The sequence below is a fragment of the Ascaphus truei genome, chromosome 7 (genome assembly GCF_040206685.1).
Source record: "Ascaphus truei isolate aAscTru1 chromosome 7, aAscTru1.hap1, whole genome shotgun sequence".
NCBI classification, from domain to species: Eukaryota; Metazoa; Chordata; class Amphibia; order Anura; family Ascaphidae; genus Ascaphus; species Ascaphus truei.
The window spans coordinates 79,630,372-79,774,550 of record NC_134489.1 but is presented as its reverse complement, the minus strand read 5'-3'; the positions used below and the strand labels follow the sequence as shown (position 1 = coordinate 79,774,550).

Here is a 144,179-nt window from a genome sequence, read left to right as displayed (position 1 = left end):
GTATTACAAGGGGATTGGTGTACACTGGAGATCTATCACAAAACCAAGGTTGCAATTGAGGAATAATGGATTGAGGATTGATTAAAAGAAAAAGGAACAAACTATTTATAAGGTCATTTGTTTTATAAGGGAAACTAATTCAAATGCATTGTGACATTGGGTGGGTATCTTCCAGAGATTGACACCTAACGTCGATTGCAAGTTTCTCTGGACAGGGCATTATTGCACCTGCAAAATTCTAGATGTGCGAATCCATCGCAATTCTCTTCCCTGCAGTTTCGAGCAAACTTTCCAAAAGTTTATATTTTTCTTTTGGGGCCAAATGTTTTTCCCAGAACTAAAATAGGGGAAATTCGCAAAGTTCGCTTAGGCAATGCGAAAAGTATGTAACATCTCTATTGTATACCCTGAAGTCATACATATGAAAAACGATACTATTTAATGTAAATAAGCTTTATTGTAGCCCATTACCATATAATGTTAAGGAGTTTCCAACACTTTAAAGCTTCCCGAAGCATGGCATGAGATGCTAACTCCTATGATGTTTATGGCAATTCAATTATCTTGTTGTATTTTTGCTGTTCAAGCTGCTGCACATTATTTCAAGTTGTCTTCTCGCCGCATTCCAGCCTGTGGGTAGGGCTAAAAGAAACATGTACATGCATGCAGAAACACTGTTTCAGCTGTAAATTGCTCATGATCATGTAAGATTTACCATTGCATCTATTACAACATATGCCTCTCTGAATATCTTTATGGGAAAACTCCTCTCAGGTAGAGCAATATTGCTTACTTTCAGACAGACAGGTTTCAAATTTTTGATTTTATCCAACCACTGTACCCACATCATTAAGTTTAGTGACTCATTTAGTTGGGAGTTTTCTTTTAAGCTAGAGAGAGTCTATTTAGTGGATTGCAAAATAGTCAAGTTCACATATTTCCCAGGTATCTCAGGTGTGTCCAGGTATTTCTCCACATGGAGTTTGTGACTTTATTGGGAGGTACAGACGAGACCACGAGTATTCTAAAGCTTGCCTTAAACTAGCCCGGTTACATTCTGGGTATGTGCTGGGTGTAACCTGGCTAGTTTAAGGCAAGTTTAAGGCATTTCTGCATTGACTAATGACCCATAGGATTAACACAGCAGGGGTCCCTGGCAGTCTCATTCAGTTTTAATGGGACTGCCAGGGACCCCCGCTGTTAATCTCATGGGCCATTAATCAATGCAGAAATGCTGGGTCTAGTTTAAGGCAAGTTTAAGGCATGTATCCAGCATATACCTGGGTCTTTTTGGCGATTGCCACTGGTTTGTGTTAGAATAACCGTGGGCACTACAGCAATGGGTACTCTACTAAATAGGACTCTCTCACTCTCTCTTCTTCTCCAGCAAAAGCAAAATTCAGGTTCTGGAATATTAAAGCAGTAATCCTGCTTTCCTTTTGTTTTTCTCTGTTTTAACAGGTTTGAAACAGGGGGTTTCAGGAGCTCAAATTCAGCTCTGGGGCACCCCTTTTTTACTGAGATACTTACCTCTGTATGGGGTGCTGGTAGCAGCTCCGGCTGGGCGGTGTGTGGAGAACATAATAGCGACTTAAATGTCATGGGGCCAATAGGAAGCTGTGATGTCATCCCTTGTGGCTTCCTATTGGTCCGTGTGACTAGGACCTTTAAACCACCAGAGCTGCTAGCAGCACCCACTACGGAGGTAAGTGTCTCGGGAAGCTGGGGGTCGCCAGAGCTGAAATGAATGCTGTTCAGCTCCGAAGACCCTCTGCTTCCCACCTATTAAAAAAACCACGCATGTTCTGCTGCTTTAAAAAGGTTCGAAAAATCGCTTGACAATTGTGACACGGCCACACATTTTTCACACAAAAACTCATGTGAAACTTTTGCATATCGCTGGTATTATATAAAGATAGGCAGGATTGAGGGTTCTAATGTTTGATCTTGAGTTCGACTCCAACTTTGAAACAAATTTCTAATTTAGGTCAAATTTGAAAAAGGTTCCTGCTAGGATTTTTTGGGGGAGGGTTAGAGAGCCAGAAGGGAGTTTATTTTAGTTATTTTTTACGAAGTAGACAAACTTTTGAGTTCACAAAGTAAAAAACATGTTTAAAGTTTGAAAATTTTGCCAAAAAGTTTAAGAAAATGTTCTGTTTATTTAGATATTTTTTTTACCATCATTTACAAAAATTATAAAATCAAAACTAGTAAAGTTCCAACAAAGCCAAAATACAAAAAGTTTTTAGAACCCAAAATGCCCATTTTTATTAATGATTTAAAACTTTTTTCTTTTTAAGAATGATAAAATGTCTATTTATGTTACAAAATATGAGTTTTTTTAAACAAAAAAATTCACAAAGTGAAATATTGTCTGTATGCCCTTTTCTCACTCATGATGCAACTAAAATCCAAATTCACTCATCCTGTCCCACCTTGACTATTGCAATGTTCTAGTTAGCACTCTCCTTGTCTGCCTGTTCCAACTCAAATCCATCCAAAATGTTGCTGTCAGTCCCATTGCTCCACTTCTGCTGCTCCACTATGCAAATCCCTACATTGGCTTCCCATTTACGCTACAATAAATGTAAAACATTTCTGACTTATAAAGCTCTCAACGATGCTCTTACAGTACATCTTAGCCCTCACTGACAAATATATCCCATACATTCTACCCATGATCTCTGCATTTCCTCCTGCCTTACTACCTCCTCTCACCATCAGACCCTCCCCCAGCTTTCAGGGAAAAAACGCACCTTTTCAAGTAAGCCTATCTGGCATACCTCTACCATCCACCCCCTCTCCCTCTCCAAGCCTATTAGGAGCAGCTGTGTGGATAAACCAATTTCTATGCTATCTCACACCCATTAACAACCACACGTTCAAACCTTAATGAGATCAGCTGTGCAGCTGGACCATACACCATCCTGAGGCACACATTGTCCTGAAGTGAGCAGACACATTACTTTTTCTTTCAACATTGTCCCTCATGACCAGGGAGGCTGCCAGGAGGCTCCCCTCTCCCCCCCCCCGGTCCCGTATACACATGGAACATACAAATAATGCCAGGAAACCGGAACTTGAGGTATAAAAGGCAGCGGCTATTTATTTATACAAAAACCTAAAAGGGATAAATGCTACTCCCTGCCAGAGTGCTCCTTTGACAGGAGGGGGAGGGGACAGTCAGCCAGCCCTTGAACCGCTGACCTAGTATCTGGGTTGAGAATCACCGGGGTCGGTCTTGTGGTTGCCGGTGGGGGATGGGATCTTATAGGGGACGGGCTGATGACTGCCGGGGCTGTGGTGTGTTGCGGTGCAGCTGCCCCAGCACAAGTAGGTGCACTTTGTACGCTCTGCCCCCTTCTGGGAGGGGTCCCCTTTGCTGTGCTCGGTGCCCCCCATGCTGCTGCAACCCCTAAAACTGCGCCAGTGGTTCCCAATCCTGTTGAAAGCCCTCAGCAGTGAAACTCGCTTTTTGAGCTGCGCTGTATGTCACCGGATCCAGGGCCTGCACCAACCCTGGTGCTACTGGATGCAAACACACAGTGCTGCCTGGGATTCCTCCCCCGCCTCCTCTCCGCGCTGCGCATTGCGAGTTCACTCCTGTGAACCAATCCAATTATTTAAAGCACTTATCCTGTTGTGCAACCAATCCCTTTTTAACGCCGCAGGTTTCTTGCCCATCCTTGGCATTGCAGGGGGATGTGACCTGGGCGGTGAACCGGGCCACGCCTCGTCCACTGCCAGCTCTGTGTCGTCAAACCATGCCGGGGTCCTCACCCGTCCTACTGGACATTGTGACACCAGTGGGGGCTCTTTGTGCCGCCGGCTATTCACCACACCGTCAGCAACTGCTGCAGGCGGCTGAACTGCAGCGCTCTCCTGGTCTCCTTGCACCTGCCAATGTGGCGGGCGGCAATCTTGCTGCCATACCACCTGCGACAGCTGCGGGAAGCCGTCCTGCATACCGTGATGCCCTGCCTCGCAGCTCAGTGGCCGGAGGCTGCCGCCCTGCACTGGGTGTCCGTCTTGCGTGCCATGACGCCCTGCCTTATGGCTCAGTCATCAAGGGATGCCACCCTGAACCGGGCGACTGTTCTGCGTCACGGCTCAGTGGCCGGAGGCTTCTGCCCTGCACGGGTGACTGTCCTGTGTTCTGTGATGCCCTGCCTCGCTGCTCAGTGGCCGGAGGCTGCCGCCCTGCATTGGGTGGCCGTCTTGCGTGCCATGATGCCCTGCCTCATGGATCAGTCATCAGGGGATGCCGCCCTGAACCGGGCGACTGTCCTGCGTCGCCACGTAGTTGCCGGAGGCTTCTGCCCTGCACCGGGTAACTGTCCTGTGTTCCGTGATGCCCTGCCTCGCCGCTCAGTGGCCGGATGCTGCCGCCCTGCACTGCCAGGCCCCATCAGTAGCTTTGTGACAGAGGGCAGCCCTTTTGCCTGATGCTTGTCTAGCACTCAAAGCTGCAGGAATGCAAAGGCCTTGTCCGCTACCATGGCCTCGCCTGTTCGTAAACAATGCATTCAGCCGCCGGTCTAACCATCCTTCATGGTTCACCGCCTTGGCTTGAAGACTAAACTGCTCAGCTATTGCTAGAGCCATCACTGGTGTGGGAAGAAGGCTATCTGGAATGTGTGTGTGTTTACATAACTACGCAGCTATGCGTGCTTGCAGGAGCAAAGACTGGTCTAAATATAGCGCTAAGGCAATGGAAATGCACCTGAGTGCTAAGCGGACCACTCAGGGTGCCACGAATCCGAAGAGGGGAAAAAACGGAGATCCCAGCTGAAATAGACAAGAGACATGTGACAGTTATCGTCAGAGCGTTGCCAACCTTATATCTCCAGTAATCATGCTTTAGTAATGTTGCTCAGGCCTTCCCCAGCCATCTGCAAGAAGAATTCAAGCACACTAGCTACAATTCCAACGCCACAAACGTTACGCAGCTAAACCTTGTGCTGACTGCTTCACTAGGTCTCTAATCCCTAAGCGGGCAACTCCCAAGTTGGACAACTGAGCAGCCACCCATTAGTTGGATTGAAAGAACCATGTAATGCGGGGGCCTCTATCTCAAGGACAAATAACCACATATTCCTAGAGTAGAGCACAGCCACCCATATGAGCATAAACGTCTCCTTGACATACTCAACCAAAAGTGTTAACCTTACATTGGTACATGAGAGAGGGTATGGTGTTCTTGGGGTATGGTTGCCATGCGCTACAGACTCAGCCCCTACCTGGAGCTCCGCCAATGGGCACCGTTTGCATGGTGTTGAGTATAACACACCCTTTCCCCCCTCTAAGCCGAACTTTAAGACCATAAAATGACTGTAACATACAATAGCGCAGACTTGCAAATCATTCCCAAGCACGCTCCCGAGAAGTCACCTACAGGTGCGCCGACGAGTATTCTAAAACTTGCCTTAGAAAATCTGGGGCTATCACCAACAAGACCCAGGTACATGCTGGGTACATGCTGCAACATTTCAGTGACATTTCTGCAGACAGACTAATGGCCCATTGAATTAACACAGCGGGGGTCCCTGGCAGTCTTATTCAAACTGAATGGGACTGCCAGGGACCCCTGCCGTGTTAATCCGATGGGCCATTAGTCTTTCTGCAGAAATGTAACTGAAATGTTGCAGCATGTACCCAGCATGTGCCTGGGTCTTGTTGGGGATAGCCCCAGATTTTCCAAGGCAAGTTTAAGGCAAGTTTTAGAATACTCGTCGGCGCACCTGTAAGCATTTGATATTAAATTCAGTCCCTACATTGACTAAAACTATCAGCGATAATGGTTTAGTGAATAAGGTCCACTCGGTTTCATGAGCTTAATAAAAATTCTGCATTACCAATACTCGTCGGCGCACCTGTACGTAGCCCCCCACTTGAGAGGAAGCTTTTAACCCTCAACTCTTGGCTGCGTGCCCCAAACGACCCCCTCATCCTGAAGGCACAAAGTCCACGCTTATAAATTATGTACGTTATTGCTACGCACACATTAATCTATATAGTAATTCCTATGGGCCTTGAAACGCGTGCTCCCTTCCCACAATTGATGCATAGACAATAGACAGCCAACCTTAGCATTACCAGAGGGGGACGCGCCCAAGCAAGCACCCGGGTAGGGGAGGGAGGTGTGGGGGGCGGGCCAGCGAGGGGGAGGCAAGCCAACTGTTCTGTAGACCCCCCACCCTCGCCATCCCCGCTACAGTGTAAGTTCTCATCGGCAGGATACCTTTTGTATCTGTTTGCACTTGTTTGTCCTTAGTTAGTATGTAACTCTGTTTATGAAATTTCTATCTCTCTGTAACCCTGTAGAAAGAATATGTTGGGATTTTCAAAAAAAAAAAAAAAAACAATAATATTAAGAAGAAGAAATTAATAAAGCAAAAAATAACAAGTGTATGCCAGATAAGTATAACGGTAGATATTAAAATCAAAATAGCCCACCATTTCCACTCACATGAGCTAAAAGGAATAAACACCTGGGTGCTGTATGTTGATGATTTGGAACTCCTTGTTCCTTTTATCTCATGTGAGTGAGAATTGTGGGCGATTTTAGTTTTAATAATGACCTTTACACTAATCTTGCATGCACTTGTTCTTTCTTGCTTTATTACATGGTCTGACTCCCCAGAGCGGTTGTGAAGAATTGGAAACCCTCTTTTCAGAACTCAGCAGCTGCAGGATTTGTATGAACTTTATTCCTCTTATACATTAAATCTTTGGCTATACCCGAGTTGGGCACAGATGGTATTTTTATTGTGAGTTTTAAGAAATTATATTCATTTACTCCTAGGTCATTTAATACACAAGTTACTGAAAAAATAATCCATTCTAGTTTAAATCCTTTAAAATATATTGTACAGTGATTAATTTATTAAGTAAACTTTAGAATGTTACTAGCGCTCACTAATATGAATAGACACCCAACACTCCAGGGAGGAGGGGTATAGTCGCACAAGAGATCTCTTAGGCTACGGCCCCAGTGTCAGCTGCTGCACGCATGCCCGGCGGAGCGTGCACGTGTGAAAGCTGTGGTCTGTGGTTCAGTTGCAAGAGATCGCGACTGAGGGGGGGCGTGGCTGGGGCACGGCCATGACCTCACAAAGCTGGTTCGCCCTCAGTGGCTGAACCGCCGCTGTGATGTGGCCAGCGCTCCGTCGCCACTAGAAAAGACAAAAATCTTATCTTTTGGACGCGCATCGCGATCTCTCCATGCGCGTGTAGGAAGCTACTGGGCCCGGCACCATCGAGGGGCAGATCTTGTTCCCGCCGCCGCACGCCATAGCACGAGCAGCAGCTAACACTGGAGCCGTAGCCTTAGAAGGAAAACATGCCGTGTAATGTCGATAACAGTATTGTAGATGATTAGTTGAACAATAACACGTACTGTACCTTGTATTATTTTGTTTTGGTTAATGTATATTGCGTGGGTTTGTGTCTATTCACCTTTGCTATTCAGATATTAATACAGCAACATTTAGCGACAGATTAATTGCTAATAAGCGTTAAAAGTAATCACGTATGTTACATATTGGATATAATAATGATTACAGTGCAGCGAGTCTTGAAACCACGTGGCTTTATCAAAGCTTCACAAATAAACCGAGGAAAGATCAAATCGGCTTCAATTTTCCTCCACGCACTGATGTCATGCACATCTCCTTACTGTACTTACAATTACCACTTTTCATCAGTTTGATCAACAAGAACAAAGCGTAACAGAAACAAAAGAAAATGCTATTTCTCATGATTTCATCTAAAAGGTATTTTTGGAAAGCTAATCAGATTAAATGCTTTTTTTTTTTTTTGTACTTTCTGTTAATGCCAGATCAGGCTTCTTGGAGAAAATCAAACTTTCCGATAAATGTTTCTGTAGAAATAATTAGTATTATGAGAAAGCAGGTATATGGAAATTATGTTCAACTGTGGTCCACTGTTGTGCTGTTGTCATTCTGCACAATCTTTAAAATGTGTATCCAACAATAGAAACTCCTTGGAACAGACCTGCCTAACAGTGTCGGTCGTTAAAGTTCCTTGTAAGTTTCAACGGAGAACCGGCTGTTTTAGCAATTACGGTACTTTAATACTATCAATTATTAATTTATTTTTTAAAATTCTAGTACCCTGGAAGAAAATAATGATTGTATCCGTTATTAAAAAAAAAAGTTTTGTTATCATCATTCTCATTTAAAGCAGATATATATATATATTTTTTAACAATGTAAGAAAGCAAAGGCAAAGAAAGACATGGGGGCTAATTATCAGAGCAAAAAAGGTGAAATTGTGGGGTAAAACAAACTGCACAAGATGTACAGTATCAAAGAAAAAAATCCTATTGATTTCAATGGAATTAATTTCTTTGAAACATATGGCACAGATTTTTTTGCCACAGAATTGCCTCGATACATCGGTCCCATTGAAGCCATTGTTAACCTCTTCATCCATGTAGGATTTAATCAGAACTCGTGTGAAACACCAATGGCAGAATGAAGTAGTTGATCTCTTTTTTTTCCTCGAGTAACCTGAGCCTCGGGTCATGTTTGGGACCACCACACCACAATCCATTTCTGCAGACAGACTAATGGCCCATCAGATTAACAGCAGGAGTCCCTGGCAGTCCCATTCAAACTGAATAGGACTGCCTGGGACCCCTGCTGTGTTAATCCAATGGGCCATTAGTCTCTTCAGAAATGCACTGAAATGTTTGTAGCATGTACCCAGCATGTACCTGGATCTTGTTGGTGATAGCCCCAGATTTTCCAAGGCAAGTTTAAGGCAAGTTTTAGAATACTCATCGGCGCACCTGTAAGCATTTGATATTAAATTCAGTCCCTACATCGCACTAGAACTATCAGCGATAATGGTTTAGTGAATAAGGTCCACTCGGTTTCATGAGCTTAATAAACATTCTGCATTACCACTACAGTTCTGGCAACAAACCCCAAGTATTCTTTTAAAAATGTTTGCAAAATATGCGTTTAAGTGTTAAATGCTAATGCCAGTTTTTTGTCCAATCAAAACACTAGCTGGTGATCACATGTTTAGAATTAACCAATTGGATTATAACACAGTTGCAATGGATAGCAACGTGTCATTATGACGCTCCGGCCGAATAGACCAATCAGAAATGAGCATTCTTTGGTAGTCATAGTAACCAGAATACACTGGTGTATGCTGGTCTATTAACGTTCTTGATGAATCACAAACCTTGCTGGCAATCATGTGTTCAGAACTAACCAACCGGATTACACATCCCAGCTGCAAGTGATAGCGACACATCACTATGACATGACGGCCCAACAGACCAATCAGATTTCAGCATCACTCGGTATCCTTAGTAACCAGAATATACAAAAACCCAGGAGAATCACTTACAAACCGCCTCCGATGAAGGCTATCAGGTGAAACATATGTAGGGTATGCCCAGCGTTTCTCCCTGGTGCGCAGGCTAATCGGAGAGGTCGGGTGCAATATCTTGTCAGAGCGTTTCGGAGCCTTAACCGTGGGAAGCACAACGCTCTGACTTAGATCCTATTTGATACTATTTCAGTTATTTTTGAATATCATCACAATATAGATTATGTAATATTCTGTGCTATTATTACTTTTTAGTATGGAGCTTTTGAAGCCATTTAACCTAAGGCTGCGCGTATAGTGCCCGCGACCGGCGACGCAACGGGACGGGTGATGTCACCCTGTCGCCGCTAGCAAAAGTTCTATTTCGCTTTGCGGTGGCGTCACTGGCGTACTGGCATTTGATTGGTTCAAGGGCTGTCACATGAGGCGACAGTCCTTGAAAAATCAAAAATTGCCAGCTTCCAAAGTTCGCAACATGATGACGCTCCGTCGCATTGTCGCCGTCGCGCTTACTATAAGCGCACACGGCGGCAGCAATCTATTTGTTTTTGGGTGGCGTTGCATCGCCCGTCGCGGGCACTATGCGCATAGCCTAAGACTACACTCTAATTACAGAGGTGTTTTAATAATGTTTGCTAAAGTGTTCACCAGAACAGACCTACAGGCTCAATATCTCTTGCACCTGTCGGTCTGGTGATATGTTTTTGTGTATAGGGGTGTGGACAAAATATATTACTTAGTCAGAGTCTACATCTGATCATAACCACTAAGAGTATAAGTCCACAGCATACCAATCATCCTACACACAACACAAACATAGCCTCTCTATCCCTGTACCTGTTCCTCCAGCCTAATTTGGGGAGCAGAAGTCTGGATAATTTGTGTCCCTCGGATAAAGTTGTTATTTTAACAAAGCAAACGGGGAGCCTGTGATATACCTGGCAACACTAACAACCTGTATACAATTACACAATCATACCACAGATTTATAGGTTCACAATTACTGAACCAGTACAATTTTTGATATTTTTTGGTAGAGTGTGTAGCCAGGCTCCCCTCGGCCATTGTTGTTCTTGTTGTGGGGTGGGAGATGCCGCAGTGCAGGGAATGCTCCGATATCGGAAGTTCCACGTAGAGGGCGCCGCCATGTTGAAGGTTGGCGCAGGCGCAGGACCGGCGGGGCAGGAGGTTGCGCATGCGCAGGCATAGTTGCCAAAGCCCACGAAGGAGGAGAGCTCTGATAGGGAGGGAGCCCAGGGAAATACGGGTCCCAGTAGCCCCGCGGAACCCCGTGACGCGCGAGAACCAATCAGGCGGTAAGAAGGGAGTTAACTGGGTCGAAGGGCGCGCACGTTGGTCAGAGCTAGCGGGAGGAGGAAGGAGACGGAGCTTCGGTGTAGGGAGGCATTCCGCCCCTACCTAGGCCTTATACCGCAGGCCAGTTAGACCCCGAGCCTCAGTGGAAGTGGAGCAGAGATAGGGGCTGGCCCTAGATAGGTTCCGGTTCCCTTACTGTGTTACGTGATCGCTAACAGAGACATTGCCTATCCAGCAGGAGGTCTGGGCTCAGACTCTGCTGCCGTGCTGCCGCGTGTCTGGATGGGTTCGCCCTGGACACCTATGGCCGACGTCACCTCTGCCTCACTGATCCTTTGTGAAGATCGTTGCAGGACCGGGTACTGGAGTGCCCGGCAGGTAAACCACAAGTGCACCAACTATAGTATCACTTATTCAGGACCCAGTGGCTGCGCAGTCACACATATAGGCCTAGAATCTCACTTGAGGGTGGGGGCGGGAATATATTGGACTGGGGAACTGGACACGGGGTGGGATTACCCGGTGAAGGAGGGAAGTGAGCATCCTGCGAGACGCCTTAGATAGTGTTTCCTCTAGGGAGGGACACCTGTTGATGTGAGAGAACCACGCAACCCCCGTTCATGCTAGTAAAGTCATTTGGTTGGTTATATTGCTGTGTGTGTGTTGATGTACATGTGTCCTGCGAAGAACCACTCCCCCTCTGGCGGAGGCTGTCACAGGTGGAGGCGCTGCACCAAGTATCAAGTATTAGCTAGTATTACACGTGCCCCAGGCTCTCCGTGGCAGAGGCTTAGGCCCTGTGAGCCTACAGGTCATACAGCATATGGTGGCGGATCTGTGTTCACTAGGAAACAGGGCTACAAGTGCAATAAAAAACTCCAACATATTATCTTATCTAAAGATTTAGTCATTCACAATAGAGTAAAGCACTCCACATACGTTACTCCTTTAAGTGAGAGGGTTTCACGTTACATTTAGGATCAATTTGTTTTCTGACACTTTAAGGTTTTTCACAAAATCAGCTATTATCACAATTAATTCAATAGTATAATTGTGATTTATGATAAAGTTAGAAGCTGATTTCGTAACCAATATTCAGCGTGCAGATCAAGTCTCTCCTCATTTTTAATTTATTTTAATATTTTCTTTTGGTTCATGTTTTTGTTTTCTCCACTACATGTATATTTTAATTTACTGTGTTAATAAAATTAGTTTTTAAGCTCGTCTAGGGGTGTTTCTCCAGTGTGACACAATAGGGAGCTCTCTCTACTTTGTCCAATGCCAGTTTAAATGTCTTAAAAGAGGAGATCCTCCCAATAATGTGATTGCTGAGCATTTTAAATGTAAAACTCAAATTGAATGCTCCTAATTGCTGTCAAGAATACAGATGTATCTTAGGTTATTGCTTGTGCTAGTGAGTTATGGTGGAATATTCTGCTTGTCACTGCCATTGAAACCTATGAAAATGCTGCATTATAAAGTGATACGTTCTCAGCAGGAGCAATGACGTCTGCTACTGTACATCTGTATAATAATGACAAGCTCACCAGTACATTATTAAAATCAAAGCCATTAATGTTTAATATTGAAATTATATGAAGAAAGAAGAAAACAAGGATATTTTGGAAATAATATGCATATGTTACTATTTCTTAAATGTGTGTGTGTGTGTTTATATATATGTGTTGACATATATACGCTCTTTAATCGTCCGTGTGATCTTCCCTATATAATACAGACCACATGGGCACCGGATGAGATACACTACAAAGCGGCTCTCACAATTCATAAAATCCCTTATCTTAATAGGTTTGCTATTCTGTGGGTGTGCAAATGTTTTGCCTAGAAGCATATGCTGACAATTTGTGCACCCATGACATTGTGCACTCCAGGCGTTCTAGTCAGTCAGTTGGTAGGGCTACTGTACTTCGTCACCAGATCGGACTGGGTCAAAGAGTCACCAATGTTCCACCCTCTTCTATAGCAAAAAAGTGGTGGTGTAAGGAAATGTTTGCCTATTTTATTTTATCATTGGCAAGGATGTGCCAACATGCCATTGTTTGAGTATTCTAGTCCTCCCTGAAGAAGGTCCTCACTGGATTGAAATGTTGGATCGTGTGTGCCATTTATTCCTAATACAGGCTTTTTGCACCTTACCACTGAGTGCTGTTTCTTGATTTCTTTTTTGAGATCATCTAGTTCGATTTACTCTTATGGGACATGCACCAGACCATACAAACATCACCGGATTGCCAGCTGCCTTCCTCATATCTATCTATCTATACATCTATCTATATATCTATCTATATATATCTATCTATATAGATATATATAATATACACTCATACACACATACAGGAGGGGACAGCCGAGACTTCTGTCCTGGGCCCGACCAGGCAAGGGGCCCGAACTCCCTGCTGGCAACCCTACAGCTCTCTCTCTATGTGAAGGAAAGACAGACTCTCCCGTTTCCTGGGGCCGCCCCCATTTGTACCTCCTCGCCTACAGGACTGGAGAGCTCTCCCCTTCCCCCAGCTCCCCCATCTGTCCCTCCCTTAGGCTTTGCTGGCCTGCGGGTTTCTGCCTTGTACTGGCCATGGTGCTACTGGTAAGCCCATATGCCCCAGGCTCCCCTTATACCACCCTCCCAGGCCCCAAGGTAAGGGTTTATATGTATTTTTTTCCATGTATTGTGGCTTTTTCTATACATTGGGGCTTTTTTATATGCATTGGGACTTTTTTTAATATGCATTTGGAGCTTTTTGTAAGGATTCTGCTCGATCCGTGCCGGGTTTTTCTGCGGTTCGGGTTTTCCAAGTCACCTGCTCTTTCTGCGCACTGTGGCCATTTTGTATACTGGCAGCCTGCTATATAAGGCTGCAGTTCCTATTGGGAGTCACTGAGCAAAGTTCTTACGTTTGCAGCTCTTGTTAGTCTTTGCAATCATGCTTTACCCTTTTGCTTGTTTTGATTTCCCTGTTGCTGAACCTGGACCATGACCCCGACCTCGCTGCTTTCTGCCTGCCCTGACCTCTGCTAGTCTCCTGGACTTTGCAGCACTGCTTTCAGCCCTGACCTCAGCCTGTTTCCTGGACTTTGCAACACTGCTTCCAGGCCTGACCTCAGCCTGTCTTCTGGACTTTGCAACTACTCTGTCGCCAGCCCTGACCCCTGCCTGCATACTGACTACGGATACTCTTACAGGACTCTGTACCTGGGATCTGGTCAGTTGATTTGCTTCCCTACCTCAAACCTAAGGGTCCGCTTCCTGATTTGAGACGAACACAGTCACACTTTTTTATATGCATTGGGACTTTTTTTTATATGTATTGGGGCTATTTTATATGCATCAGGGCTTTTTTTTCTAATATGCATATGGAAGATATGCCTTCACCTGGATAAATATGGTTAAATAAAATAATATCATGTTTGTGAAGTAGTTTCCTTGTAGGCAGATAGGCAATATTTACTAAGCATTACATCTCCAAAAAGTCATTAACTACATTCTTTGGATACTGAGGAAAAGGCGATTAAATGTTCTTTTTGACAGGAAAAAAGAAGGTATTTAAAAAGGAAGTTACTTTGAAATGACAAGTTCTGAAGATTAGTTGTGTTTAATGAGCTTTTCAATAGAATAATCAAGAAATTCAAAGTCAGGAAGTGCATTTTGCCAAAAATGCACTTAATGAGTTTTACTTTTACAATGCCGATATCTGAAGTTGCTAAGCAACATGTGTATATCAACATTTATAGCCCTACAAAGACATGTGCGGTTTGGAACCCATGCTGCCACATTTTCATTACTTCGGCATTCAGTCTTCCCTCTTTTTAGGGATTCTTTTCTTTTGTGGTGCCGATATGCTGTCACATGAGCTTTCCGTCTTCAGTTTATATTCACCTCCGAGGCATGGCAGCTACTTATCTGAATGCGTCATAGAACAACTGATCATAAACCCTAGAAACCCAATTTACAGTTTTTTTCTCATAGTTTTTTCTTCTTTTTTTTACACAATAATTGCAAATCGTAATAATTATTAGATTTTTGTCCCAGGAAGTTGACTAACATACGACAATATTTTCAGTAAACCGTACACTACTGTTCTATTTTTTTTTTTTACTCTTAAGTGAAAAAGTGTAAAGATAAAGAGCTGAACATAGTTTGTATTCTTAAGCCTTATTCAATATGGTATGAAGCAGGGTAATGCACAGTTACTGTAACTACACATTTCATTTCATTCAAGTGAATGGTATCAAATGCATCATTTGCTGTGCTACTTTAATTCCACTACATAAAAAGGAGCGTTAGTGAAATAGTACTACAGGCAGTCCTCGGTTATCCGACACAATGCGTTACTTAAAATGGCGTTGGATAGCGAAACAGGTTTTCCCATAGGAACACTGTTTAAATGAAAGGTTCTGTTCCTGAAGGCATTTTTAATGCTAAAATACACAAAATATTTTACACCGACAATAAGATATGCAGCACACACATAAATTATATAGTGCCTATACTGTATTATATATATAATTTAACATAATATATAATATAATATAAAAATATCATATATTATATAGTATAATATAGTATAATATATTTATTATATACACATAAACAACTTTGCAAAGCATTGTAAAAGCGTTGGATAAGCCGTTTTGGCATTGTAAAAATGAACATAGGTATGCATTGCATAGCGTTGGATAAGCCATTCGTTGTAAAACAAAGCGTTGTAAAACGAGGACTGCCTGTACTGAGATTATCATGTATATCCTAATTTAAAGCCTGAGAAATATTAACAAGATACAATTTTCTGTAGTTTATGCTAGAAGCAACTGCGTGAAACTTGTTAAGTGAGCTTCTTATTACTGATGCTGATCTCCTAGGCACAGAGGTTTGCAGCAACAGAACCATGGAACTTGTGGGTTTAATAAAAAAAATGGAAAACTGTCCTAATTACAGTATAGATGCCCAATTTGATATACAGTATCCCATTATACTGTAATATTGTGCACCCTTTGTGTGCCCCAAGATGTACACTATGAGATGGGCGGATTTTTTTTGTGAATCTGGATCCGCAGTGGATAGGCCGTTCCTTTGTTCCACGGATTTCAGTGGATCAATCTCAAAAAGGGTGATTCGCGTTTTGCGGATATTTTATTATTATTACCAATACACTCTGCAGATTCCGCAAACCATGGACAGATTTGTAGAATTCTTAAGATTCCGCCAATGGGTTGCTGAATCCGTGGATTGGATTCTACAAATCCGTCCACGAGTTGTATCCAATGGCGATGAATCCGCGCGGATTGAAACTGCCCAAATACATTTGCGGATTTTACACCGCAAAACAGATTTTAGGGGGTAACATCAGCAAAAATCTGGGAAGCGGATTTCGGCAGATTCGCCCATCTCTAGTCATGGGATCTGGTGCTCCAGGTTGTCCAATGACGGGGTGGCTAGGTCATGCCCGCAAAGTGCTCGTTTTCTAGGGGAGATCGTGGTCCAAACATGATCTGTACTGCAGGAAAATTAAAGTCCTCTTGCGTGTCCAGGTTAAGTGATAACATGACCTGCTCTCAGGAGCAGGGCGTCCCCAGATGTCACGGGAAATGAGCCGGGGTGGAATGCTGTTTTAATAACTAGGGATAGTCACCTGGTATTTTGGTTCTAGTTCTAAAAACTGTTTGTGTTTTGTCAGAACTCGATTTGATTTCAGCTTTGGATTAAAAAAAAACGATGTCAAATATTTTTTCAAAATAAGCAGGAATTCTTTTTTGGGGGGGTCCATGAGCCCAAATTGATTTAATTTTTATTTTAAACAATCTAAGGATAAGCCTTTTTCCTGTTTTAGCTCAAATATTGCTTGGAATCAATGCAAGTGTCATGCAAAATGAACCCTTTTTCCTGCAAAGAAAGATATGAATCAGTTAGAACTGTTTAGGCAAAAGTCACCAAGCATTTGAAATAATAATGCAAATGAAAATATCATGTTCACATGTCTTAGGCAAGTCCGCAACCATGATTTTCACAATTATCTCCTAGTATACAGTGTTTCCACTGCAGTAAGGGATTCTGGGAAATGACATACAAATGAGCACATAGTGTCACCTTTTGCTTCAAATCCATTTTTAAATGGATTTCTATGAGCTTATTCCAGCTGCATTACACAGCTTTTCAGCACAGCCTGAGATAAAGCTGCAAGCAATATCTTACATGTGTTTTTTTAATAAATCAGTTCTGTACTATGAGAAAATACTTGTAGCATTAAAAAAAAGAAAAAACATTTTTTAAAGACATTATTAATGTATTCTAATGTAGCAAGCATTTTTGTTTCTATAGACACCATTTACAAAGTCACACCACCTTCCTCTTCTGAGACAGGCCCTTCCCCACAGAACTTTGCATCCTGGTTATTCTTGTGCAACCCGAGCAGTGAATTAAATCACCCCCGTTTCAGTGATCAATTGCAGAACGGATCGATCGTCAACTTAGCTAATCACTTGTCAGTGTGCAGATTGTATTGTATTGTATGTCTTCATTTATATAGCGCCATTAATGTACATAGCGCTTCACAGTAGTAATACATGTGGTAATCAAATAAATAACAGATAATATAAATAACAAATCATGGGAATAAGTGCTTTAGACATAAAAGTAACATTAAGGAAGAGGAGTCCCTGCCCCGAGGAGCTTACAGTCTAATTGGTAGGTAGGTAGAACATACAGAGACAGTAGGAGGGAGTTCTGGTAAGTGCGTCTGCAGGGGGCCAAGCTTTATGTATCATGTGTTCAGAATATCCACAGTGCTATTCATATGCTTCTTTAAGCAAATGTGTCTTAAGGTGAGTATTAAAGGTGGATAGAGAGGGTGCTAGTCGGGTACTGAGGGGAAGGGCATTCCAGAGGTGTGAGGCTGTCAGTGAAAAAGGTTTAAGGCGAGAGAGGGCTTTAGATACAAAGGGGGTAGAAAGAAGACATCCTTGAGAAGAACGCAAGAGTCTGGATGGTTCATAATGAGAAATTAGGGCTGAGATGTAAGGAGGGGCAGAAGAGTGTAAAGCTTTAAAAGTGAGGAGAAGAATGGAGTGTGAGATGCGGGATTTGATTGGAAGCCAGGAGAGGGATTTCATGAGGGGAGATGCTGAGACAGATCTAGGAAAGAGTAGAGTGATTCTGGCAGCAGCATTTAGGATAGATTGTAGGGGAGACAGGTGAGAGGCAGGAAGGCCGGACAGCAGGAGGTTACAGTAATCAAGACAGGAGAGAGTATTGATGCACATATTGAATGGATTTTGTTTTTTAACGGCAACTTGAACTGCTGCTTTAAAGTACATAGCCAGTAAACCTACTCACAGACAGCTATTACAGCCTTTTGGATCTCAGTGTGAGGCTGGTTATACTGGCTTTGCAATTTGAAGCTGGGATAAGTTTGAACTACACCTCAAATAAGTTATGATGGATGCATTTTCCAGAGCCAGAAATATAGGTTTTGCGAGAAAGGAGACGATTCACTTCCCAATGGTGACTGAGCTGTAATCCATTCTCAGAAAAGCAAAATAATGGTGGAAATGTGTGATTTCTGAGAAACTTTTATCCCTTAAACGTTCTGTTAACTGGTTCAACAGGAATCCATTTTGGTCAAAAAAACCAAACAACTCTGTTTAGTGAACCCTCCGCCCCCCTCTCTGTCTCTTAAGTTTATCACCTAAGCATATCACTCCTGTAAATACTTTTTTTAAACATTTTTTTAAAATTTTCTTAATTTTAATCTCACAAGAGCAGTTTATTCCGCTGAATACAACATTTTACGAAAGGGATTTTTTTTTTTTAAATCAATACAGTAGGTTTCATTTATGCACTCGGTTATCCGCTAACGCTAGCAGTCTATTTGGATAAGTTATCTATTAGAAAGCCTTATTTCATTACTGTTAGAACAGTGCATGAATAAAATCAGTAAGCTTAAAAGGATATTACATTGTTTTCTAAGCAGTTATTGATATAGTATTGTTACTTTGAAAGGCATAATTAGATTTATTTTGGATTGTATTCATTAGATTGTGCCTGCTGAAAGTGTGAAGATATGCTTCATATTTTATTTAGCAGCAAAGGTAAAATCGTAATCTACAGTAATTTTATGTACCTTACTTGAAGAATTATGGAAGCATTTTTTTCTGTTTTCATATATTGTGTGTTATATCATAAACACAAAATATATAAACAAAATATATCACCAATGCTGCATATCAAACAATATATATAAAGAAATCATACAGTTACGATGCTCTTGGTTCAGGGAATACCTGCAAAAAAAAAAAAGGACAAAGAGAAAGGAACTCAGGGCACTTCGGATTTTTACCCTAATTTATTCAGTCCAAAGAATCAACATTTCGGTCGTCACAGCGAGTCACTCTTGAGAAAGGTCGCTGTGACGACCCTGAGTTCCTTTCTCTATATCATAAACACAAACATTAAAATACAGTGTACGGTGTATTTAACTAAAGATCTGAAAAAATTAAAGTACACATGACATATATATTTTGACTATAGAAATCTATAGAAATCTGCTCACATTAATAAAGTAAACACTGTAGATAGTATCCTAGTATGAATATATTTACTTTGATTTAATATGACAAGTAAAATGCACATTTACATACTGTAACATTCTTGTGTAGCCCTCCTTCCACGGCTCTTAAGGAGTTTACATCACGATAGACTATTTACATGGCTATACTCAGCGTCTCATACCTTTGCAGGGTGTTGGATCTGAGCAGGTTGGGTGTAGATATGCAGATGTAAGAATAAAGTGCGCCATAAGCTTTTATAGTACAAACAAAGAGCTTTATTCACATCCGTTGATAATGCTCCACATACAAGGAGATTAACTGGTGTCAAACAATAGGGTTCCTCAGTGCTTCTTTCCCTAGTACATCTCACTCCTATACTAGGGAGGTACTTAGGCTTATGTAGGATTCATCCACTTGATAGTTCACACTCATACGCTGGAGAGATACTTATATTTGTGTCCTTTAAGTAATGTTCGATTGGCAATCTCTTGTATAGCTTCCTCAATGTCCATGTATCTAGTGGACCCTGGTAGGGAAACACACTCTATTCTTGGGGACCAGTATCCACCCTCCTTTGAAATTCTAGTTGGCAAAATCTGCCTCCCCTTTTCTAAGCCCATCTTGCTGGCTGGCATCTACCGCCCCCCTAAAGCCCCTCTACAATCCCTGACTGATATCACCCAATTTCTTGGCTCCATTTCCTCTCTGAATGAGAAGAGTGAGCTGCTAGTTCTTGGGGATTTCAACTTCAATTGGCTTGACCCTAAAAACCACAAAATCCAGATACAACTCAAGTCACTTAACCTATCGCAACTCATTTCCCAACCCACACGGATAAACCTGAAATCGCACAACCATTCCTTGCTAGACTGGATTCTCTCCTCAAACCCCAGCAGAATCCAATCCTCTGGCATCCTTCCTGACATTTTCAGTGACCATGCAATAGTGTACTGTGTAAGGAAAATTAAACTGCCCCAATCAAGCCCTATAGTTCTCCTCACTAGAACATTTAAAAACTTTAACCCACAACAGTTTCTGGATGACCTTACCAACTGCCCATGGCACAGAATTGATTTCATTCCCGACCCTGATTCTGCACTCGACTATTTCCAATCCGAGTTCTTAAAACTCTGGGATACCCATGCTCCACTATGCAAAATAAGGGTACGAGGGGCACACCTTCCATGGGTTACAACTGACCTTATTGCACTCTACCAGCTCAGGGATACCTTGTGGAAAAGTTACAAAGTAACTGGCACTACCAAGGATCTCAATCACTACAGATGCATGCGGAACATGTGCACAAGGCAAACAAGTCATGCAAAAGCACATTATTACTCTGACAATCTCCACCAAAATACAACAAACCCAGCTAACTTCTGGAAGGTTATCAACAATATATTCCAGCCTCCTAACCATCAACAACCAAGTAATATCACTAAGGGGGATATTACTCTGACAAACCCCACTGACATTGCAAATGCATTCAATGATTACATTGTGGGGTGTGCCACTAACTTATTAGCGAAACGCAGCCCAAACCACAAACCTGAATCTCATCCTGGGAGTACCCCTATAGTCCCACCCCCTCCCAACACTGCCCACAATTATTTTCAATTTGGCCTAGTATCTGAAGAGGAGATTATACAAGCGCTCCTCAAACTAAAACTAAGCAGCCAATGTGGACCTGACTTACTACAATCTAGGTTCCTACGACTTGGTGCCCCAGCCATTGCCAAACCAATTGCCTCCATAGTCAACTCTATCCTGTCTACAGGCCATATCCCTAAGACCTGGAAAACTGCCAGAGTTGTCCCAATCTTCAAAAGTGGGGACAAAAACACTGTCTCAAACTACAGGCCAATCTCACTTCTCCCAATTCTATCCAAAGTCATGGAAAAATGTGTCCACTCCCAATTAAGCGATTTCTATACCAAGACAAATTTCCATAGCCAATTCCAATCTGGGTTTTGTCCCAAACACTCCATCGTAACTACCCTGCTAAAAGTTTGCAATGAAATCCAGTTTCCGAATGGAACGGGGACAACTCACTGGTGCAGTATTCCTAGATTTTGCAAAGGCTTTTGATACAGTTGATCATGCTATCCTGCTTAACAAACTCCAGAGCTCTGGAATAGGGAAGCATGCTTTAAACTGGTTTCAGTCCTACCTATCAGGAAGATCCCAACATGTGTCCATCTCAGGCTCTAACTCCAACCCCCTGGATATCACCTGTGGTGTCCCGCAAGGCTCTGTTCTGGGGCCCCTACTCTTCTCAGTGTTCATTAATGATCTTCCCACAGCTTGTAAGGAAGCCTCAATACACATGTATGCAGGTGACACAATCCTATATGCACACAGCCATAGCCTCTCTGACCTTCAACACATACTTCAGTCTGACTTTTTGAGACTCGTAAACTGGATTTCCCAAAACAAACTGTTTTTAAACACTGACAAGACTGTAACAATGGTGTTTGGGACCAAGATTACAATTTTAAAGCTTCCAGTGACTGAGCTCCTGATTAGAACCAACGCTAAAACCACCCTAACCCCTGTCACTAGTTTTAAATACCTGGGCTTATGGTTTGACTCCCACTTAACATTCGGGATGCACAATGATACCCTGACAACCAAGACCTATGCCAAACTAGGGGTACTTTACAGGAACAAATCCTCCCTAAGTTTCCTGGTCAGAAGCGTATCGCACAGCAGATGCTAATGCCAATTATTGACTATGGAGACATAGTATATGGCTCAGCACCTCAAACCCACCTTGGCAAACTTGACACCCTCTACAATTCAATTTGTCGTTTTGTTCTCCAATGCAACTACAACACACATCACTGCGATATGCTCAAAGAACTAGATTGGTCATCACTAGAGTCTAGGCGCAAAGTTCACCTTTCCTGTCTTACCTTTAAATTCTTCATGGGCAAGCTACCCAGCTATCTGAACAAGCTCCTCACCCCTACCACTTGCAGCACTTATCACCTGAGATCAGACTCCAAAAGACTGTTCATGGTCCCAAGGCTCAACAAAGTATCCGGACGTTCCTCCTTCTCCTACCATGCACCCCAAAACTGGAACAACCTACCAGAGACTCTCACATCCACCACCAGTTTAAGTTCTTTCAAATCTAAGGCTGTCTCACACTTTAATCTGGTCGGTACCTGTTTCATACGCCCATAATATATATTTTATAAATAAATAAATAATTTACTGTGGATGGGATTCTTCTTCTATACTTAATAGATTAGGAGTTTACTGGGGACCTGTCGGTGGGAGTACACTGTCTTCAGGGATCAGTATCCCAGCATCTACCTCATCCATACATATTGGATTGGGACTGTAATAGGGACCTTTTGGTGGGTCCAATCAATCTACGCTAGAGAGTGTTTCTATTCTGAGAACTCCCTGCTGAGCACTTGCCTGCTCCTCTTCTGGTCATAGAACAATCTCTGGTCATTACTATGGTCTCTATCTGTAAAAGGCATATTCCCTAACTGAAAACAATAAAGGTGACAGGACACCCTTACTACACAACTATACGCTCAAACATATATACATTACTTACAGCGAGGCCCTCTCTAATTGCTACTTCCAAGGAAACTGATTCTAGAACACTGGAGGGGCTTCTATACATACTGTATTCTCCCATCTCCCTATGCTGACATCACCGGTCCCATGACCTACTGGTGAGTGGCTATCCTTTCTGCAAGTCATCCTATATCACATGATGGGGAGGGAAGTTACTCTGCGACCCCACACAGTAAACTCTCTAGGGTCCTTAACCTCTTAACTAGTAGTAGTCCCCAGACTAGTAGTCTTCTTGTGCAAACTCAAACTATATGATCATACTGCATTAAATTTAATCTCACAATTGATTTGTCACAGAAAGATCTTTATGGCATAGTTTAAGTCAGGGGAACGCAATCTTGTTTCCCTGTTCACCTCCCCCCAGACTGTTGCCCTCTCTCCGCACCCCCACTCCTTTTACATCGGCTCCGGGGTCATGATGTCACGTTGCCATGGCAATGCGTCTACGGAGCCAAGGTAAGTGCGGTTAACAGAGGCCTTCGCCGCTTCCCCGGCACTTAATTTAAGTGCCTTCGGGAAGCGTGCGGGGCTTCTGTAAACCCGCACCCCCGCAGAGAAATCTCCCCCAGTTTGCGCACGGCTGGTTTAAGTAACAAATACAAGACAATTGCTGAAAGCAAAACTGAATTAAAAACTATATTAATTGCTTTGACATTTCTTAACCAAATGTTAGTACCCTTGTAAACAGTTGAAGCTAAAGTGACACACTAAAGTGTCAAGAATTCAAGACATCAAAGACAGAAATATTCTAATATTGAGTGACAGTAGATTGTTATATCACACTTTGATAATACAGTCTTTTGCTTAATTACATTTGTGACTTTGTCAAAAATAGGTGGGCTAATTATCTTTTTAAATAAAAACATTGATCAATCTGTTAGATCTTCTGTAGTCTTAACGCGCGTTTACACTACCCTCTTATTCTTCCGGGTTAGCTCGCTGTGATGTGATTGTCTGTGTAGTGCACACGTCTGTTAAATTCATCAGACATATCACCTCTTTACCTTTTTCTACAGGAGAAAGTACTTACTGTAATTTAGAAGTCAACTATTTTAACAGCCAAATGAAGAAACGACAAAATACCAGATGACACATTCTATTAAATATAAGATATTGGCAAATACACAACGCAAAACGTGTATTTTAGTATGGAAAAAAATATAAATAAGAATCTGTCTGGTTTCCAGGAAAAATGCTCAATATTGCAGATGTTTCCTTGTTTTTCTGATATATTATTTAAAATTTTCCTCACAAATATCTGCAAAACCTGTTCAAATTCAGACGGATTGATATCTAGATTTGCCACTTGTGTCCAATATATTAAAAGACTGTACTGATTCATCTTCCTCATCAACTATAATAACCTAGTGCCCGAGTATAATTAGAATGAACAGAAGTTAATTTTGGATGAGCATAGTTTGTAATTATTGAGCTCTGCTAATCTCTTAGACTAGACGTGTTTATCAGCTAAACAATTTCCCTATCATTTTTACATGTGTGCTTAATGTGCCAATGTTAATACAACCTGGACTCTACGATTTCATATGAATCTGGCAAAAAAGGGAACGGAAACAAGTTCAATATTAATATATTTTTTAAGTTCTTGAAGAATCAAAATATTGTATTTTCTTTGGTGCTTTTTTTAAAAGCCTTTTTAAAGCACCAACGCTATCCTCACTGTTATCGGTCTTTGCGGGGTAGATTTTATTCTTTACGATTATCGTTATTTGTGCTGTGTCTTTGTTTAACTAAAATTAGAACTAAAAGGAAAAATAGCCTAAGACAAGTATCAGTATTAGTAAACAGTTTTTGAAAGCTTGCCAATTTTCCACTTACAACAGTGACTCGTCTAAAAGTAGATGGGGTGGGAGGACATTGATTTAACATGTTTTTTTTTCACTTTCCGTAAATGATAAGGTAATCAAATGTATCCACATTCTTTCCTTTGCAAGAACCCAACTAGACAGGGGGCAAGTAGAAGGGACAAATTAGGCAGAGATAAAGGCAGTAATGTCCATACTAAACTTCTGTTTACAGATATTAGCTGGGAAAACTAGTTTTAACGTGTTAAACATACCAATACCTTAAATTGAAATTGGTCCTATCTGGGTTTGCAAAAAAAATAAAAAATACTGCATCAATAAAGCAGTACAATCTCAGACTAGAATTCTCTTTCTATCATTAATGATAGAAATAGGATTCAATTTGCTGAAGGCTTCGCTTAAATAATCAGTTCAGCATACTTTAAAGAAATATAAAATTATGAAATATATTATTTATTGCTGAAACTTTAACTTGGCAAACGTTACAAGGGATCTATGCAGAGTAGAGATGTACAGAGATGTACAAAAATGCAGTTTAATTTGGTGAACCAAGCCAAATCTGCCATATATTTTCGTGAAAATCGGCAAGTTTTGCAATTTTTTTAACCTATGTTAACCATGACCTATTATATACTGCCATTTACGCAAAATTCTGATGAAAAACGGCAGTATTTAGTAATATAAGCTAAATTTCACTTTTTTTAAATCTCTTAAGAGATTTAGGAGACATGTTCCCTATTTAATGTGATAATATTGTGAAATGTAGCAAACAATGCTAAATGAAAGCAACATTTGCAAACAGCGTTGAAGGCATTTACACATCTGTAAAGTTGAGACTTCTTTCTGGGTGTTTCCTCTAAAGAGAGTGGCGTTTTTAATGCTGCAGTTCAAGCAATATCCTACATGTGTTTTTATTTTAATAAATCAGTTCTGTACTATGAGAAATTACTTGTAGCATTTAAAAAATAATAATAATAATTTTAAAGACATTTTAATGTATTCTAATGTAACAAGCATTTTTTTTCCTATACCAACCATTTACAAAGTCACGTCCCCTTCTGAAACAGCCTCACCTTTTTGAGCCCTGCCCTTTCTCTAGCAGTGAACCAATTGAATCTAGTGTCTGCCTGGTCACATAATCTTCTATTAGAACTTTGGCTGTCAGTGCAGCAGAAGATTACCCAAGGTGCACTTAGTGAACCCGAGCCAAATCTTCGCCATTCGATCACATGAGAATGGATCGATCGGCAACTTAGCTAATCACTTGTCAGTGTAGAGATTTTATTGATGAACATATTGAATGATTTATTTTCTTAACGATCGCTCTAACTGCTGCTTTAAGTTCTGACAGGTGATTGGGACTCTGTATTTTTGCTTACCTAAAATAAACATAGTTGTTGATTTGCCTAGAAATTTTACTTGCAAAGTTGAAAAGGTTAAATTGTTCTCACAGTGATCCAACACATTTTCATGTGTCTCTACCTTCAATCATTTTATTGTAAGCACAATATGTCATTGGGAAAAAAGATGTTGATATAAATTTCAATATTTGTCTTGAAGTTGTAGAAACATTTTGTTCGTATATTACAAATCTCTGGTTGTTTGTAATACCTCTAACTGATTATTCCCCACCCTACAGATCTTGATCAAATTCCTGAGTCCTCTATTGACATTTATGGTGCTCCTCCCATGGGAGAAAAGATCGATGCACCTTTTGATAAAGGCCTCCGTTGCTGAAACGCGTCAGAGGATCCGCCAGAGCTTCACTTCTATGCCGAAATAAAGTTTTTTACAGTCACATCTCTCAGCCTCTGCACAAGTTCTTCCGGCGGTGCATCGATCTTTTCTCCCATGGGAGGAGCCCCATAGCTACGCAAGACGCCTTCGGTAGCACGCCGGGTTGCTGGGACAACAGCCGGATACAGACTACACCTAGTCCCCATCGGCCATTGTGACGGAGGAGTCGCAGCTGGATCGTGGTGAGGAAGACCGGATGAGTTTCCAGACTCCGTGGGGATACTGCCGGGCCCTCCTGCTTATCGTGAGTTTTATGACCTGATGCATTAGTGCTTATATGTAAGCCAATTATCCAAAAAAGACATTTGCTTTCTCACGTTTGACTCCTATGGAGGCTAGCCTATAACTCGGTCACTCCCCCCTCTTCATGACATACTATGTGATGCTGTTCAGCTTCCTATTATATCTCTGAGCGCCAGATTTGTGAATGTTCAAGTTCACTATACTACTACTCTATTGACATTTGTTTCCTCCTTTAGTATAGAGCAGCTTAATCATGAAAAACCAAACAACATTTCTAAAAAGCCATACAAAAAGCATATTGTCCTGTAAATGAAAGACATTGGGGGTGCTGCACAAAGACAAACTTATAACAAAACATTGCTTCATTTTTATCTTGTGTCTCTTTGCGTGTTTGTGTTAATGTATCATGGTCCTTTCTCCATGTTTACACTGGGATTTAAGGAGCAGTAATATCTTGTATCCGTGGATTCCGCAATTCGTTGGAGGATTTTGTAATCCACGCATTGGATTCTTAAAATCCACCAGTGGTTTGCTAAATCCGCAGATTGGATTGGTAAAATCCTCCAACGGATTGCGGAATACACAGATTGTATTTTTAAAATTAACCAGCGAAATGTATCCACCGGCAGTTTCGGGTTATTCCGCACGGATTGACACGGGAATAATTCGTATACAGATTTTACACCGCGGAACGGATTTTGAATGGAAAGCTCGTGAAATTCTGCGATACGGATTTTGACAGTTTCGCCCATCTCCACCTGGAAGCTGCTAAGTCCCTTGTGAACATGTTACTCAATTCGACTGGTGATTTGTGAGACCCATATGGCATTATGTAATCCGCGGATTGTATTGTCGGTGATTTAAAAAATCTGGAAACAACGAATCGCCCTTTTTGATTTGAGGAAATCCACAGACCACAGGAACCAACCGATCCGAGGCGGATCCAAATCCTCCAAACAAAATGTGCCCATCTCTACTTCCAGGTTACCATTTGGAAAGCATCAACTACTGTATCCAACATTTTAAAGCCAGATGTATTTGAAATGTTATGGGATGTACTCTGTTCTGTTCCTGTTTTTTCTTACCCTTTTATTTTAACAAAATGTTCATTACGTCCAAGGTGGCTTAACCCTCTCTGCTTAAAGGGGCCAAAGTGAATACATTCTAGTGACATGTTTTCCTTTTGATTTATTTTGTAACCTTATTTATTAGCAGGCTTTGTTACACTACATTGAGATACATTTTCTTTCACATATGCACGATTAACAGAGGAGTGCAATATAGCCAAATGCAAACATAACATGTGTACTATGTTCACAGATCGGGTTACATATTTTCCTGTGCATACATCAGGTAAACTATAAAACCCTATTCTTTTTTTTCATTATTTCCAAATATTATTTATGTTCTAAACGAGCTAGAAAGAAGATCTTGAATTGTTGCTGCTTCTAGGGTGAAAATATTGTGTGAAGACCCATAAAACATTTTTCAAAAAAAATGAAAAAAAAATTGTGTGAAGGATTTCTACTAAAAAAAAACAACAAACACGATCCTTACAATTATATCAGCAGAGACTGGTCACCTACTGTAGTTAGGAAGGAAGTAATGTACTGTAGTTAGGAAGGAATGTAAACTTAGGTTGCAGAGATTTTGTGAGATGACTCACAAGCTACCAATTGATACCAAGGGTTTTTTAAAGTGCCCATTTACTGAGTTACCTGATCTGTCAGAATAATGAAAGCCAATATTAAATCCTCAGCATTTATAACTTACAAAATTATTTATAGTTAAATAGTGTCCAGATTTGTGAGCTGTAGTAAGGCTTTACTAACAAGTTTAGTAGAACAATAAAAAGATAAAATGTACTTCTTCTAGAGTCATATCTTTCAACAAGAGGGGAGTAGCCAAGCAGAGGCATTAAGAAAACATATTATAACACAGAATTGATATAACATGTCATAGAACAGCGTAGAACAGGAAAATAACAAACAACTGTTTCTAGGACATTGCGAAGAGAAAACTTATTATTTCCATACAGCAACAGTGCAACCTAAGAAGAGTAAAATGTAATTCTTTAGCAGTGAAGTATTAAATGATTGTCTATAGAATAGGAAATGATTCCCGAAGGAAAGTGGAGCACCCATTGCGAGCAGATCATCCATCACATTTCTGTATTCTGGAATAACGTGTTCATGTCTCATTTTGGCATTTCCAAGCTGTTGGCAGTAATTGGTGGTAAAACGCTTCCTTTCTTGGGGAAACCTCAGCATAATTTTGAAAAGTAAAAGTTTATGGCTGAGATGGGAGGGAGCAACCTTCCTCTTGAAGGATTTTAAAATGGTAATTTGTCCATGCTGGATCAGTGAATTTGTCATGACTGGACCACGGCGGAGCTTATTGTGCAACAATCAGGTGATTACCCGCTGCAGTTAAATTAAATTTACCGATCAGATGTGCCTGACAGGGGAGTTCTTTCGCCAGGGTTTTAAGAAATGGCTGGTTGTCAATTAAATCAGGTAAACCAGAGATACTTATGCCGCAAGGTCTTGTCTCAAAGACATTATCCTGACACTGAGTATTGATGTTTCCTGTTTGCAGAATTGCCACCTTGGGGTATTTAGGAGTGTATTGGACTTTGTGCAGTGGCTGTTCTTGGCCATGATTTGCAGACATGGTCACTTGTTGAGTGATGGAACTTGTTATTTCAGCAAGATCACTAATCAGAGTAGAAAAGCCTTGATTAATAGCTTGTTCAATAACTTGTTTCACCTGACTGGTTACTAGTTGTTAGTAATAAACATAATTTGCAGTTCCTTTCTGAGGTGTCATGCCACTGTGCGCGCAAGTATCACTCATTTTAACAAGCAAAACAGACATTGAAGAGAGAATCTCTCAGCCACGATACAGCAGCTGGCAGCTGGATTACTTCCACAGCGACAATTCTCTGAGCTCACCAAAAGCTCTGCCCATAGCTAGTATTGTAGGTCCGACAGCACAGGCACCACAACTTACAGTAGATGAGATAGAAGAGGTAAGGATATAGTGACTATGCATCTCGGTTTAGCGGGACAGTCCCGGATTTACATTAAATGTCCAGGTGCCACAACAATTTTCTCCAAATTGTTTAAATGTCCCAGTTTCCTGTTTGGATTGCATCATGGCGTGGTGGCAGCAGAATATTGAGGCTGGGCACGTCCCAGCAGTCTGATCCAGATGGAGGTGGGAGAAAGGAGGAGGAGGGCCTGTTTGACCAGAGAATCTGTAATGACTTTTCAATTGTCCTAAATTTTGGGGGTGACAATCAATTTGATAATTATAATTAAAAAACTTACATTTTCTTATTTAATACATGTAGTAATACATACTTTAAAATAGTGTATAATTTCTGAAAATCAATTACATATTGCCTAGAATAAAATGCTTATTACTTTTAGGTAGGATTTACAACACAATCATGTGTTGCACGTACAGTAGTAATAGTTCAACAAAAAAAATGGCTGTTGTACTACCAAAGTAGGAAAAAATCTAGTCCCTAGCCAACACTCGCGTATTACCACAGCCAGGTCTATTCGGAGAACTGTGCTCCTTTCCTTTTCCCGTTACACTTCCTTAGCACTGCTGACTGCCTAGAATTTCTTACATTCCAAAGCTAGTTCTATTGTTGTCTTACCATGTTTTTTCTTAGCAGCCACAGCATATAGCGGGTGCCAGATCACTTCCCATGATGACTTCCCTTTAAGGGTTTCCCTGTTGTTAATACTTTTTAAATAGATATTACAATAAAGAAATTAGAATGGCAGTATGCGTTCCCACGTACTCATATATGATGTATATTTGTTATATTGGTTATTCTACAATTAGATAATATTTAAGAACATATTTACTAAACTGTGCTATTCCATAATCTACATTATTGCACCAGACTACATTTTATGGCCCATTCACTTGAAGGTGTCTTCTGGGGGCAGGTGTAGCACAGATGAGTAAAGGATAGCCCTTAATGTCACACATAATGAGAAAGCATTACCTATACGACAGATCCAATTTCATTCCATTTTACGAATATATTGTTAGAGGGGAATGACAGCAGAAGAGGAGATATACAGTAGTGTATGGTAATATTAAATAAACACTTGTGGCTGGTCAAATGCCCAGTTCATTAATCCCATGGGCTCCCATTGAGCAGATACTCTATGTCAGCGATGCGCAAACTGGGGGGGCGCGAGATTGACTGAGGGGGGCACAGGGTTTACAGAGGCCCCGCGCGCTTCCCGAAGGCACTTAAATTAAGTGCCGGGGGAGCGGCGAAGGCCTCTGTAAACCTCACTTATCTTGGCTCCAGCGGCTTCTTAGACGTGTCGCCATGGCAAAGCGGCGTCAAATGAGGCCGCAAGGTCATGTGGCGTCGCGTTGTCATGACGCCAGAGCCGAGGTAAGCGGGGGTGGGGGGCACGGAGAGAGGGGAACTGCCGGTAGTGGGGCGCAGGGAAAAAAGTTTGCGCCCCCCCCTGCTCTATGTTATACTTGTAACAATTGTGACAATGTAAACATACTGTGACAGTTAATAAAAAAAAAAAAAAAACGAAAATAGTTACACCTGTCATTAAACTGATTCATTGATTGGAGCTGAGATTAGAAGAGGCTTAAAAGCTGCTTTGTAGACAACACACAGGAAGAATTGCGGGGGGGAGATTCTGTCAGTTTGAACGATGAAGCTTTAGAAGTACAACAGGGCTGTATTATTTTTCAAGAAAGGTGTGTCCTTTAATTTTTACCTTTAAACCACAAGAGGCATTTTTTCCCAGGATCAGTTACTTGGACTAAGCAGACGTTTAAAACACTAGTGAAGGATTAGAACAGACTCAATATTCTGACCAGGTTTGTCAGAACTTGAAGTTAGAGTTAGACCTTTTTGCTGTTTTTTGCAAATACCAATATCCTTAAAGGTTCTATTTTTTCAGTCTTTTTATATTGGTGTGAAATAAAATATTTTTTGGAAGACACATTGAGTCTCCCATAAAGCTGCAAGACTGGGAGACTCCCACTTGTGAGTTATGGCTAGATATGGGCAATTTTGGGGGCAGATTTGGATCCGTGGTGGGTCGGTAGGTTCCTTTGGTCCGCGGATCAACCTCAAAAGGGGCGATTCACGTTTTGTTGATTTTTTTATTTTTTATTACTTACATTTTTATTGAATAGTTATTAATATTATGGGAAGAGGGTACATTAAAGAAAAAGGGGGGAGGGGGACAGATGGATACAGATAATAGGTAATATCACATTTGGGGAGGGGTTAAGGGAACAGGAAAGGGGACAGCATTTGTACATATATAGTATAGTGCAGGGGGCGCAAACTTTTTTTCCCTGCGCCCCCCTGCCGACGATCACCTCACTCCCGCGCCCCCACTTACCTGCGCTCCGGCGTCATGACGTCATGTTGCCATAGCAACGTGACATCACATGACCTCGCGGCGTCATTTTGATGCCGCGTTGCCATGGCGACGCAGGAAGGAAGCCGCCGGAGCCTAGGTAAGTAAAGGTTTACAGAGGCCCTGCAGCTCCCCCGGAACTTAATTTAGGTGCCTTCGGGAAGCGCGTGGGGCCTCTGTAAGCCCCGCGCCCCCCCGCCGGCAGTCTCGCGCTCCCCCTGGGGGTCGCGCCCCCCAGTTTGCGCACCGCTGCTATAGTGAACAGCAATTTAGATACAACATAAATCACAACATTCAGAATATTTTAGTCTAGATAAGGGGATATACCTGCATTGTGGAACCAAGGGGCCCAAATCTCCGCAAATTGAGCAGTGGAGCCATCTAGGTAAATTGAAAGTTTTTCCATATAAACTATATGCCAAATTTGATTATCTATTTGATTTAAAGATGGGGGGGGGGGTAGCTTGTCTCCAGTTCTTGGCGATTGTGCATCTAGTGGCATTCAAAATTTGGGAGATTTTGCTGATTTTGAAAAAAATTATTATTGCCAATATAATCCACGGATTCCGAAACCCGCTGACATATTTGTCGAATGCAATCCACGGATTCAGCAATCCGTTGCGCAGATTTTAAAGAATCCGCCAACGGATTGCTAAATCGGCGCATTGGATTCTACAAATCAGTCAATGGATTGTATCCAATCACGGATTCTGATGAACCCAACTAAATCCGTTTTTGGGTTTTATACCCAAAGGCAAGCAAGTGAACCAGTGCAGGAGGAGAACAATGCATCTGGTACAACAACCTTTAAATTAAAAAAAAATCAGAATCTCCCATAAAAAAAAAAAAAAAAAAACTTTGTTGCAATCAAGTTGAGGAATTTCCCTTTTATAATGTCAGGAAAGAGATTGTGCAAAATGAATGCAGTACCAGTAAAGTAAAACCAAAAGGGGATGGGCCCATACTACATTTAATGACCTTTGTGACAACTCAGTCACTTTGCAGGGTTTTCTTTTCTCAGATGAAAGGCAGGAAACGTAGGGTTCACTTATCAGATTTATTATCAACAGGGCACACACACACAAACAAGAACAAAAGCAAATTACTAACTCCTCTCTGGAGCACTAACTAAAACTTTGTTAACTACTATCCACAAGTTAGAGAGCTAAGCTCTTTTCCTACACAGAGCCCTGTACCTGTGTACAGTAAGCAGCAGCACCTGTTCTCTCTCTCTGAAGCTGACAAGGTGCATGCCTTGTCCAGAAAACAGCAGTGATTAGGGAGTTGCTGGAATTGCTTTTTTAAAGCAGCAGGCCATTAATTAATCCCCAGGTGTGGAAAAATGGTACAAGCATAGAAAGGTGCTGGGTCCTAAATACCTCCCTTCAAGCACTTTACCTTTGGCCACATCACACCTTGTAGAGCAATTCCAGACTTAGAACAGAAAATATTCCTCCAATTGTTTTACAGTTCTCACTTGGGAGGATATCTCAGAGAAGACAAAACAGTGGCCAGAATCCTGCAGAGATTCTATTGGCCAGGAATCTATGCAAAAGTGCAGATGAACGGTGTCTCATGTCTTCAGTGCTTGCTGCTGCTCAACCAATATTAAGGGATCCCCTGATTATCTTGCTGGTTAAAGATTAACCTTTCATCAGGATTTGCAGAGTATGTACTCTGGAAAAGTTTGCTCATGGTAATTAACATGCTTTAGTCATGCTTGACTATTCTACCAGATATCCTGAACCTACCAGAGACTCTCATATCCACCACCAGCTTAAGTTCTTTCAAATCTAAGGCTGTCTCACATTTTAACCTGGTCTGTAACTGTTTCATACGCTCATAATATATATTTTCTTTAACTGTGCACGCAATGTCTTGTATATAATGTATACCTTGTTCATTTATGTAACTGTACTTATAACCATGTATTATTTGTTTTACTCTGTGCCCAGGACATACGTGAAAACGAGAGGTAACTCTCAATGTATTACTTCCTGGTAAAATATTTTATAAATAAATAAATAACTCAAAGACCATTTCCAGATAGCTCATCCAATTGTTCTCCAAGGTTAGGTCTTCAAAAGAAATATTGACGGGCCAAGGTACTGCTTTCATCTCCTGTCTAATGAGGGAATTATGCAACTTGTTGCAGATCCAAGCTTTAAGAACCTCGGTATATGATCCTAAAACAGATAGGCTTGGGGAGCAATTTTATCAAACTTTAAAAAGTATGCGGAAGACCATAGTGAGTGGAGATAGAAAGCATTGGAACCTCCTGCTGCTCTACTTAATGTGTGACATTAGAGGAGTATCACAATCCTCCACTGGTTACTCAACTTTCAAATAACTTTATGCTTAACGACCGCAAGCACTACACAACATTGTGTAGGAAGGTTGTGAAGAACATCCACTACCAGGAGCTATTGTGATCGATTATGTGACCAGATGCTGGAGAGGATAGCTCAAATTATCCCCACAATTGGAAAAAGCCCAAGGAAATCAACAAACATACAATAAATTGATAAGCCAAAGTATACACATTTTCACCAAAACCATCTGCTAATAAGCTGCTAGCCAGGTTTCAAGGATCCTATGGAATTATTGAAGCAGTTGGAGATGTGAGCTACAAAGTATGTCATTCAGACAGGAGATAATAAATACAACTCTATCACATAAACCTGCGAAAAGCATGGCGGGATATTAGTGAAGTCTATTGCTTAGCAGTGGAATAAGTTCCAGGAGAGACCAAAGCAGAGGGACAAGTGACCATATCTACTGAATTATCCCCTGGGAAGATTAAAGAAGCTGTGGAAATAGTACAAAGGTATAAGGATATATCCTTTGAGATACCAGACTGAACAAAAGAATCATACCAATATGTCATTGTCAGTTCTGGAGTTAAAGTATACTCCAGGACATACCCCATTTTAGAGTAAAAGAGAGAAGCAATAAAAATAAAGATCAAGAAAATGCTGGTTGAGAGTGATAGAAGAGTCGAACAGTGACTGGTCCATCCCAATTGGTTTAGTCTCCAAGCCAGGTGACTTCTGGAGGTTCTGTAATAACTTCAGAAATGAACTATATAGCTCAGTTTGATGCCTACTGTCTACCGTGAGCTGATGAACTTATTGATCAATAAGGGAAAGCCAGATTCCTTTCAACTTTGGACTTCTAACAGATGCAGCAAAAGAGAAGACAGGGTTTGTTGCAGTACACAGTACTCACTTTTGGACAACATGGAGTACCTGCTACCTTTCAACATTTGATGGACAAACTACAGCACCCGCATGTACAATATACAGCCACCTACCTTGACGACATGGTGATTCACAGTAAGCACTGGGAGATATCCAGCAAGTACAAGCTGTTTTAATTATGCTGCGGGAGCAGGCCTGACAGCAAATCCTTCCAAGTGCATGATTGGAATATCCAAGGACAAGTTGGTCTTGAACAAGGTATATGTTGAAGGATGAGGACTAGTAAGGCAAAAGTGAAAGATCCTGCAGAAGCAATCAAAGTTAGCCTAGACCAATGAAGAAAAGACAAATCAAGGCTTTCTTAGGCTTAGTGTGCTATTACAGAAGGTTAATATAATTGTTTTTTTTATAAAGTCGCTAACAAAGAAACATAATAATAACTAATATGCACTCCACTCTGCGACTCCTGATGAAGTAACTTCCGTCTTCTACTGGCTACGGGGTCCTCGCTGTGCCACAATCACCTTCCTACGCGTTAAAACCTTAATTATTATTTTTTTTTTACTCAATTACTTGCAAGCTTTTTCAAATTCTAGCGCAGGCCTGCACAACTTGTGAAGTGAAAAGGACCGAACTGCTTCAAGGAAAACAGATTCAGGCTGCACAGGTAAAATCATCATATATCTCCCCCAGCACCGCTCATCATCATCATCATCCTCATATCTCCCCCAACACCCCTCATCATCATCATCACCATCATTATCATCCTCATATCTTCCCCTGCACCCCTCATCATCATCATCCTCATATCTCCCCAAGCACCCCTCATCATTAACCTCATATCTCTCCCAGCACTCCTCATCATCCTCATATACCCACCCCCAGCAGCAGGTACTGGAAGTGCCACACTGCTAGAGCGTGCTCCTGCAATCCTGTGAGGGGGCTCTGGTGGGGGGAGGAGGGGGAGAGCCAGTAAAGCCGCCGCGGACCGCACAGTGAATGCGGACGGCTAGGCGGAACTCTTGGGTCTGCCCTACAGAACCCTGGTTGGGAATCACTGGGTTCAATAGTCTTGTTAATAGTGTTGTCAGCACACCCAGCTATTTTGATATACTTTAATGTATCCCATCTGCCTGAATTTTTAGTTTGAAAAGATCCAGTAAAACGTTTTCATCTGCAAATGGACGTCTCCACCTCCTTTGCCTTTATATTCCTATTACCCAACTGTGGTCCCCCTCCTTCACATTCAGCTGTGAAGACTGAAAAAAATGTGCCTCCCTCAACAAGACAGTCCTCTGTCTTTAGTCTTACTATTTCTATTTTAAAAACCTTAGTTGTTGTGTTGTATGACTCAGCCTCTGTACTGTACTATTTATATAGCGCCATTAATGTACATAGCGCTTCACAGCAGTAATACACGTGATAATCATATAAATAACAAATAATACAAATAACAAATCATGGGAAGAAGTGCTTCAGACATACAGTAAAAGTAACATTTAGAAAGAGGAGTCCCTGCTCCAAAGAGCTTACAATCTAATTGGTAGGTAGGAAGAACGTACAGAGACAGTAGGAGGGAATTCTGGTAAGTGCGTGTGCAGGGGGCCAATCTTTATGTATCATGTGTATAGTATTAGCCAAGCTGCTACTCATATGCTTCTTTAAGCAAGTGTGTTTTAAGGTGGGTCTTAAAGGTGGATAGAGAGGGTGCTAGTTGGGTATTGAGGGGAAGGGTATTCCAGAGGTGCGAGGCAATCAGTGAGAAAGGTTTAAGGTGGGAGAGGGCTTTAGATACAAAGGGAGTAGAGAGAAGACATCCTTGAGCAGAACGCAAGAGTCGGGATGGTGCATAGCGAGAAATTAGGGCTGAGATGTAAGGAGGAGCAGAAGAGTGTAAAGCTTTAAAGGTGAGGAGGAGAATTGAGTGCGAGATGCTGGATTTAATAGGAAGTCAGTAGAGTGATTTCAGCAGGGGAGATGCTGAGACAGATTTAGGAAAGAGTAGAGTGTCAGCAGTGTTTAGGATAGATTGTAGGGGAGACAGGTGACAGGCAGGAAATCCGGACAGCAGGAGGTTACAGTAATCGGGACAGGAGAGAATGAGGGTCTGAGTCAGAGTTTTAGCAGTCGCGCAACAGAGGAAAGGGTGTATCTGTGATGGTTCAGGGGATTCCTTCCCCTTCATGTGTCCCTGATGTCACACGCTCACCTACCCTCTCTGTCCCTTCCCCTGCCAGCCTCCCTTCTTGTAACCACTCCTTTCCCTCTCCGGCAGCCTCTGACGCCGTTCCTGCACCACGGCCCCGCAAGACTCGCGCACCCACGCGGTTCCCGAGCCCTTGCTGCGGCGTTCCCCACTTTCAGCCCCCTTCGGTATCTGCTCCCATCCCCTTACCTCTGGCGGCTGTTCCCTCCATCCTCCTCTGCGGGTGTCCCCGCGGCGCGGCGTTCCGCGCGTGTCGTGACGCAGCCTGTGCGCGCGCACTCTCAGATTACAGAGGGCGCGCGCACACGCTCCTCTACGGGTTTCCAGCCTCCTGACTCCTCCTCTCATGCCCTGCAAGCGATTTCCCTTACTGGTTCCCCTGTCTACTCCTCTTCTCCTCACCTTCTGTTATCCCTGTGTGTGCAGTCCTGTGCTTGGCTCTCCTGTGTGTTCCAGCTGGTTCCTGCTTATCTCTGGATCTCCCTGGTTTGACCTCTGCTTGCCCTGGACTACCCTGCTCTCTGTTGCCCTTGAACCCTGCTTACGAACTCTACCTTGCTGACCTCTGTAACCCCTGGACTTTGGCTTACGAACTTGATGACTCTGACTTCTGGATCCCTGGACTCTGGCGCACGGACATCACTATTCTTACTCTGTACTCCCAAGGCGTTGCAAGTATCACTAACTATCTTTCAACAGGCCCGGCAACGCCATACCACACTCCGGGCACACCCTCACTGCTGTGGATGCGTGGTAATACCCTTCTCACCTCAGTATTGGGGTCTTGCCAGGTCTGCGGGCATACAGGCGTGACAGTATCTTTGTAATATTGCGGAGGAAAAAGCGGCAGGTTTTAGATACGTTTTGAATGTGTGAGAATGTGAGAGAGAAGTCGGGTGTGACCCCTAGACCGCGTGCTTGGGCTACTGGGTGAATGATAGTACTTCAAACAGTAATGTGGAAGGAGGTAGTAGGGCCAGGTTTGAGAGGAAGTATGAGGAGCTCTGTTTTTGCCATGTTAAGTTTAAGTCGGCAGAGGGCCATCCAGGATGATATCACAGAGAGACATTACCAGGAAGTACTACATTGAGAGTTACTTCTCGTTTTCAAGTATGTCCTGGGCACAGAGTTATAATGACAAATACATGGTTACAAATAGATAGTTACAATGAGTGAAAAGGGTTATACAGTACATTATATACAAGACATTGCACGCACAGTTAAAGATAATATATATTATAGGCATATATAACAGTTACAGACCAGGATAAAATGTGAGACAGCTTTAGTTTTTAAAGTTGATTGTTGACTGTTCCAGTTTTGGGGTGCACAGTAAGAGAAGGAGGAGTGGCCGGATACTTTGCTGAACCTTGGGAGCATGAACAGTCTTTTGGAGTCAGATCTCACATGATAAGTGCTGCTAGATGTCCTCTATTAACACTATCTAATTACTCCTCTTATCCTAGAGGTCTGTTGACCACACCAGTATGAATGACAACCTTCTCAATTTGTTTTTAGGCTTACCCAAAGTGTCTCTGTCTTGTGTAGAGTACCTTCAAATAAGGGCAACCCCTCCTCCCTTCCTTCCTATTCTGTCCTGGTATCGCTACTGTATGCTCCACTCCCGATTTTCATTGTTCCACGACTCAAATATAACCACAATATCCAAAACATCCTGTAGTATTGAGCTGGGGAGGGTTTTGTGTGGCAGGTTGAAACATACAGGAAAGGGTTAAATCTGTCAATAAGATGAGTAGCTGACTGTAGCCGAGCTTGGGAGAGGCTTAAAAGTTTCTGTGTGAAAGCCACAGGGAGTTTTGCAGGAGGAGATGCTGTCCGTTTCGACAGCAAAGCTTGTGAAGTATTATGCAGGCTGAATTCTCACTAGGAAGGTGTGTTCTTTAATTTTTACTTTCATTAAAACCAACACATGAGGCATTTCCCCCCGGGGGCAGTTCCTTGGACTGAACTTACTCCGCATTCTAATGTTAATCAATTCTCCAAGTTGGAGTTAGGGCTTTTTGTTGTTCTTTGTAAAATCTGATTTTTTGTTTTGGAGTGAAATTTAAAAAAAAAAAATAATCTGATACGTCATGATCTTTTGAGAAAGCTGCAAGTTTGGAGAAATTATAAGAGAAGAGGAAGTGTGCCTTCTCACAACACCAATACGTGGACAGCTGTAAAAGAAAAAAACGAAATGTCTCTGAAAGATGGACGCACAAGGAACATCCCCCACCCCTACATAATAATTCAAAATAACATCACCCAGATTAAAATAACATCACCCAGATAGGAATGTTGCTTTAATCCTTTATTCCTCAACTGTGGCTGCTCAACACCATATCAGGACAGGAAGAATATTCTTCATTTGGTAGCTTTTAGCAAATAAGTAGCATGTTATTAGGCGCATGACGGCAGAAGTGGAATTTAGCTTTGCTAGATAGATAGATAGATAGTTAGATAGTTAGATAAACCCATTAGCAAACATGGACAAAATTAAAATGATAAATGGTGGAGTACGGATTGTGCAAAAAGTACTAACTATCTTGGTTTACCTGGGATAGTCCCAGTTTGCAAAGGTCTGCAGAAAAGAACAAGCAGGTCAATGATAACTGTAAACTGCATAAAAAGGCGTGTCAGAAATCCTCTATCTTTCAAAATAAAGAAAAATCAGATGAATATTTTTGAAGCATAGCCCCTGTTTTATTTCTAGCATATTTCTATCTTAAGTAGACATGGGCCTGTCCCCTAAACCCTGCGCAGGCAAGAGTATTCCATAAAATCCATTATCTTGCCTTCCTTCAAGTTTTTATCCTCAATACACAGTACCATGGACATTTTCCTAAGCCACTCTGGCCTTTGTGTTTTGTACATGCGTATATATCCATAAGACTTTCACCCACAACAGTATTTCAATCTGAAACTCACAACCCTTTTATTCCCTGTACCCAATTTCCAACTCTATCTGTCCATGAAATGTCTGTGAATTGACTGCATAACCTCTGTTCTTTTAATGTAACCATGTATTGTTATAACTCTGTGCCCAGGACACAGTTGAAAACGAGAGGTAACTCAATGTATTACTTCCTGGTAAAACATTTTTTATAAATAAAATATAAAAGAAATAAATCCTGCTTAAATAATCCAACATATTACACAATTCAGTCCTCATAAAAGATCAATGAAACAATGGTTGCAAATGCATCTTTATTAGGCCATCATGTTGTGCTGATTTCAGATGCATTCATTGGATAAAGAATAGTCGAGGTAGAGTTTTTAGAGAAGCAGTAAAATAGATCACGACCATGATTACATTCTTGTGGATACAATATAGCCATAAAAAAACCAACTGGCATTATGACCATTCCAAGTAAGAGTATAAAACAGGGCATGATATTGTTCACATGGTACCAATGCTCTTCAGAAAGTTTCAGATAGCATGCTGTGGGGATGATGAAAACCAGTGGAGTGGCACTAAGAACTCCCTGTTGGAAAGTACAAAAAGTGATTAGGTAACGTTTGACTAAATAAATAGAGATGAGCACATATATACCAAGAGCTATTGAAACTAGAAGCTTAAAAATACCAACTGATTTCTTGATTTTCTAGATGTTCTTTATTCTATATTGATGAAGTCACACTGACAGTTTTTTTTAAAGAAAATTAAATCATTTTCACAATGAAAAATATTAACTTGGGTATGTTTTATGGTGAAAAATAAAAAAGTGATACTGCGCTCAACGATTTGTGATATAATGTGTAAAAATATCAATATCCTTAAATAAAGGTGATTTCTAAGTGATCAGTTTAAACATCAATATAGTGATTAACTTAACCAAAATAAAGTGCTGTGATAAAAACAAATCAATATTGTTAATTAAACCTGTTCCATTCAGGTTAAGTGAAGATGAGGTAACTGCTCCACAAACCAAAACTAGAACAAAAAATAAAAAGAGAGAACAGCGCAAGACCTCATAGTGTAGTAAATAAATAATTTATGTTTGTCTCATTCAGCAGGTAAGTATTGCACGTACATCAATCAAATAGATATTAGGCATGACATGTTATGGACATGTTACCACAACAGCTAGCAGCATGGGATCACTTCGAATTCATCTGGGCTGACGAATAGACTCCTGTCTCCCCTTAGATGTTCCTGGGTCTCTCTCCTCCCAGTTAATGATCGTCGCACCAAACGGGAACCGCAATACCGCCAACACGAGACGAGACCTGCTCCACGTTGGTGCTGTGTGCCTTACTTCCCGGTGTGCACTGGTGACATCACTCGGGGTGTCCCGTCTCGGAATGGGGGGCCGCAGTGCTGCCGATGTGTGGTGTAGCTTACTCCACGCTGATGCTCTGTGAAGCTGGACACAGAGCATCAGCGTGGAGTAAGCTACACCACGCATCGGCAGCACTGCGGCCCCCCATTCCGAGACGGGACACCCCGAGTGATGTCACCAGTGCACACCGGGAAGTAAGGCACACAGCACCAACGTGGAGCAGGTCTCGTCTCGTGTTGGCGGTATTGCGGTTCCCTGTTTGGTGCGACGATCATTAACTGGGAGGAGAGAGACCCAGGAACATCTAAGGGGAGACAGGAGTCTATTCATCTTCCAGCCCAGCCGAATTCGAAGTGATCCCATGCTGCAAGCTGTTGTGGTAACATGTCCATAACATGTCATGCCTAATATCTATTTGATTGATGTAAGTGCAATACTTACCTGCTGAATGAGACAAACATAAATTATTTATTTACTACACCATGAGGTCTTGAGCTGTTCTCTCTTTTTGTTTTTTGTTCTGGGTATGTTTTATGCATTGATAATATTTGCTGTATCTGACATGCTTCCCATAGTTCTGAATGGTAGAAATTGGCAAATTCAATTCGCAGACAGATATTCAAGAGACCTATTTCAATAGGGTGCAAGTGCTATTTATGTCCCTTGAAACCTCCCTTCAAGCAACATGTGGAGAGACACCTGCGCACAAAAGAGAGATACCTGGGAAATATGTTAATAGGATATGCAAAGTATATTGTTATGAATCCTATTAGCATATGTCCCAGGTGTGCTCCTTTTTGCGCATACGTCTCTTCATATGTTGTTCGATGGGAGATTTCTGGGGATATGTATAGCCCATGTGACTATATTAAAACAGGTCGCTCAATCTAATGTGCAAATAGTGGTTACATTACATGCCTTTGAACAAAGGAAGGCCAATGTGCATTTTTTAAAGACTGAGCTGTTGATATTAGTGGCTGAAAGGAACTCCCACCTTTGCTGCGAATGTCGGCAAATGATTCACCCATCTCTACTAATGGGTTAATTGCCAATTTATTTTAGTGCTGTAGTATTGGGTGGAGCAGTTAAAATGTGCATTTGTGTAATACAGTATGGCTTAATAGGAAGTCCTTTCTGTATGAAGACAGATACCACTCAGACATGCAACAGGCAAAATATATAAATTTATTTTAGGAAAACTTCACATGTTAATTTTTCCTCGCCATGTGGCTCAACAATTCATTCTTCTGGGCAGACATGTCATAAAAAGTACCCTCTGCAAAACCCTGGCTACACCTCCCAATCCACATGTAAGTATTAAAGAAGGCACATTTGTTGGGCGAATTTGGATCTTTAGCGATTGGCCGGTTCCTTTGGTCAACAGATTGCAGAGGATCAATCTCAAAAAAAGGGCGAATGACGGTTTGCGGATTTTAAAATTATTATTACCAATACACTCCGCGGATTTCGCAATCCGTTGATGGATTTGTAGAATCCAATCTGCGGATTCAGCAATCCGTTGGCGGATTCAGCAATCCGTTGGCGGATTCTTAAATCTGCCATCGGATTGCTTAATCCGCAGATTGGATTCTACAAATTCGTTGGCAGGTTGTAGCCAATGGCGGTGTTTGATAAATCCATTTCGTAATTAACACCGCAAAACGGATTTTGGGTTGAAAATGCGAGAAAATCTGGGAAAAGAATTTGGCCGGATTCGACCATCTCTAGTAAGTATCACTAGAATTACCACTGGAGATATAGCTAGTTAACATACAGTATTCGAGTCAAATCACTGGAGAGAGTGCAAACTAATCCTAAAGAGACCACAGAATGTACAGTACACACAATACCAATTCAAATCTGTGTTACAAAATAATAAGACAGTAACACTTACATTTAGCTCTAGAACCATTCCTAGGCAGTCATAGGCTAAAGATATACATGTAGTCAGAGAAACAACTACTACGGTCACTGCTAAATGAAGAACGTAAGTAAGGGTCCCACCAAAAAACACATTTGCAATCACCTGCAAAAAAACACAGATACCTCTGATTTATCAGTTTAATTAATGACCTGACCCCACCTTAATACATCATTTTCAAATCCTGGAAACAGGTGGATGAGCCAATAAATATAGTCTTTTCCAGGAAGTTAACACAGCTTTTATAGAACCACAAGGGTTAAAGCAGCAGTGCCATCTAGTGCCAGGTTTTTAAGAAAGTGGCCATGGTATAAGTAGAAAGGGGATGTTTACTAACTAAAGCATGCAAAATGCACACATTAGGCTAAACAGTGAGAGACTAACAATTTCCAACAACTATCCTCTTATGTTTGCTATTTTGGATATCCACAGTAATATACATACATACATACATACATACATACATACATACATACATACATACATACATATATATTATGTGCAGCTCTGTGTTGATTGTAAATTATGTTTCTTATGTAAGATGCAGAATTTTAGCCAGGGAGGTTTACTGTACGTGAGACCTAGCAGAGGTTTTGAATACTAAGAAAACCAGACAAGTTGCACACAAATATGCAGAATTTAATGGATCCCATTATAATACTGTAGGTGCATCACTTAATAATACTCAAATTACGATTTGATGCAAATGTGGCAAGACAGGGTTATAGTAGTTTGGTACTCTTATAGGTTAAGAGATACAGGTTAAAAACGCATGTTACAGTACATAACAACATGTCCATTATTAGGAGTGCATTATATACAGTATCTGTCATGTTCCCATGTTCACCGTCAAACAATATAAAGTCTTCTAAGCAGCTCCTACTAACTGAGTGGAAAAGTGCTCAAATGAGGAAGACCTTACAAGCCCATGTCTTCAATTTGCAATATGTGCCCCAAGTAGAGCCCTACAGTGTGTAATCAAGATAATTATCTAGAATTTTGACGTCATATGGATATATACTGTAACCGATGATCCACATGTTCAAGAAAAATATGTGGGATATCCTTTGCCCTAATTAAATGTATACTGTATAAAGCCTAAACACTCACCTCTCTGGCCACAAAACATTCCATTGGGTAAGTCAAGATTATTGTGATTGCATAGAAAAATCTTCCAATGGTGGCGAGGTTATCATCTTTGCAATAATTCTCAAATAGATCACCTAGGAAAATATAATTGTGTATTAGGAATCTTTATTCACAGAGCAACGTAGATACATTGAACAAAAATCTAAATCTATTTCCCCTTGTAGCTTTGGGTCCCCATTTATTCCTTACACAAGCCCTGTAACAGAACAGTGAATGTAGTTTGATCATTATGGAACATGAATACTAACTTCAACTTCTGAGAACTCATTCATTCCAGTAAATGTACAAATGTTGAAAATTCAAACCTAATGGAAAATATAAAATACCTAAATTCAATGCTCCCTATGATTCACTGTGACGGTTGTTTTCCTTTTACACTTTTCAATGAACATCCTCAAACAGATCCAACCAAGATCTGTAGAGTTTTGTGTGTAAAATAAAGGTCTCTTTCTTGAGTTAGCAAATTTCCATTTAAAAAAAGGGCAGCTCAGCCAAGTTTTCAGTCCAACGTTAAAGCGAAAAAAAGCATTTTTTTTTTTTTACAATTTCTATAAGAAGACACATTCATAGCAGTGCTTCATGTGATAATACAAGGGATCTTACTTTCAGAAGTAGAGTGTGCTTAAAATTAATTAGGCGTGAGATCTAAGCACAATAAATAGTTTGTTTTATACCAAAGATTGCAACATTGCAAATTGGTTGAACATTTAAAAGTGAGCATTTAGCAAATTCTGTCTGGGATCTTTGCACAGAACAAGATAAAACAAACAAATACAGCCAGTAGCAAACATATTACACGACCTTGTGATATGTAAACACTGAATGATGTTTGATCTGCCTGTTACCCCAGTTACTAACATATCCAAATAACTTTCAGCCTTGACATGAGATATACCTTAAAGCTGCAGTTCCACATAATATGTCCATTTGTTTGACAAATCACAATTATTTTGCTGAATGTTTCATGTAATCTGTTTTCTCTGAATATTTGTTATTTTATTCATATTGAGGCTTGAATCGTCCAATGTAAAAGTCTTTCTAGCACACATGCAAATAATTTACCATTGAAATGAGATAGGTGTTGTATGGTTGAGGGCTTTCATTTGATGGCACCTCCAATATATGTATGTCACAAGCCCTGACCTTAATCATACAACTATGAAATGTATACAATAATCAAATATCCCAAAATACATTACCCTGTATTAAGCCTGTAAAAGACACATATCCGAAGACAGAATATTGCACACTGATAAACAATGAGATCATCATTGATACGTGGGTAATACGAGACCAATTATGGATTGTAGCTTCTTCCAGAGATCCGTAAATTAAAAAACAAGCATGGTGGCACATGAAAACTGCAACACAGAAGAGAAATAGCATGTGTTTGTTAGTTTAAGTCACCTACTGCCATTATTTACGCGTATAATTGTTCTTGCATGTGTAGCTGACAGCTCCACGCACATGTTGGAAGTGTTGATGTTCTGTATCCCACTTGAATCATCATTGTGCTTCTACAATTATAAAAATTCCTATGAGAATAGTGAGGATTGCGCTACACTTAACTCTTTGTAGCAGAGGTGTGCAAGGCTGTACCATTCAAAAATGACAAAATCATGAAGGTGGTTAATTAACTATTTCTATTACTGATGCAGCGGTCGTTATTCAAACACTTCACGCGTCATGTACATCGGAATCCCGTTTTGAAACCGCGGGATGAATTCCAGCCTCCCGCACTAAGATGCGAGCGCGGCAAATGCAGAAAAACGAATTTTAGTGTTCTGGTTATTAAAAACATGAAATTGACACAGTAGCACAGTACTGTACACATTGGAATTCATCGATTTTATTGCAAACGAAGAAACATAATCTATGAAATTCAAACAAAATATCCGCGATAAGTGCGGGTGCCTGGGGCGATTGGCCGCGTTCATGCTGCGTGAGGAACAGCAGAGAATTCAAAATCGGCGCCGTGATGTGTTCGAATAACGGCTGCTGCATCAGTAGGTACATTTTATGTCTTGACGTTTTATGGAGGTTAGACACATTCCTGGTTATCTTTGGAAGAAATAGGTTTATGATGAATACTTCAATTTACCACTGACAAAAATGTATACGTTTGTTTGATATGTATTGGCAAATTATTATTTCTTCTATTAGGAATAGTTATATGAAATGATAAGAAGATGGAAACTTACAATACAGAACGTAGTTGAAACTGAACAAACTATTTATTTAGCATAACTTTCCATACAGGGAATGTGCAGTACGAACAGAAGAAGATGGTACCGGGCACTTCTAGTGCAGTGAAAGTGACAAGTGACTACAGACGTGATTCACCCAAATACAAATGAAATAAATCTAAAAAAATAATGTGACAATATCTACCACTACAATGTGAATAAACGGTGACTATAGTGAACAAATAAATATAATGCAGCAGCTCTACACCCTTAGAGTGGACAGTCCAGGCCCAAAATATAATGCGTCGTCTTCCAGGTAAGGGGAGCGCTGCAGATCTCAGATGTGATATGTGGAGAAGTAAGAAAAATATAATGGTGCAGACAATAAAGTCAAGGTGTATCCAAAACAATATGTCAGTCCCACTCACATATTTCTTCTGAAAATAGAAGGCATTTCAGAGACTCATCTCTCTCTGATAGGAGCCCTTTGCCAGGAATCTCTGACCGATGGCTGTATGTAGATGTTGGATCTTGAATGGTAAGCTGTGTGTGTGGTAATACCTATTACCTCCCTCCCAGGGATAGGGATAAGAAAGAAAGAAAAACTATAGAGAGAGACCTCGCTCAGACCCCTAGTTGGTAGATGCGTGCTGCCTGGGGATAGGCTAGATAGACAAGAAATGTGTACCGAGAGTGGTACACCAAAAAGGATCCCCTTTAAATAGGCGCACTGCAGACCTGAATATAAAGACGGTCAGGGGTTGGATGTGTTGTATAAAAATAAACTTTATTAAATATCCATGTGATGGTATATATAAACCTGTATATAGTGCTGTGCTATACACTGAATAATAGTAGACTACTGTTGGTCTATCCAAACTGCGTCTGGCGTCTCAATGTGCTCCCACTAATTCTGTCTCCCTTTCTAGTTTCAATGGATGCTTTTGTTATCAGAAGTCTAGATGGGTATGTTAACCCTGTGACATATTCGTAGGTTTAGACTATACCGAGACTTGCAATATATCCATGCAGCATATCCACGCGATGTGCAGACTGCGCATGCGTTATGTAAGTTAAATAATTACGTATCTGTTTGTGTACGCATTGCGCATGCGCCGGAACAGTGCGTGAAGGTAACTGTTTGGACGGCCCGTCCAAACAGTTACCTTCACGCACTGTTCCGGCGCATGCGCAATGCGTACACAAACAGATACGTAATTATTTAACTTACATAACGCATGCGCAGTCTGCACATCGCGTGGATATGCTGCATGGATGTATTGCAAGTCTCGGTATAGTCTAAACCTACGAATATGTCACAGGGTTAACATACCCATCTAGACTTCTGATAACAAAAGCATCCATTGAAACTAGAAAGGGAGACAGAATTAGTGGGAGCACATTGAGACGCCAGACGCAGTTTGTATAGACCAACAGTAGTCTACTATTATTCAGTGTATAGCACAGCACTATATACAGGTTTATATATACCATCACATGGATATTTAATAAAGTTTATTTTTATACAACACATCCAACCCCTGACCGTCTTTATATTCAGGTCTGCAGTGCGCCTATTTAAAGGGGATCCTTTTTGGTGTACCACTCTCGGTACACATTTCTTGTCTAAGAAAGAAAGAACGCACAATGGTATAGTATGTAGAAAATAGGTCTATTACATATATTAAAACATATTATTATCCACTCACATTTTCAAATGTGTAATCGTACAATGGAGAGAACCGCTGGTACACATGGGGTGTACGCCGTCTGCTACTGCTGCCTCGTGCGCTTCTGCGTACGTCACGCAGACGTCACTTCCTGTGATGACTCGGGTAAGGGCGGAAGAAGCTACTGTGGATACTCGGCTTCTGCAGTCTGCCAGGACCCTCTTTATCAGCACTCAGTGGTTTCCAAAGCGTCAGATTCTACGCTTTTCGCTATGGCTGATTCCAGAAGAAGCCATAGCGAAACGCGTAGAATCTGACGCTTTGGGAACCACTGAGTGCTGACACAGAGGGTCCTGGCAGACTGCAGAAGCCGAGTATCCACAGTAGCTTCTTCCGCCCTTACCCGAGTCGTCACAGGAAGTGACGTCGGCGTGACGTACGCGGAAGCGCACGAGGCAGCAGTAGCAGACGGCGTACACCCCATGTGTACCAGCGGTTCTCTCCATTGTACGATTACACATTTGAAAATGTGAGTGGATAGCCAAGCAAGTTTACATCATCTGATGATTTTTATGGCAGAAGAAATGAATCAGAGAAATGCTTGCATCATATAACTTCTGCTGTTAACCAACAAAATGCAAAATAACCATGATACATGGATTGCTTAATATTACACATTATTCATGCTGTCAGTCTATACGTTCATAATGTACTTACCAAAAGACATGACACCGATGGCTTGTATTGCATTTGACTTGGCAAAAACCCATGCATCTTCAGTGTGGGGTCTAGATTACAAACAATAATATTAGGCAGGTTTGCAAGTAGTGATAAATAAAGTGGAGTTGATTCACCATGACAAACCAAAGGTCAACAACTGGTCTGTGCAAAAAGTATATTTAAAGGGTCTAATTCACAGGAGGACTGACAAGTCCAAAGCAGAGTCCAAAGACATTACAAAAAACTACTAACAAGATATATAGTTAAATAGTATGTAACAGGTTTTCCCCCATCCTCTGGGAGATCACGCTATTACAGGGTGTCATGTGCTGGTTACCGGTTGGTTCACAGAAGCTCTGAAGTTCCGCCGTTGTTAGTGGGGAAGACAGGACAGGCTTTTGGTTCTCACTGGTGCTGCGCCTCCATCTCTTGCAGGCGCTAGGAGTGCTGGATGCAATCCCTACAGGAGAACTCTCTTCTGCTATTCCCCCTGATTAATTGCACTCTCAGGCAGGAGTATATAAAAGAACTGGAACTTTATTCTTCAAACACACAATACAGCCTTTAACTGATTCACTCTGTTCCTTCCTCTGGATGGTCACTGGAATCAACCACAGGCTAGGGCCCAAGAGTCTATCCTAGCTCTTCCCTCATGAGGGGTAGTAGTCCCACTCCCCTAATAAAGGGGATGGAATGTGATCATAGCCCTGGTTTCACACTCCCAGCAATCACTCTCATGGGAGAGAACAAGCCCCCTACATTTGGCTGTGCAGCCCCTTAAGTACCCTGGGGTAGGATCCCAGGTCTGAGTCCCTGATTGGGCAGAACACAGCCCCTAGGCCCACCTCTCCCTGTTGCTCAAGGAAGCTGCTTACTGCAGGGGAAAACCCAGATTGATCCTAACACTGCCTGCACTGGTACCATGGCTTACATGTTAGGCAGGGCAGATTAGAAGCCAAAATGAAGACATGGCTACAAGTAGATGAGGTCCATCAAGTTCGAACTAAGCTAAATTCAGATGACAGATACTTTATCCTATATCCATACTTATGGTATATTGATCCAAAGAAACTAAAAGGTTAATTTGGCATGACCTATCCTTCCTAAATCCATGCTGACTATTACAGTACTAATAATTTTGTATTCCATTGGTATTCCTGAATATTATCCCGTACTAAACCTTCAAGTAGCTTCCCCACTATTGATGTTAGGCTTACAGGTCTGTAATTTCTCGGTTGTGATCTAGCTCCCTTTTTTAAATAAAGGCACCACATCTGCTATACGCCAATCCTGTGGTACTGAGCCTGTGGAAATTGAGTCCTTGAATATTAAATGTAATGGTTTGGTTATTAGTAACAACAGTAAAAATAGAAAACAATACACAAAAGACCAAGAGTTGATAAAAGGCTTCACTTTGGCGGAAACGTTCTTCCCCATAGTGACAGCCTTCACATTCTTAATATACCTACGAAGGAGATCCTTTGTGCAGTATTTCTAATTTTACGATTGTTACTATATATCTTGTTAGTAATTTATTATAATATCTTTGAACTCTGCTTAGAACTGTTTAGTCCTTCTGGGAATTATACTCTTTAAATATACGTTTTGCATAGACCGGCTGTTGTCCTTTGGTTTGTCATGTTAACGTACTCCTTTTTCTTTATCCATATTACCCTTATAGATTTTGAGAGACTACCTTTTGAGTCATGCTCATCAAATATCTATTTTCCCTGACATTTTCTAGTACAGATATACCATGACTTCCAGTTACCGGAGCCGCGGCTGAAAAGGCAAAACGCTGTTTCATGGCTGCGTATCCACGCTTCCGTATCGGACTCCTCACAGCGATAATACTCTGCCCCAATGCCGGACACAGTAAGGGCAGCTACAGCTGTATTTTTCCCTTTGCTTTCCCCACTGGGACAGTTGTGGAACTGTTTTTCTATTTTTAAATAGGTGTGAAAATAGTACCAATACGACAACATTAAACACAATCTTGCAGTTTGAAATATTTATTATAAAGATACAGCTTGTCTACTACAATAACTCCATGTCTGCAAAATAGTCTATTTCTGTGGCTATTTCATAAGGAACAGGAAATATTTAACAGCCTTATTATCAAGCCCTTAGGAATTGCTAACTAAGTTATCTAATGAGCTATCTTTATTAGCAACATTGTAAGCCTGCCAGTTATTATTAATATTAATTATGTTATATTCTTCTTGCATTCAAATGGCATACATTTGACAGGAAGTTAGGGATATTGGAAATGTTTCGAATCGATGGCCAAAACCACAAGAAAAATGACGGTAAGGCATTCATATGTACAGTTCTGATATGGGCATCATGTTCTCCTCTCTAATTGTTACTCTAAATATAATTGCTTATCACTGCTCACTGATCCAAGAACAGCACATCAGGCAATGGGCAATTGATGTGCGTGTCAAAAGTTACATTCAAATTTACTGTATTTAGCAGTGCAAAATAAGGCAAAGAAGACAAAACAATTATACAAAGACTCTCTAGAGCTGGATATATAGATTTTCCATGTCTGAGGTTTGTATTTTCTACGGAAGATGTAATACTGCCTGGGTTTACCAATTCACAGCATGACTGTTTGGATTATTGCCAGGAGATCCCATAGGATATTGAGTTAAAAAAGAACAACAATCAAATTTCTGATTTTTGCAGTCTTTCTGTGAGGTTTTTTTTGACAGAGGAGTCAAAGGGTTGAAGTCAGACTCTCTGATGTCTGTCATGCACTAAAACAACAGTGGCCTCTAGCAAAAAAGATTAATACTAAATTACAAAACAGTGCATGTAATTTAATCCTTTAAGTGTCTGTGCAAAGAGTTGCAGGCCCATGAGTAAAATAGCATTTGAACCCTTTTTGTATCGGAATAATATATCACAGGCTTTATGGCACTGAAGTGCTAACACAGAACTGAATTGATGAGGGCAGATTTGGTCAGTTTATCATAATTCAGTCTGGGCTGTATAAGGTTGACTAATTGTGGGGTAATATTGGCATGGTGTGAATAACAAAACAAATACATCTGACATGCAAGAGGTATAAAAACAGTACATCTGATTACCTGATCACTGAAGTGTACCAAACTCAAGTCATTTACATTTATTTTACTTGTTTATTTTTTTTCTAAAGCATTAATCATCAATCTTCAAGATATTTAACCTCTATTTCAGCCATTGGTCATTGTGACTGCACCTTTAAAACATCCGCACAACCCAATCGTAACGCAGTTGCTTAGCCTTGTGCTCTTTACACCAACACATGTACTCCTGCTCTCTGTAGGTCTTACAATATACTGCTTAAGACATACCTGGCCTGAAGAGCTTACACTCTAACAATGTTCTTTTACATGCTATTTCTCAGTTGCTTACATAAATGAACTATTGGACGAGGAAGTTGGTTGTGACTGTAGGGGCCTAGAGACCAGCATATTAAAAGTTAAGTCCCGTCTCTGGACCCTGTCTGTTTGATGAATGTGCAGAATTGCCCTGCACACCCATCTTCATGTGGCTCATGTGGCCAGCATGTAAAGTGTTAACAGCAATAAGGCTGCGTCCCCACTGGCGCTGACCGCGCTCATGCTTGAGTGCACCGGGTGTCTTCGCTATTTCGGAAGCGCGTGGGGGGGGGAGGGCATTACTGGCAAATTGAGTGCGCTCGAAAGTTAAATTCACAGCGTGAGCATGGATGTGACAGTCCACATTGACCAAGCTAAGCGCGCTCAGCACAAGCGGGGACTCAGCCTCAGATGTAAAAGCAATGTTAATCTGGTCTGTAGTGCAATGAATAATGCATTTCTTTCTTTCCTGGGCATGCTAGGCTAATAATACAATTACCCAGTCTGCACGCCTAGAAACCTGGGTTGGGCTGTTTCCATGGGGAGGTTGGACACAATGGAGGGTGAGGATGGGCAATCTTCCTATCTGGGAGATGTTGGTCCAAAGAGCGGAGCCCTTGGCTGCTCAGACAGAGAGGCAGCTATCTCCTCAGGAGATAGCGAACCGGCACTGAGATTGGCCAACACAGACGAGCCCTTGCGCAGTGATTGGCTCCCCACACAGCCTCCGTACTAGGATTCTGTTTCCCACAGATCTCTCTTGGGTTAGCATGCAGATAGACTAAGCGGTCGGCTCTGAGGGCATGCCAGACACCCGAAGTTGAGGCTGCTTGCTACGCTGATTGGGAGATTTGAAGTTGCTCTGATGCAACTTGCACCAGACATGTAGACGACTAAGATTCCCCCTGTTTCACTGTAGGGTTGTGAGTATATGTTCTGTTGTGACTTTGTGCTGCGTCTGTTGCCTGCATCTCTAAATAAACACCCGTTTATTTGATCTGTGTCCTGTCTGATGCTTGATCCCGTGTAAGAGTCCTGGTCTCCCATGACATTCGTTCTTCCGTTCCAAACACATCTACAGCTCCATGAGAGCAGTGGCCGTGATATACATTATAAATGAGCAAAAAAGTAATGACATCTACTGACTGTCATAAGAGCACTAAAATTTATGACCTACTTTTGTCGCCACAGAAAAGTGTGCCAATAACTCCCACCCATGCTCAAATCAGTGGCTCCTCCAGCTCGGAAAGAGTTATACTACTTGTGGGGGACGTTAAAAAGATTTATGGGAAATATATTCAACAGAAAAACAACCTAATCGCAAACCACACACAAAAAAAAAAACCATTCTGTCCTTAAATTCCCAAGCTTTTGTTTGAAGGAACAACTTTTCCCACAGTTAGAAGAATTATTTACTTTATTCACATTTGTTTACACAGCTATTTTCCCAATTGGCTTTCCTGCCAAAAAGTGGGCTCCAAATTATGATATAAATCTGTGATGACAAATCGAGTAGCTCTCATTGGTCTTTCCCTGATAACCTATCATCGGTTCTTAACCCCGTGTGTGCTGATGAGGCAGACCGTGCAAGCCAAGTTGTAGTAATTTATGCACTGTATATCTTTATTTATATAGTGCCCACAGTGTACTCGGCGCTTTATAAAGACAGAGCAGTAGAGGGAATTACAATGCAAAAAGGGCAACAAAGTCAGAAAATAGTAAAGGAAGTCCCTGTCCCAGAGATCTTACAATCTCTAATGAATGATTAGCTTATATTAAATTTACTCAAAGGGTGTAAATATTTTCTATGACTTTTTATGTGCCCTCATTTACTCATTAATAAGGGCGTCCAACCCCTGTTAGAAATTCTCTTTAACCCTGAGTGCCAAAGTCCCTCTGGCACTTGGCGATCATGTGACCTCTCTACGGGAGTGATCACGTGATCGAGGCATCACTGATGATGGAACAGAAGAGAACAGAAGAGAAGTCCTCCCCTTCCATTCCTCAGTCGGACTGATCGAGTTCAGCGCTACACAACGCACAGAGCAAATAGCATATGACGTAGCTACTATGTCATGGGCCTCTGGAGTGCCTGTCCCCATGATGTGGTATCTCACATGTTTTAGGCTTACCAAATGGTTAAAGAAAACAGACATTTCAATTTACAATAGAAACTTAACTTAGTATTAAAGCAGCAATCCTGTTTTCCTTTTTTAATCTTTTTTAGAGTTCTAGGCTTGAAGTGGTGGGTCTCCGGAGCTGTACCACGTTAATTTCAGCTCCAGGGACGCCCTGCTTCCTGAGATACTTACCTCCGTAGGTGTCACGTTTGTGCTCGCCACAAACCGGGACCGGACCGCGGGGCTGAGGCTGGGTTATGAAATCACCGACCTTAGACCGCGCAGACTGGTCCGGAGTGCGCAGTTCATAGTCAAACAGGCCGGGTTCAGGACTGGAGATAACAGCATAGTTGTTGGACAAGCCAGAGTCGGGGTAGGAGATATCTGGGTAGTCGTAGTTCAAGCAGGGAGTCAGCAACAGGAAATCAAGCTGGTCCTTTTGCGTCAGCGCAATCGCTGCAGGTCGGGAACGAGGTTTACGCGAGTGGCGTCCACGACCCATGGCGCCGGTCTAGGTGAGGGAAGACTGACCGCAATGGGCACACCGCCAGGCAGCACTAGTAACCCCGTGTTACAGCGCAAAAGAAGCAGGTCTCTAAGAACCAGGAACTCAGGAACTCAGTGTAGCAGCAGCAGGCTTGGAGGAAACTGGAAGAGTAAAACGAACTGGAACAAAAAACAGAGATACGTAACGAGAGAACAGGGCTTGTGGCAGAAACACAGGTAACATCCCATAAGGATCTATGCTCGGCAAGGAAGTGAAGGCAAAGCAGGATATTTAAAGCGACAGTGACCAATCCGGAAGAGGGGCATGGCGGAGGCGTGTCGAGGAGCTGCTCGTGAGTGGCTGAGAGACCAGGAAGTAGTGGAGCACACCTGAGAGTCTGTAACACCAGTGCCAGAATCCAAGATGGTGACGGCAGAGTTCAAGGTATGCTTTGGGCGGCGGCATGGGTATCGACAGGGGGTAGGGGCAGCAGCCGCTGCAGTACTAGTAGTGGGTAAGGAGGGGTCACGCCGCAAGGGACGTTGCCCCCGATGCCTTACAGTACCCCCCCCCCCCTTCAGGATCGACCTCAGGACGATCATAACCACTCCTAGAGTTGGGGGACCTGGAATTGTTCCGGAATTGTCTAGGATGGAGAGTAGAGTTGTGGTCCAGAGACTCGTGGGCACTCATTGGTCTCGGAGACATGGAGCTATTCCTAAATTGTTTTAGGCGAGCAGGGCATCCGTAAACCAGTAGTTCATTGGCGAGTACAAACTTAGGATAGGAAAGTGGTGGTAGGGAAATTATTGGTACGTGGCTCGCTATGCGAAATGGCTTGGAAATCCAAGGCTGTGAAGAACCAGGGGGTTCCGGAGCAGAAACGGCAGAAGGGCACCCGCTGGGAGCCCAGTCCCTAGTAATGGTACCAAAGTTCAGGACAAGTGGCACCAATAGTTGAAAGAGTTCATCAGGGCGACCTTCCGGACAGACAAACTCTTTGCTGACATCAGCACGTGGGAATTTGAGAGGGTCTTCTCCTCCAGAGGTTTTCCGGGTAGTGGTCAGCGAGGGTATAGGGTGGGTGGGTGCATTGCCAGGTATGGGTATAGTAGATAACAAGGTGAACAGTAAACCAGGCTTAGGGACTGAAATCTTGAGGTGTGAACTGAGTATTTCCAAAACAGAGGACGCAGGCACCACAGAAGGTTCCGTGAGGGATAACCATGGGTTCGCTGAGGCAGAGAAGCAATCATTAGTGGAGCTACCAAATATTGTAGAACGCTCAGAGAGAGACAATATAGTCTGTGATCTCCACTTCCCAAGTCCAAGCCAGAGACAACAGGGAGAGAAACCCCATAGTTAAAGTCATACTAAGGTACTTCAGGGGGCCACCGAATGGTCCGTGAAAAGAAACTGCCCTCCCGCACCGGGGATTTGGAGTGCGGCAAGGGTTACTTCGGATATGGCACCAGAGTTCGGAGAAGGTATACAGGGCCTTGCAGAGATTTGAACAACCGCATGAGGCGGATTATGTGCTGCAACGAACTCCAAGGGCATCGTAATTGTTATAGGAGTGGGAGTAGGAATAAGCTCTGGAGCTTTAATATCTGGAACGTGACAATCAGGCAGTACAGGGGCAGCGGAGGGAGGGGAGCTAGTGTCTGGAGCCTCAGAATCAGTAACAGGGACACTGGTAGAAGGAGAACTAGCGTCTGAAGCTGACGCATGGGAATCAGTGACGGGTACTGGGGAAGTTAGAGGGTCAATAAGCGGTAAGTTGGAACCGGGAAAACTCTTAATAGCAGAAACCTTAGTAGGAAAAAGAGTTTTATCAAAAACTGCAAGGGCCCTAACTGGGGTACTTGTCATAACAAAATCAGAAATAGGTATGTTTACTAGTGCAAAAATTCTGATAACGGAACTGCTAGCCAGTGATGTGGGTGTCTGAGTTTCACTAATAAGAAAATCAGATACTGTGGAAAGTGACTTAGGACTAATCATGGAAGTTCTAGGTTTGCAGGATATGTGCGAGAAGGTACCCTTTAGCACAGGGGTTTTAATCTTAGCCCTGAATAACCCAACGGTTGCTGGAGCACATTTAGATGCAGTGCTAAAGGACTGAGGTTTAGCAAGTGAAGGAAGAGAAAATAGCTCAGATTTATACACCTGAATTTGTAATGTAGGCAGGGTGGTTTCTGACTGTACTAAGGGGGTGACAACAGATACGCTGATCTCTGGAGGGGTTGCTTGGGAAGGAGTGTCTGGGAAATCAGAAAAGACTACAGATTCCATGACAAGGGAACTATGTGCTGAAGCAGGGATCTCAGCATTCTGAGTGACAGACTGGGTCAGCGAAATACCTGGAAGTGGGGATTCTGCGAACAGGCTTAGGGAAAAACCCGGTTCCTGAATACCTTTAACTGGAACCAGTATTTTAGCAGAAGTTTCAGGGGACACGGCAACGGAAACTTGAGCTGAAGCAGGGGGATTGTAGTAAAGAAAATCCAAGGACTCCGCAAGCTTAGGGGAGTCATTTAGTGCAACCTCTGCTGTCAGACTTGGGGATTCACTCTCTGATGCTAGAAAGGATGCATTAGCCTGGGGGCAGCAAGGATTTACAGGGGTCAATGCAGATAGTATCTGAGAGTCAAAAAGAGGGAGATTTGCCTCTGAAATTGATACGAGTTCCTCCTCTGGAGCCAAGGATGTAGCCTTAGCTGGCGAACAGGGGATTAACAAAGGAGGCTCATAGGGCTGACCTGCAGGGGTTAATATAGGAATGAGCTCGGGAACAGAGCTTAGGGATTCTAATTTAGAACGTTGAAGTAGAAGGGGTTCCTTCTCTAACATAGGGAGCACGCAGAGCTGCCTATCAGGGGTTAAAGCAGAAAAAACCTCAAGGGCAGGAGTTAGGGATTCTGAGTTAGAAAGTGAGGGTACATTCTCAGACACTAGGGCCGTAGCTTTTGAAATACAAGTATATTTCACGGGAACCTCACAGACCTGACTGGCAGGGGTTAACGCAGACATTCTTGGGATTTAAGCAATGGGAGGTGTAATCAGGGCTAGAAATCATGGCAGCTTCTACCTTAGGGGGCAGTGATAGTGGGGTGGTTTGGACATTTTTTGGAGAGGGAGGTGCCCCCACAGGTTTAACAACAGGACTGACAGAAAAGGGTTTGTGAATAGTCTGTGCGTAGACAGCAAGTAGAGGTTCACGCTCACTTATGTTCCTGTCAAATTCCAGGAATAATTTAAGGGTGGTGTCTATGGCCTGAACCAGTACCCCAAAATCCCCAGTTTCCAGTCCCGGAGTGGACCTAAGAAGGAGCAGTTGGGAGTACTGGGCTTGAAACATCTTCTTTAACTCTCTACATTCCTGAGATTTAGTCAATATTTCTTTACGAGTCAGTCTTTCTGCAGGGGTTAACCCTTCGTACATACAAGCAAGATTAGGCGGAGGCAGTTTTTCTAACAAATACTGTTCTTCAAACAGGGACTGGTCCGCAGCCTGGGACATAGGTTTAGTTACACATTTACCAACCCCCGCCACGGCGCGGTCCGGTTTTGTGGGGCCGAGCATACTGTCACGTTTGTGCTCGCCACAAACCGGGACCGGACCGCGGGGCTGAGGCTGGGTTATGAAATCACCGACCTTAGACCGCGCAGACTGGTCCGGAGTGCGCAGTTCATAGTCAAACAGGCCGGGTTCAGGACTGGAGATAACAGCATTGTTGTTGGACAAGCCATAGTCGGGGTAGGAGATATCTGGGTAGTCATAGTTCAAGCAGGGAGTCAGCAACAGGAAATCAAGCTGGTCCTTTTGCGTCAGCGCAATCGCTGCAGGTCGGGAACGAGGTTTACGCGAGTGGCGTCCACGACCCATGGCGCCGGTCTAGGTGAGGTAAGACTGACCGCAATGGGCACACCGCCAGGCAGCACTAGTAACCCCGTGTTACAGCGCAAAAGAAGCAGGTCTCTACGAACCAGGAACTCAGCATAGCAGCAGCAGGCCTGGAGGAAACTGGACGAGTACAACGAACTGGAACAAAAACAGAGATACGTAACGAGAGAACAGGGCTTGTGGCAGAAACACAGGTAACATCCCATAAGGATCTATGCTCAGCCAGGAAGTGAAGGCAAAGCAGGATATTTAAAGCGACAGTGACCAATCCGGACGAGGGGCATGGCGGAGGCGTGTCGAGGAGCTGCTCGTGAGTGGCTGAGAGACCAGGAAGTAGTGGAGCACAGCTAAGGGTCTGTAACACCAGTGCCAGAATCCAAGATGGCGACGGCAGAGTTCAAGGTATGCACTGGGCGGCGGCATGGGTAGCGACGGGGGACAGGGGCAGCAGCCGCTGCAGTACTGGTAGTGGGTAAGGAGGGGTATCGCCGCAAGGGACGTGGCCCCCGATTCCTTACAGTAGGGGGTAGAAGCTCCGGCTGGGCTACTGTATGTTGGACTTTCAAAATGGAGGTTTCCTATTGGCCCGTGTGACCGGGTTATTTAAACCTGCAGAGGTGCTACCAACACCCCCTAGAGAGGTATGTATCTCGGAGAGCAGGGGGTTTCCAGAGCAGAAATTAATGCTTAACTTTTTGGGGGGGAACATATGTTCCTTTAATGATCATACTGTAGGAGTGTACTTATTAAATATTTCTGGAAAATTAATGTTAAAACAGCAGTCCAAGCTGCGTTCCTCCCCCCCCCCCCCCCTTAACTATGTGCATCAGTACAATCCACACAATGATAAGTAATTAGCTATGTTGCCAATTGATCCGTTCTCCTGTGATCGATCGGTGGTGATTCGGCTCGGGGGTTCACTAAATGGCTGTCAGTGCAGCAGAAGAGGACCAAAAATGCAAAGGTCTGTGGGGGAAATCATGTGACCAGACAGTCACTAGATGTAATTGGCGCACTCAGTGGCGGGCCCCGGGCAAAAAAACATTTCAGGACCCCCTCATGTCTCTCTCTCTTTTTTTCCCCTCATGTCTCTCTCTCTCTCTCTCTCTGTTCTCTTTGCTCTTTCTCTTTGCTTGTTCTCTCTTTTCTCTCCCTTTGTTCTCTCGTTTTTTTCTCTCTCTCTCTTTTCTCTCTCTTCTTTCTCTCTCTTATCTCTGCTCTCTCACTCTCTCTTTGCTCTCTCTCATGTCTTTATTTTCCCTCATGTATTTCTCTCTTGTAATTCATTTTCTTTGTGTCTCTTCCTTCCTGTATCCTTTCCTTTTCATGTCTGTTTTTACCCCTGTGATTTAACCCTTCCCCTCCCTCTCACCTTTCCCAGCCTGTTTCTCAGGCTGCAGCTCCAGCCCCACGCTGCCCTACTTGAACCCCCGCCCCCTGACCTAGGCCCCGCCCACCTACAGAGGCTCTGCAGAGGAAGGAATTTCCCCTCTATCCTTCCTGCTGCATCTCAAGGCCACGCCCACCCACAATGTGCTGCCGACTGGGGGGAGAGCGGGCCCCCCAAAAGTGCGGGGCCCCGGGCTTTGCCTGGGCTATAGCTACGCCCTTGGGTGCACTGCTAGAGAGAGGGCAGGGCTCAAAAAAGGGTGTGCCGGAGGCTGTTTCAGAAGTGGAAGGGGATGTGACTTTGTAAATGGTTGCTATAGAAACAAAAAATGCTTGTTACATTATAATAAATTAAAAATGTAATTCAGAGTTGTTGTTTTTTTTTTTTTTTTAATGCTACAAGTATTGCTTGGTCTGCAGCTTTAAGGCAAGACTGTGATGTTTTGCTAGCAACAGCAGAAGTGAAAAGGTTAACATGTACTTACTTAAAAAGAAAAAGCTTCCCACTTCTGTTTAATATCAAAGACATTTCAGTGGCATCCATGCCTAAATGTTTCTAAACCGTGCTTGAAAATTAAGAAATGTCTTACAAATGTGCCCTCTAGTGGCTAAAATAGCAAATAGCAACAAAAACCCAACATAAAAGGTTCATAAAGCCTGTTACAATTTCTGAAATATGACATTGTTTAAGCTTTTCAGATTCATGCAGAGGGTTTGGAAATGGGACTTTAGATTCTAAAACTGTGTTTAACCAATAATTTCACCTGCTGCATTACTTGCACAGACAGCCTGGGTTAAAAAAAAAGTAAAAATAAGCTAGTTAACTGTTTTAAGTTTGAGTGTGGTCATTGGCTCTGCACTGATAGGCTACAAACCTCCCACACAATAAGGTTAAAGCAGCATTACATGTGTGTCCCCCCACTTTCTCCCTCCCCCCCCCCTTCCACAGAGGCCAATACCTTTACTTTTTTTTTATTCCTGCAGACATGTAAAATATTTAAAGCGCTTTATTCCACTCCAGACTAATCCACTTTTTGTTTCCGGAAAAAGATAGGAAGCTTGCGGTTTTAGATGTTAACTTGTCAACAACTCCTCATATTGATCCACGTAATCACTCCACAAATTGCCCAGGCGTGCAATCAAGTCAAAATACTCACAGTATAGCTTGATACATTCATACTATGAGTCATGTTAAAAATGCTATTTAGCGGCAAACACAATTATTACTTTTATATATAGCTCCCAAAATGGGCACAATGGATTGGATTTTTTACCTCACTTCTCTGGCATGTTACAAAAAGTTGATTAGAATATAGAGTATATTTGCCATTTTTCAGTACAGAACAAAATGTGAAAATTGTTTATACTTCCAACCCCTATTTTTAGATAAATATATTTCCATGGTAACAAGGACACCAGCGTTAGCCAATACATTTTGCTTTCTCACAGCACACTGAGGGTTTTCATTGAAACGGACACCGTTATCGAGCAGCAATAGAAGGCTGAGAACAGGAGATCATTGAGCAGATTAGACACATTTATATATTGAGTTATTGAATATCCACATACATCAGAAATGTGACCCTTTATGGATAAAGTGTTAACACTGGTTTAATTTTTAGACTGTATAAAATAAACTACAAAAAAAGTGAGGTCACACATGTACTGAAGCAAACGGCAATTTACTTGAGGGGGAATGAGAGTAGTTGGAATAGGAATTTACTTGTGTGTACTTATGGGTTAGGCCTGAAAACAGGCTCCACCTTAGGCCTAGAGATTGTTGAATGGAGGAGGAGAGAGTGGAAGACACCGAATGCCAAACAGAGTGCAGTGAGGAGTAGGTGGCTTGTTAAGGTGATTGTGTGAGGGTCCTACAGCCGCCGCCATTGAAGGCTTCAACCTTCGGTCCAGGTTAGACTGCAGAGAAATGTATTTATTTTATTTATTATTTAACTATCAAATATTTGACCAGGAAAAAGACAGTGAGCGTTACCTCTCATTTTCAAGTATGTCCTGGACACAAAATAATAAGTTAAGAACATTACAAGTTACAGTTACAGACTTGTTTAAAGTATGAAACAGCCAAAGTCTTGAAAGAACATAGGAGGCGTGTTTGAGAGACTGAGGTAAAAGTGGGGTGTTTAGTAAGAGAAGGAAGGGTGAACAGATTTTTCATGGAACCTTGAAACCATAAGCAGACTTCTGGAGGCAGATCCAATAAGATAAGCACTGTGTTTAAGAAGCCTGCTCAGATAATTGGGTAACTTGTTCAGAAAGTACTGTATTTGAAGGTAAAAAAGGAAAAACAGACTCAAGGGATAGCCAACATAGTCAAACTAACATACCACAATGGTGAGTGTTGTACTTAAATAATACGACAAAACAGCATATTGAGTTGTAAAAAAATGTCACGTTTGCTTAGGGGAATTTGGGGTGCTATACCCTACATCCCCATAGTCAATAATTGGCATTAGCATCTGCCGAACAATGCACTTTCTGACCATTGGGCTTCGGCAGGATTTCTTTCTATAGAGTACACCCAGTTTGGAAAAGATTTTGTAGGTTAGTTTATCAATATACAGACCAGATGGAAGTCTAGCCACATTACCAAATATTTTAAGTAAGTAACTGAGTAATGAGTGTTAAAGTTGATCTGATTAGTAGCTATGTCATTTGAAGCTTTAGAAGTTTAGCTTTAGTCCAAAGTACCATAGTTACTATTTGTCAGTGTTCAAAAACAGTTTGTTTGTTGTGATCCAGTTATTAACCTTTGAAAAATCAAGGCAAGGCAGTGGGTACATTTTCTGGGGGAGTGCGTCCGTAAGCATTGCTAGGCTGGGTGGGAAGGGGGATTAAAATAAGGGATAAGGGAAGAGGTTTTTATTAAGCAGAAACGAGCACCATGAAGGAAAGACGGAAGGTTAGGCAGGAGTGCTTAGAGATGGCAGGGTGTGGGCAAGTTCATACTGAACTCCAAACGGAGCAAGGTTAGAAGTAGGAGGCTGTTTAGGGTGATTGTTTAAGGCACCTACGGCAGCCCCCATAATCACAGGCTTCAGCCTTAGAATTAGCCTTATAAACTAGCAAATAAAAATATCACTTGTGAGCACATTCACATCTCAGACAGGTCTGCAACACTGCTTTTCATCATCTCTTAACATATGGTGCTTCCATCTTTTGCATCATGCCCATTTTGACATGGACCCCTACATGCATATGCCTGTTGTATTAAGCAGCTTTTCATCACAGAGTTAAAGAATTGCATAGCAAGTACAACCTATTCACAATCAGCTTTTTTTTTGTTTTGAGGGGAGTGCTCCCACTGTGCTTGAACCATAAAGTGCTCATGGTTAAGGTCTTATACTTTGTAAGACCATCTTTCCGGACTCAGACCGGCCTTTTTCAGTTCCTCTGATCTTCAGCAACAAGGCCCAGCAGATCCTCAAGGTCAATACTTTGGTGTTTTCCTGCTGCAGATTTCCAGACACCTCTTCCCAGAATTCTTCATCCAGAATGCCAGACAAGAATTGTTACGATTGTACTCGCCACAAACCGGGACCGGACCGGACCGCGGGGCTGAGGTGGGGTTATATAATCACCGACCTTAGTCCACGCAGACTGATCCGGATTGCGCAGTTCATAGTCGTACATAGCAGGATAAGGATTGGAGAAGGTAGCATCGTTGTTATGCAAGCAGGAGTTCGGCAACAGGTAGACAGGAGTACCCAGCTTCAGCTTAGGAGCGTGAGCGCGGTAGTGGCCTCTGTGCGAGGAGCGACCTCGGCCCATGATGCCGGTCTCAGCAGGGGGAGACAGCAGGCTGGCCAAAGTACACCGTGGGGCAGCGTCGGGGAAAAAACAACTCTTCAGCACAGAAGTCCAAAGCAGGCCTCTGCATGGAGAATAGCAGCAGGCCTCAGGAAACGACTGGTAACCTCTGCTAGGGGAGAATACAGCAGGTAGCAGAAACCAGTGCTGGTAAACCAACGCTTCAGCACAGGAGTCTGGAACAGGCCTCTGCGTGGAGATTAGCAGCAGGCCTCAGGATACTCAGGCCTCTGCATGGAGAGTAGCAGCAGGCCTCAGGAACTCAGGAACTACTAACGAGAATTAGAGAGGTTAGTACACAAGGAGACACGCCAGGCGGCTTGTGGCAGAGACAGTAACGTCCAGAGAAGGATTATGCTCAGCACTGACTCAGTGCCAAAGCCCAGCATATAAAAGGCGGAGATCCAATCACAGGGAGGAGGTGTGTGAGCATTCTTCCAATGACGGAGCACAGGGCTGAAGCTGCAATGAGAGGCAGCACATGTGCCATTGATTGCCAGAGGAAGCCTTTGTAACTGCAGAGGTCTGCAAGGCTATAATCAAAGCCAGGAGCGGATTCCTTACAGTACCTCCCCCCCCCCCCCCCTTTTCAGGTGAGACCTCCGGATGAACAGGTTCATTCACAGATCTGGGGGACATGGAGTTGTTCCTAAACTTCCTTAGGCGAGAGGTGGCGTTGAAAGCCCATGGTTTGCTGGGATTCCTTACAGTACCCCACCTTCTGGGTGAGAAATCTGGATGGACAGGGCCACTCATAGTTCTGGGAGACATAGAGTTGTTCCTGAACTCTCTTAGGCGAGGCTTAAGTTCAAAGTCCAGGGGGAGGCGTGCACGACACTCAGGTGAATGGCAGCTTAGAGTGTGAGCTCCATCCCCTCCGGCGTTTCAAACCGATCTAACTCCAGCAAAAACACAGTAACTGCATAATTCAGAACCTGCAGAACGTGGTTAAATATATAGAGATGGCATCAACCAAAACTTTAAGGAAAAAAACACAGCCGGTGTCTACTTATTTTAAGAGCAAAGAGGCTGCCAGGGCTGACATACCTGAGTCTCCAGTGCAAACAGCATCAGCAGACCCAGAATTGGACTCCTCACCTGAAGAACCAGACGATATGGCTGTAATGAGACGTAAGGACATGAAGGAGTTTTGCAGCAATATGAAACAATTCTTTAAGTCTGAACTATGGGCACTTCGGAAGGATGTGGATGCACTGGGGGAGCGCACGGCCGCTTTGGAATCCAGGGCAGATGAGACTACTACAACCACAGTACAAACGCAGAATCAAATATCCACCCTAAAGTCACAGATCACTTCCCTAGAAGATAAAATTGAAGACGCAGAGAACCGCGACCAGCGCTGTAACATACGGCTGAGAGGGGTCCCAGAAGCTATAACAGACCCAGAGGAATTCACCTCGAGGTGGCTAGAAAATATATTCCCAGATATGGCTGCCAGAGACCTGGTTCTAGACAGATGCCACCGGGCGCTGAGGGGAAGACCTCAACAAGGAGACCCCCCGAGGGATGTGGTGCTTAGATTCCACTGTTACCGCACCAAAGAAGAAATATGCCGGATAGCAAGGGAACTGAAGGTGGTGGAGTTTGAGAAAATAAAATTTCAAGTGTATCAGGATCTGTCACCTGCCACGCTAGCAAAATGGAGAGCAATGGCCCCAGTTACCAGAACGCTGCGAGATCAAGAGATTAGATATCGCTGGCTATTCCCATGTGCCCTCATGGTCTTTAAAACCGGAGTGGCACATACCCTCAAAAATATGGAGGACACTGAGGGATTCCATAGGAGGGTCCTGGGATCAACACAGAGTCCCCCTCGCCATGTGGCGGCTAAAGATGGCGCCCCCGCGCAGTCATGAACTAACCCACGACTGATGCACTGAGCCCTGTATAAAAGACCCTCCGCTATCCACGGACACCGGAATCTACTGTCTGGACCAACCCCAACAATGCCCCTCATGACCTCAGGACCGTTTGGGACCCCTTCCGCAGCCCTCACCAGTCCCTAGAGTGGGGAATCGGCGCCCTACAACGCAGCAGGTCCTACTCACGTTTTTGGACCGGTAGCCATCTTCCCTTGCTCCTTCCCCGAACCGCGCGGGAACTTCACTGATCTTCGCGGGCTTGTCCAGTGACGTCATCACCCCGCGCCATCTTTCCGCGAGAGCTGGATCCCCAGCGCCTGCGCAGTAGAGGGGGGAAGCGGAGGCGCTTACTGCCCCCACCAAGATGGCCGCCGAGGAGCGCTGCCACGCTCGGGATACCTGGCGCCTGCGCAGTGGAGGGAGGAAGCAGGGACGCTTACTGCCCTCACCAAGATGGCCGCCGAGGAGCGCTGCAATGCGAGTTCCCTCCCAAACGGGGAGACTAGAGAGGGCACAGATGCGGAGAGGCTCCGGACACGCTACAAGGGACTGTGCGTGGCGGCCTCCGCTCATGATCATGCCCCAGAACCTTACCCTGTGATTCCATAATCTGTGAGTCTGGGCTCTGTGGTTCCTGCTCTACCACTAGGACATCCCCTTTGAGAGGGTCTGGAACCGGTTCTGCAACATGGTTTTGGACACACGGGTCCACTGAGGCCTCTGGAATTAGGACAGACTGATTAGCAGTGTCACTCACTTTTGCAGGGGGGTCAGGCTTCCACGCTTCTTCCTCAACTGGCTCCGTAGCCTGGGGTGTAATAGGCTTCAAGAACCGCACACCGCAGCATTCACATTCGGGCTCCCACGCCAGAGCACCTCTATGACAGTCACAGGTGGGACTAAAGCACTGTACACCCGGTTCTCCGCCTACCTCAGTCGTCTTGAAGTCTAGCGGTAACTGGGACATGTCGGCTCCCTCGTCATAGGCTTCTTGCAGGCAGGGGCACATTAGCATAAGGAGATCTATTCCTGGCGCTCGCCAGGGCACATACACATTAGGGTGTATCCCCTGACAGTCTATCTCATCCTCATGCATCATCTCACCCTCAGAGAACAAAGAGTCTATTACTGAATCGACGTAGGGTTGAAGATCACAGTGCTTACTCCCCCTGGTGGAATGCGAAGGAAGGGCACTTTCTACAAGGGAGTGGTTCTGGCTCTGCGCTGAGTCACTCACATCACAGGGGAGGGGCTCTGATTTTCGCGCCAAACCCGGACAGATTGTTGCAACATCTTTCTGTGCAGGCTTGCAGCCAGCAGCACGTGCCCTCTCCTGATTTGGCGGGAGACGCCATTTTGCTGGGTCTGCGTAGACTAGAAGGTACCCCTCAGACGGGCCCCCGGGCATAAACAGTGCGGACGGTGCCTCTGCCAGGCGTATATCCTTAGTGGGGATTGCCACAAAAAGTATGGTTTTCCATGTGGACGTGGAATCCTGTTCTTCATCTAAGACACATGCACACGGCCACCCAGGAATTCTACGCATATAGGACTGGACCCCAACCGTGGGTATAGTTGCGGGAAGGCCTCCTACCGCCACCACATCACCAGGTTCCATATACTGCCTCAAAGCCCAGGCAAGGACCTCGTGTCCGGACTTTACAAACATTGTGAAAAAAATAGGAATTGGACAATTTGGGAAAAAAATGGAACAGGGCACCCCAGGTCTATCTCAGCAGCGCCTCCAAATGTAATGGGTATTCCCCCTCCCCCAATCGCAGATATAGTGTGGGTGCGGAGATATACGGTGTTACCAGGTGTGGTGCATATACCTGCAGGCTCACAGGAGGCCTGAGCCTCCGCTAGTGAGAGCCTGGGGTGAATCCTCTGGAACGTTCTCGGTTTCAGCGCCTTCACCTATGTAGGATTCTATGGGAATGTAGAATGACCCTAACATAGGAACCCACCCAGAAACCACATACACCAGTATTATGGATAACAGGTTTACTGAATGAACAAATGATATCTCTTACATAACAATTATACTCATAACATCACAGAGTTATAACATCACACCCAATAACATGTGTCCCTCTCTAGAGGAGACACTACTGCGTCGCACAGGACGCTTTCTCAACACCAGATGATCCCACCCAGTGTCCATAGAAACCCCACCCAATGTCCCGCACTCTTGCAGAGAGGCAATGGGTGACTGCGCAGTCACTATTATACTAAGGGCCCGTTGGTGCACTTGTATATGTATAGTACCTGCCGAGCACTCCAGTGCTCGGAGCAGCAACAGCTTCACAAAGGATCAGTCGTTCTGGATCCCGTCTGATCCGGTCCGGTGAATCCTTGCTTGGGGTCCACCAGGGGTGATCCCACCCTGGAAATAGTCTCTGATCTCTGGGTATTGACTTGCACCCAGACCTCTTCACTGGAACTGCAGCATCCGCTGATCCCTATCTAACACTGGCACTACATGACACGGTCCCTAACCTAGGGCCTGTCCCTGTAGCACCACAAACTGGGGAGTGAGGACCTACCTGGGACCTAAGGGTTTAACTTGCCTATCTCGCCCCCCTAGCTCTTCCCGGTCCTGACTCTAACCAACTAGTACCTGCAGTAACTCACTGCCACTTACTTGGTACATGCAGCAACCGTGCTGCACAAACACTGTGCCTGCCTGTCAGACCTCACAGCACTGATAGCTGTGACTCTGACAAGACAGCACTCACACTAAGGGCAGAGTCCCTAACTGGGGCCATCCCTTATCAATTACCCACTAACCTGGTGGGGAGTTGGGGCCTACCTGGGAGAGGGGGGGACCTTATGCGATGCAGGAGCTTCACTCGCTCTCTGCACCCTTCCTTCCCCTTCTGCTCCGCTGCAACAACTGACTGCGTAGCTACAAGCCCAAACAATGTATCTCCTTTCTCCCTCTAGAGATCATGGGCCCTCATTGGCCACACTAAGGCACCTGGTGTGCTTGGCCCTAAGCCTCATGGGAGTTGTAGTCCCGTGGAGGCTGCAATTACATTGGGGCCGCGTGCACGCCTTCCCTGCGCCTGCGCGAATCCCTAATGGCCGCCGCAACCTCTCCTGTACGGTCCCTGCCCTCATGCAACTGTTCCCTGGCTATAGGGTACCTTCTGCGCATGCGCGACTCTGTCGGGCCGCCGGGGGCTTACTGCGCATGCGCGAACTGGCGCAACATGGCGGCGCCCTCACCGCCCGGCTCTGGGAGCGCCGGGAGCCCTGTAACGCGTGTGCGGCCTTGGCAACCGGCCGCACGTGTCCCCGGCAACCTCCGAGCCGGGGCCTGACCGCCCTCACCCCTGCGATAACCGCGCGGTGCCGCCATTTGACTCGGCTGCACCCGCGATCGTCAGCAAGGTGAGGGGGTGCTGACCGGCCGGGGAGACCTGGCTACATAAGCATCAAGGGGACAGCAAGTCCATACCCATAGTGGACCCATAGAGAACAGGGAGGGATGCCACAGGTAAAGCAACGAGGTCCAGTATGGGTGTCTTCGTCTTAGAGAAAGACGAAATGCAATCCAGAAAGGGCACTTTAGACACCGCACAGAAACCTGCAAGTAAAGTCTCTGTTTGAAAGGTAAGAAAACAGATCTTATCTGATAAAGCAGGAAGCCGGGTAAGCGGTAATACAAGTCTTGGGGTTAAAGCTGGGTACCTCCAACAGAGAAAATGCCAACGGAGAACATGAACTTGAGTTATCCGTGGAGGTCCCAGGTAAGAGGGTCTTGCATGATACTGTAGGAGAAGCAATGCAGAATATGACTGTTTTAAACACAGGGTCCTTAGCATCAGTAGCTACATACACCTTCCTGAGAGGTACCCCTAGTTTTGCGACATGAGTTGAACAGTCAATAGTATGTACCCCAAGTATTGTGGAAGACACAGGGAAATATAAGTCCATCTTAAAGACAGTGTTTTTCGGAAAAAAAGGACACAGCGGGTATTACAGAAAGTTCCAAATATGATACCCCTGAGTTTGTGGTAGTAGACATGCAGTCAGTTGTGGATACCCCGAATACTGTGGGCGAATCAGCATGAAACAGTATTATTAGAGGAGTGGACATCCCAGACTTTAAGGCTAAGCGTGGAGTTATAGGGAGATTAGAACAAAAAAGGCTATTCCCAGCCGTGAGGAGCTTTAAGTCATTTTTAATCATCCCAGAGGCTGTGGTATGATCCGTGAAAGAAACTGACGTTGACTTTCCAATAGAAACAAGGGACATCTTGCTTGTCACTGAAGTGGGTGATTGAGAACCAGCAGGAACTGAACTAGCTACTGTAATAAGATCAGAGAACATTGTGCTTGTTTCTGAATTGGGTCCCTGAGAATCCCTAATGAGGGCATCAGACTCCATGGAAGATTCAGTGGCAGGGGTCTTGGAATCAATTAAAGGATTTGAAGGTATCACAGACTTAATAGGAGAAATACCTTGCAAACCAGGAATTTTAGCAAAAGTGATAGGTATCTCACAGACTACAGCAGAGGTGGAGGGCTGGCAGTCAGGCTCTACATCAGGAGTTAGAGGGAAGGCAAGGGTTAACACAGGAAGTTCTGGAGAGACCTTAGAAGCTGTAAGGGGAGACTCAGAGTGTAGTAGGGGATCAGGGATAGATAAGCTGATCACTGAAGTGATAGCCTGAGGGACCCTAGTAGGGGGGCTAATAACTGTCACAGGTTCCAAGGAGGCAGACTTAGAGTCAAGGACAGGAAAAGCAACACTCTAATACAGAGGAGGAAAATCATAGGAAACAGACATAACAGATAGGACAAACGGAAGTGAGCTAGGGAAGGCTGCTTCTACAAGAGGAGATTTAGTAGCGGCAGGGCTTGACTCAGCGGCTGCTGGAGAACTTTTAACTACAGTGAGAGGGGACTGCAGGTTTACAAAATCAGGGGTAGATGAAGTTTTAGATTTGAAAACCTGATCTTCCAAAAAGGAGGGGCCTGACTGTACTTGTACGAAGGGAGCAACCACAGGTACCCTGATCTCAGAAGTGGTTACTTGAGGAGAAGTGTCTGGGAAATCAGCCACAAAGGCAGAATCCACGAAAAGAGAGCTATACTCTGAAGCAGGAATTTCAGCTCTCTGAGTAACAGAAGGGGTAGGAGAAATACCTGGGAGAAGGAATTCTGTGAACAAGCTTAAGGCTGAAACAGACTCATGAACAATACTCTTAACTGGGACCAGCTGTTTAGTAAAAGTTTCAGGAGGCGCGGCAGCGGGAACTTTTGCTGAGCTGTGGGGTTTACAGAAATTAGTCTCCAAGGGCTCAGCAACTAGAACTTTGGGTAAGGCATTAAGTTCAAGGTCTGCTGTCAGACTTGGGGGTGGAGAACTCACAAGGGTTAAGTCAGGCTGTGCCTGAAAATCAGAAGAGACGTTAGCCACCGAAAGTGGGGTCATAGGGGGTTCAACCTCTGGCCCTAGGGACATAACATTAGTCTGTGGAATACAAGGGTTAACAATGGGGACCAGACACAGCAGACTAGCAGGGGTTAGAACAGAAATAACCTCGGGGACAGAGCATAGAAATTCTGAGTTAGAAACTGAGGGCAAATCGGGTTCATTCTCTGGTGCTAAGAGAGACACACTGACCTGGGGAATGCTGGGATTTACAGTGGGGGACTCATAGGCCTGACTAGCAGGGGTTAAAACAGGAATAACCTCTGGGTCTGAACACAGGGGGTTAACACGGGAGTAGGAACCGTGGCAGCTTCTTCCTTAGCGGGCAGCGACAGGGAGACGGTTTTGCAATTCTTAGGAGGGGTTGGTACCCCCACTGGTTTAGTAAAAGGACTGGCAGAAAAGAAATTGTGATTAGAAAGTGCGTTGGCAGCGAGAAGAGGGTCACGCTCTCTTATGATTAGGTCAAAATCTAGGAACAACACACAGGATTTATCTAGAAGTTGAGCCAGTACCCCAAGATCCACAGACTTTTGATCTGAGGTGGAAATAGCAAGGTGCAGTTGGGAGTACAGGGCCTGTTGAGACTTTCTTTCCTCTCTAAATGGTTGAAACTTAGTAAGGATTTCTTTACGAATCAGTCTTTCCAGAGGGGTTAAACCTTCATACATGAACACGCTCTTAGGCGGAGGCAGTCTCTCAAACAGGTATGGTTTTTCAAACAGGAACTGGTCCGCAGCCTGGGACATAGGTTCAGTTAAACATTCACCAACCCCCGCCACGGCGCAGTTCGGTTTTGTGGAGCCGAGCATACTGTTACGATTGTGCTCGCCACAAACCGGGACGGATCGCGGGGCTGAGGTGGGGTTATGTAATCAGGACCTTAGTCTGTGCAGACTGATCTGGAGTGCGCAGTTCGTAGTCGTACATAGCAGGGTCAGGATTGGAGAAGGCAGCATCATCGTTATTCAAGCAGGAGTTCGGCAACAGGTAGATAGGAGTACCCCGCTTCAGCTTAGGAGCGTGAGCGCAGGAGTGGCCTTTGTGCAAGTAGTGGCCTCGGCCCATGACGCCGGTCTCAGCATGGGGAGACAGCAGGCTGGCCGAAGTACACCGTGGGGCAGCGTTGGGGAAAAAACAACGCTTCAGCACAGAAGTCCAAAGCAGGCCTCTGCGTGGAGAATAGCAGCAGGCCTCAGGAAACGATTGGTAACCTCTGCTAGGGGAGAATGCAGCAGGTACCAGAAACCAGTGCTGGTAAACCAACACTTCAGCACAGGAGACTGGAACAGGCCTCTGCGTGGAGAGTAGCAGCAGGCCTCAGGATACTCAGGAAACACAGGCCTCTGCATGGAGATTAGCAGCAGGCCTCAGGATACTCAGGCCTCTGCATGGAGAGTAGCAGCAGGCCTCAGGAACTCAGGAACTACTAACGAGAATTAGAGAGGTTTGTACATAAGGAGACAAGCCAGGCGGCTTGTGGCAGAGACAGTAGCATCCAGAGAAGGATTATGCTCGGCACTGACTCAGTGCCAAAGCCCAGCATATAAAGGGCGGAGATCCAATCAAAGGGAGGAGGTGTGTGAGCATTCCTCCAATGACGGAGCACAGGGCTGAAGCTGCAATGAGAGGCAGCACATGTGCCATTGATTGCCAGAGGAAGCTTTTGTAACTACAGAGGTCTGCAAGGCTATAATCAAAGCCAGGAGCGGATTCCTTACAAGAATATCCAAGATCAATTGACTTTCAGAGCAAAGTCCTAATCACCCCAGTCTATACTCTCATGGAGAAACATGACAATAAATCACTGCATATCCAAATGCTAGAACAAAGTGACAAAACAAGTGCTCAACTGTGCTATGCTCTGTGTAAAACAGTGCATAAGTACTACAGTGATTGTACGCAGTGCGTGTCAGACCATAAAAAAAATAGCCAGGAGGGGGTTTAAAAATTCCCGTGTGCTCCTAGCCAAAAGGCCAGAGGAGTATGACAATGAGTTAAGTTAAGTCCGTGGAAAAAACATGCTTATGATGGGTCTGTTCGGTGCTCCGGTTAGTGTTCTGTGCATCGAGGCCTTTATCCTTCTTCGTGCTGCAAACACAATTTGGTGCACCACTAGCAACCCACAAACGCAACGTACAAGACTCAGACTCCATGATTCCACTTCTCTGCCAGACCAGAGAATCAAGTTTGTGCCACTATGTGCTCCACCTCTGCCACGGGCAGAACAGATACTACACTTGACATTAGCCAAAAGGCCGAGAAGCGTTGACATGTGTTGACACACTGCACCAATGTTGGCTCCAAAGTTGTCTGATGCACCAAATTTGCTGCTCTACTCTCTTTTATATGGCGCAGATTTTTGAGGAAGAAAGTTAACGTCACCTCAGAACTGGCAGCTTTTGCACAATTTTATACATCTCATTATAATCTCTGTGTCATGTAACTCCTCCTTAACACCAACAATTGACACTCCGAAATCACAACCTGATGCACGTGGTGCAGAAACAGGAGCAAAATCCTTGATACATTGGGGGCTATTCTAGTATCGCTGAACTTGTCATTGTGAAACCATGCGGTTTGGCATGTTAAGAAGTCGCGGAATGAAATGTGTGAAAAAAACATTTTCTCTATTGCAAATCGCATAATTTTAACCGCATCTATAAAAGGTGACAATCCGCACAGTTTAACATGCAATTTGCCTCGATTGTACTTGCTTTTGAAGCGAAATGATCTGAAGATGGTGCCAGCTCCCTCCAAAGCCTGGGGTAGGGTGGGTTACAATTTGGTAGGGTCTCCAGTTGTATATGTAGCCCCCCTCTGGGGACTACTAAGTAATGTAAAGGGTTAATGGCTTTCATGGGTTAACTAGGTGGGATCACTCTGTTATTGCCCCTCCTCATCATGATATGTAGGATGTCTTGTGACCAATAATGTCATGATAGGAAGATTGAAGGGTTCATATAGCTCAACCCAATGTTCTAGAAGTAGGTTCCTCGGAGTTCAGGTAGGGCCTCACCGTGAGTCATGAATATAGGTTTAAGTGTCTAGTTGTGTATTAAGGATGTCTTGTCACCATTTCTTGTTTTCAGTTAAGGAACGTGTCCTACATAGTTTGCGCCAATAGTAATGCTCAAGATTGTTCTCATGCATGAAAAGGAGTAAGAATGTGCTCAGCAGGAGTTCTCAGAGTAGGAGCTAAGGAGCATAATCGGATTGGCCGGAAGGTCCTTAGTAAATTCCCGATCCAATATGTATGGACTAGTTATGCTGTACACAGTAACTGGATACTGATCGTAGAGAGATCAGTGTTTATCCACAACATGGGTCCACCTGAGATGAGGCATTATTGACGTTATGTAGGAGATTGCCAATCTAACCAATACTAAGGGAAACAAGCATAAGTACAGTAGCTCCCCAGGTTGGAGTTAGAGCTACCAGGGGAAGAATCACAGAGTAACCATATTGTTTGCCACCAGTTAATGTCCGAAGTGCAGTCTGTCTTTTTTGTAAACGGATGTGAATAAAGCTCTTATTTATAGTATAACAGTTCTTTGCACCCATTATTATCCAATCTGCATATTCACGTCCAGCCTGCCTCGAGCCAGCACCCTGAATGGGTATGAGAGACTGAGCATTGCCTTATAAATAGTTAAACTCTATGTATGTATATCTTTATTTATATAGCGCCATTAATGTACATAGCGCTTCACAGAAGAAATACACGTGACCATCATATAAATAACAAATAATACAAATAACACATAAAGGGAAGAAGTGCTTCAGACATAAAAGTAACATTTAGGAAAAGGAGTACCTGCTCTGAAGAGCTTACAATCGAATTGGTTGGTAGGAAGAACATACAGAGACAGTAGGAGGGTGTTCTGGTAAGTGCGTCTGCAAGGGGCCAAGGTTTATGTATGAGGTGTAAATTATCAGCCATGGAGCTACTCATTTGCTTCCTTAAGCATGTGTGTTTTAATGTGTGGTCTAAAAGGTGGATAGAGAGGGTGCTAGTCGGATATTTAGGGGAAGGGCATTCCAGAGGTGTGGCGCAATCAGTAAACTGCTTTTGAGATGGGGCAAGCACGGTTACATATATCCCCTGAAACCTCCCTCCAAATAAATTAGGGAGAGATGCTTGTGCTGAAAAAGTAACATACCTGAGGTACCTTGAGAGATATGCTAATGGCTATGTAAACTATACTTAAATGAGTCACACCTCCTAAAATATTTGAAGAGACTACTGATGTCAGACCCAACAAGATCAGAACCCACGACTGCTGCTTTTCAGGGCAGCAGCTCGAGCATTGAACTACAGTAAATCAGATGCTGGGAAACTCCACTGTCACATATATCCCAGATGTCTCAGGTGTGCTTCTTCTTGTGCACAAGGAACATTGAACTGCAACCAGAAAGTAGATATGACCTGCTTTTAAAGGAAGCTAGGAGGAGGCGGCTAACGGTGTGAGTAGTAAAGCTCAAAAGGATTCTGTGACAATAGTAGCTTGCAGCATGTGGTTTCGTTCAATGCTTGAGCAACACAAATATGAACCAATATGTATATCTCGCATTATATACTGTATATCTCACATTTCCAAACTGTGTGGAAAAGGCTTAAATATTTATAAGTATTTAGGGTTGTCTAACACGGGATCCACACAAAAGCCAGCGTAGAGCAAGAAACTAAAGTTGAAAACACTGTTACCGTAATGTTAATGTAAAGTTTCCATTCAATATTCAATTAATAGTGAACATTTGTGTGACATGCTAAGAAATTACTTACATTATTGAAGTCAGAGATGATGCTCTTATAATGACAATGAACAGTACAATAACTGTTAGAACCAAAGACATCAAAGACACCTGAAGGACAACGACAACAATTATTCATTGTGGTTTCATGCTGATATTTATTTAAAGCTATGCATAGTTTCTCAAATGTAATCCATGTCCACAAGATGCCTCCAATTTTCTTAAAATATTTGTGTCTTCAGTATTGAAAATCATTCTCAAGTTACATCTTTAAGGGTTAAAGCAGCAAACCTCCCTTAACTGGGGGGGGGGGGGGGGTCTTCCAGAGCTGATCAATTCCTTCAGTTTCCTTAGCTATGGGACGTTTAGTCCACTGGACAAGAATACTTGTCCTATGGACACAAACTGGCCATGAAATCAACCTTGTCTCCAGAGGGCTATAGACACTCGTCCTTTATTTGTGCCCACGTGGCCATGTTTGTGGGTTTTTTTAAAAATTACAATTCTTGTTACTCAAAAACCCAGAGGATCACTGATCAACTCCAAAGGTCCCCCATACAGGTTAGCTAGGGGAAAAACAATTATTTTGGGAAAGGATTGCTGCTTTAGGTTTATATATTAGTCTAAATGTAAATGACCATGAGATACATTATATTTGGATATCCGTAACGAGCTCCTTACCTTTCCTAGCTTTTCCATATTGCGATAGAGTGCTACGGGAAGAGTAACTATGGCTGTAGTGACCAAGATAACAAAGCGACGGTCAGCGAGAACACTTTCAGATGTAACTAAAAGAAATAAGAACATGTTAGCTTCTTTCTGTGCATCTTTGAGCAATTAAAAGAGAATGACATTATCAACAGTTTACTTCAATTATTTCCAGGCTGTAACCTCAAACTCTACTGTATCCATGTGCAGGGTATATATATGCTGCGAAATGCATCTAGAAATTTAACACCTCTTTCAGGGATCAATGGGATCTTGAAAGTTAATACCCAGTTGTCATACAGTAATCTTAATTTGTCCAACATGAAATGTTAACTTCTCCAGTGATATCTCAAGATGGGCAATTGTGTCAAAATGTTGTCCTCAAATACGCAGTATTTTTGGAAAAATTCAATCCACTAATGAATATTCCAATGCAAAGATGATGCACATAAATTTGAGCAATTGTATGCGAATCCATCAGTGTGAGAGAGAAAGTTTTCACTAGAGTATCAAGTGCTACAGTATGTATATCCCCTCAAACACACCTTCAAATAACACATGGAGAGACGCTGTGCACAAAAAGGAGCCCACCAGATAGGTGTCATTGCTAATAGAATCCATTTAAATGTACTTTGCATATTCATTAGCATATCCCAGATATCTCAAGTGTGCTTCTTTCAGGTCGAATGGGGGCGGACAGCTGTATGGCATGCATTCAAACACAGGTAGGAGAATGAATTAAGCTGCGAATATGCGTGCTTGTTAATAGCCATCACATTTTCAGCAAATAAATTCACCCATCCCTGTTCAAGATCTCACCAGTTGCCATCTCAGACATCGGGTTGACATGAATGTTTAAAGATCACATAAAAACTGGCTTCAAAAATGTGGTGAAGCCTGGTTGATTTTAACTCACAGACAAGAACATATATATATATATATATATATATATATATAAAAAAAAAATATATATATATATATATATATACAGGGCTCGACAAACTAGGGATAAACCCACTCGCCCCTTCCCCCAAAAGTAACTCACCCCCCAAAAAAAACTGCCCGGGGGGGGTGGTGGGGAACACACACTGTCATGTTCAGTGGTAAATGTTTGGGATAAGGCTCTAATGTATATGTATTCTGCACTTTTCTATTTGGAGACCTTTTTTCCCCCCGGGGTTCACACTATTTTGTCACTCCTAAATGTAAGATTTTTTTTCTGTCACTGTCTTTGCTTCCAAATTGCAGTGTACTTTAGAATATAGAACACATATTACAATATATTAAAATATGAATATCAACAGAAGTACAGATCTAGCCAGACTTACACTCTCCGTGACCGCGATGTGGAGCGGGCCGTATTGTAACTGCAGCTCTCATGGACAGGAGGGTAGTAAGCTTCCCAGAGGGATACACGCAGCAGGGATCCCTGTTTCTGAATGGGACTCCAGCAGTGTTAATCCTACCGGCCCAGCCACCAGTCTGTAAGAGCAGCGCAGAGAGAGCTGAGAGAAGCATTCTATCTCTGTGTCTCCCCGCACAGCTCTTACAGCAGTTATCATGCATTTTATTTTTTTACATAGGTGTGAAGCAGGGGATCTCGGAAGTGGAACCCCATTTATTTAAGGCCGGGGTTCCCTGCTTCCCGAGGTTCAGACTTCTGTAGGGGGTGCCGGTATCTCCTGCAAGTTTAAATCTCCTGCGTCACGGCTCACGTGACAGGGACATTTAAACAATGCCGAGATGCCGGCACCCCCTACGGAACCTTGGGAAGAAGGGGGTCCTCAGAGCTGAAATTAATGGGGTTCAGCTCCAGAGACCCCCTGCTAGTATAGGTTGTCAATTGATTGACAATATAGCTACCTATGCCTCAGTTAAGGGCATAGGTAGAAACTGTGACAATCAATGGATTGAATTACTAGTGTTTGTGTTCTCATTTTATTGTGATGTAATGTGTATTTTATTGTGATGTATATTTTGTATGCTTTGGAATGGACAAAAGTGCTATTGGCCAGATTTGGCTAACAGGGAGGCTATTGCCCACTTCTGTGTGTGGTGGTGGGGGGGTCTTTTGTTGGGGGTAGGGGAGTGGGTGTAGGGAGTCTTCAGAGCTGACCCCCATGAATTTCAGGTCTGGTGATCCTCTGCTTCCCGATATACAGACCTATGTGTATAACCCAGGTGCTATTGTGGGTAGGGGGGCATATGTGGGGCTTGGGGATTATTGGTGTGCTATTGTGGGTGAGGTGGTATTTAGTGTGTATGTATTGTGGGGCAGTAGTTTATTGTGTGTGTATGTTTGTGTGTGTGTGTGTGTGTGTGTGTGTGTGTGTGTGTATGGTGGGGCAGGGGGGTAGTGTGTATTGTGGAGGAAGAGGAGGAGGAGATGTGTGTGTGTGTGTGTGTGTTTGTGTTTGGTGGGGGAGAGAGCAAGAGTGAAAGAGAGGAGGGCAAGAGTGATGGAGAGAGAGAACAAGAAAGAATTGGGGAGAGAGAGATATATGGGGAGAGAGAGAGAGAGATGGGAAAGAGAGAGAGAGAGAGAGAGAGAGAGAGAGAGAGAGAGAGAGAGAGAGAGAGAGAGAGAGAGAGAGAGAGAGAGAGAGAGAGAGAGAATGAGAATTGGATGGGGGAGAGAGAGATATGGGGGTGGGGAGAGGGATGGGGGAGACAGAGAGAGATTGAGAGAGAGAAAGATGGGGTTGGGAGAGAGAGAGATGGGCAGAGAGAGATGGTGAGAGAGAGAGAGAGAGAGAGAGAGATGGGGAGGGAGAGAGATGGGGAGGGAGAGAGATGGGATGGGGAGAGAGTGAATGGGGGATAGACAGAGTGGATGAAGCGGAGAGAGTGGAGATGGGGTGGGTGGGGAGGGAGATGGGGTGTGTGGGGAGGGAGAGGAGATTCGAGGAGATGGGTGGGTGGGGAGGGAGAGTGATACCAGCAACGTTTACGTAGGAAAACCAAAGGGAAAAGTGTATGTGTAGGTTGTGGCGAGTAGATTTTGTGGTGATTTGTCAACCACTGATAATGACTATTTATAAAACAAAATTCTGGAGTCTTGCAATCAGGCTAAAGAATTGGCTCCCAAGCTATTCTGAGTTTGACAGCCTGGTATAGTGTCTCTATGCCTGAATATACTTCACAACATTTCTTAGCACCTGCAATGTAGTGCTCTGCATAAGCTATAAAACATATGGACATGCATCCAATAAATATCCATGTAAAATCACTTAACCACTTAACGTGATAAAAATTGTGCGTTTATGCTGTGTAAATAAGAATAATCTATGCAAAAATGTTGCTATTAAAATCTTATTTGCATTATAAAAAGAGATGTACTGAGATAGATTAAAAAATGGAATTATATATGCAAAATATACCGAAAATATACATCATTCTTGCACAATAATGAAAAGGCCCTTACGTGCACAACATAAAACATTTATTTTGTGGATTTAATAGCAAGCCGTACACTACATATAACACATTAAAAACAAAAACAGGTCAGTATTTCCGGTTACATCAGTTTCCAAAGATGGAAGCAGAGAGATGACAGAAATTTGCAGTAAAATAATGAATATACGATTGTTTTTACAAAGCTGGCAACTAGCTATACTTCCAGTATGTCATTTGTGTTATTTCTTAACATCTTTTTATATTATGGGCTGTTGTGATTTTGATAGCATGATTTAACAATGTTTTTATGTTTATTTATCAAGTGGCAAAAATGCAATTGTTGACAATAAACTGTCCAAAAGTAAAAAGTATATGCCTTTTTCTGTCCTTTTACCAACATTTGCAGCAATTTGTGTACTTACTGCCGTGCCGACGAGTATTCTAAAACAAATCTGGGGTAATCACCAACAAGACCCAGGTACATGCTGGGTACATGCTGGGTACATGCTGGGTACATGCTGGGTACATGCTGGGTACATGCTGCAACATTTCAGTGACATTTCTGCAGAGACTAATGACCCATCGGATTAACAGCGGGGGTCCCTGGCAGTCCCATTCAAACTGAATGGTACTGCCAGGGACCCCTGCTGTGTTAATCCGATGGGCCATTAGTCTCTGCAGAAATGTCACTGAAATATTGCAGCATGTACCTGGATCTTGTTGGTGATAGCCCCAGATTTTCCAAGGCAAGTTTTAGAATACTCGTCGGCGCACCTGTATGTGTCTTTGGGCTCCTCCCTAAGTATACCTATCACACGATACATCAAAAAAGTTAAAAACATCCAGTAAGTCAGATTAGCAACAAATGGAAGAGACTTGATTAAGATGTTTATTAAATATGACAAAGAATGCAATGGACTGGACAGAAAAATGGTAACGTGATAAATAGAATGGGTGTACGCAAACCAAAGCAACGTGTCATATTTTCTAACATGAGTTTTATTCTGCATATTCTTTAAAGTTACTCACCTCCAGGAATATGTTGAAATATTTTTGGCAAAATGTCTCCTGTTATTATGTTATAGCTAATCATTGCTGAAAAAAAGTGGAAGAGTTGTTGAAAGGCATGAACGAATACAATACATATGTTTATTCATAACACCAACAAATAGTTTGCATTGGGGAAATGTATTTAAGAATATGTAAATAAGTCATTGCTCACTAGATGCCACAAATGCTGCTTTGAAACAGCATTTTTCTTGGGAAATTTTAACTTCAACGTACTGTAAAAAATATATAAATCTGATTAAATATAAACCTGAAAAGTCAACGTATTGAAACACGAATTTTGTACTGGTAACAAATCTCTTGTACTGTATGTTTACTAAGTCACAAATAACTTACTTCTGGAAAAATGTTGTTTTTATAAATGAATATATTTTTAAACCCATAGTACAATGTCTGAGAAAAAAAGAATTATATTTGAAATTAGGACAGTAGAAATGGAAGGAAGCATAGGATGCACTGCAACTGGATAGTTGTTTGAAAAAATATAGGGCAAACTCCAAAATAAAATCGAGGGTTATTTATTTATATAAGCTCACACATGGGTGTATACAGCAACCGCACCAACGCGTTTCGTCCCACAGGACTTTATCAAGGTGTATGATGAAACACGCAGTTACTGTCAAATATAGCCCATAATTCACGCCAAAAGTGCGCAATGACGCTCCGCGCATGCGCACTGATGCCGTGTCGCTGCGTCAGAACGTAATGCCATGCCCCTCCAATCTAATACGAGCAAGGAGCGACACGGCATCAGTGCACATGCGCGGAGCGTCATTGTGCACTTTTGGCGTGAATTATGTGCTATATTTGACAGTAACTGCGTGTTTCATCATACACCTTGATAAAGTCCTGTGGGACGAAGCGCGTTGGTGCGGTTGCTGTATACACCCATGTGTGAGCTTATATAAATAAATAACCCTCGATTTTATTTTGGAGTTTGCCCTATATTTTTTCAAACAACTATCCAGTTGCAGTGCATCCTTTGCTTCCTTCCATTTCTACTGTTCTACGACATCCGGAGTGCACGCAGAGGAACCTTCACTTGGCTTTGGCGTCCTGGATTTCAGCTCACCCCCAGGGCAGGTAATGGGCATTAGCCCTCATTTTATTACCTGTTATATCCATGGGGTGCGTATACTAATTTGGTGGGATGTGCATTATTGACCATATATGTGGTAGTCATGCAGACTGACCGCTAGGTCTTTATTTTTGCCTCCCTGCATAGGATGAAGCTTTATATATGAGCCTACGGACTATATACAGTGTTCCTTTTCTGGACTTATGTTTCTAAATACAAAGATGTTTGTGCACACACACAGTATTTGAGCATCGCTCTATAAACCTCTCTCCTATTTGAAATTAGGAAAATTATTTTAAATAATAAATCATACCAGCAAAAGGATACAAGAACTGCAAAGCTGATAAAACCAGGTATCCTGGAAATCCAAATGTCCTGCTCACAAGAGACTGATATGTGTTGGTTCCAGACATTGCTCCTGCTTTGATCAGCACTATCATAGAATAATCTGCCAATGAGAGGGAAGCATTTGCAGTTATACAAATATATTGTTATATAATACATATTCAATGGAGATATATGTGTCATTTGCAGTGGTTGACAAATCACCAAAAAATCTACTCGCCACACAAAAAAATCTACTCGCCACCAAACGTGTGCTGCTTGGGCCAATATTTACTCGCCCGGGGGTTAAATCCACTCGCCCGGGGCGAGCAAATGTATAGGTTTGTCGAACACTGGTCATTTGTACAAAGTCCATTGACGGTATATCTGAAGAAGAAGAGATTTAAGAGTTCTTGAATGCACGTGTACATCTCTATCTATGGAGAACTGTTAAAGAGTGAACCATGAACTGCTTTCAGGCTTATAATGCATTGGCCAAAGGATTGACTAATGACCACTTACTTATGAGAAGAATAACAGATAGTATTTAACTTAATAATTTGTCATATTTGATGTAGCATTGGGGCTTTTTTGTCTTTTGTTGTATACATTAGGTCACTACCCAGTATCACTCCTAATGATATATATATATATATATATATATATATATATATATATATATATATATCATGAGTTTGGGTTTTGAGCTTGTGAGTTTGCAGGGACTGTGTGTGTGTTTTTCCATTAAACAGTAGCATGACCTGCAATAGGTACAAGGGCTATAAATTAATTGATTAAATGATACCTATTGGATACCCATTTAAGTTAGCATTAGGCCTCGGCCAAGGTTCTTGCTGGCGTGCGGAGGCGCGCTGAGGCTCAGGGCAAGCTTTCCCTGGCCTTAGACAGCGCGCCATCCGGGGGCGTGTCGGGGGCGTGTCGGCGGGCGGGCGAGTGACGTCACGGAGCTGGTTCGCCCTCATTGGGCGAACCGCTCACGTGACTGGCCCTGCACTCCGGCAAGCGCTTGATTTTAAAATTTCCCTAAGACGTACACTTCTGCGCGCTTGCGGAAGCGTAGACGAGCCCCTACTAAAGCCGCTCTCATTGCGGCTGTAGGGGCTCACTGGTAAGTACCAGCGCGCCTCAGCACGGGTCAGCGCGTAAGCGCTGACCATGCCCGAGGCCTTAAGAAGCAGTTTATACACTACCAGCTACAGTATTCATATTACCGGTTTGTATCACTAACCACATATTGTGCCTAGGCAGTCAAATATTCTTGCACTTTACAGTAGTGTATTCACTGACAAGCAAATGATTGCTAACAGCAATTCAATATGCGTTTACAATTGATAATTGCTATCATACACTAGTGAGTATTTTCCAATCACTTAGTGAGATATGTAGATACTGAAACAAACAAAAAAACATATGAATCGCACGAAAACGTTTATTTTTGTCTGCGTTGGCACTAAATGTAAGAAACTAGTTAAGCCAGCGTCTTGCATTTGATGCAGATCCTCAGTCAGAAGTGATTTTGATGCATATAAAATCATATAAAATCGTTCACCCAGACACAGAGCTTTATATGTAAATGTCATTAAAAATATGTGCATCTGCTAACTCCGACTATAACCACTTCCCAAATTACAAGCTGACGCATGCGGGGCACAAGGGGTAAAACATTATTTCCATACATTGATGCGTATAAGCACGTTTGAAGTTCCTTTCATTTTGTATTTTAAGGAAGGTTCATTGTGTCTTTACCAAGAGGTGAAAAAGCGGGTTTAAATCAGCTATACTACCCCCCCCCTCTTTTTATTTTTATATGTAAAGCATGTGGCAATGTATAATTATACATTCTTACCTAAGCTGGCCATCGTTTCGTGCTCCTGTATAAATCCTTATGGTGTGACTAACATAATGGCTGCTTCAGTCAGTGTAACTCAACAGCTACAATGTATCTTTATATGGCTACGGTAACATTATACATTATCTATTTTGACCCTTTATAGCTCCCAGCTATAGTGTACACTGTACAGCAAATACAAATACCACTTGCGAGCACATTCACACGTCTCAGACAGATATGCTACCCTGCTTTTCACCATTATCTCTTCGTATACAATGTTTCCACTGCAACCAGGGATTCTGGGCAATGACATGCAAATGAGCATGTTATTTCTTATATTTCAATATTTCCATGCTCCTTTTCCACACTCCCTATGTACTTTCAGACATCCAGATAACATTTTAGAATATTTTCGTCGGCAAAATATTGAACCGGTAGTTTGAGATTGAACAGCCGCTAATTAAAATCCTTTCAACAGCAAAATAAAATTCTTCCTCTTTCCTTGTTCCTGTAGCATGTACCTGGAGGGTGAACAGATGAAAAAGAAGCTGATATCTGTGCGGCTAACTCATTTATGGCACCGGCTAATTTCTAAAAAAAAAAAAGTTTGTGTTGTGTGGTATATTGCTGTTTTCCCCTAAGCAAAACACAGCTTCTAGATAAGCAGTCCGTACAGCATATCCATTTTTGAATTTAATATATTGTAAGGAAGACAAAAACGCTAATTGCGTGCTAGCCAGGAAGAAATTTATCAGGGCAATTTGCCAGTTATCTAAGAGCTTTTACTGTTACTGGGAAAAACAGATGCTGGTTTTATTTTGAAAATATGATTTATTAACCTCTTAGCAACTAGGGGTATATTACATTTCCTAACAAAGCGTTCTGTCCCATGCCAGTCATTTGTGCTATGTTTGTTCATACACAGGAAGTCACGATTCATATAACATAGGGCAGAAAATCAACTTCTGTATGTTCATGAGGAATAAAAGTGGCAGAATAATGACAGACACCAACAAAGACAGATAATATTATTTTGCTTTCACTTTGTAGCATATTAGATTCCCTACAAGATTTACAACAACCCAAATTTGAGAATACAGATGCAGCGCTATTGTCGGTCGCGCGGCTGTGAGAATGTGCTGGTCATCAGTGTGCAAAGTCTTGACAGTTTACGGTGCACCGCATGGCAGTCGGTAATGGTCCATCGGGATTAACATAGTGAGGGTTCCTGCGTCTGAATGGAACTCGCACTGTGTGAATCCTACCGGGCTGCACCTGTCTGTAAGAGACGCGCAGTAAGAGTGAGACTGAATCAGTCACTGTACCTGCACGCCTCTAACAGGTGATTGCTCAACTTTTATTTAATTTTAATAACTGCATTAATGTCAGCCCCGGGGACTCCCTGCTTCCCGAGTTACATGCTCCAATATGAGGTTCCAGTATCTCCGCTATCTTTATATTCTCCCGCGTCATGGTCCACATGACCGCGACATTTAAACAATGCAGGGAGATATCAACACCCCATACTGGGGCCTGTAACTCAGGAAGCAGGGGGTCCCGGGGCTGAAATTAATGCAGTTCAGCTCCAGAGACCCCCTGCTACAATACTGTGTTATTAAAATAAAATAAAAGCCCCGCGAGTGCCTGTTAGAGGTGCACAGGTAGAGTGACTGATTCAGTCTCACTCTTACTGCGCGTCCCTTACAGACAGGTGCTGCCCGGTAGGATTCACACAGCGTGATTACCATTCAGACGCAGGGGCCCCCACTATGTTAATCCCGATGCGCCATTAAGTCTTCTTACTAGGAGTTGGCGAGCGCAGATGAACAAAACACGGTGCTGCAGTGGAGTTAGGGGTGGCAGCGCGACCAACCATAATGTTTCATCTGTAGTTACATGAATACACCTTTGGCACAATAAATAATAGTCAATAATGTCGACTCGCTTATGAACCATCCAAACCTCTGGCATTGTTGGGGAGTTAAGAGCTTGAGGTGTTATGCCAACCTAAGCATCAGAGTGTCATGACAATTACCAAGCCAAGCACTTAAAGGCCAGAAGTTTAATCAAAGGCCTTTGTCAAAGCAATAACGTTTCAGTAATACACTTGATATTTTCATAGAAATGTGCACATTTCTTTGACTTGTTCTCTGTAGTATTTACAGTATTTGTCTTAAGAACAGGCCATTGTAGAGTTACAGTATGTAAAGCAGCCATTGATGAATAATAATGATATGCACAATCCAGGGGACGACAGAAAGTCCAAATGTCAAAGTGTTTCAGAGACGCTGCTACAATGTAGCCACTGAACCCCAGTCACCACAGAAAAAGAAAAGCCAGGCACCTATCGCAATGTACTGTACTGTAAAACCCATCCATGCAACACAACCAGGCTAATTTATCAAATGCCTGTATGTGTTATCGCACCCGTACCGGTGTTAACTGCCATTGACTTCAATGGGATTTGTGTGATAGCCAGTTCTGGCGTGTTTGCCCCAAAGTGTGGTAATTTTCACAAAATCAAAAAGCTACAGTTTGTGTGGTAATGTTATTTTAAACAAGTATAGTGCATACTGTATATGTAATATCTTTGCAATGGATATAGGTATGTGGCTATTGGGGGTTTCATTACAATAGATTTTTAGCCTAAAATACCAGTTAATATTGGTTATTTATACTCCCATTTATAAAATATTCTGCAACACTTGTATAAAACATGCCCCCTACCTGTAATATACGCTACTCCAAGTAAAAGTAATAGCCCCAGTGGAAATCCAGCCAGTTTCATAGAATATGGCAATCCTGGGGGGAAAACAGCATATACAAGGTTAAACATATAACTCTTCGCTGCCAGAGGAGTCTGCAGCGCATTGCATTATGGGTGTAAATGATGCCTTCAGCAAATAAAAATATCACGTGTGAGCACATTCACATGTCTCAGACAGATCTGCAACCCTGCTTTTCACCATTATCTCTTAGCATACAGTGCTTCCACTGCAGCCAGGGATTCTGGGAAATTACATGCAAATGAGCACACAGTGATTTTCAAACGTTTTACTAAATATCCCCATGAAACTGTTTTAACAACCGGTGTATCTTCATACAAATGTGTTCAAAAATAGACAGACTACTTGCAGTCTGAAGAGTACCGGTATGCAAATTTTGAAAGAAAATACAAAACTGCACATTTATTTAAACATATAATTTTGTAAACTAAATACAGGGTCCTGACTTCGAAGCTTAGATTTACATATGACCAGGTTGTATATTAACAACATTATACTAAGCAGATCAAACAAGCTATGGATTCTTCCAGCAACCAAAGTTGCTAAAATATTTATTGCCGCAAAAATGGAAAACAAGCATTATGTTCAACTATTTGGACAGTGGGCGACTCTTGGTTTCAGTTAGAATTCTAACACAATAGAAACTAGGACAATTAGTGCTTTCTTATTTAAGGGTACATCATAAACACATAAGCATTTTTTGATAGAGTAAATCATACAAGTTCCGGATCTCACTAGCGATATTTTGGTTACAAGTGTGTAGCCTTATACTGTACTCCTATACACACTGCCAATAGAGTTTCTAGTCACTAGACACACTAGCGCTTATATTAGGGTTTTATATTGTCTGTCCTTTTTTGTTGTTTTGTTCTATATCAATAAAATGTATTTATTTTTTCCAATTAGTAGAGGAGCGTGCATCGATAGGGTTCCTTTTTCTCCCAAGTTACGCAACTTTTTGGATAAACAGTCTTCTGTATTTGGCATGTTTACTGAAAGCAATTTTAAAAAGAAAAATCAATTCAACATTTTTTTTTTTGTAATTTAATTTTTAATGATTTTCAAGACAAAGCATAATAAACAATCCTTCCATTTTTTCAATTAACATCCAAATAAAATCATAACACACTAAAAACATAAATTCATGGGGGGAGGTGGGAGGTGGGAGGTTGGAGGAGGGGGGAGGTTGGAGGAGGGGGGGAGGTTGGAGAAGGGGGGGAGGTTGGAGAAGGGGGGGAAGTGGTTTGGGTGGGAGACGTGGCTATCCCTGTAAATTAATTGTACTTCCTATTCTCACTCCCTGTGTGGCTCGGCCTATGTTCACTTCCCGAACCCGTCCAGTCCAGCCTGTGCTGTAGTATTTTACCAGCCGTCAGCCGAGAACGCACCTCTGACTATCATAGCAAAATCAACATATTTAATGGCAACTTGGAATTTTCCTATATCAATGCAGTTAATTAGAAAGAGAGAATTTATTGATATTTCTTCTCCCACATCTCTGCCTTACCGCACTTTTTATAAATGTGTCATCTTATTGTAAGTAAGTTACTGTGACTTTATCATTCACACACATATAGAAATTTCAAAATACAAACTTACTTTAGTTATGCAAAAGGAACAGAAAAGAACCAAAGTACAGTTATAAATGATAATGTTTATTAAACTGACACTATCAGAAAAACAAACTAACACATTGTAAATCCTAAACTGTAAAATTGTAACACACTTTAAAATTGTTTGAATAAATACTTGTTTACTGTTATTTTGATTGTATTTTTTAATATATATGTAGCCAGGTCCCCCCTTGTCATAGCTGACCCCCCTCTCCTTCCTTAGCGCACAGCCGCCGCACGCGAGGGAGTGAGGGGGCAGGTGAGCGAGCAGCGCGTTACCTGTGAGTTGCGGCCGGTTGCCGGGGACGCGAGCGGGCCGGTTGCTAGGGACGCGAGCGGGCCGGTTGCCGGGGATGCGATCGGGCCGTTGCTAAGGCCGTGGTCGCGTCGCGAGGGTCCCGGCGGCTCAGGAAGCAGGGCGCCGCCATGTGTAGTGCTGTTGCGCATGCGCAGGAGCCGGCTAGCGCGGGAGGTCCCAAACAGCTCGCGCATGCGCAAGGCAGGACTGCCAGCCCCCAGGGTGCATAGGGGCAGAGCCACATGACTCCAGGGAGCCAATAGGGCTGAAGTATTGCCCTGCAGGCAAGAAAAGATACATTTTCACGGGTTTGGAACTACGCAGTCAGTGAGGACAAGGACAAGCTAGGGGAAGGAGGTGAGTGCAGGGGTGAGTGACCCACTGCATTAGGACAGCAGCCCCCTAGGTCCCAGTTAGGTCCTGAGACACTGTTTAGCTTGTGGTGCTATAGGGACAGGCCCTAGATAGGGACACTGCCCCATTAGCTATTTGGATAGTCAGGGACACAGCGCTGAAGCCGTGCAGCCCTGCGAGGTGGGTTCTGGGCGCGGAACGCCACCAAAGACCCTGAGACTAAGGTGATATTATCCACGCTGGAATTCACCCAACGCGGTGTGGAGGACGACGTCGGATCGGGTGGAATCCCTGACGTAGTCTGCGGAACCCGGGGTGGGAGCCCCGGGCAGGTATCAATCTTCAAGTGCACCAACAATCATACATTATACTCACATGGTACCGGTGGCTGCGCAGTCACACATATCATCTCACCTAAAGAGTGCGGGACATATTGTGTGGGGTCATTGGACACGGGGTGGGATCACCCGGTGTAGGGGGGAGCGTCCTGCGAGACGCAAGAGTCTGTGTCCCCTCTAGAGAGGGACACCCGTTATTATGTTGATGTTATATGGTTCATGTGAGCACAAGTGAAAAGGTATTGGTTATCATACATATGGTGTACTGATTATTTGCATGTGGTTCCTATGTTAGGGTTATTCTACATACCCATAGAATCCTACATAGGTGGAGGCGCTGAAACAAAGAAACGTTCCCGAGGATTCACCCCAGGCTCTCACTAGCGGAGGCTCAGCCTCCTGTGAGTATACGCGAGTATACAGGTATACGCACCACACCTGGTAACATTATATGTTCTACGCACCCACAATATATATGCGATTGGGTGGGGTGGAATACCCGTTACATATATTTTATGGGCTGCAATTGAAATAAAAAACATTTAAAAAAAATCACATTTGATAACATTCTGTTACATATCTTTTTCAGACATTGACAGCCACTGTATATACTTATCAAAACAGGATTCAGGTGGACCTAAAAACTTACCAATCATTCCTGTACCAAGGATGGAGTTAATTAAATTAAAACCAGCCCAGCATACATTTCTGGTAAGTTTTCCATCTTGTGCAGTATTTTCAACAAGTGGTCTTGTATCATCTGTTTCTACCTAGGAAAACAAAAAGGATTGGCAAATATAGTTATCTTTTAAATTAAATGCACCCACACAGAGATTAACTGCTGTATCTTGCTATCAAATCGGCAAACATTTTTATAATTTTAGAACATTTTCTAAATTGAACACAGGTTAAACTTGATGGATACGTCTTTTTTCAACCTCATTTACTATGTAACTATGGAATACAGTTTCTCTCTAGTTAAAGCACTGCAGTGCTGTGCTGGATACTCTAGCAGTAAATACATTAACAATACTTCACACTAGTTAATACAAGCAAACCATGCAAACCATGACATTGTATTTGTGTTTCATCATGTATGTGTATAAATTTATATATATATATAAATATAAAGCAATTAACACGTTGTGGCGTGTGCTAGCATACAATTAATATAAAGATAGAACCAGAACTGCTCCAATGCACAATAATTTCTTTTGGGGTGATCACCATCGGGTCCCGATAGGACCCAGGTCTCCATCGGGGATCAAAACAAAACAATATTTTTTGTATCAGGGCAGTGCTGGTACTATCTTTATATACATAAGTCCCCCAAGCTGTGCCTTACACATCCCTATAGTCCAATGTGGAGTGCATTTTCCCCGAAGGACTAATATATATATATATATATATATATATATATATATATATATATATATATATATATATATATATATATATATAGTATAATAGTATAGTATATATATATACAGTATAATAGTATAGTATAATACAGTATATATATATATATATATATATATATATATATATAAATATATATATATATATAGTAAATATATATATATATATACAGTATATATACACGTATATATACATAAGTCCCCAAGCTGTGCCTTACACATCCCTATAGTCCAATGTGGAGTGCATTTTCCCCGAAGGACATATATATATATATATATATATATATATATATATATATATATATATATATATATATATATATATATATATATATATATATATATATATATATATTAGCATTGATCACCCCAAAATAAATTATTTTACATTGGAAATACAGAATACCATTGATACAACAACTAAAGCAAGCGTGTAAAAAGTACCTGTTCCATCCAAGTGCTTTCTAACTTTTTTGTCTCCATTCCTCTTGTTTGCTCTTATGTTGGCTGTAAAACCACTTTCCTACATTCAGCACACGCACTGAGATGGATAAGACACGACGAAAAGACAGTGATAGAATGATGGGAGCTGATCTCTCAGTCTATATAACATCGCATGGAAGAGCACATTTGGAACACAGTAGATGCTGATAAACTTATCATCCAATGAGGAAGACAGATGCTGGACATAAAAAGCAGCAGGAAAATCTAACAGTTCAGACTTCTGGTAATATATATAATCTAATACATTGTGTGCCAGATGGAACAGTAAAATCAGCCCTGGGCACAGTAATGCAAACAAAAAAGGGTAGTTATTAATCACATATCCACAGGTTAAAGCCCCAACATGTTGGTCCCCAGAGGGAACTTCTTCAGGTACCTGAATTGCTCTAACCCGAGGATATGTTACTAATAACCCCTCCCCCACCTTTTTTTTTTTGCCTTATGTTGTCCAATACTATTTTGACTTCTATTTTGGACATGACAATTTGTAAATATTACTATTATTGGTGACCTTACACAGACTGGTCCAATGGATGCTAATTCATGGGAGTGTGATCCTAATTTAACAAATAGAGCACATAGTGGCTACATAACTTTATAATAAATATAGTTTGAATGATCACTAATATGTGAGATGTTATTAGTATGAGCTACTATCCTGAACCTGGGTTGCTTCATATTGCAGCAAATTTGTTTTGGGGCATAGATCAAATCAGATCCACCTGAGGAAGTTTACCTTGAAAGAAATTGACAAAGCTAGTGCAATTTTTATCTCTCCTTAACATTTCTCATGGTGTCAACTAGCATTAAGAGGACAGTGCCCAAGTACACCATAGGCATGTTAGCACATGTTCAGGTAATTTGGCTCACTACTCACCCAACCCTATTTCTAATAGGAATGTAGGTGATTCTCATAGACACTGGGTTTAATCACGTAAACCAAAACCTGTATGTTACTAATACTGAACAACAAAATCAATGGAAACAATAGAAACTTATTAGAAAAATGACAGAACAACTTTGTTTCTGTTTCTAAAAACCTCATAAGATTACGGTCTCTCTGGGCTGGTATGAAACAAAGAGAAAGAGATACAGTACAGGCATTCCCTGGTTTAAGGACACTCACTTTAAGTACACTCGCGAGTAAGGACATATCGCCCAATAGGCAAACGGCAGCTCGCGCATGCGCCTGTCAGCACGTCCTGAACATCAACACCGGCTCCCTACCTGTACCGAAGCTGTGCGCAAGCGGGGAGGCTATAGAGCCTGTTACACATGCATTATTTACATCAGTTATGCACGAATATGACGATTGCAGTACAGAACATGCATCGATAAGTGGAAAAAAGGTAGTGCTTCACTTTAAGTAAATTTTCGCTTTACATACAGTACATGCTCCAGTCCCATTGCGTACGTTAATGCGGGGTATGCCTGTATATGGAACAGTTGTATAATACTCTGACACAAGGCAAGGACTTGAATTAGAAACATGCTGATAGACCCCAGAATCTATTTATTTTGGTAGTGTTCACTCTCTTGAGTCATGTTTTGGTGATCTAAGGCCCTATTAAATATGCTGTGACGCTGTTTCCCTGCGCTGGAGAACATTTCAGCTCTATTGAAATGAATAGCACTAAACGCTTGCCTAGAGTACCTCATATTGAATAAGGGCCTTAATGGTATTAACCATTCCTAAAATACTGAGCCTTGAAAAACAATGTACATGGGATGGACTAAAATGACTGCCAGGGATTGTCCAAGATACCACAGAAGCCAAAAGAAAAGAAAAATATCAATAGCTCAAATCAAGTTTTATAAAATAAATGGTGCTGCTTGGGAAATAAGGCCGTCTCACAATGTGAACTTTGAATGCATTTTTGGAAAGTATTGCTGCTTTGAATAATCTTCAAAGGTGGATGGGGAGGTATTAAACCTTTTCGCTGCCAGATGGGCCACAACACATTGCAGAGCAATGCCGTCAGGAGAGGGGTTAAGGTCTCACGGTTGGCAGCAAAAGAGGAAGAAAAAAGAATTGTACCTTGTTCCATTATTAACTACATTGTTTCCAGAGGCGTCTGTTCGTATTCTCTGCAATTAGTGCAGGCTGTTCAAGCAATAACACAGCACCATTGTTTTCGAACCTATCTGGAAATGTTTTTTCTTGTTGGCTGTTCTGCTTTTTTTCCAGTAGATTTTGTGTCTAGTAAGTAAACACCATGATACATTTGTCTGCCAAAGCTTTGAGGCAATAAACTAACAGAGAAACACCCTAATGGCTACATCACAGTAAATGGGAAACAATAAAGCTGTCTGAGCCTTTTGCATCGACGTAGACAAAAACGACAAAGTGAGACTTCTGCTTGTGTGCCAGTTCAGTAATTTTCAGCGCTGGGAGCGTGGTGGAGCTGCACACTGTTTCTATGGTATGGAAAAAGAAAACCACAACTCTACATTAGGCAAAATAGCTTTGGAAACCTGATGGAGCAGCTGGGGGCTGGGATGCATGTGGAAGAGAAGAAGAGGGCTCTTTTGTGATGGCACTTGCATGAGATGCTGAGAAGTCGTGTGTGGTAGAAGGATATTTAAGTCCTGAGCCTCCCTCGCCATTCTCTTTTTTTCTTTTGCTTTGGGCATGTCAGTGGATGTGCATGTTTATATTGTAGTATATTTTTAGTAACAATTTTTTTTTTTTACAATTAGCAAACCAGTGGGAAGGTCGAGTCTTTTGTGAGTTTTTTTTTTTTTTTTAAACCTCCACAATGTCAACCTCAGTCTGGGATCAGCCTTATTTTAACAGGCATTGGAATCCCAAATGTTACTTTACTCAGTCCAAACGCATAGGAGATACCAGGCCCCCTGTACCGGGGCCTGTAACTCAGGAAGCAGGGGCTCCATGTGCAGCTCAGATTGAGATAAAATCCCAGGTGGCTGGAAAAGGGGTTCAGATTCTTTCTGAATACCGTGATAACTGAAATGTCATACCATTCGATGGGAACATGCCAAACCTTGCGAGTGAGCAACAAACTCATCGAAGCTAATAGAATAGACCCCTAAATATCTGAAGAGGTCCCACGACCTGACTGTCGTGTGGTTCCGATATTTTAAAGAACAGTTAGATTGGGTATTGCAACTCGATGTTGGGGTTGTGACTCCCCAGATCAAGCTCCTTTCTTAGTGAGTTATTGGCTCACACGGTGAGGTATGGGTTGGCAGTGACATGATAACCCTGGGTAAATACTTCAATGCCTTAAATGTTAATCTTGAACTTTCTGTTTGTTCACTTACTTTTATTTTATTTAAATTTCTTTATTTAAATATATTTGACAATATTACAGTATTACAGTGTACAGGGGGAGTGGGAAGGGGAAAAAGGGGGGGGGAGTTGGCAACATACATTGTACATTTTGATGACTTGTTACATACTGTATTTCAACATTAAAACATTTATATTAACACCTTCTTGTCTTTTACATTTACATTGCTCATATCCGAGTGCCCCGTGTTAGTTGGTGCTCCCACACTTTTAGGAACCTTCTATCTTGTAGGTAGCTCATTAATCTTTCCATGAGCAGAACATGTGAAATTGGCTTCTTGAACATTTGGGGTTCCGTGCATCGCCACAATCTCGCTATCACACATTTAGTAGCGTTTATCATGTGCGTGATGAGTTTATCTTCATATCTGGCTACTACTTTCAGTGGCTTATTTAAAAGAAGGGACCATGGGTCTTTGGGGATCCTAATCCCGGTTTTATTAAATATGAAATACAGGCATACCCCGCATTAACGTACGCAATGGGACCGGAGCATGTATGTAAAGCGAAAATGTACTTAAAGTGAAGCACTACCTTTTTCCCACTTATAGATGCATGTACTATACTGCAATCATCATATACGTGCATAACTGATGTAAATAACGCATTTGTAACAGGTTCTATAGTCTCCCCCCTTGTGCACAGCTTCGTTACAGGTAGGGAGCTGGTATTGCTGTTAAGGACGTGCTGACAGGCGCATGCGTAATCTGCCGTTTGACTATTGGGTGATATGTCCTTGCTCGCGAGTGTACTTAAAGTGAGTGTCCTTAAAGCGGGGTATGCCTGTACAGCATTTTGTCCAGGAGTGGTTGAATTTTGCGGCATTCATACCAAATATGGAGCATAAAGTCTCTTTGGCTACAATTTCTCCAACATAGTAGGGATGTATTCGGGTTCATTAAATGTAATTTCATAGGGGTTCTGTACCATTTGTACATAATCTTATACTGTATGTGTTTTCTTTTATCAGGTTACCTGTGGAGCTCTTGGCGACCACATCTCAGATGTGCTGCCAATCCTCCCAAATAAGATCTGATTGCTGGTCCTTTTACAAAGCCAGCATGTATTTTTCTTTGTCTGGGTCGCCCATCGTAGTATAGGTAGGACGTTAGCTTTGTCTGATTTCTACATTGAGACACATTCAAAAGAGTAAATCTCTGGAATATCATTTTGTCTGAAAGTGTTGTTGGTATTAAAGTTCTGACCTGCAGGTATTTGTAATGGTCTGAGTTTGGAAGGGAGAACTTTTCTTGTAGTTCCTGGAACGGCTTAATGACTTAAGGGTCGTTCCCTTGTATATATCTTTTATTTTACATATATCTTTTGTTTTCCAGCCATTTAAATAAATTCCTTGGCATCCTGGCAAGAAAGCCTGGTCATTAAGTCATTAAGGATGGCTTAGATATGAATTTATGTTTTAAACTTGTCGAGTCCCATCCATTAAGTGAGTGTTTCATATTTGGGTTCTTCCCAGCCTCCTTAGGACTATCTTTCTTTCTCACCCACATAATAGATTCCAAATATAATGAAGCCACCAGATCGGCTTCTAGATTGACCTATCTCTTAATACCAGGTGGTAGGTGCCACATATCCAGTTGCCCTAATTTAACCGCTTTGTAATCATTTATAAATGAGGGAAGGCCCAGAACACCAGAATCTTTATGTTTAAAGAGAATTGTTTGGTTTATTCTAGCTTTTTTCCCGTTCCAGACAAATGAATTGACCTTTTTTTTAAATTGTAGTATCATGTTAATTGAGACCCTTATTGGAAGCGTGTAGAAATAATATAGCAGACATGGTAAAATATTAATATTAACCTTAATCGCCCATATTCGTCCAATCCATGACATTGTACTGTATAAGTGGACTGTTGTATTTTTAACAGAGGTACAGCTCAACCCCGTTATAACGTGATCCGTTACAACGCAAATCCGCTTATAACGCGATGCGAGCGTGGCTCCCAATTTTCATATTTATGAATACTTTACAACACGATTATTGGTATCTTAAATACTTTATTGTACAATGCACACAATTGCACATTATTACCCCCTCTCCTAGGACCCAGCGTCAAATTATGTGACATCACGTCGCGTACCCCGCTGCCATTGCGATGCGTCATCGAAGAGCCGGCTGGCAGCAGGTTAGGAACGTTACAGAAGCCTTACGCCTCCCCGGCTTTTAATTGAAATGTCTTGGGGAAGGATGTGGGGCCTCTGTAACTGCCGCACCCCCTAGAAAATCTTGCACCCCCCCCCCCCCAGGTGGCACGCACCCCAGTTTGCACACCCCAGGGTTAAGGTACAAGGCTTTCATTGCATTTCTGAATGTCCCCCAAATCCAAATGTAACAGTTATTCCTCCTACCCTAAGGGAATCAGCCACTTCTACAGTACTGGTGCTATCTGTTGAATGTACAGAAGGCCTGGGCCTCCACTCAAAGGGAGCCTGGTGTGACTGTCTGTCCTGTATGTCTCTATACGGTACAGTACCTCCACCTATGAGGTTCCTGGGGTAATAAGATTGACTCCTCATAGGACATGTATACCTAGAGTATACTCAAATAACACACTCACAATCAGTAAAATATAACTTCCTTTACTGTGATCCCACAGAAAGCATAACATGACACATTACTACACAATGCACAGTAATACAATAGTAATAACAATACTGCAGGGGTAGCTAGCCCCACTTAGTACCCAGGGTGCTCGGCACCTGTAACCCGGTGTCCTGTGAGCAAATCCCTCCCAATGTAATATAGGGCAGTGCTACCCTCCCCCCTTTTCAAGGTCCAGCCAGGCCACACTTCCAGTCGGAGCAAGCACAGCAACCATGTCCCATGTCACGGGGTCTCCAACACAAGCCCCTCACACCTTAGGGTCCCGGGTGATGTGTAGTCCGCAGGCTACAGTGGAAAGCCTCCCTCTGTGCTCCAGTCCGCTTTGACAGGTTCCGCTGGGCTCCGTCTCTCTAACCGGAGCTCCCTATCTTTAATGCCATCCCTGCACACTTTTTAGTAGTGAAAGGAATCTATCTGGGGCCTAGGGGCAGATTTGGGGCCTAGTCCGGGAGCTTGGCGGCGCCCCGGACACTACCTTCTTCTTCCCTTGCTCCGGATCAACTGCTGTTCCTCCCCCTGCACCGTGGAGGAGATCTGGTTCCCTGAAATGGCCGCTCCGTCTCTCAAAATGGCCGTGCTCGCCTGATTAGCTGTGACGGCCCATGTAACCTATGCCCACCGCGGGGCTTCTGGGAGTTGTAGTCCCACTATTTTACATAGCCAGGACGTCCCCTACGGAGGTAAAAGGGACACCCTGCTACACAAATGTATAAGTGTATAAAACATAAATTCCCAATTCAACCTATCAAAAGCTTTTTCAGCATCTAAGCGCAACACCACTAACAGGGTTTTGTTCGAATGTGCCAGGTGTATTACGTTAGCGAGGTGCCTGGCGTTGTCAGAGGCATGTCTCTCGCTGATGAATCCCACCTGATCCAGGTGTATGAGCTCAGGCATCACTAAATGAAGCCTACTTGCCAAAATGTGTGCGTACATTTTTATCTCAGAGTTCAATAAAGAAATTGGCCTGTAGCTGCTACAGTTAAAGGGGTCCGTTCCTTTTTTTGGAATAACTATGATTGTGGGGTTTAACAAGTGTTTAGATCGGCTGAAACCTTGTAAGAATGTGTTGAACAATTTAGATAAATATGGGATTAGTAGTACAGCACCTTAAACTTTTTATAATAAAGCCCCCAAAACCCACCTGGGCCTGGAGCTTTGCTTTTTTCAAATGTTTGATCACTTCTGCAACCTCTTCTGATGTAATTGGAAATTCCAGGTTTTTCTTATCTCTCTGTGTCAAATGAGATAAGTCACACCTACTGAGGAATGAGGCTATGAACGATGGTTCATGTGGCGATCGCTGCTTCTTTCTTGGAAGATCATATAAAGACTTGTAATATTTCCCAAATACTCTACTTATTAAGGAATGGTCATATAACTCTACTCCTTTCACATTCCTAATTGGGAAGACTCAGTTTTGGGCCTGTTTCTGACTCAGTTTGTTAGCGAGAAGGCGTTTAGCCTTGTTACCTTTCTTATAGAATTTTTGTTGCGTTCAGTTCATATTTCGTTCTATCTTGTCCATAAGGAGGGATTTTAGATCGTCTTTAATATGGACAATTTTATTAAAGTGAAGGTGTTAGGGGAACATTTTATGGAGGTGTTAGGGGAACATTTTATGGAGTTGTTCCACCTTATCTAGTTTTAGGGACAGTCTATTTCCATTAACTACATGTTTTATTTATTTTTTACTAGATCCTATTGAAATGAATTTGCTCCTTATGCCCATTTGTGTTCATCCCAGATGGTCAGTTAGGACAGGGGAGCGCAAACTTTTTGTGCTGCGCCCCCCTGTCACTCTGCCCCCGGCTCTCGCGCCCCCCTGCCTACCTTCATTCGCGTCAGATGACGTCACACGCCCACGCAGCGTCAAGTCACATGGTGCCGCGGCGTCTATTGACGCCGCGTTGCCATGGCGACGCAACACAGACGGCTGAATCCCGGTAAATAAACAGTTGCAGGGGCCTCACGCGATCCCCCGGCATTTAATTTAAATGCCTGGGGGAAGAGCGCGGGGCCTCTGCAACTGCCCGCGCCCCCCCAGCACAATCTCCCGCCCCCCTGGGGGTCGCGCCCCCCACTTTGCGCACCGCTGAGTTAGGACACGGTGTTATTGTTGTTGATGCTAAAATTGTCTTTTAGTGACTGGCCTACTTCATCGATGACCTATGGACTACAGATGGGCGAATCCGACCAAATCCGTTCCCTGGATTTTCTCAAATTTCTCAAATTTTCTCAATTTTCTCAAATTCCCCCCCCAAATTATTTTTGCGGTGTAAAATCCGCAAACGTATGTGGTCGGTTTTAATCCATGCAAATTCATAAAAAACCATGGATTCTGCAATCCGTGGATGGATTTGTAAAATCCACGGATTCAGCACTGCATCATTTTTATCTTACCGTGCACCTCACACTTGGAACAATCTACCTGAGACTCTCACAGCCGCCACCAGTCTAAGTTCTTTCAAAACTAAAGCCTTCTCACATTTTAATCTGGGCTATAACTGTTTCATATGCCTAAAAGATAAAACATGTTAAACTGTTCATGCAATGTCTTTATACATAATGTATAATAATCGTGTTCACCTAATGTAACCATGTATTTGTCATCATAACAATGTGACCAGGACATACTTGAAAACGAGAGGTAACTCTCAATGTATTACGTCCTGGAAAAAACTTTTTATAAATAAAATAAATAAATAATCTACCGAGTCTGAGGTTGTGTCCAACTCTTTGTTTATGGATCAGAATCAGAAGTACTGTACAACATTAAAAAAAAAACAAGATTCATACATTTTACATTAGTACAAGTTGACACAAAAGATATTTTTTTGACTGCATTAGATAGTAAATTGCATAGATATCCCCCCTTAGAAATGCATGTTCAAAATACACCCCATTGTCAATAGTAACATAAAAGTGAGATTGCTACAGTATATACTGACAGTGTTTGCAGTGTGCATACAACTGCTTTGCATTGGCTTTGCATGCTGTATTCTTGAGCAAAAGGCTTAAACAGTGTAGAATGAGACAAAAGAAATCTGAAATGTTATATTTGTATATTTAAAACATAGGGCGAAGACAAAATATAATAGAAGCAATCATCCAAAAAGTAGGCAATAAAAAATTGCACATTTGCATTGGCAGGGAGGGAGTTAAACGAATTCAGTTAAAATAAACAGAATCAGTATCATATTTCATTGAAAAAAATATTCAACCTTAAGTAAGAGCAGGTGCATAGTTCCCAATTTTTTAAACGTTTATTTTCTAAATGGTCACTAGAGGGAGACATTTTACCTCTTTAGTTAGTGTGTTACAAATCATTTCAGTCTACGTGATTGCTTTTCCATCCTGGTAGCAATAAAATAGCCATTTATGTGAAAGCAATACAGAATAAAGCTTAATGCCTGGATAGGGAAATTTTGAAAAAAAATTCGGATTTCACTGGTCCACTGCAGAAGAGCAAATCCGTATTGGTTTTCATTTTTTATTGACGGCACAATAACACAGTTGCAATACAGAACAGGGTAAAACCAGGTTATTGTTAACTAAATTGTTAACATGTGCTACAGTACGTGTCATAGTCTCCTGGCTGTAAAACTGGAGCAAAAAAACTGCACCATATTTAGCAATGCAAAAAAATCCTAGGGAGGGTGAATTGCATTTATGGGCCAGACCCTTAAATTAATTTTTTGACATCTGCTATACTGTCATTTCAAGTCCCAATAGTTCACCTCAGTAGCTTACTGTTAATATAAAGCTCAGCATGTGTTCTCTTGAAGTTTGTTTTATCTGATGATAATTTTATCTGGTCATTTCAGGGCAATGTAATATTGTAATAAGATATCAAAAGAGTAGCAACATGTTGTAGTATTTTTTTTTTTACAAACAATGATTGAATATTAAAGTTTATTGATTATAAATCAATAAATGACAGAATAGCTACATATGGACAGACTTAATATTTCTAATTTTACAAAGCAACGTATCAACAGATGCTATTTTAAATGTGCAGTTTCAATATTAAGGTTACATATTTTTACATTTATAGAAAATATAATGTCTGGCTACATAATAATCTGTTTACCTAAAATGTAATGATTACAAGTAGAAACAGTTGTACTGTAGGACAATGCAGTTGAGAGAATGGTTGTATTGGCCAAAACATAGCAGAACCCATTATAGCACAACCAGTACAAAAGCAGGGAACCTCCACGGTCATCTACAAATATGGAAATTCTTAAACTATTCCTAACCTGTCCCATCAGCATCTACATGTTACATAGTTACACAGTTACATAGTTACATGTAGAGATGCAAATCCACCCAAATTAGTTTCCCGGATTTTCGCTGATGTTATTCCCCAAAATCCGTTTCCGGTGTAAAATCCGCAAACTGATTTGGCCGTTTCAGTCCGCGCGGATACATCAAAATCCGCGGAAGAATCTGCCAATGGATTGCTGAATCCGTGGAGTGCATTGGTAATGAAGTGAGTCCTCGCTTACCGACGTCCCGACTTCCGACGGATGCCTTATCTGACGGCGCATAATGCAGTCCGCTGGACACATTATCCGACGCCGGACCCGCTTATCCGCCGGTCACCGCCGCCGATTAACACGCGACCCGCAATCTGACGGTCCGTTAACCGACGGCGGTTAGCGGGACGCATTCCATCCAAAAAGCGAGGGCCGCCTGTAATAATAAAAAATCTGCAAAACGCAAATCGCCCTTTTTGACATTGATCCACTGAAATTTGTGGACCAAAGGAACCGGCTGATCCACTCTGGATCCAAATTTGCAACAGAAAATATTGCCCATCAAGTTACATAGTTACATAGTTACATAGTTACATAGTTACTTAGTTACATAGTTACATAGTTACATAGTTCATCAAGTTCATCCTACTGCTAAATTTAAACTACAGATACTTATCCTATATTTGTATTTACAGTATTTTGATCCAGAGGAAGGCAAATAAAAAAAAACCAGTGAAACATCATCCAATGCTGTATCATAAGGGGGGAAATAAATTCCTTCCTGGCTCCAAATAATGGCAATCAGATTCCTAAATGTAAATGTGTATCTTCTGTAACAAACTGTCTCTGCAGCATTCTCACAGTTCAAGTCAATGAATCAACATCATAGTCATAGGACAACTGCCACACGCTCTATCTCTGGGACACTAGAATATGATAACAAATTTATGTCCCCATATCTAGTGATCTAACTGAAATAGAGGAATAGACTCATTCAGCGGCAAACAAAAGAGAATAGTTTCTGACCATTAACTCCTCGAGTGCCAATAGGGCACTCACTGCCCAGCTCTTATTTAAGTAGTTGTTTCCTTTGAGCATTTTTGTACAAATTAGTAGCCGGTAATGTACTAGAGACTTCCCTAATCCATTACAATTATGGTTACCGAAAAATCTATTTTGATCAAATGAAGGTCCCAAGTGTTTACATAAAATTTGTATTAGAATATCCACACCTTAAATAAGTTATGGTGGGTGAATATACTGTACAACCTGTGAGCACATTCACATGTCTCCGACAGGTCTGCAACTCTGCTTTTCCCCATTATCTCTTAGCATTATGTCACACAGTGCTTCCACTGCAGCCAGGGATTCTGGGAAATGACATGTAAATGAGCACACAGTGTCACCTTTTACTTTATGTCAATTTTAACATGGACCCCTTTAAGCATATGCCTGCTGCATTACACAGCTTTTCAGCACAGTCTGGGTAAAGAAATGCACAGCCAGTGACCCTGCTCACAGACATTGGATGTGTTGTAACTAAAACAGATAAAACTAACCCAATGAATGAATATGTAAAACATACAGTAGGTGCCAGATAGGACGGCAAAACTATGTAAATGTCATGTTAAAATGTACAAAAAAGATTTTTCATTAAGGAATAAAAGGTACACAGGTCACAAATGTATGTAACAGGCAAGTACTGTACGAACTTAATTATAAACTCAATGCCAATGGTATCATGTTGGCTTTCGCTGTATACATTTTGGGGTTCTTAGACCACTACATAGTGTGAGGAATACAGCAGTCAGAAGAGTTAAAACATCGTACCTCTGAAACATAAATCATTGATTGGCAGATTGGATTCAAATAAGTTCATTGCAACAACCAAGCGCAGCAATCTCATTGGCTGATTACAATTGAGGCAAAAATTAATTGGCGACGTAGTTAATCATTCCACTCTGTAAGGCCTCGGGCATAGACACTTTGCCCGTGCGGAGGCGCGCTAAGGCTCAGGGAAAGCGGTGCTTTCCCTGGCCTTAGAGCACGTGCCGTCCGTGGGCGTGTCTGGGGGCGGGCCAGTGATGTCACGGAGCGTGACTGGCCCTGCGCTCCGGTGAGCGCCAAATCTAAAATTTTGATAAGACACGCTTCCGCAAGCGTGCGCGAGCCCCTGCTAAAGCCGCTCTCATTGCGGCTGCAGGGGCTCAGTGCTAAGCATGAGCGCGCCTCAGCACGGGTCAGCAAGGCTGATCCTACTATGTCCCAGGCCTTACGTAGCAGAGACTGTATTGCTCAGTCGTCTTGTGTTCACGTGATTGTAGACGACCCTTGCAAATGATTGAGCGACATCCAGGAATTTGGTGAAAGTCAGAAGCTTTTCTCCAACTACAAACAGTAAAAAGTAAAATGCTCGTGAAGACACAGGTCACACATTTCTAAATCCAATAACAACTGCTAAACTGATTTGGGGCTTTAATAGTTTTGTTGATGATCCGCACTTTTTTTCTACTTATTTATATTTGGGTATATTACATTTGGCAAATATCCTGACAAAAATGTAGTAACAGTAAAAACCTTTCCATGTTTCAACTTAATCGCAACTGGACTAACGTGGCTATTTCTATTAAATTCAGATTTCTACTTGAAATGAGAACAATTCTGTTACCCAAACTGCTAATGCATGGAGACTTTTTTTTTTTTTTTAACTATGTATAACACATTCTTTTGCTTCCAAACAGTTCTGTAATGTTAGGGCCTTTCTTTCTTCAATTGGAACGTGCCTCCATTTTGCTTTGTCCACATAAAAATAAATAAAATAGAACTACCTATAAGGAAAATGTTATATTAGCCCTTGCAGTGTCGGAGGAGCCTCTCAAGCGCTCGCGATCATGTGACCGCTCCGGAGTCCTTCACTTCCATCCCATTTAGTGACAAATCCCGGTCTGGGCTCTACAGGAGAAAAATGAGCAGGTCTGTAAGACGTAGCCATTATGTCATGGTGCCCCTGGAGTGACACACCCCATGACATACAGTAGTAGCTACCGCCATAGGGCACCCAAAGGGTTAAAGTAGAAATCCCCCTCAGAATCAAATACTCTGTTTAATTTAGATAAAGGAGGGAGTTCCCTGGGGATTAACTGTGACAGACTGGGGACCCTCTCTATTGCTGAGTTGTAACAGTTTTATTTTTGACAGTTTTTGCAAGAAAAAACAAAGATGGCTGAGCAGTCACCCAATCCAGAAGCTCCAATGCCATCACATGATGCTCTGTATTGGCCACCGGAGTTGGGCAGGACCCAGTGGCCATAGTGTTTCTAACACACAATAATTTTTTGTAGGAAAAATGTCAAAATGAATAGCTCAGGATAGTGCCGTAGTTAAAGGCCTTCTCTCTAACTCTACCCCCTTCCCTCTAACTCTCCCACTCTCCCCTCCACACTAACTCTCTCACTCTCCCACACCTTTCCTACTCTTTAACACTCTCCTCTCTAACTCTCTCATTTCCCCCTTCTCTCTAACTCAATTCCTTCTCATACTCAGCCCCACCTCCCTCTCACACTGAGTCCCCCTTTCTCGCACACTCAATCCCCCTCTCTGACTCAAGCCTCTCCTCCTCTTACTTTTCAAGGAAATGTGGGATGGGGGTGAGGCCTTGGTGTCCCCCGTCATTTGGAAGCTGGGCCATGCGGGCGGATTTAGAAGTTGGGCCTGATTTCTGGGCAGACCAAATTTGAAGTGCTGACCAGGACACACGGTGGAGGAGGGGGTGGCTGGAATGAGGGCCCCACAGCAAACAAAGGCCTTGGCAGCCTGACAGAGGTTGGGCCATTCGCAACTTCCAGTGCCAGCCAGCCATCCATCCAGGGACCCCCACCCACCCCCACTCTCGGGTGCCCTGCATCACATGGTTTTGCAGTAGTGTGGTTACGCCCTTGTCAGCAGCTTGGGGCCCTTGTAGTTTGGAGTGCAGTGGTTCAGCTCCAAGGGATCACTTGTTTCGAATTGAAAACAAAACCTGTAGTACGGATTATTGCTCTAATTCAATGATTTAGAACCATGGTTTCGCAGGCACTCCTCAAGGGTTCCGCTGCCAATGGGAGGGTGGAGAGCTGGGACAACTAAGAATAAGATGCTTTGCGTGATACACAGTAAATTAAATGCATGGATTTGGAGCGTTAATTGGTATAGTTGTAATGGTGTTTCCCCCACCCCTTGGGAGATTCTACCATTACTGGTCGTGTGGTGCATGATACCTGCTGGTAAGAAGAGGGTTGAGTCGTCCACCGATGGTAGTGGGGACACAGGAGTAGGCTTCTGGGGCTCATAACCCACAGATCTCTTTAGCAGTGTACCGCCTCCATCTGCCGTAGGCTCCAGGAGCTGAAGGTGATCTCCCACGGTTGAACTTATTACCTCTCCCCCAGTAAGGTCACACACCATGCAGGAGGTATATGCAAACAGGAACGGGTTTATTACTCTACTGTACAGTTACAGGAGCAAGGCAGGTTCTGCCCAATGCAGTCTCTCAGCTATTCACTAGATGATGGTCCCTGGACCATCACTATAGGCCAAGGGCACCCGCAGCCATCCTAGCTCTTCTCCACCTCCCTAGCGGAGGCAGAGGTATACACACACACTCACTCTCCCCAGGAGGAAAGAGGACTGGAGAAGGCCCAATCTCAGCCTTTCCACTGCGCGACCTGCCTTCCTCAGTAGGGAAGGTACACACTCTACATTTGGGCGGTCCTGCCTTTAAGTACTGTTAGGAGGAGGGCAACAGTTCTGGCTCATGATTGGTCACGCCCAGGCCTGATGTCACTCTTGTTCTACTATACACTCCTGTCTGAGTATCAGTCCTTGGGCTGGAGGGAGAAGAATGCAGTAGTGGGGGCTGATTTCTGGACAACCTGGAACCCACTACGACTGGAGGCGCTGAGCACCAGAGAAAGAACTGCAGAACAAGAACCTAAGCCTGTCCTGGTTTCCATTACAACGCAGACAGCTCAGATCTCCTGATCCAAACAAACTCAGATCTCCTGATCCAAACAGGTAGTGCACCACACTCACAGGTAGCATAGGCTGTGTAATCTCTGAGAGGGGGGGAAACAGTGCTACACATGTATAGTATTTGTGGTGCTGCATGTGTGATGTGTGTAATAGTGACATACATAGTATATGTTCGCGCATGCTGTGTGCATCTGGTCTGCATGCGCATGTGGTATGGGTATGTATGTATATGATGTGTGTATCTGGTAGAATATGCATGTTTATTGGGCGTTTACATGGTGTATAGAGCTTGCTTATTGTATGGTGTGTGCCTGTATCTGGTGTGCGTCTGTGTATGGTTCATGGGCAGCCTGATCCTTGGGCCAGGTGGCTTGCCCCAGGCTAAAATTTGCCAGGCCCTGTCTCACACCCCACAACGCGTTGCATCCACAGCGGCAAGTAATTGACAGATACTGTACAGTATATTTCCCATGCTGTCGTCACACGCTGATGTGCAGTTTTGGGCCTTATTAAGAGTGTGTTCCCCCCACAAACTCACAACACTATACTGCCTGCGGTCGGTCACACCGTTTTGTTAGCAATAGTCTGATGAGTAAATCATAAGATTTATTAATTAGGGGTTCGTGGAACAAATATTTTCTATCAGGGGTTGCACAATGTAAAAAAAGGTTGGGAACCACTGCATTAGACTATTTTAATATCCTTCAATCTATGAAGCTGAAGCAGCATGCATGCCAGCGCAAGCCATTCTGTTTTCCATTTGGATCTTCTTTGAAATAGCCTTATTTGAAATCCCTTCCACTTTTGGGGCCATGGGATTACTAATGGTTACTCTTAAAACAAATGGCAAATGAGAGATTTTAAAGAAGCAATGTAATGAAAATACTATTATACCCATTATTCAATGAGTAAGCAGTTGCTCTTCTTATGATTACAGGCAGTGCAGTGTTCAATCAATATTCTCCATTACCTCTTTGAATATGTTTGTTGGAAAGAGATGTTGATGGGTGTTGAGATAATAACTGTAAGCAGTAACCATAACCTAAAGAGGAAAGCATGTGGTATTCACTTTACTTTAGGGGTAACACAACAGTCCGAAATGAATACAGTACATGCGCATTAAAAAAAACACATTTTCATAAAAGTCTAAATCTGTAGAAAATACACATTGTAGTTTTGTGGGTTATCCAACATGCTATGTGTTCGCATTTATCTCTTTTGTTTAACAAAAACAGATCCCATTTAATTATGATTTCATGATCTAATTTAAAAAATATATTAATATTTAAGATATTTCCTAAACAAAATGTGTTACCAGTTTCTTGCAAATGTGTGGCCAGTATTGCAGTGTCTTCTTTAACATAAATGCAAAAGGCATGTTCTCTGATTATTTATGAAAAATCATAATGCATGGGACGGAACTATAGATTTTCCATTGAAGATACATTATTAGTAATTTTTGTCCATTTAAAATATATATATATATATATATATATATATTTGTAATATTTTATTAACTTTTTATCTAATATATACTGTATTTTGGAAAGTTGTTTGCCTGTCTGTTCGCTATGCATTTGGACACCTCTTATGATACTGTAACCACATTTTGCATGATGGTTTCTGAGATCAAGGAGCTGGTTTTTATCTATATTTGGAAATTGGATACATTCTATCTTTAATTCTATGGAGGCGATTCACTAAGCAGTGATAACTGCTTTTAAGTATGATAAATGGCTTTTAAGACCGATACTGCCTGCTGCGCGATTCACTAAGCAGTGATAACCGTGGTTTAATCGACCGTATACATCCAATCAGGCAAAAAAGTCGAAAATGTGCCGTTTTTTTGTCAGTCAGCACGATTCACAGCTCTGATAAGTGAATCGTACTTTAAAAGCATGCCAGCTTTTTGCACCAGCCAAAGGCTGGCGCAAAAGAAATAGAGCGAAGATAGCAGGGATACACCATGAAAAATAAAAAATAAATGCATACAATAGTGTAATAAGTTCTTTTCAATCTGGATAAAACATGTATGTCTTGGCTCTATAGCAATGCCTACTTACAGCAGGTCAAAAGGTAAAAAGCATTGATCTACACAGCAGGTAGAAAGGTGTCAGGATCTTCAGGAACAACAGCCCAGGTTTACAGCATAAGAAATCAGCACCTCAGCTCAGACGTCAGTAGATGTGAGTGGATCAGAGACATGCAAAAGAAAGGCAGACCATAGTGTCGATCGTGCATAAAATTTATATAAACAAACAACAAATTTTAGGAATTGTACTCACATTGTGTACATAATCATAGTTCACATAAGGCTTTACTTGAGGCAAATGGAGTGCTGGTTCAGTGTGGAGCAGCTCACCGGGGATCTTCTCCTTAGACTCACAACAGACCGGGTGGGAGATGGCGTCTGACGTCACATCCGCTGTTGGGGTGACGGCATCCGGTCTTGGAGGCAAACGGTGGGGGAACTCAGCAACTCTGAAGCCTTCAGTAGAAAGAGCAGCTGCAGCAATGAAAGTGGCTCTACGCGTTTCGTCGTACTAGACAACTTCCTCAGGAGCAATGAATAATTCTCAAATGAGTTGTGGGTTTATATATACTAAACAATTGAACAAATAAGCAATTAACCAATTTAATATAACAATTATATAATTGAAAATTTAAAAGATACACTGGTTCTCCAATAAATAGGTACATAACTCAGTGTTCAAAAACGGCGCAGTGTTAATACAAATAGGCATTTAAAACAACATCTAAGTAAATGAAATATCTAAGTAAATAAAATTCAGGATCTAATCATGATGATATTCTAGGTATTTATAGGGAGCCATAACTAATTGGTTCTTATGTACTCACAGAGCAAAAACGAGGGAGAGAGAGGGGAGAAGAATATAAGAGTGAATTAGTAACATATTAGTAACATATTAAGATTGATTAAAATATACACTTATATGTATCAAAAGTAATAAAAAGTAATAAAAATATAAATATACATAAAATATATATAAATATAAAAAAACCTTTGTTCATTTAGTAAGTGACCCAATATTGATAATAAAAGGCACCTGACATATAGCTAATGTCAGTGGGAGAGGTCGCAGAAAGGATATACAGAGATAAGGGGCCCGAGCAGACCGTGCATTAGATAAGAAATGGGATAATCTCAAATTCTGCATTAAGCCCATTTGGCATTAATGTTTTTAATTTGTGTATCCAATACATCTCACGTCTGCTCAGATCTACATCTCTGCTGCGACCCCTCCAGTGTTGTCGCACATGCTCAATGGCAGTGAATTTTAGTCCTTTAGTATTGGAATTGTGGTACTTAGCAAAATGTTTGGACACACTATGCGTTAGTATGCTTCTCCTAATATTGCTGAGGTGTTCTACAATACGTGTTCTGATGGCTCTTTTAGTTTTTCCCACGTATTGTAGTCCACAGGGGCACTCTAATAGGTATATGACATAGTCACTATAACAATTCATATATTGCTTTATTTTAAAGTGTTCTTTGGTTACATTACACATAAAGTTCTTTTTGTCTGTCTGTTTATGTTCACATGCCTTGCACATTGTGCAACCAAAGAAGCCCTCCAGATTCTGAAGCCATCCTTTATTTGTTGTTTCTATCTTTTTTAGGGCACTTGGAGCGACAATACTCTTCAGATTTTGTGCTTTTTTAAAAATTATTCTTGGGTTCTCTGGGAGTGTGCTATTTAAAATTGGGTCACTCTTTAAAACATGCCAATGTTTTCGAATAATTTTACCAATATTGCTGGCATCTTTATTGTAAGTTGTCAGAAAAGCTGTGTCAAATACATTGTTTTTTACTAATGGTGTTGTTTCTTTTTTAGGTTCTAATAAATCTTTTCTATCCAGGTTTTTCGCTTTATTGAACGCAGTGTCTAAAATTTCTTTCTTATAGTTCTTTTGTTTAAAGCGTGACTCCAAAGTTTTGCATTGTTCTTCAAATACAGTTTCTTCCGTGCAATTCCTACGCATTCTTCTAAATTGGCTATAGGGGACATTATCCATCCACTGGTGATGATGGCAACTTGAACGCAAAATATAATTGTTGCTGTCTACATTTTTAAAAAACGATTTGGTTTTAAGAAGACCCTCTTCAATATATATCACCAGATCTAAATAATTGATCGAAGACTTACTTGAAGTCGAGGTGAATTGTAAATTCATGGTATTGTTATTCAGACCTGCTATATAGTCGTCTAGGTCTGTTTGGTCACCCTGCCAAATTAATATAATATCGTCAATGTAGCGCCGCCATAGGACAACACCCTCCCCCAGCATGCCATTGGGCCAGATGTTTTGGTCCTCCCAAAAACCCATGAATAGGTTTGCATAGCTGGGGGCAAATTTCGTTCCCATGGCGGTGCCACATTTCTGTAAATAAAAGGTGTCTTCAAACAGAAAAAAGTTTTTTTCCAAAATAAAAGCTATAGTTTCCAGAATAAAGTCTGTCTGAGATATATGCAATTCTGGATCTTTTTCTAGGAAGTATTTTACAGCTTCACAGCCCAAAGAGTGTCTAATGGATGTGTATAACGAAGACACATCTATAGTGGCTAGGATGTAGTCCTCTTTCCAAACTATTTTGTCTAATATCTGTAATATTTCTGTTGTGTCTTTTAAATAAGATTTAAGATGTTTGACATAATCTTGCAAAAATGAGTCTATGTAGGCAGATAGATTTGAGGTGAGGGAGTTTATTCCGGAGATGATTGGTCTTCCCGGGGGATTTATAAGACTCTTGTGAATTTTAGGAAGTAAATAAAAGATGGGAATCTGTGATGTTTCATTAAATAAAAATTTGAACTCCGGGTCTGATAGAATCCCTGAGTCTTTCCCCTTATCTAACAGTAATTTCAATTCAGTAGTGAATGTTTTTAATGGATTTCTCTTCAGAATTTCATAAGTTAGAGGGTCTCCCAACAGACGATGAGCTTCTTTCAGATAATCTTCCCTATTCATAATAACAACTCCCCCACCTTTATCAGCTTGTTTTATAATAATATCTGGGTTTTCTGTTATCTCATCTAGTGCTATTTTTTCTTCTTTTGTTATATTACTCCTAATTTTGGATTTGGTGTTTTTTGTCAAATTTTCAAAATCTTTAGTAATTAGGTTATAGAAGACTTCTAAATAATTCCCCTTATAATAAGTTGGATAAAATGTAGACTTATTTCTTAGGTTGGAGTGCTTAAATTTTTCTGGTTCTTTAATAACTGGCGGATTTAAATTTGATTGTCTTGAGACAGCATCTTTACTTAAAAAGAACCTTTTCACAGTTAGCTTTCTGAGGTATTTGTTGGCGTCTAAAAAGAGCTCAAAATTATTTGGCCCTGTGGTCGGCGCAAAGGATAATCCTTTTGAAATTAAATTTTTTTGTGGTACAGAAAGTGTAATTGAACTTAAGTTAAAAATGCTACTATTTTCTTTAGAGTTACTACATTTCACTCTTTCTTTTTTCTTTCTTCTCCCCCGTTTGCCTCTTTGTTTATTTCCCCTTTGGGCTGAGAGAGTCTGTCTTCGATCTCCTGAAGTGGGGCAAAGGAGTTTGGTATTTCCCAAACTTTGAGAGGATCTTCTAATTCTAAAAAATCACTTGATCCTGCTGCTTCAATGGGGGAACGTGATCTACTAGTTTGGTGCTTTCTTCTAGATTGACTTCTATCTCTCTCTTTTCTCCTTTCCTCTCTTTCTCTTCTTAGTTCTCTTTCTCTTTTTAATTCTTTTTCTTTGAGATATTCTCTATCCCTTGTCTCTCTATCTCTTAGTTCTCTCTCTTTAAGTTCACTCTTAATATCTTTTGATCTTTGATGTTCTCTTTCTCTTTGAGTTTCTCTCTCTCTATATGATTTCTCTCTTTGTTCTTTTTCTCTTAGTATTTCTCTCTCTCTATTTCTCTCCCTCTCTCTCAAACGTTCTCTCTCTCTATCTCTCTCCCTCTCTATTCTCTGTTCCCTCTCTCTCTCATGGGCTCTGTTTCTCTGATATTCCTGTTCTCTGTAATAATCCTTATCATTAGAACTTTTTGTATCTGCATTAGATGCATATGGTCTAAGTGAAGTATTTGATATAGGATATGTATTATCAGGTCTAGAGTCTCTATTTCCTTTCCATTGTGGATTAGGTCTATGATGAATATTAGTATTGGTATTATCCCTTTTATTAGCAGTATTGGTAGAATAAAGTTTATTTTGATCAGAAACTCTAAAATAATGGTCTCTTTTATAATTGTCTGGTAGGTAATTCCCTTTCTTTTTTTTCCATTCTCTTTGTTCTCCTTTCTGGTAATCTATTTCATCTCTTGTAAATTTAGTAGATTTATTAGTATAAAGATCATTTTCTAATTTGTCTATTTTCTTCTTCAGCTCACGATCTTTTATCTTAAATTCTGCCGTGTCTTCTAAGTGTGCTAATTTTTCTTCTATGATAGTGACTTCTTGATCAATTATTTTTAGCTTTTTCTTATGTTGATTGATTAAGGATTCCATTAGCTCAAACGAGCATTTGTCTATAATGGCATACCAGTTTTTGACAAACTCTTCATCATCTAAATTAGAAGATGGATTTTTTGAAATTCTCAAGCCTCTAGGAATCCTATTGCAGTCAACATACTTATTAAGAAAACTTAAATCAAGCCATCTTCTGGTATCTTTAATTAACAGTTTATCCAGTTTGTAGAATTCTTCTTCTAACAAGCTATGAGTGATAGGTGATTGTGTAGTGGTGTTATCATTAAAATTAAAATGCAACCTTCTAGAGTGTCTTTTCTCAAAGATATTCGGTGAAACAATATCCATAGTGAATTTGAATTAAACACAGTGTGTAAGCAGCCACCAAATCAAATACAGTAAACTAAGTGAACTTAAAGTGATTTGTTACCGGCGCTAACCACACCCAATCTGTGATAAAATAGTGCACAAAATTAAAATTCAAAATAAAATGTGTCAAGGTGATCACTGATCAAATTCTCAACCTTCCAGGAATGTGTACAGATTCCTTTCAATAGTAGCTTGTCCGGGATGGGAAGGGAGCGAAGATAGCAGGGATACACCATGAAAAATAAAAAATAAATGCATACAATAGTGTAATAAGTTCTTTTCAATCTGGATAAAACATGTATGTCTTGGCTCTATAGCAATGCCTACTTACAGCAGGTCAAAAGGTAAAAAGCATTGATCTACACAGCAGGTAGAAAGGTGTCAGGATCTTCAGGAACAACAGCCCAGGTTTACAGCATAAGAAATCAGCACCTCAGCTCAGACGTCAGTAGATGTGAGTGGATCAGAGACATGCAAAAGAAAGGCAGACCATAGTGTCGATCGTGCATAAAATTTATATAAACAAACAACAAATTTTAGGAATTGTACTCACATTGTGTACATAATCATAGTTCACATAAGGCTTTACTTGAGGCAAATGGAGTGCTGGTTCAGTGTGGAGCAGCTCACCGGGGATCTTCTCCTTAGACTCACAACAGACCGGGTGGGAGATGGCGTCTGACGTCACATCCGCTGTTGGGGTGACGGCATCCGGTCTTGGAGGCAAACGGTGGGGGAACTCAGCAACTCTGAAGCCTTCAGTAGAAAGAGCAGCTGCAGCAATGAAAGTGGCTCTACGCGTTTCGTCGTACTAGACAACTTCCTCAGGAGCAATGAATAATTCTCAAATGAGTTGTGGGTTTATATATACTAAACAATTGAACAAATAAGCAATTAACCAATTTAATATAACAATTATATAATTGAAAATTTAAAAGATACACTGGTTCTCCAATAAATAGGTACATAACTCAGTGTTCAAAAACGGCGCAGTGTTAATACAAATAGGCATTTAAAACAACATCTAAGTAAATGAAATATCTAAGTAAATAAAATTCAGGATCTAATCATGATGATATTCTAGGTATTTATAGGGAGCCATAACTAATTGGTTCTTATGTACTCACAGAGCAAAAACGAGGGAGAGAGAGGGGAGAAGAAATATTTACTTAGATATTTCATTTACTTAGATGTTGTTTTAAATGCCTATTTGTATTAACACTGCGCCGTTTTTGAACACTGAGTTATGTACCTATTTATTGGAGAACCAGTGTATCTTTTAAATTTTCAATTATATAATTGTTATATTAAATTGGTTAATTGCTTATTTGTTCAATTGTTTAGTATATATAAACCCACAACTCATTTGAGAATTATTCATTGCTCCTGAGGAAGTTGTCTAGTACGACGAAACGCGTAGAGCCACTTTCATTGCTGCAGCTGCTCTTTCTACTGAAGGCTTCAGAGTTGCTGAGTTCCCCCACCGTTTGCCTCCAAGACCGGATGCCGTCACCCCAACAGCGGATGTGACGTCAGACGCCATCTCCCACCCGGTCTGTTGTGAGTCTAAGGAGAAGATCCCCGGTGAGCTGCTCCACACTGAACCAGCACTCCATTTGCCTCAAGTAAAGCCTTATGTGAACTATGATTATGTACACAATGTGAGTACAATTCCTAAAATTTGTTGTTTGTTTATATAAATTTTATGCACGATCGACACTATGGTCTGCCTTTCTTTTGCATGTCTCTGATCCACTCACATCTACTGACGTCTGAGCTGAGGTGCTGATTTCTTATGCTGTAAACCTGGGCTGTTGTTCCTGAAGATCCTGACACCTTTCTACCTGCTGTGTAGATCAATGCTTTTTACCTTTTGACCTGCTGTAAGTAGGCATTGCTATAGAGCCAAGACATACATGTTTTATCCAGATTGAAAAGAACTTATTACACTATTGTATGCATTTATTTTTTATTTTTCATGGTGTATCCCTGCTATCTTCGCTCCCTTCCCATCCCGGACAAGCTACTATTGAAAGGAATCTGTACACATTCCTGGAAGGTTGAGAATTTGATCAGTGATCACCTTGACACATTTTATTTTGAATTTTAATTTTGTGCACTATTTTATCACAGATTGGGTGTGGTTAGCGCCGGTAACAAATCACTTTAAGTTCGCAAAAGAAATAGAGCCATGAAAAAAATCATTGTTTACATTTTTTTCACCACACAATTAATACAATATGGGCCTGATTTACCACTATAGCAAGAAATGGTGATGGAATAAAAAACAGACCCAAATAAAACAACATTACATTGCAAAATCAACATATTACATAATGCTAATCAAACAATTGAATGGCACAATGGGTACATCATGCCCATATAATATGGGCATGATTTAACAATATGCCTGTCAATGGTCATCCTAAAAAAAACAATCACAAACAAGATCCAATACATTCAAAACAATCTCAAACTAAAAACAAATAAAGAAGTAAACCGAACAAAATTACCACCGATCAATTAATCCAATCCAAAATAAAGACCAGAATAAACAATTAAAACACCAAACAAAACTATGATTAAATAAAATAAATATCTAAATAAACTGCATCATTCCAAATCAAAAGTCAAAAAATAATCCAACATTAAAAAGCAAACACCAATCAAAAGCCAGAAATAAACAATTTAAAACACCAGCAAAAATGCCTGAACACTACAATATGCAATATAAATACAGTAGCATACAAATTTAAAAACAAAGAACATATATACATTTAAAATACATACAAGCAAGCATTTCCCAAAACCAACCATTGCTTCCTACTGTATGTACAGTATGTATGTATGTATGTATGTATGTATGTATGTATGTAGGTATGTATGTATGTATGGCCCTAAAGGGCCATACATAAATACATTTGAAATAAATGTGTGGGAAAAAAATGCAATCACAATAAAAATAAAATAAAAAAAACCTGTAAAAAAAAAAATAACATACATTCTATTTTTTCCTTACCTTTATATGTCTTCACCCTCCGATTCTCATGGTTACCGCAAGCTCTCGAACAAATCCACGGTCCCAAACAGCAACGAGCCACAGTTAAAAAAAATCCAAAGTCCTTTTCTTCTTCTTTCTTCTTCTTCTTCTTCTTCTTCTTCTTCTTCTTCTTCATCTTCTTCTTCTTCTTCTTCTTCTTCTTCATCCATCGTAAGCAGGCACGCCCTTGTAATCCTATTGGAGGAGGTCCGCCCTCCTCGGCTTATTGCCGTCAAATGAGGCTGCACAGGCTTTTATAAGCCTGTGACATCACATTTGAATGCAAATGGTTCACACGCCTCTGATTGGCTGTGAAACCCATGTGGTTTTTTTTTTGGTGACGTCATGTAAAGGAAGTGAAGTCAGCCAGTCAGAATGGCTGTGATTCCTTTCCCTTTAACATGACGTCACCAAAAGCAACATGGCTGCCGTCACATGGTACTTCAGCCAATCAGGTTGTGGGAACTGTATCCCCAATCTGATTGGTTGTTGTAGCCCATGTGGCTCCCTAGCTAGCCGCTAAGGTAATGAAGCTGCTTTAATGTATTTTTTTTAATAGTGTGTGCGGGAGCAGGGGTTCTCCTGAGCTGAACCGCTTTGATTTCTGGCTCAGGGACCCCCTGCCAAGCTCCCGGACTAGGCCCAAACCTGCCCCTGGGCCCCAGATAGATTCCCCTCATCGCAGAGAAGTGTGCAGGGCTGGCCCTATGAATAGGTAGCTCCTGTTAGTGAGGGAGCACAGCGGAGCAGATTGGAATTGTATTGTATTGTATGTCTTTATTTATATAGCGCCATTAATGTACATAGCGCTTCACAGCAGTAATACATGTGGTAATCCAATAAATAACAGATAATATAAATAACAGATCATGGGAATAAGTGCTTTAGACATTAAGGAAGAGGAGTCCCTGCTCCGAGGAGCTTACAGTCTAATTAGGGTTCCCACTGCAGCCTGCGGACCAGCCATCACCTGGACCTCAAGTTGTGAGGTGCTACTGCTGGAGACCCGCAACGTGGGACCCTGTGCTTACTCATATGGAAATCATATGCCAATGAGCCATTTACCTAACAACGCAGACCCTCAGGACTCTGTTTATGTTAGCACATGAAAAAAAGCAACAAAAATTAGGTCACCGCAAAACCTAATAATCATTGCATTATTTCTTGGAATAGACTACAAGCCATGTACTGAGTATAGAACTTAACCCTTTCATTACAAAAAGTTACACATGTCATACAAAGATTAGGGATCATAGAAATGTCTGGAACACATCATAAGCTATATTACGGTTTTAAGTTATTAAAGTGAATGTACTGTAGGATGTTTGTGACCTAATATGGTATATACGTAGTGTAATAATGTCTGTATTAAGTATGGTTGTACAATAGTGTTTATCCACACATTCCTCTACAATAATAAGGAATAATTAATTTTTAATAATGCACAATGCAAATAAATGAAGCACACTATTAATAATGAAAAAAGTTGAAAAGTGTAATAATGTTACAGCTAAAGCAATAATTGCTTTAGCTTTAGGTCACGCACATGAGTAATGCATCTTTAATACACGTGTTAATAACGCACGTTCAAATTTGACCAGTGAGAAAATCCCCGTAAATAATGCTACTACTTTTACTAACATTATTTTTGCACACTGCACATCTTTGAGGATACCGTGAAACTGAGGAAAAATAACGTCTGTTACCTATTTCGGTAATGGTCTTTAACCCAAAAGGGATGGACTTCTGAGAATCTAACCCTTGGGGTGCCAATGTATAAAACCGATCTGATGTGTTGTGCTTCACTAAGAAGTGTCACAAGTGTGTAAATGTAGCACTGTTCTATGCTGGTCGTTTCCATTATACACCTACATTTGTTTATTTACTTATGACATCTTCTATTTTAAACCCTTTACTGAGAGAGAAATGATAAATGCAAAACTATTTAAAATGCACCAACACACAGTCTGAGATAAACCGGAAATGACCAACCCCTGAAGCTATCATAAGAAATGAAAAAAGGCTGGTTAATCAGTGTGTAGTTTTTAATTATGGGGAATTAACTGTCTGGGTTTGAATAACGTACGTACTGTATAGTGCATGCATTAACATTGGTGTAAGCACATGTAGATCTAGATCTCACAATGGGTTGCTTGCATTTGCTGTAGTCAGCAGAAGACAGGAAGAAGTCTTTTGGGAACATAAAGAACATTAAGAAGGAATTTGTACACAAAGTGCATTTACATTAAATCTTTTATTTTGAAAATCATGTATTATGCATTGCCATACTGTTCCATCAGGTGCATGATTTTGCTATGCATTTTGACTTTGCCAGTTGGTTAACATATTTACAGAGTATAATACCAGTGATCTGAGTAAATGTTTTATGCTCACTGACATGTATGGCTGCAGAGAGTTGCAGATGAGGAAGAGTCACGATAAGCAGTGCTGTTGATGCTCCAAAGGCCAGCATTGTGTTCTGGACACATGCCAGTTTCAAAGTATGACCTGGAAGCAATCATTTAAACACCACATTGTGTATATGGCATTCAGTTCATTCAGGAATCAATGTTTACACTAGGGAGTATACGGTTACCTTTTTTTAACATATGCTCCTCTTACAAAAAGGACTTGGCTACTGGTGAAAGAGTGATAATAGCACAGGCTTCAGAGTGGAAGAACCTACATTAAATAGCAGGTTAAAGCTTATTTAACTGTTCTGTCCTGGGCATACTGGGGTAAGCTTTGACAGGCAGTTAAACTCACCCCCTTCTTTCATGCAAAGATTATGTTCTCTTTGAATGTGTGAAGATCTTTATTACAGGTTCATAAGCAGAAATGAAATAAAAACGCCCAAAAGTGCGTAAATTAAGAAGTATGGTGAAAACACAATGCTATTGTAACGGATTTTCTGGCCTAGCCTGACCCACCCAATCTCACATTGGCCCCTGTGGTCTAACCAGTCCCCATTACAGTGTAGTGTCTGGTGGTGCACCTGTTGGCAACAGGACTCCTGAGTCTCCCGCATGATGTTGTGTGGGGATTGCCAACCCAGACAGGCAGCTGAGGTAGTGTGCTTGAGGCCTACCTATATCCAGTGCAGCGCCTCCACCTCATCAGGATCCCAGCGTCCGCTTGTGGATGGTCCTGGTGAGGAACTCCTCTGTGGTGCACTCCTCTGTGTAATCACTCCACACTTACACACGAGGGTATAGTTTAACAGGGTCATCTTTATTGACTTGCGGCGGGCCAGCTGCCCCTCACAGTGGGTGTACTTAGCCTCTCATGTTCACCGCACTTCCCTTTGCAAGGTGTCATTTCCCCAAATTGGTGGATTCCCTATCTCCCCTTAGGGAGATAGTCCCTGTGCCAGGTCCCTGGTCACAGTCTTATAAGCTGTCTCCTCCCAAGCCTGCACTCAGACTTGCTCCTTGTCTCATAGTCTCTTACATAACCTTCCAACAGCTTCTGATCTCCTCCTCTAACTACTAACTTTTGAACAGTGCTGTGCCTTATGTATCCTCTGGGGGCTGGCACAACTCTGACATCACTAATCATGGATGCAGAACCTGTGATCACTCCCATCCATACATAGGGCACCTCACCAGGGTGTGAGGGCAAACCTCCATAATTACTGTGGCATGCCCATAACTTACCAGGCCTTACTGTCAGCAGGAGAGATGACTGCAGCCATTTTACAGCATGGTTACATTCTCCCCCTGGTGAATCCCACCGTCCCCAGCTGGGACCTAAATTTGAAGTACCTTTCTTCAGGAAGCACTGTAAAATGAATGACACACATAATTAGTACAATAACCTTAGCACTCTATTTTGCGCCAAGCAAGCCCTGACCAGCAGCCACTAGCTTACGCAACAGCCATCCTGTTCCCCCCTAATAATAGTGGCGAGGATCAGGTTTCTTGACTTCCCGACCCCCCATATCCAGGACGGTCACGCTATAGTCACGCGACGACCCCCTTTCAGGCCGGTACACTACTTTGTGTTTATAGACACTCCTGCCTATGCTCCACACCCGCATAAGGTGCACTATCCTCTCTTCAGCTCTGCTGCCCTTAATGGCACCCCCTTTATTGACCATATATTCCTCTATGGTCTCTCGCAACCATCTGTCCCTATTGTCCTCAATCTCCTGCATGAGGGGTTCTGGGACATACAGTATGGATATTCCAAACCATGGGAATATTTGTATTTGGCAGTAATGGCCCTCTCAGCCCAGCTACACCTTGTCAAGTTAGCGTTTCCTGCTCTCCCTGGTAATACCCAAAACAGGGGCTCATCTGGGTCTACGGGGTCAGCCAGGATACTGGGACCCTTGGGCTTGATACTGCTGTGGCAAATTTGGAACCACCGCTCCTGCATCTCCTTTTGGTGTTTCTCCGGTGTAAATTCCCCCTTAGCCCACCAGTAGTCCACTACATCTTCCCTTTGCAGAAGGAACCGAGTGCGGTCCATCCAACCCACATAACCCTCGAATAATGGGGCCCACCACCGGGTCTCCCTAACCTTTTCGGGCTCTGATTCCAGGGAATCTCCCTCCTCCGTGTCCCCCCAGGAAGACACTCCCGATGTCCCAGTAGACCGGGACTTAGACCACCTCTCACTCTTTGGCCTTACTTCCAACTTTACTATGGCCACTTTAGGTCTCCAGCTGGACTCAGATGTCTCCCCCGAATATCCTCCACCCACCGACCCATCGTCGGATGTGTAACTTGCCAGTCTCTCCCCAGTCCGTTCTTCACCGGTTCCCTGGGACCCTCCCGACATCCCCAAAATGGACGTGGACCCACGGGAAAAAGTGACAGGGGCAGGGGTTTTAACTATGGCATGGGCTTGGGCGTAAGGACGGGCATATGGTATCCGCGGGGTTCCGACCAACTCTCTACCTTGGGATTGTCCAGTATCACTGCGAGGACTCGCCGCTGGCTGAGCCTCACCCATCTCGGCTCTTCTCGCAGCCTGCCAGCTCTTGGTAGTCATATGTGATCGGGAAGCGCTGCCCGATCGCCGAGGCGTTGTGGTTCTCTCTCCGGTCGTTCCGCTACCTCCGCCGGAAGTGACGTCATCACCGGAACTGGATACGCCGCCATCTTGCGATGGATACCCATGCGGGATCTCTTCCTCCACGACAACGTCCGGAAGTTCCGCTGCCTTCTCGTGCACCGCCTGGGCCTGATACCGCCTCTCCTCTACGGATGCCGTCACCGGAGCCTGGTAAGTACAAGGGCTGCTCTTACCGCTCCGCAGGGTGGGCGTGGATCGCCCGTCACCGCTGGACCCGCCGGTCCCAGGAATGGAAGGGCTCCGTCTCTCTGCCTTCCGCTCCACTGGCGACACCCGACTCCTCTCACCGATACTCCCAGTGAGTGGCACTCTCCTCCCGTTTTCTCCACAGGATACTGCCACAGGCCGGATCACCGCACCGGACGGCACTCTGGGTTCCTCATCGGAGGAATCCGCCTCCATTCTGCTCGGGGTCACCCTTCGTGGTGACCACCTTTTTGTCTCTCGGTCGGTACGCTGACCGACCGCTCCTTTCTCCTCGGGCTCGGCCTTAACAACCGGCCCCGATCACCATTCTCCGGGATCTGCACCTTCTTTCCACAGTGCACCGGGGGACCCGGCGGACAGCCTAGCCGTATCCCCCGCGGGTTCGATATTCGGAATAGGCACAAATATGGGCATAGGCCACAGGTACTAGGTGCCACATTGCGGACAGCAAGCCGCCGTGTCCACGGTACCGCCGGGTAACCTGCATTGTAGGCAGAGGCTCACTACAGTCTCGGTGCCCGCCACCCGAATCACCAGTACTCCTCCCGGTATTGAGTATGGCTGGGTGGATACCATGGCAGTCACTTCTTGTGGACAGGCCATTGTCTTTGTAGGAGTCACTTGCAGCAACGATCTGTTCTGTAAGCTGGCTCCGCGCAACTGACCATCAGGGGTTGAGTTGCCGGCCACTCCCTTGATCAGCTCCACCTTCCTTTGACACAGCTGGGAACCACCCCCACTAGTAGCAATTATGGGCGGGTCCCACAGCTCGATAGGATGTCCTTTAATTGAGGCCGCACCTTTCACAGTCCTGGAGGGCGCGGCCACAGCTTTCGCGCCCTTACCCCCAACAGGGTGGGTTCTTTCTTTGGCGCCAATCCCGGCCAACTGTCTGCAACTTTTGCAACTGCAGAATTTTCTGCAGCAACCCCACGCGGTCTCCAAGGGAAGCGGGAGCCGCCATCTTGGTTTGCATGTCCAATTACTTCAGCTACCGAGGCAGCTCTTTGTATAGCGCTCACCGGCTGGCAAGCAAATACTTCTTTTTCACCATTTCCATCGCACACAATCACAATGTCCTCCTCTATGTCCTCGGGGATCATGCCCCTAGACCCCAGGCAGGACAAAAACGGCGCAGCTACAGCTTTAGCGCCACTCCACAGCATGCTTGCAAAAGTTCCTTCTGCTGCTTGCTCTTCACTTACACACACGCCATGTGCTCTCTCTTTATTATCCTCCGTCCGCCATCTTGGATCTTCCACACCGCGCGGATCCTCCATTCTAGCAGTCACCATTCCTTCACTGTACTTAGAATTATTGTACATGGAGCTCCTCTCTGCTGGGCAGCTACCACACCAGTACAATAAAGATTACCTTGATGCACCACCTTGTGTACCTAATGTAGGCTGGACTCGTGTTTGCACTACCTCAGGCTAGGCTCACTCTATCTGTGTCTGCTGTGTCTCCTTCCTCCCAGTCTGTGTTCCCTTCGGTAAGTGGTCTGGAATGGGCTAGAGTACTGTAAGGCCCGTTCTATACTGCATGCGGCCGTGCGCACGCGCGTGCACGTGCCGCATGCTTTTCCCTGTTATAGAGCCAGGAGCTACAGGTACTGTGTGTGTGTGTGTGTGTGTGTGTGTGTGTGTGTGTGTGTGTGTGTGTGTGTGTGTGTGTGTGTGTGTGTATATGTGTGTGCATGGGTTGTGTGAGTGAAGAAAGTCCTAAATAAGATTTTTTTAAAGAAAAAAAAATTAATAAATATTTTTTTTTTCATTTGTGCACTCATTGACACACACACGCACACATATCCATACAAACACATCCACACATACAGTGTTCGACAAACCTATACATTTGCACGCCCCGGGCGAGTGGATTTAACATCGTGGCGAGCTCCTATTGGCCCAAGCAGCACACGTTTGGTACTAAGTAACGAGTAGATTTTTTTATTCGGCGAGTAGATTTTTTGGCGATTTGTCGACCACTGCACACATACATACATACATACATACACACATACACACACATACATACATTTGAGCGCCGGTAGCGGCGTGAAATCATCCTTCCCACCGTCTTCGCCGCTGTCTGTCGGCTCCCCGCTCCCTGCCGTGCGCGCGCGGCCCTTGTATAGAAGGCACTATAGAACCAGCCTAAGGCCTCGGTCCCGCTGCGCTCGTTGGCGCGGGCGGCCACACGCGAGTTCCCCACCAGCAGGGGAATCCTCCCGAGCCGGTCCCGGTCCCCCCTGGCGGCACAGCGCACTACACGCTGTGGCGCGTCAGCCGCTATGGGACACAAGAAAATGGTGATCCCTAGCGTTGACGCGTCACGTGGTGTGGCTATGAGCCAATGGCGAGGAGAGGCTTCGGGAGGAGGAGAGGCTTCGGGGAGCGGGGAGGAGTGTGGAGTGAAAGGTGTGTGCCTGACTGTGTGTGTGTCTGAGTGCGTGCGTGCCTGTCTGTGTGTGTGTATGTGTCTGAGTGCGTGAGTGCCTGCCTCTGTCTGTGTGTGTGTGTATGAGTGCGTGAGTGCCTGCCTCTGTCTGTGTGTGTGTGTGTATGTGTGTGCCTGTGTGTGTGTGTGTGTATATGAGTGCCTGTGTGTGTGTGTGTGTGTATGAGTGTGTGTGTGTGTGTGTATGAGTGTGTGTGTTGCTTACCATCAGCAGCTCCAGCCCGAGTCCGTGGAGGGAGGGGGGGGGAGAGTAGCGGGTCCCTCCGCTCAAGCCACGCCCCCCCTCCCTGTCAAACCTCCCACTCCCGCCCACCTCCCGCTCCGGCTCCCGCTCCCTACAGACCGCATATCGCGGTCTGTGTATGTCAGCGCACCGCCTGTCTGCAGTGCGGGCGCGCTGACTCTGGGAGCGGGGCCTTAGCCTAAGGAACAGAAAGGGAGAGACTGCGGCAAAGGTTACCTAGCAACAGCAGGAAACAAGAACAAAACACAGTGATAGAGACAGCACAGTAATCTTGGGCACGTCATATCATGTTCTTGGACAGTAGCTCAAAACTTAGATTGTAAGCTATTTGTAGTAGGCTATCCTGATATGTGCATGATATGTGCATTGTCGTTTACACTAGTGATGCAACATAAGCAATATAGTATATTTTATTATCCTTACCAACCTTCTAATCATTTAATTTTATTTTCCCTCCAGTATCAGTATCTCAATTTTGTGTACAGTACTGTATTCATATGTACTTTGTTGCTAGAGGTGTGTAGCCCTGTTTCTCCCCCCTCTCTCGAAAAACATGTTGCTGCTACTGATGTCTGTGGTGCGGTCATAACTGTGAGGGCTGAGTATCCGCGATGTTGTGGGGTAACAGGACAGGCTTTAGGTGATCCTTAGGTTCTTTCCATGTGGTGACAGCACCTCCAGTCACAGCAGGATACAGTATAACTGCAGGCAGTCCCTACCATGACAATCTTACTCCTATACTTCAGGCTAATAAGGCTGTCTCACACTTTAACCTGGTCTGTAACTGTTTCATACGCTCATAATATATATTTTCTTTAACTGTGCACGCAATGTCTTGTATATAATGTATACCTTGTTCATTTATGTAACTGTACTTGTAACCATGTATTATTTGTTTTACTCTGTGCCCAGGACATACTTGAAAACTAGAGGTAACTCTCAATGTATTACTTCCTGGTAAAATATTTTATAAATAAATAAAATAAATAAATAATAGACTGCAACTAAGCCAGAAGTATATAAACGGGATATTTATTTGATGCAGCCACTGCAGGATGGTATAACAGCGTTGCATATAGTAGAGTAGGGATTTCAGGCCCTTGGATGGTGCTGGCCAGCAGATAATGTGATGAGGCCTTGTGTTCAGCACTGATCTTCACTCCTCCACCCATGTGGGGATTAAGGGAACTCAAACACACACACTCCTCTCCCCAGGAGGGGTGGAGGAGGACTGACTCCTATAATTTAGAACATCCTCCCTAATGCAAAAGGGGAGGGCACAGGGTCTGCACCATGATAGGCTGCAACACAGACCCAGTGTCACCACCTCTCCTGCCATTCAGGGATGTCTGTGTGAGAATGGGACAACCCCCACAGGATAGCCTGTCACTCTCTGTACCTAGGTGAACTTATGTGACAGGGGGGCTGAAAGATAGCTGGACCAGCCATGGCTATAGGTGCATGCTGAAACGCAACAAAGACTTTACTATCCCATCCTCACCATTCTCCAAATGTCCTCACTTGACACCCATCTTATTTTGGCCACTGCTGCATCAAATATTCACCATAAATTTCCCCTATGGTGCCTAGGTTCCATAAGATTCTGTACATATCTACTTTACTAATAAACACATATGTCATTCAATGATAGCTCATGCCAGTGAGGTTATCATATTTTGTATCTTAGTCATCAATGTGGCATTTGTTGTGTAACCAAAAATCACCAGAAATCTTGGAAGCTGAAAAAGCATGGAGAGAAGAGAGTTTCTCCTTGAGGGATAGAAGAGGCTTTTGGATTTGGTTTGATAATTAACCTTGTTTTGGGGGGAACACCAGGAAGACCCCGTTTTAGGAATAACCAATGAATTGTCAATAATACACGATTGAATGTAATATGCTAATTGTATGGAACACTGTATAAATAAGTTGTTGAACTGAACTTCCACCAGTGGCTCTTAATTATAAACTGGGGACTCTTCTATTTGTTCTTTCATGATAAGACAAATAATACCACAAATATTAATTCGGACGTAAACAGGTGAAAAGGAATAGATGAGGTGTTTACTGGATAACTGATATTTACATGTATGAATTCAATCCTATAAGACAAATCAGGTTTCTTAAAATACAGTATATATAGCGGGGGAAGAGGGAAAGAGGGAAAAGCTCCCGCATCAGCTTAACAATTATTCACACTTTATCGTTTTGAGTGCATTCATTAGGGAATCTTTTTGTTTGTTTTGTCTTTCTTCTTAAAATACAGCACAGCATGCCGTGTCCTGACATACACAACTAATAAAGAACATATGAGGTGTTTACTGTATAGCTGATATTTAAATACATGTATCGATTTAATATTTTAAGACAAACCAAGGTCTTTTAGGAAACGGTATTGTCTGACAAGCTGATAACAGAGTTACAGACAGATAACTGCTTACTTCTGAACTTTGGCTCTACTTTTGATTCATGACCTCACTGCCATAACATTACCATAGTACAGTAGTTATTTGGCATGCCATATCGTCCACCAAAACAGTCACTAATATATAAGAAAGTGTCAATTCTGTTCATTAGAACAGAGGCAGTCACAGACTTACAAGAAGGGCGGTGCTAACTTAGGTTTGAGGTGGGCCATTTGATATGTGTAGGCTGGAATGTTTTGTGCATTAGAGTAATGCCATGGAATTGGCATGAAAGAGACTCTTAGGAAAGTAAGATCGAGGCGCAGGGTTACGTGGATGGGAGTTGCAGTGGTTTTTATTTTCAATATGTTGATGGGTCGAAAGATCCCACCGTGTTTGTAGTTATTGATAAAAAAATATATATATTAAATGAGTTATATTATAATGTTATTCATTGATGCAGGAGTTTTTATTCAATTTGTCAGAGTTTAGCTTGGCGGCTTTTGTTATTATTGTGGGTTTGATATTCTCCACTGTCACGATCAGGGTTAACCGGACTACCAGGGATCGTAGAATCATCAGACAGAACACAAGGGTTTAATAAACCAGAGTTTACATAGCCTGAGCTAACAGTAAATCGCACAGTACATAACACAACAATACATTACCGGCACATGGCAATAATCGGGAACAATACAACACCTAATCTGGCCAAGTGGAATTTGCTGCCATAGCTAGCTGCACATGCGGGAACACATTCTTGAAAATGACTAACACAGGCTCACGCCAAGACAGCTACACAGGCTTAGGACTCCCGGTACCACGCAGGTACCACACCGGTAACACACACTCTTTACAAGGACTACTGGAGACATAGAAACACAGACTTCACAAAGGTTATTAGTTCCAGAATAACTACCTCTGAGGTTGGAGAGAAGGCAGTAATTATATTCCTGTCCCAATTAGGGAGATGCCAGCGAGTCTGGAGGGAACAATAGTCCTGGTCTCTGCACACGGCCCCAGGCTTAATTGATAACATTACTGGGGTTGAAGGTGGGCCATGAAGATGACATGCCGAAATATGGTTATCCCTATCCTTAGCATAGTCCTCAGGCAGACAGGTACAGCAAAATGCCCACACATGGACGTCTCCCTCCCCAGGCATACAATGCCTGATATAGTCCCAGGGTTTACAGCTCTTTTGCATTGATTTCACAGAGGCACATTACAGTGTAAATTGGAATAAAAGAGCAAAACCTGGGTGCCCAACATTAACCTTGTGGTTCTCCTTATGAAAATAGGCAACAGGGCAGAGATTCATAGGATTTTAAGGAAACCTTGTTGCCTATTTCGTCACATCCATCATAATATATGTCAGATTGCAATGTGGTATCTACAGTGTATGTTTTTGGCAACTAGCATAGTAGGATTGATGGCCTAAAGGGTTGTCATATATTCAAGTGATTTAAAAAAAAAAATAGGATTCCACTAGGCTGGGTTGCTAACGGGAATGGGATTTACATTACGCTATATGATGTTTGCCTATGAAATATTTATTATTGTGTGGTTTGGTTATGCTGTCCGTTGAAAATACTTTAGTCGAGTGAATATTTAAGTGCAATGTGTTTCTGATAACATTATACAGTTAATGTTATTGAACAATATGGGAAACGGTCATAAACTAGCGGTCGAACAAATTGTTCAACTTCCTTTTAAAGTAAGATTGATTTGGAAAAAAAAAGCTCTCTTTTTGATTTTCATTATGAAATTGGTATCAATCTTTCATAGGGGTAGTTCCACAGAACTCTGATAAATAATTATCGATCTGCTAAGTTGGGTTAACGGTACGCCAAGTCATAACGGCTATCCCTAAAGGTACTTAACGTTAACAATGATCTCGCGTTCACCTGAAAAATAGGGGATCGATAACTTTTAACAGACGTTAGGCTTACTCACATGCAAATCCTATGGTAATGAGCAGTTTATCGAACAACGGAGATCCTCAGACCTTCCGTTCATGTTAGCGCATGGGAATAACGCTACGATATTTAGGACCTACCAAAAGCTGGTGTTGCCTACATCCAGACCCTGATTATCAGTGTGTTATTTCTGGGAATAGTCTAAAAGGAATGTACTGAGTATAGGAATGTACTCAGTATAGTACTGAGTACACATGTAAAAAGTTATATGTGTCAAAGATATATATTAAAGATCATATAAATGTCTGAAACACATCATATACTATAGTACGCTTTTTATTGATTAAAGTGATATGTTGGTATGATCTAATATGGTATATACTATAATCATGACTGTGTTAATTATGGGTGTACAGTAGTGTGTATCCACACATATCTCTACAATAATGTGTGTATGTATGTCTTTATTAATAAATAACTTTTAATAGTAAACAAATAACATAACTGAATGAAGGACACTATAAATAACGGGAAAAAAATGTTAAAAAGAAAAAATACAGCCATCCATAATATAGCAATAGATGCATTAGCTTTAGATAACACACGAGTAATGCGTCTTTAATGCAAGTGTTAATTCATGTGAGTAAAAGTTTAGCAAATGCGCATGGGCACTGTATTGGTAAACACGTCTCTGCTCCACAAAAGTCTCGTTACTAGTGCTGCTACTGTACTTTTATTAACGAACGTCAATTTTTGCATCTCATTAGCCCCTCCCCTGACCCACTTACCCCCCTCCTGCACCAACTACCCTCTCTCTCTGACCCTTCTCCTGCACCCACTGCTCTGTCTTCTCTCCTGCACCCACTTACCCACTCCCCTGCACCCACTGCCCTCCATCTTTCTGCCCCTCTCCTGCACCAATTGCCCTCTCTCTCTGACCCCTCTCCTGCACCCTCTTACCTCTGTTCCTGCACCATCTGACCTCTCTCACGCCTCTCCTGCACCCACTGACCCTTTCTCTCTGCCCACTGCCCCCTCTCCTGCACCCACAACCCCATCTGTCTGTCTCACTCATGCAACCACTGCCCTCCCCCTCCTGTGTCACGCCTTCCTGAACCCACTGCCATTCTGCCTCTGCCCCCCTCTTCCTCCATTTTTAAGATACTATCAAAATATAAAAAGAAACCAGACTTAGTTTTGTAACTTGAAGTAGTAGTTTATTCTTTTGTGTGCAATAATAAATACATTCATATGGAATATATGCTATTCGGTGATTTATTTATTTACAAAACAAAAACTTTGCGCCCCCCCCCCCCCCCCCCAATTATGAATTTCTGGTTGCGCCCCCCGGAGTAGAGAGAGGAGGGGAGAGGGAGGAGAAAGAGGATGGGGGAAAAGAGGAGAGAGGATGTGGGAATGGAGGGGAGAGAGCGGATGGGGGGTTGGCGGAAAGAAAGAGGATGGGCAAGGGAGGAGTGTATAGGGCAGGGAGGAAGGGGAGAGAGGATGGGGGGGTGAGAGGATGGGGGGGGTGAGAGGATGGGGGGGTGAGAGGATGGGGGGGGGGAGAGGAGAGATGATGGGGAAGGGGAGAGAGGATGGGAGGAGGTGGAGAGAGAATGGAGGGAGTGGGAGATAATGGGGGTAGGGGCGAGATAATGGTGGGAAGGGTTGGGAGAGAGAGGATGGGGGAGGGAGAGTGAGGATGGGGGAGGGAAAATGGTGAGGGAGGGGAGAGATGGTAGGAGGAGGGGGAGAGAGAATGGGAGTAGGGGAGAGCGGAAACCTATAGTGTTTAAATAATATGTTAGTTAGTTACATATAGTAGGGTAAGAATAGATATACTGTATGTTACACTCATGCTACGTTCAGGGATCGATTAGTCACGCCTGCCAGCATTCATTAATCACGCGGTAGGTCTGGTCTCTGTGAGTTCTCTGCATCCCATACACAGGAAGTGCAGGAGAACTGAAGAAACGTTGATTGCAGACCTGAAGGTCCTTACAGGGACTATACCACTTCATTTTTGTATTTTTCTGTACATTAAAGAATAAACCTAGTTCATACCAAAAGGAACTCTTCTAGACAAATTCTCTATTACCGAGGGCTTATCCAGCCAGGTATTTTATTAGCACAGAATATTATACCACACACATTGAAACAATACATAACTATTTATTTTTCTTTCTTCAAAAAGAGACAACTGAAGACAGAATCAGATCGTGCGTCCTCATAATTTCCTCAGACACTCCCAACCCTGTCCCTGCTGCAGCCATGACAGAGCCCCCCTCCTATAACAAGAGACCTGGTTGCCAGGACAACAGCGCGACGTCACCGAGGCGTAACGCTCCCCTTCACATCCATTCTCCACGCGCTCACCTTTGGGTTCCTCGAGCGAGCGACAACGCTGGGTGGCGCTGTGACACAGGTAAAGCGAGCGCTGGGCTCGGCGCATGCGCAGCAGGGACTCCCGAGTCCTGCAGGATCCCGGGCTGTGGAGTGAGTGTGCCAGTGCTGCATTAGGTTACCCCGCCCTCTTGCAGATAACACGGGCTGGGTTTCTGGCATCAAGTCAGCATCTCTGAGCCTCGTGGGATCTCCATCCCTCTCACTTTCTCCGCCGGGAGGGGCTGATCGAGCCTGTATCTGTGTAGAGATTTTTTTTTTGCCCGAATCTTTGAATAATGGGAAGAGATTGGGGGGAGGGGGGGGGTTCTGCTCTGTTATGGTTTTAGAGCTATGATTTATGAAATAAGCTTCAACACTCATCAGCTGCTCATTTTACTGCAGAGGAAACAGAAAGCAAAAGCATTTTACAAGTACTAAGATCCCAAGAAGGGAATCTCAGGAGGATATTTGCCATGGTTTCCAACCTTTTTGTGGTTACTGTGCCCTATGTGAAATTCTGAGGAACCCCAACCCTCTCTAATAGCGCGTCTGAGATCAGATGCATTGTAAGGAACCCCAACCCTCTCTAATAGCGCGTATGATATCGGATGCATTGTAATTTCTTCTGTATTTGGTACAATTTTGAAACGACCTAAAAATTGCAGGGAAGCCCGGGGTACCCTAGGAGCCCTGGATAAAAACACCACTGTAGACTATAACTTAAAATGCAACATGTTTAAAATCTTTTTCAGGAAATTGTCACATGCCACTAACTACTTTTTTAAAGTAATGCAGAAGCAGTTTTCCTTTATGTTATGTGCAATGCATTATAATGCCCTACTGTAGTTATTTGTGTATAGAAATGCTCAGACCCTGTGTTATCTACTTTCAATATTCCATTCACCTGGGCAGAGACTGACACTGCTTCTCTTGATGCAGTTATCCCTGTGTTCCTGAACCGGTCCCTTTAATTCTCTGCACTACAAGTCCTCCCCAGGGTCATGTAACATATGGTACTATACACAGCATCTGATATGCCTTTTGAAGTGCCTGTGTGGAGTTGCATATCAAAGGGCACCAGATTCCTCATGAGTGCATGCTACAGTATAGCTCCAAATGCTGCAATCTTCTGCTTCCTCCACCATATGTGTCACCAAACTAATGACACTGCATTGCAATGCATAGAAGAGGTTGAAAGTGCCAATGCATGACTCGTTAAAAAATGCAACGGAGGCAACCATCTGAATTGTACAATTAGGGGTGAATCAATATTTTAATTTCTATTATTATTCCTGCTTAGTGTACATCAGCATCAAATGTAAAGTGTGTTAAACATGGGTTATTTTCCATCATCACTAACAAATTGTATATCTCAGGCTCTAACTCCAATCCCTTGGATATCACCTGTGGGCAGGGCTGCTGACAGATCTCCTGGGGCTGAGGCCGAGTTTCAGCCGTCCCCCCCGCCCCCAATGTGTCGACGGACTTGCGATCCCCCTGCCCTTTCATCCCCTTGTGAGCCACCTCCTCCATTCTCCCCCCTCCCCACCTCTCCCAGTGTATTTCTCTCCCTGTCCCCCCTCCCCAACCTCCACTATCACTTAATTACCCCCCGCTCCCTCAATCCCCCCCTCCTCAAACTCATTCCTCCCTCCCCCCCCCACTGGCCACATACACACTTCCCCCTCGATACTCATACAATTCCCCCCCCCCCCCAATACTTACCCCCCTCCCACACATACAAAATGCAACAAACACACACACAATGCTACACGCACACAAAATGCAACATACACACAAAAAATGAAACACACAAACACACACAAAATGTAACACACACAACATGTAACATACACTTATCTTGCTGGTGGTCTGAGGCCGCCAGCTGTACCGGAAGCTGTACCTGGCCGGAAGTGCGGGCCAGCTTCCGGCGCACACTAGCGAAAGAGAGGCTGGGGTGAGGTTGGGACGACTTCCAGCACCGGCCGGGCCCGGGACAACTGTCCCGACTCTTCCCCCCTCCCCTGTCGGCGGCCCTACCTGTGGGGTCTCACAGGGCTCTGTCCTGGGGCCCCTCCTTTTTTCAGTCTTTATTAATGATCTACAGTATCTACAGCTTGTAAGACAGCCTTAATGCACATGAATGTGGATGACACAATCTTATATACAAACAGCCCTAGCCTGCGTGACGTTGAACACTTCAATCTAATTTTTCAAAACTTTAATACTGGATTTTCCAAAACAAGCAGTTTTTAAATACAGACAAAACTACAACGATGGTATTTGGGACCAAGGCTAACTTTCTGAAGCTTCCAGTGACAGAGCTACAGATCTGAACCAGCTCTAACACTTCTAGGCCGTCACTTATTTTAAGTATCTGGGAATTTGGCTTGACACCCACTTAACATTCGTTCTGCATCTTGATACTCTGACATCCAAAACCTGTGCCAAACTAGGTGTACTTTATAGGTACAAATCCTAAGCCAGCTGGTCAGAAAGCGCATTGCACAGCAGAGGCAAATGCCAATTATAGACTATGGGGACATAGTTTATGGTACAGCACCCAAAATTCACCGTGGCAAACTAGACACCCTCTACAACTCAATATGCCGCTTTGTACTACAATGTATTTACTGTACAACACACATCATTGCAAAATGCTCAAAGAACTAGATTGACTGTCCCTTGAGTCCAAACGCAAAGTAAATATTTCCCGTCTTGCCTTCAAATTCTTTCTAGGCAAGCTACCCGCCTATCTGAACAAGCTCCTCACCCCTCCAACACGCAGCTCTTCTCACCTTAGATCTGACTACAAAAGACTGTTCCCGGTCCCAAGGTTCAACAAGGAATCCTGTTGCTTCTCTCACCGTACACCTCATGACTGGAACAACATACCTGAGACTCTCAGAACCAATTTTAACACTTAAGCTATCTTTCATTTTAATCTTGTCTGTAAATGTTACATATGCCCATAATCATATTGTCTCTTACTGTTCATGAAAATGTCTGTAAATTGACTGTATAACCTCTGTTCATTGAATGTAACCATGTATTGTCACCATAACTCTGTGCCCAGGACATACTTGAAAACAAGAGGTAACTCTCAATGTATTACTTCCTGGTAAAACATGTTATAAATAAAGAATACATTCTACTCCTTGTATGGAATAAATCTCCAATTAAAAGTGTAGTCTCAGAAATTATGACAAAGAGATGCATATAGAGTGCAATTATAATGGTGTAAAGCAAAAATCATACGTATCTCAACTGACAAATAGGAAATGAATGGAGAAGTTTTACAAAATATTAAAATGCATGTAGGATAAATTGTACAACAATATAAAAGTCCATTCCTTATTGCATTCTGATAAGAAATCAAATAAGATAGCAACGTACACCCAGTATATATTATTTGTATACATATACTAAACCTTACTGCAGATTATGAGATTATGAAGATTGATAAAATCCAAGTTTTCTTCCAAAGGAAAGTGTTCTACTGCCAGCTACTACCAGATAGCTTGAAGACGGAGCTCCATAACGGGCTTTATCTGGGATCTTTATTATAATTTTTAGAATTGAAATATTCATAATCTAAAATGTATAGTAGGAAAGTCAAACATTTTGTACATAGAGTAACTACAGGTATTTCAATTTACTCTTCAATGCTACATTGAAGCACCAGTTCCTCAGACTTTCGCAGAGATTCAGTAAGCTTACCGCACAGCAATCCTACTTGAATCACAGTTTAAGTGGGATTGCTGTGCGATAACCCATATTGGAGTTTAGTGAATCTCCCCCATTGTATTAGATTTCAGGTTTTACATGAAACAAAAAAGGTGACAACATTTTTTTGCACTCTTTAATCGTTTGACATTCTTGTGAAAGCGAATCCCTGCACTTCTCCCATTGGGCTAACACTAAATGGGGAAATAAATATACATAGTGAAACCTAAGTCTGTAAGACAAAGGAGAGTTTTGGTTACATCCTTTGATCAAATAATGAGAAGGGAGGTTAGTCCCTCCATTTCAAGGTATATCATCTCCCAGTAAGGTCCCTGTAAATTCACTTTTCACTTTACTTGCATACATGTAAGTATCTTCACTGGTATGTACCAGTTTTTAACTGCGCTAAGTTACATAAGCTTATGCTTAGTTTATTAACCCCTTCAGGGTATATTTTACATAACATTTGTATGCATTTAGCATAGGGACCTGCTACTGAGACTTACCTTGACGTTGGTTAGCAGGCTTGTCATTATTTTATCAAATGATGTAACCAAAAGTCTCCTTTGTCTTACAGACTTAGGTTTAACTATGTATATTTATTTCCCCATTTATTGTTAGCCCAATGGGAGAAGCGCAGGGATTCACTTTCTGTTTTTTCACATATATATATGGCCAATCTTTTCACCAGCAGCATGCTCCTTACACGGAGAAGCGCGGTGAATATATATATATATATATATATATATATATTTGTTTTACATTCTTGTGTAAGCCTTGTTTTTAGTACCTATCTCTTGCTATCACATTCTCAGCTGCAAATGTAGAGCTCTTTTGTGGTTTCACTTGGTATTTTGAGATCATGACAGCAGTGCATATTGGGGCACTGATATCTGCAACAATTTAAAGATAACATGAAAAAAAAAAACTCCCCAAGTTTGCCAGTACTCTCTCTTTGGCCTTTTCAGCGTCTTCATCTGTCACTTTTTTGACATTCATACGTCTTTGTATTTTTTCACCCCTTATTAGTTGTCTTATTTTGGCCTTTGGACCCTCCTCCCTTTAACGCACAACTTTTATTTTTGGAGGCTTAATGCATGCAGTATAAACATTGCACTTGCTTTGTACTTTTTGCCAAAATGTAGAAGGAGGGAACAGATATTTTGGGAGGTTATTGCTGAGCAGTGTTTGATGCAAAGGGAACAAAACCCATTTTTTTTCTGAATCTACACCTCAATATTCTGTGGTGGGTGAAACCGCCCCGAAAAATGTCACTTAGTCCAATATTATTTTTTCTGCCACAGACATGCCATTGTCCAGATGCCTAATGACTGAAACTATTAAAACATATTGCTGTTATTATTTACATATGCATATTGCTAAATGCATTACAAATACCTTCATACCTTCTTAAGTTATACATTCATGTTTTTGTAAAGGTTGATATTTATATGAAACAATTAACATGTACAGCACATGCTATATTTGCTTTGAAAATAACTAGCACCACAAGGAAAATGTGCTGTTTTCATTAGTACTTTATACACTGCACAAAAACTTATTTAGGTACATACATGATGCCTCTAAAGTCAGTGGGTGAAATTTAAAAAGGATGAACCAGATAAAAACTGCACTGTACATAAACTATGGTAGAAGAACAAAAACGGGCTTTGCATTTGGTTTCTTGGTTGCATCAGGTTTTGCATCCTTCATTTGTTCTTATACATAATACATGACATGGAAATGGATTGTCTAAGGCCCCTTTTCAATCAAAGATGCAGCCATTTGAGCACAGATGCTTCATTGCTCTTCTGCATGTTTGACTAATTTGTAGAGTTGCAAGGTCTTCTTAAGTACAGTACATTATTGTCTTATTAAAGTTACTCTGAATTATCTGTTTATATGACCAGATTTGTGCTAAGCTGCACAGTAACTCACATCAGTCTTGAGCTGTAGACAACACATTTCTAGTTTCAAATGGTTCTATTATTTCTCTTACAGTATTGTACAGTAAGTATACTGTAACTAATTTGGCAGTGTTACGTGATAATTGTAATGTATGATACAATACCTTTGCAAATCCCATACATTATACTCAGAATTAAAATGTAAATAGGTGCAATGTACTAGCTCTAAGATGCAGTACGTGTCTTTAAACTAGGTCATCCTGCACATGAAGAATTTGTCTTGATCACAACATTAATAAATAATTAAAGTGCTGAAAATTCTCGGTTACATATTTTGATGCCAATTTTTGTCTTATACTTGAGTATACATTTATATTACTATAACAAATAGACCACATCACCTGTAAATAAGTACATACGGTATATAGCACATTTGCTCCCTGATACATAGGCCAATGAAATCTCTATGTAGTGTAACATAAGCCATTTTTATACAAGGTGACTGCATTGAACCCAACAATAAATAGATTTAGAAAGCAATATACCGGTAACACAATACCGTCTGGCACTCATTATTCACAAATAGCTACTACAGTATTACACAAAACAAATACACAACAGTTAAACAATGTTTTATATAGAGGCGGGACTGGTGGAAGGGGGGGCATGGCGGTGCAAGAATATTCTTGCCCTTTGCCCGGGAGCAGCGTTGAGCCTAACAAATACTCTGCAGCATGTAATGTTGCTGGGCTCCGTGTTTTGCATCAGCTGCACCAATGGTAGTTCCACCACGGTTTTTAAATCCATGGCAGTATTTAGTGTGATAGAACTACAATACAAAACCATTATGCATTATTGAAAATGCATTAATTTAGCAGGCAGACACCCTAGTAAAAGACTCAATGTTTCAGGCTAGAAGTGGCCCTTTATCAAGACTCTGGTGGTATTGAGAGACACCATCTGAGCAAGAGTCAAACTGTATTCATTATAGCTGTATATACTTTTTATATACAGTCTGTCCCCACATGCTATCTGGTGGGTACTTGTTGATGTTATCTTTTATTCTTTTGATTCTGCCCTAAAGAGCTTTGCCTCATTGTTTAATATTTTTTGAACTAGGGACATTATCCCTGCTTTACTGTATTATGACTATTAACATCAAAGTGTAAAATTTCATTCCCATTGACTGTAGCTCTAGGTACAGCACCAACATTAATTGGACTGATATAATTAGTCCCCGTTCTCTTTCTCTCTAAGATGAGTGGATGCTGCCTTCTAGCGCCCTCCCATATACTGATCATTCTATAGCATCAATTTTCACATCGTTTTAATGTCCCCCAATAATAACATTTCTCATCAGTTCCGACCCCTCATCTGTCTCCCACTCTTAAAGCAGCAATCCTGGCTGCTTGTTTATTATCCTCCAACCCCCCCCCCCCCCCCTCCCTTTTTTTCACAGGTTAGAAACCAGGAGGTTCCCAGAGCTAAATGGTGCTACTTTAAGCTCCAGGAACCCCCTGTTTCTCGAGATGCATACTGGTCACAGTACTGGCTTTCAGGCGCCTCCTGGGGAAACAACACAGGGGTTGAAATCTCCCTTGTCACATAGGCTAAAAGGCATCCGTTGCGACTTCCTATTTGCCCACGTTACTCAAGAGATTTAAAAACAGGAAGTAATGCCTGTACCATTACTGGGCCGAGATCCAGGTCGTGCGTGGAGCTGGAAATAGGGTGGTGTAGCTCTTGGAGGCCTCCTGGTTCCCATCCTGAAAAAAGGTGGGTTTGGTAAGGGAGATTGCTGAGTTTAAATATTTTACTTGGCCAGACCAAAATCTTTTCTCTACAAATTGCCTTCATTTTACTTCCCTTCCTGATCCTCATTTGAACCTTATATGTTTGATGAGGAGACCTACAGTATGCTGTTTCAAAAGCCATGTATTCAACCTACAGTATGGCAAATCTGCTCTTCCGCAGCAACAATATAGCTACTACTTTGCACAACCCCACATCAAATATGCAATTCTATCATCAATTCTCAGCTTGCAACCATCAAGGGCATCCGTGGTCCGGCAGCATGTTAGGTATTGCAGAATTATCTACAGTATTTCACTCACAAAGTTGATTACTTAAAGATCATGACCATCTATTTTTGAGTTTCAGTTTATTCCATTTGTATTCCCTTGTTTGCCTTAATGAAATAAAAACAAACATACTGCCGTCACAGCTATCTAATATGTCCTATTCCCAGGCAACGATAGATTACGGTAAATACTGTACAGTAATGTAGATGAGGTTTTTCCATGGGCGGGCACTTCAGATGTTACAGTTGCTGATGGAAGCAGTTCAGCTCTCAGAGGAGGAGCATTGTGTGTTCCACTTGTGATAACGCTGCAGCACATACAGTAACTCCCCACCTCGGCTTCACTGCAGAGTCTGCTGAAATGCAGTCGTTTCTGTAATACTGAACCCGCTGCTAATTCTTTACCTGGTTATTCCAAATCACAATAAAGGATATTTTTTTTTTCATTCCATTTAAAAATGAATATTTCCCTTTTTACCACAGAACACATAACCAAAGAGCTGCGTGTTCTGCAAATGTAGCTGGTATTAGGCATAGCACATAAGTGCTGTGTATGAACCACAACACGGAATTGACAGTAATATCAGCAGCCTGTACCATCTGTTTCAGCACTAGTTAGCGTTAAACATAAACACACACTTTTGAGGAAAAAATGTAAATGCTGCATAAGCAGTGTAATATACTAATTTCAGGATCTTTATAACCTTGTTGTTTCCACTCACTGTTTTTCATATTTGGTCATTCTCTTCTTCTATAAAAGGGGGATTAGATTATGGCAGGGGGGGCACAAGACGTTTTTGGGGGGGCGCGGTGGTTACAGAAGCAGAGAGCGCGAAGCCTCTGTAACTCAGTTACCCGGCTTCAGTCCATGCGTCTCTATGGGACCGCGTCATCAACTGATACCGTGGGGTCATGTGACGTCGCAAGACCTTGCGGCGTCATTTGATACCCGTTGCCATGGATACGTGGCGTCAAATGATGCCGTGGGTCACGTGACATGACATCACATGACCCCGCAGCATCATCTGACGCCACATTAGAGGTAAGAGGGCATGACACACGGGGAGAGCAGGCAAGGGGGGCACAGCGCAGGAAGTTTGCGCACCCCTAGATTATGGGATACCAACTTTGAACATTAAATATGTTGTTCTTTAGAGAATTATATAATACAAACTTTTAAAGAAATGTTATCACTGTATTAAAAATTTGAATATAGAAAATAAAACTAGTAAAATATTGGGCGGGGAAATGTTTCTTGGAGCACAAAAGGTTCATTAGCAAGGGTCTCCTATCTCATAGACCAGCGGTGCGCAAAGTGGGGGGCGCGAGACTGAGTGCGGTGGGCGTGTGGTTTACAGAGGACCCGCGCGCTCCCGAAGGCACATAAATTAAGTGCGGGGGGAGCTGCAGGGCCTCTGTATACCTGACTTACCTTGACTCCGGCGGCTTCTTAGACGCGTCGCCATGGCAACGTGACGTCAAATGGTGCTGAAAGGTCACGTGACATTACGTTGCTATGGCAACGTGACGTCATGCCGCCGGGGCAGAGGTAGGTAGGAGTGGGGGGGGGGGGAGGCGCGGAGAGAGGGGAACCGCCGGCAGGGGGAAGCAGGGAAAAATGATTGCGCCAGCCTGGCATAGACTATCTCAACACTGTTCAGGAGTTCACATTATGGATATAACTGACCTGAAACATCAAGGTAAAGAAACCGTGAATGCAGGTACTAGAGGCGGCGATAGACTACTACAACTAAGAGGAAAAGAGAACGAGGCCTAAACCCACAAAACTCCATTATTGACTTAAGGCATTATGTGCTGTGCCTGTCTCTGTGTTTTTGCTCTTGTTTCCTGCGCCTGCTGCTCCATAAGTTACCTGCTGCCATCAGAAACTACCCTTGAGAATTTTCAATTTACTAGTATCTCCAGTTGTATATATATCCACTTAAACCTCTCTCCAAATAAATTAGGGAGTTGTGTGTATGCTGAAAAAGGAACATACCTGAGAAATATGCTAATGACTATACAAAGTATATATAAATGAGTCCCATCCCACACTTCCTAAATAAATTGATTTTCATACCAACTATGTATAGCTAATAAGCCTAAGGCACCAACCTAATGACTGGAATGGTGTACTAGTGTCAGACCCAACAGGACTTGAACCCACAACCACTGCTTTTCTCAGCAGCAGTTCTAGCAGTTTGCACTAAACTAGCAGATGGAAAGCATCATGTCAAACTCACATCATACTTTTGAGCTGTTCACGGCTCACACATGTAGCTAATCCAACTATTACCATATCTCACAGTTATCTGAAGTGTAATCCACAAGGGCTAGTAAACTGGCAACCAGGAAATGGCAGTGGTCTGCTTTTAAAGGAAGCCAAGGGGAGAAGGCTACTCCATTTAATAGCACTCATTTTGGTGTCACGTGACGGATATGCACAAAGGGGGGCTACGGTGTAACAGAACAGGGACATAAATATTCACTGTGCCATTTTGTCAATATCAGACACATACTGAATTTAAATACTTTATTTTAAAATAAATAAAACTCTACAAACTGCAGGAAGTGATTCCACTTTCTTCACACAGCACACAAAGTGTTATTGCGTTGACAAGTCGAAGGCACCTTATGAGGAATGGAGTATGGTGTCAGACCCAACAGGATTAGATGTAAACCCACACAGGATAACATCTCTAAACCAGCTGACGGCTAGCACTACTGTTACAGTATACTTACTTTTGATCTCTACTTCTCGTTGAGTGTTCATACCTGTACAAAGCACTTTATCCTCTCATGGGACATAGAAGCATATCTAATGAGCAGTCATGTAGCACGAGACACCTTCTGGTAAGGGAAGACACCTTACCGTCCATGTATTTGAATAGGCTATAATGTATTATAGCACCGAAGGTGTCCTATGGCAGAAAACTGCTTAGTAAATATGGCCCACTGTCTTTATTCTTTATAAGATTAGAAGTATTAACTCAAACCACCAGATCACTTTATCTTACTTTCTGCATCTGTTTTATTTGCTGTTCTTCACCTTCTGTTTACTTGTGTGCAGGGTCAGATTTCCTATTTGGCCCGTTAGGACCGGGCCTAAGACGGAAACATTTTTGGGCGGAAATTAATTTTGCTGCACTCTCGGGCCTATCAAACCTAATGGGAAGCACTTGCCTGTGCTGGCCGCCTCCTTTCTGCCGCCCTCCTGTTCCTTTGGAATCGCGGCATCAAATAACGCTGCGGATGCCCCCAACGGGATGTCACACGGCGTCTCGTTGCCATGGCAACGTGACATCGCAATGTCAAATGACGTCGCGTTTCCATGGCAATGTGCCGCCTTGCGCCGTCACATTGGTGACATCACAGCGTCATTTGACTCCAGGATTCCAAAGGAGCAGGAGGGAGGCACCAAGGAGGCGACAGACACAGCCAAGTACCTAGGAGAAGCAAAGTTTGAAATCCGCCGCTGCTTGTGTGTCACAAAACCTGTGTTTTATTTCATTTCACCTGGCCTCAGTAACTCCTAGCCCTCAGTACATATTATTACTTTGTGCTTGAAGTCCTTTCAAGGTTATGTAGCCGTGACCCCTGATTCACCCCGAGAAATGGGAGGTTGCGCTTGCAAAGAGTACTTGCAAAGCCCGCGAAGGAGGGGAGTACAATTTGGCGGGAGAGGAGCAGTCCCTTGACCCAGCAGCCCTACGGGGAGGGTCAGGTGAGAGCGGTTAGCGTATGGGAGGAGGAGTTGCCAGACATATAGGCAGGTGTTGCGCGCACGTGGAGGGAGAGCTTCGTGGAGAAACGAGGAGACGGAGATACTGCGCTGGGAGGTTGTACCCCCAGGCGCAGGCAAGGTGCCCCCTGGCCCAGTTAGCCCTGAGTCACCGTAGAGACAAGCTGAGCTAGGGACACCTTTAGTAAGGGTCTTACGCCCTAACTATTAGTATTGTTCGGGACTATCCTGTCGAGGAGAAACGCATCAGATCCGAGCGAGGGCAAGAGCGTGATACCCTCAGAGACTCTTTTCGAAGAACCGTAGCAGTTTCGAGCACCGGAGTGCTCGGCAGGTATTTCATCAAGTGCACCAACTCTACCTTTCAATCACCTGAGACATAGTGGCTGCGCAGTCACCCATACACATACATAAGGCCTGTGTGAGCGGGAGAACTGATTAGCGTATTTGGACATGGGGTGGGATCACCCGGTGGCGGGATTGGGGAAAGTGTTGTTGGCGTCCGCCGAGGCGCAAGTTATTGTTGGCGTCCGCC

At 42.6% G+C, this 144,179-nt stretch overlaps 1 protein-coding gene across 1 annotated transcript; it reads right to left on the bottom strand.

Moving 5' to 3' along the window:
- Positions 1 to 40,764: 40,764 nt before the first annotated feature.
- SLC38A11 (solute carrier family 38 member 11) lies at positions 40,765 to 91,243 on the bottom strand. Its single transcript, XM_075610058.1, has 11 exons — positions 91,123 to 91,243; positions 87,812 to 87,886; positions 83,222 to 83,356; positions 81,792 to 81,857; positions 77,340 to 77,446; positions 76,690 to 76,769; positions 49,473 to 49,543; positions 46,099 to 46,260; positions 44,861 to 44,973; positions 43,724 to 43,855; positions 40,765 to 41,031 (listed from the first exon to the last, which is right to left on the bottom strand). Exons 1-11 carry the CDS (start codon positions 91,127 to 91,129, stop codon positions 40,765 to 40,767), a joined length of 1,215 nt encoding a protein of 404 aa, XP_075466173.1. The 5' UTR covers positions 91,130 to 91,243.
- Between the last annotated feature and the right edge of the window lie 52,936 nt (positions 91,244 to 144,179).

Coding starts and splice junctions, on each gene's coding strand:
- SLC38A11 (XM_075610058.1), bottom strand. Junction 83,357..87,811: donor TGGAGTAGCGTATATTACAG/GTAGGGGGCATG, acceptor TCTCATTGGCAG/ATTATTCTATGATAGTGCTG. Junction 46,261..49,472: donor CATCGGTGTCATGTCTTTTG/GTAAGTACATTA, acceptor TCTGTGTTGCAG/TTTTCATGTGCCACCATGCT.